This window comes from Genypterus blacodes, unplaced genomic scaffold (genome assembly GCF_046128005.1).
Source record: "Genypterus blacodes isolate CSIRO-AG114 ecotype Tasmania unplaced genomic scaffold, CSIRO-AGI_Gbla_v1 ptg000044l_1, whole genome shotgun sequence".
In the NCBI taxonomy this organism is placed as follows: domain Eukaryota; kingdom Metazoa; phylum Chordata; class Actinopteri; order Ophidiiformes; family Ophidiidae; genus Genypterus; species Genypterus blacodes.
This window is the reverse complement of record NW_027466857.1, coordinates 8,509,945-8,620,000: the sequence shown is the minus strand read 5'-3', so window position 1 is coordinate 8,620,000 and position 110,056 is coordinate 8,509,945. Positions and strand designations below refer to the sequence as shown.

At 44.5% G+C, this 110,056-nt stretch overlaps 7 protein-coding genes, 1 long non-coding RNA gene and 1 other non-coding gene across 12 annotated transcripts; 4 read left to right on the top strand and 5 right to left on the bottom strand.

Moving 5' to 3' along the window:
• Nucleotides 1-32,505: 32,505 nt before the first annotated feature.
• cenpi (centromere protein I) lies at nucleotides 32,506-43,531 on the bottom strand. Its single transcript, XM_076148860.1, has 20 exons — nucleotides 43,292-43,531; nucleotides 42,010-42,147; nucleotides 41,680-41,798; nucleotides 41,128-41,235; nucleotides 40,731-40,779; nucleotides 40,599-40,645; nucleotides 40,250-40,339; nucleotides 40,020-40,151; nucleotides 39,392-39,535; nucleotides 37,802-37,922; nucleotides 37,494-37,588; nucleotides 37,223-37,340; nucleotides 37,052-37,116; nucleotides 36,806-36,915; nucleotides 35,887-36,022; nucleotides 35,672-35,796; nucleotides 35,253-35,301; nucleotides 34,365-34,583; nucleotides 33,994-34,035; nucleotides 32,506-33,538 (listed from the first exon to the last, which is right to left on the bottom strand). Exons 1-20 carry the CDS (start codon nucleotides 43,461-43,463, stop codon nucleotides 33,449-33,451), a joined length of 2,169 nt encoding a protein of 722 aa, XP_076004975.1. The 5' UTR covers nucleotides 43,464-43,531; the 3' UTR covers nucleotides 32,506-33,448.
• A 1,386-nt stretch (nucleotides 43,532-44,917) lies between these two features.
• Nucleotides 44,918-46,630, bottom strand: tmem35 (transmembrane protein 35). Its single transcript, XM_076149071.1, has 2 exons — nucleotides 46,408-46,630; nucleotides 44,918-45,294 (listed from the first exon to the last, which is right to left on the bottom strand). Exons 1-2 carry the CDS (start codon nucleotides 46,525-46,527, stop codon nucleotides 44,929-44,931), a joined length of 486 nt encoding a protein of 161 aa, XP_076005186.1. The 5' UTR covers nucleotides 46,528-46,630; the 3' UTR covers nucleotides 44,918-44,928.
• A 788-nt stretch (nucleotides 46,631-47,418) lies between these two features.
• LOC142999507 (uncharacterized) lies at nucleotides 47,419-49,276 on the top strand. The gene is made up of 3 exons (XR_012963320.1): nucleotides 47,419-47,495; nucleotides 48,329-48,421; nucleotides 49,189-49,276. It is a non-coding gene; the product is annotated as an uncharacterized LOC142999507 (long non-coding RNA).
• arl13a (ADP-ribosylation factor-like 13A) lies at nucleotides 47,473-50,994 on the bottom strand. Its single transcript, XM_076149103.1, has 10 exons — nucleotides 50,905-50,994; nucleotides 49,825-49,941; nucleotides 49,497-49,567; nucleotides 49,148-49,400; nucleotides 48,871-48,976; nucleotides 48,508-48,713; nucleotides 48,320-48,416; nucleotides 47,908-48,202; nucleotides 47,732-47,830; nucleotides 47,473-47,639 (listed from the first exon to the last, which is right to left on the bottom strand). Exons 1-10 carry the CDS (start codon nucleotides 50,922-50,924, stop codon nucleotides 47,584-47,586), a joined length of 1,320 nt encoding a protein of 439 aa, XP_076005218.1. The 5' UTR covers nucleotides 50,925-50,994; the 3' UTR covers nucleotides 47,473-47,583.
• A 2,997-nt stretch (nucleotides 50,995-53,991) lies between these two features.
• Nucleotides 53,992-62,313, top strand: xkrx (XK related X-linked). The gene is made up of 3 exons (XM_076149075.1): nucleotides 53,992-54,916; nucleotides 60,694-60,950; nucleotides 61,064-62,313. Exons 1-3 carry the CDS (start codon nucleotides 54,570-54,572, stop codon nucleotides 61,894-61,896), a joined length of 1,437 nt encoding a protein of 478 aa, XP_076005190.1. The 5' UTR covers nucleotides 53,992-54,569; the 3' UTR covers nucleotides 61,897-62,313.
• A 593-nt stretch (nucleotides 62,314-62,906) lies between these two features.
• On the top strand, nucleotides 62,907-68,758 carry nox1 (NADPH oxidase 1). Its single transcript, XM_076148974.1, has 13 exons — nucleotides 62,907-63,060; nucleotides 63,222-63,317; nucleotides 63,415-63,525; nucleotides 63,662-63,746; nucleotides 64,536-64,681; nucleotides 64,779-64,972; nucleotides 65,060-65,186; nucleotides 65,499-65,591; nucleotides 65,677-65,918; nucleotides 66,467-66,629; nucleotides 67,008-67,154; nucleotides 67,256-67,380; nucleotides 68,242-68,758. The coding sequence occupies exons 1-13, from the start codon at nucleotides 63,016-63,018 to the stop codon at nucleotides 68,366-68,368; spliced, it is 1,701 nt and encodes a 566-aa protein (XP_076005089.1). The 5' UTR covers nucleotides 62,907-63,015; the 3' UTR covers nucleotides 68,369-68,758.
• Nucleotides 68,759-69,001: 243 nt separating this feature from the next.
• cstf2 (cleavage stimulation factor, 3' pre-RNA, subunit 2) lies at nucleotides 69,002-78,059 on the bottom strand. Of its 2 annotated transcripts, XM_076148975.1 has the most exons (14): nucleotides 77,957-78,059; nucleotides 77,665-77,743; nucleotides 77,264-77,433; nucleotides 77,038-77,174; nucleotides 76,094-76,213; nucleotides 75,850-75,969; nucleotides 75,534-75,663; nucleotides 71,839-71,862; nucleotides 71,334-71,433; nucleotides 71,020-71,219; nucleotides 70,333-70,457; nucleotides 69,957-70,031; nucleotides 69,398-69,557; nucleotides 69,002-69,254 (listed from the first exon to the last, which is right to left on the bottom strand). In XM_076148975.1, the coding sequence occupies exons 1-13, from the start codon at nucleotides 78,051-78,053 to the stop codon at nucleotides 69,432-69,434; spliced, it is 1,503 nt and encodes a 500-aa protein (XP_076005090.1). In that variant the 5' UTR covers nucleotides 78,054-78,059; the 3' UTR covers nucleotides 69,002-69,254; nucleotides 69,398-69,431. The 2 variants fall into 2 exon arrangements, with proteins under 2 accessions (XP_076005090.1, XP_076005091.1); XM_076148976.1 differs by lacking the exon at nucleotides 71,839-71,862.
• A 2,166-nt stretch (nucleotides 78,060-80,225) lies between these two features.
• Nucleotides 80,226-80,298, bottom strand: trnav-uac (transfer RNA valine (anticodon UAC)). Its single transcript has one exon. It is a non-coding gene; the product is annotated as a tRNA-Val (tRNA).
• A 3,747-nt stretch (nucleotides 80,299-84,045) lies between these two features.
• On the top strand, nucleotides 84,046-101,638 carry bcorl1 (BCL6 corepressor-like 1). 3 transcript variants are annotated; one of them, XM_076149137.1, is made up of 12 exons: nucleotides 84,046-84,185; nucleotides 90,464-90,548; nucleotides 90,678-93,293; nucleotides 93,829-93,958; nucleotides 94,267-94,731; nucleotides 96,792-96,979; nucleotides 97,234-97,488; nucleotides 97,620-97,786; nucleotides 98,164-98,309; nucleotides 98,425-98,502; nucleotides 98,989-99,160; nucleotides 99,625-101,638. In XM_076149137.1, the coding sequence occupies exons 2-12, from the start codon at nucleotides 90,543-90,545 to the stop codon at nucleotides 100,022-100,024; spliced, it is 4,623 nt and encodes a 1,540-aa protein (XP_076005252.1). In that variant the 5' UTR covers nucleotides 84,046-84,185; nucleotides 90,464-90,542; the 3' UTR covers nucleotides 100,025-101,638. The 3 variants fall into 3 exon arrangements, with proteins under 3 accessions (XP_076005252.1, XP_076005254.1, XP_076005253.1); XM_076149139.1 differs by lacking the exon at nucleotides 84,046-84,185 and adding an exon at nucleotides 87,686-87,737; XM_076149138.1 differs by lacking the exon at nucleotides 84,046-84,185 and adding an exon at nucleotides 87,835-87,951.
• Nucleotides 101,639-110,056: the final 8,418 nt, after the last annotated feature.

Below are 110,056 nucleotides of genomic sequence, written 5' to 3'. Positions count from 1 at the left end.
GCAGCTGGGTTTGGTTTAGAGGGGCGGAACAGTTCTAATAAAATGCAGCGGAGAGGCGGCAAGAAAGGGAAGAATCAACTCAAAACAGGTATAAAAGTTTAATGTCAAGCAGCTGGCAGAGAGGAAATGAGCTGAAGTGTTATCAGAGCCCTAGAATTCACATTACTGTGTAGTTTTAGAGGAGGAATTGGAAGATTTGTCCGTATTTGGCGTCTTTGCCTCTTACAGCCTTTACGGCGTCACTGCAGCCACTGTGTATGTGTGTGTGTTTGTTCATATAAATGACAGAATCTTGCCTGATTTAAACGGATCATTATGCTAAACGCTGGCTCAAGACTGTCAGAATGAGACGTAATGAACGGTTTGATGTGATAGCGACCAGTTTAAGTGACAGAGTGAAGGACAGCTTTCATTTCCACATCAGTCTCCAGCTGAGCAGCGACTCCACATCCTTAAACTCTATAAATTAACCAGGCCTTTGCAGAGAGTTAGTAATGAGATGCAATAATAAGGGTGTATTAATGTGATCAAAGGTTGGCGTAGATATTCATTTAGTTCCACCGGGATGGGAAACCGCGAGGGGAGGAAGAGAGACGATCACATAAGAGGAAGAGGAATAAAGTCGGGCCCGCAGACTGAGGTGTCTCTTGTGAGTTGTTCTGGCCGTGACCTCGGGAATGTTTCGAATCCAAACTTTAAACTGTTAAACACGATTGGAGATTTTTCAAATGTATGAAAGCTGAGGGCAGCGTTGTTTGTGCCCGCGGCTCGGCCTTGAGGAAAAGGGAATTCCTGAAAGAAGCCGAGGACAGGAACGGGAAGGGAAAGGAAGGCAGCGAGGTTAATAAGAACATGGAGGTAATAACTCTGCCCGGTAACGCGGGGAGTACACTCGATGTGTGTGTGGGCCAGAATCAAACCGGCGCCACTGGGATACACAATGGGGCGTGGGTTTGAAGCCGTAACCACCGTTTAACTGCTTATAGGAGGAAATAAGACATCCGACATTGTAAATAACCGCTCAAGTGTATTAAACAATAAAAACCGCAAGGAATCGCTGAGCTCACTGGAGAGAGAACTCCAAAAAACAATAAGACACAACACTAAGCAGGGCCGTTATGTAAGAGCCGAACAAAACCCGCTCAGTGTGTAGTTTGGACTTCACACCTGCTCCTTCTGCCGTCGCCATCGACTTAACTCAAAAAGCGTGCAGTTAAATGAGCAAGACTTTCCAACTACCAGCTTAGAGCACACAACAACATTTGAATACATCTCAATGGCAAACAGGATTTATTGCAGCTGGGTGTTATTGCATCTTAGAGGTGTTTTTGTTTCCATGAGCTCTCGACCCCCCAGTGGCTGCTCTCAGGGTTACAGGCCCACAGGCAGAAAAAAAAGTGCGGAGCCCTACAAACCTTAATATGGAGCTCGAAGGAAGAGATATATTACATTTAGAACAGATATTTTGTTATTATAAGTCTGAAGCAAAACAATCAGTGAAGCCCCGCCAAAATAAAAGCCTCAGAATGAATCATAAATAGAGATTTCTTTGTCAATCCTCAATATCGATTCGGATATTTCAGGACAACTTTCTTATAGACTTGATGTTTGATGTTGATGATGAGACTTTGTAAGGGAGCATAAGCACATACAGTAGGAAACCAAGAACACAACTAGTAAAAGTAGATGATATGGACAACAGAGAAGCAGTTTAAAGGCAGTTTATAGAATATAAAGTTAGTATTTCCCTGTAGTTTCAAATTCCTGTGTAGGTCAAGGTCCTTTATGGTTTAATAGTACGATCAAAATGCTGCTGAAATCCTTCTATCATCCTATGGAATCCATCATTCATACGCTCTGTGAATAATACCTCTCTGTGCCTTTAAGGCCAAATAAATAACCACAAGGGGGCGCACAACCTCGACTGTCAATCCAAGTCAACAATGCATCAGAGGAGGCAGACACTTGACATGATTCCATGATTCCACACACTCCACTAACTCAGACTGCTAGTCAGTAAAATCGTTCCTCCAACTGTTCATTTGTTGCCCACAACAACGGGAACAAAACATCTGGAAATACTACACAGGCTTTTTTCCTCTGGACTGAGCTAATTTCCCTCAGGCAGACGGCGAGCTTATATAACATCACGCCCTCGACAGATGCAGGGACGTACAGACAGGCAGACAGACAGCACGACATTTAGGCCCTGAGTGCAGCTCTGACACCCTTTCACACCGCCGCCGCCACCGCCACCGAACATGATTACTGAATGCCAGAGCTCTCTTTTGTGATTCTTCTCATCCTCCCTGGTGGCCGCCCACTGACCCGTGGCGTTTAGCCGCTTCAAATAACATTTCAAAAAGGGATCCCATCTGTCCGGGGCCTAGTCGCAGAGGACGGAGGGTTGTCAAATGCGTCTCTCGCCTGGCGAGGTGCAGGAGAGGCCACGCCCCCGCACTCGTGCAAAGGAACGTAGGCGCGCGGCTCGCAGAGACAGACGCCGCTTGTCAATTTAAATGGGACGGCTCATCGAAGCGCACCCCGGCCACACCACACAATTCATCAGCCACAGTGTTAACCCTCATGTCCGTTTCATGCCGCCCAGATAATGAAGCATTTTGTCATTGGAAATGGTTGTGCATTCAGTCAGAGAAGTCTCGGTCAGGAATGTTCCAGCAGCATGAAATAGCTTTTGATGGGAGTGGAACGGCGATGTCCAGTTTGATTTAATTGAAACAATCTTGGAACCTGGCTGGAGAAATAAAAAAAACTAAACAAAAAATGTGCTTGTTGCTTGTTGTTTGTTGCAGGAAACGCAGCAGCAAACGTACAGACGAGGAGAGAGGAACGCTGCGGTCAAAGACTGGCAACACACAGAGACATGCGGAGAGTAATTAAGCGGCGTTTACGGCGGTACGCCGGCGGCTGGCAACATTTTCTGACGCCTCGTGCCAGTTTGCAGGTTTTTCCAACAAATACTGGGCCCCACGTGCCAGCGCCTGGTGCCATTATCCACGCATCAGTCTTCTGCTACTGGTGAGTCTCTAACTGCTGAATCCAAAATGCCAAATCCTCCTCTTACAGCACACACACACTCACACACATACACGGAGGGAGAGAGAGAGAGAGACCTTGCTCATGACTCCACAGATATTCTCATCACAGCCTTTTACTCCAAAGCACGTTTTCAGCTTTGCCTCAAATAAGTGAAAATTACTGGAATACAACAAATGTTATTAAAGGTCATGTTGTCCCCGCTTGCTGCTGCATTTCGGGTTCATACGTACAGGGTTTTGGGTCACACACACACACACACAGACGGACACACACACACACACACATTCACCTTAAAAATTCATCAGATCCGTGTGCTTTTCAGCTTTTAGTATTGAATATAATTTATATACTGTACGTTTGTTTTACTACCCTCGTCTTTATCGCTTTCACTTTTCCTAAAGTTCTTTTTATTAATTTAATTTTATGCAGGGGTTTTATACATGCATTCTTGATTTTATTTTAAGGACTTTGGCTTGCTCCGGGTAAGCACCGTAGCATATAAATAAATCTGCCTCGCTTCGCCTTGCCAAGTGTTGCTCTGTTAGCGGTTGGGTTTCGTCTGCGATGTCAAAAAAAGAAGAAGAAGACGGAGAAGAGAGAATGCAGTGTGCGTTCACGTTGATATGTGCACCCGAACGCTGAGAGTGATGTCAATGAAATCCATCCTCCTAAGGTCAAAATGCCGTTTTGCAGTTTGACACAGAATTGTCTTCCCTCCTGAAGACGACAGTGTCTTTGTTTGGCAGCAGATCAGATCAAAGTTGCGAGCAGCTGAGGGGTTGCTTGCCTCTTTTATTTCTTCCCCCCCCTCGGTAAATGTCTTCTTGTGTTTCGCACCGCAGCGTCTGACCTTTAAGCCGGGTTTGTCCTACTTGGGTACCGTCGTCTTTAATCACTTTGGCCTTCTTTGCACTGACGTTTACCCCTTTTCAGGCCTACAAGTCATGTCCACTATCCACTTTTCACTTATGTTTGAAAATGATGCCATGTACAATACTAAATCAGTGATGTGTTTATAAAATAAGTCCTAAACCATTTGTCTATGATGGTTCAAATGCTCGTCCACAACCAAAACGTTGCTGTTGCATCTTTGAGATGGAAAAGACTCACGTGTCTCCAATATTTCTGTTTTGTCTGTCACTTTTCGCAGCTATCTGAGCTATCTGTCTCTCATAGCGAGTGTCTGTCAGTTCTTCTATCCTCAACAAACACACACACACACACACACACACACACAGACACACACAGATGACATGACAGATGGAGGCAGAAGTTCTTGACGCACCACCGGTTTTTGCAACACTTTGGGTTTTGTGAGGAGGTGCTGAGAGTTGAGACAATGTGAGATTGTTTCATGTGTGAATAAATACAGTGTATCTAATATTGGCAAACATAAAGAGGCAGATTTGATCAGCAGCAGAGCAGAATGTTAAAGTTTGTTGGATTGTTGAGAGATGATGGAGGGGAGGAGAGGGAGGAGGCGGAGAAAAGGGATGGAGAAATGTAGAACGGCACAAGGCCTCAGACCAGCAGAGGAACGGATCGATAAGGGGAGGGAGGGGTTAGGGTGTTGGAAGAGGGAGGAAGAAGAGCTGATGATGAGGCCCGGGGCGGAAAAATAAGAGTGGAGAACTTCGGACGGAGAATGGAGAGATAAAGAGAATGGCCGATGAAGGGGATGGACAGCTTGGAGGAGATGAGAGAGGCGGTGGAACACAGAGCTCAGGAACATGCAGCCGGCTTTGGACCAACGTGTCACAGTTAGCACAGGTGTGCGGAATGAGAAGTGAAACGCGGGGAGGAGCCGCTGTCACTCCCGCCCATTTCAAAGGCGTGTCAGCCATCCCACAGAACACAGACTATCACGTGGCCCTGAGAGGTGAAAGTCACACATTACATTACATTACATTACATTACGATCATTTGGCAGACGCTTTTATCCAAAGCGACTTACATTACATTACCACCCTTCGCAGAGGGGGGAGCAATTGAGGGTTCGATGCCTTGCTCAGGGGCACCTTGGCAGGGACTCGAACCGGTGACCCTCCGGTTCCCAAGCGGAAGCTCTACCCACTGAGCCACTGCCTCCCCACGAGACGCAGCTGCAGATCCTCCCAGTGCAACTAGACCAGACGACCAGCAACCAGCAACCAGCAACCTGAGCTTTTAAGGCTATTCTATATTTCTCTATAGATTTATATTATGAAAACATGATATGCAAGTGATTATTTACTGCACCGTTGTCATGGCAACCGTCATCTCATGTGTTTTGAGATGTACGAGAAGTAAGAAGTAAACAGTCTCTCCACGGTGTGTGTTACATGCATTCATGGTAATAAAGTGTTCAAGCGTGATCACATTAGTTTTGTGCCATTTCGGTTCCGTTGAGCAACTTTGTCCCTGTTTATGTATTTGCCTAAGTAACAATAAAACACTTTATGCGTGAGATTAAATATATATACAGTTTATTGTGATGGTGAGATGAAAAACACTAATTTGGGTGCTCAAGAAAGCAATAAAGGCAATAAAGGCAAAATGTAATGCATCATAACGACTGAAATCAAAATCAACCAATGGAGAAATACTGCAGAACACATTCAGATAATTAACGAAGGCGTTCATATAAAAGAACGATGACAGTCTAGCTATAATTGAATAATAAATACAAATGCAGTCGGAGCTAAATTAATATACAGAATTATCTAAGCGATGAAAAGTGTTTTAACTATAATTTTCATTTAAATCAGATACAAAAACAACGTATATGTGAGGTCAGAAGAAGCTGGTAAAGGAGAAAACAAATCAAAGAGCAGAGAGGAGGAGCAGGTGCACCAGGTGCAGATGGGGACTCAGGTGTGAAGGCCGAAGATTTGGGTTTCAGACCGAGAAGGATCGGGAAGATTGAATGGAGTGGAATGGACGCTCATTCTCATTCCACCGCCGAGGTACTAAAAAACAGAAATAAGAGCTGAAGGAGGTGAAGCCGAACTGTTGACTGAAACAAAAACCCACGCTACAGCAGCTTTGATGATTATTGGTAGAAGTTTCAGTAGTATACGCTCAATCCTGAAGGACTGTGGGATACGACCCGGTTCAGCCTGGTTTTAATGCGGCACTGACCGATTCAGAGCGTACCAACTCTCCTCTCAAACCCCCCAGGAGCTCATCTGTTTCCTTCACCTTTCCTGTCAACGGGAGTCAGAGTTCTGGCTACAAGTTGAATAAATAAGCAAGCACCGCGGCGGAACCGCACGGTGCCTCGGCAGACGTGGCGAGGCGCCCGCAGTGACCGTCTCTCGCCGTGCCCTCTGTGTCCTTGCCGCCACCCTGCATCCCATTGCTCCATTATTGGTGCAGCAGAGGTCCTTAGGTAGCCTCCATTCATTCATGGGTGATTAGTTCTTTTTGAAGTGATGTTGTTCACCTCCATTCACTGATTTGTTCCAGCAGATCCTTTATCTGACTCACTCATTCTGCCCTGAGTCACCGTTTGAACCACCGGAGTCTGGCTGTGCATTCAGAAGCAGCCGGCCACGACATGAGTACCCCCTTATCACAAGGCCCCATTGAAAGTTGGAGGTTGTATTCCGACAACTTAAGCAACCTCTTGTTCACTGACCAAAGAAGCAAATCAGGTGAATCTCGTTCATGAAAGAGACTCGAAGAGCGAAGATAGACGGAAGCAGGTCAACGATCAGGAAGCTCTGTAGCCTGCTTCAAGTATCTACAGAGGAAGCTCATGAAGTATGTCAGGAACGTGCCACAACCTTTAACAGCTACACAGGCAACAGGTTAATCAGGCTGAAGCTCACTTTTGGGCAAATAGTCACTGAAATGGATCACAACTGACTCTGAACTGAACTCAAAAGACTCAAATCTCAGAGTGGAATCAGGTTTCCCGGCCGTACCTGGAGCTCCAGAGGAAGAATAATGATGCCTTCAATCCTAAGTCGGATGTTGGGAGTTGGGAGTTCCGACACTGTTAAACGCTTTCTGTGGGCAAAGTTGGAGCCAGGAGATGTTGACCAAGATTTCAACTTAAAAGCCTGAACCGTAGCAGTTTTCCCATGTAGGAGGTGTTTGGCAACTCAAGCGCAGTATAGGAGCACCTATGATGAACGTGCATGGTGAACAGGATTCTGACAGCTCCAAATGCTCACCAGGGTAAAATGCATAAGGAAAAATGCAAAGTTGATTCTAGAAGCGAGCAAGTGATTTATTTTTGTTCATAATCTTCTGAAAGGGCATGAGTACACCTGTGATAGTAATGCCACTGTGCGTCCGCCTATGCATTACAATATTTCACACGTGGCGTTATTGCTTCGGTTTCCTCCCCGGTCCCAGACGCCTGCGGGGCCCGCGGCGTCCGCGATAACACTTTGCCTGAACTTTGAGCGATTCCCGTTCCAAATGGGAGGAGAATTTGTGACTTTGCCCGTTCGTGCAGTCAAACAGGGAGACTTTGCCCGTGTGAGTGGCCGCCGGGGTTCCTCAGAGGGTTTAAGCGGTGCGATTACTTGCAGGCCATCTTCTCTGGTAATGAACTCTGTCTGGACACCGTGATGTAGCAGAGGCCATGGGAAGCTTCCTCCTGCCGACTTCCTCATCTTAAATCGCTTTTTTCCCCCCTCACATGGGAGCCCAAACCACAAAACTTTGAATAATTAGGATATGCAGGTTGTGTTGTGGTGCATGCAGTGTTATTCTGTATTTCACTCTGAGGCCAATAAGAATGACCATTAAATGTGTTTTCAACTGCATCAGATTAACCCCCTGACACGCAGAGCTTGAATAACAATTTAACCGAGCCGATGTATTAAGTTGCCAAGTTTGGCTGCCTGCACCCGGGTGAACTGCACTTGTCACCCCCTTCTATTCTCTCTGAACTCTCACTCGGAGATTTCCCAGGTAAGGAAGGCGCTTTCGTCTGCACAACTCTGAGAACTGGTAGGGTGAGAAACTCTACTTCAATGTACGTCTTTCTCTCTCATTTGAAGCCTCAGGCACTGTTCCAGGATCTGCCCCCCCCCCCCCCCCCCCCCACCTACACACACACACTCACATCCCACCTATACCACTCAGGAATCAAAAGGATAAACTAGCCATCAGTGAGTCCATTCTAAAGGTCATTAACAAGCCACTGTGGTGTTCTGCATACATGAACTCCCTCAACACAGACCTCTATGTTTACAAATGTTTTAAGCTGAGATTTAACAATGCACCTCCCAAGCCTCCACACAGCCAAAGCCCACTCGTCAGCAGAATTTATCCCTATACCCTAAAAAGATATAAGACGTAATTGCATTTTTTTTATGAAGCTCCCATAGAAGGCTGCAGTGTGTAATCAATAGAGAGGCTTTCATTTTTAGGGGAGGTCACCGGTTTTGTAAGAGGTGGTCTTACAATCGTCTTTCAAGGGTCATCCAGGTCTATTACACTGCAGGTCAACACACTTCACTCCCTGATAGTCACACACACAGGAAAGGGGGAGGAATCCATTCTCCAAGAAAGCTATCTGCTCCTATAATCACCCTCCATTGGTGCTATAATGGGGTTTCTGTTGACTCTGGTAGATTATTATCTTGCTGTGGTTGATGGGTTACAACATGCTACACTATCTTGAAGCCATACTGACCCAAGTAGATGGAGTAAGTATCGAATTCCATCCTGCTTCTTTCTCTTATTTATGTGACTTTATTTCATTCTCAGAGAGAGATACACACCAGTCCACATGGATTAGATGCGACTTTGACAACAAATGGGCAAAACCCTTCAATTATTTAAATGCTATCGGATCACGAAGCAGCTGAGAATCATCCACAATGACCTCATCCTCTAGAACAGTAAGATAGAGCACTAATGTCCAAGGGCGTAGGAAGCAGAGGCAACACGAGCTGGCTCGCTGCAGTGCAAAACAGGATTAAGTTGTCGCTTGCAAATACACAAAACATAAGGAAACAGAACATGTAATGCATGAATTAGCTAAGCTGCTGAGATTGGCTATTTACTTTGATATGGCAAAAGTATTGAACAGGTGATAATGGATGGATAATGTTCACCAAAATACAAAAAAAATAGAAAGAAATGTCCAGAAAGAAAACACAAATAGGAGCTGAATCTCCACCCCCAGTTTCCATCTGTAGGTGAAAATGTTCTGGACTTGCGGCTGGAACATTGTCATCATTTTGAAATAACATTTAGAAATGTGCTTTTCGATATTTTACTATTTCAAAACATCGCACATGACCTTCAAATATGGATTTTGGATGATGTGTGCTCGTTCGCTGTAAATCATGATATGAAATGTGTTTGGCCAAATCAAATCAGATCAAATGATGCTCATCTCCAGGACAAAGACCAACAACCTTCCTCACTAAAGTACGAGGTGAGAATGCTCTGAGTGGCTCTTGTTGGTTTCGTTTATTTTGTTATTATTTGAATCAATTGATTTCTTTTTGAAAAACTGTGAAAAAAGAACTCTGGCAGTAGATCGTTTGTATTTTCCTCCCCTCAACTTTCTGTTAGTCCTCTCTCTCTCTACTCGCCCCTGGATGATGACCTCATTCACTGTAAACTACAATGAAAAGAGAAATCTGGTCTTTTGTCTGAGCCTCCCTCGTCTCCGCTGGAGGACATCACCCCGAGGCACCTTCATGGCAGGGGGCAGTCATCTTTATTCTTTATTCTATGACATTCTTGTAGCACATTCAAAACAATCCTCTGAACATGAGCTCTCAGCCTGGAGGGAGGAACTGTATTTCCATAGAAGAGCGGTCAGACATGTGCTTCAAAGCCAAACGCAAAAACATTAACACCCGACATAAGACAAAGTATTACAAATGTTTACTAACTTCACCGTTTCAACACAAACGTTCCAGACCTATGTTACACATGTACACATCATTTAAAGGGGACACTTGCTTATTTCTTATGGGAATGCTATAGAATGCAACCTTTGCCTCAGCTGATAAATCTTCCTGAGACTTTCAGCCCCAAATTCTTTGCACAAGAGCAAAAGGCCCTGCCTGACATGGAAGTGCATGGAAGTTGCTCTCCAACACGCTCTCACAGTGCTGTATGTACCATCATTTGCATAAAGCAGCCTCTTCCTGACCTCTGAACAGTGCTTCTGCCAAGTCTGGAGGCCATTGGAGGAAACAGAAACTTGTAAGAAGGAGTGAGCTTTCATAGACCTTTGCCAACTACAGGGCTAACAGGTTATTGCTCTCTAAATGGAAGAGCGTAACCACACCGAGCATGGGAAAGGAAAGGAGATCGGTCCATGATATTTTCCAATGTGTTAGTATCATGTATGGAACTACAAATTGATCATCATCGCCAATGTGGTTGCATTAAGTAGAATTCCAGCAAGTGCCAAACTTCAGTATCGGCGCTGTGCTTATTACTCCCATTTGCTTTTATCAACAATCTACAGAGGCTAACAGCCGCATCACACACACATGCAAGAGAAATATGTCCAAACCAGTAGTCTCAATGTAAAGACATGCAAAATGCTTGTCCAGATTTTGAGAGTTGGTTTGCCAAGTATCTGTCGCCTTCCGCCTCCACAGCATATCACACACACACAAAAAAACAAGATCTTGAGCATTGGTTTAATGCAGGTCGGTGACAGCCTCCTCCTCCTCCTCCTCACCCACAACACCAGCAGACAACAGCCAGCGAGAGGAAGAGTGGATTCATGACACCACGCAGAGCAGTGTGATCCAAATTACAAAGACTTTTCAAAACAAACTAAGAGAATGATTTGTTATGATATTCCCACAAATCAATTATATTCAATCAGGCGCGGTGGAGACACTGCCGTAACAGAGAGAGAGACAGAGACAGAGAGAGAGAGAGAGAGAGTGAGAGAGAGAGAGAGAGAGAGAGAGATCTACAAATTCAAGTAATCCTTACATCAATCAGCTGCTCATACTGAAAATGTGTCCAAAATTAATGAAAAAAACAAGATGAAGAAAAGAGGAGCAGAGCCACTGTTTAATATTGACACTCAGATGTTTTTGTTTCAGTTTTAGAGCTGACTGATCATTTCCTCCAGACGTCATATCACAGTGACAAAGCAACTTTTTGGGTCGAATTTGGAGAAATGTTCTCCACTCACTCCACAATCCTCAAAACTGCTGCTGAACACGCAGCGTTCCCAAACTGTTATGTAATATGTATATATGTGGTCAAAAATGAATCAAGGCTACATGAATATTCTACTTTTGCCATCTTTCTCATTTCTATTACATGCTGCTTCAATCTTGGATACATTTCTGGCCTGTAATCCAAGTTACCGTTCAACACATTGAAACCGACTCACTTCCTTTTACTCAGCAGCATAACCGTCCTTCACTTGTGTTAACTTTCTGACGTTTAATCCATTCATGGTTGTCAGGTTGAATATGAATTGAGCTGCTGCTTATCAGGGCCACCACCACCACCATCATCACCACCTCCTACCTGAATCTGTCACCAGGAGGAGAACAAACAGGGTGTCAGCTAACCTCGGCCCGGGTTCACCCACAAATCATCGGGTTATCTCCCCCTGCACCCTTTCACGCTTCCCACACCTTCCTCCTTCACACCAACATCCTTGAAATGTCAGAGTTCAGCGGGGGAATCACGGCGGCGGGTTGGCTAACTGTGTCTGAGTAATGCCGACAGAATGGCGTCTTCCTCCGGCTTCCTGCAGCCGCACAACATCCCCCACAAAACAAAGACGCATTCGGTGTGAGCGATGTTAAGGAGGAGGGTGGGGTTTTATTTGGAGCAATGAAATTATCCAAGGTTAAAGACAGAAAAAAGGAATGCAATCGAGGGATTGATTTTTCGAAATAAAAGGCGACTCCGTGATCGATTGGCAGCAATAAAGAAAGACCGTAAATAAGGGAGATTACAGTCGCAATACTATAAAACATGACATCATTACTGTCCTTTCATTTCATTGTTTTGGAGGAATGCAGGGGGGAGAGAGGGACGAATGAGATTTTCAACAGGAAACCGTCTTTATTTTACAGTTTTCACACTTGTGGCGAGGCAGACAGCTCAGCAATTCGCTTGAATGCTTAAGTCATCATTCCCTCTGCAGAAACGGACTAACTGTCACCTGGTAAGAACAAACTCAACCACTGGAAAATAACTACCTGTCCCTGTCAGTCTCTGCATTCTCTCTGCTCTGTCTTTACTGTAATACCAGATGAGAATAGCATCAGGGCCAAAGCAGGAAGTTATGATGGCTGATAGATAAACAGAGTAGCTACTTCTCGGAAGTTGGACTACTTCAAGCATTAACGACGAGCTAATGCTGAATAATAGGAAGGATAAGTTTAATTCAACCATATTAGACAAACAAGCTTTGAGTGGATGTCCTGTCCTCCCCTCCCCAAGTGTTTACTGCAAAATGCCTGACCTTCACCTTCTGTTGCTAAGCGGTGGAAATGTTTTGGAAAGGTTTCTGGATGTAGAAGTATAGAAGAATACTCAGAAGTGGAACACCAGGGATGGATTACGAGGCTTTACGACAACAGAACACTGGAAACAATTCAGTGGCATTACCTCGACTATCACAAGACAGACATGTAAAAGTTATTACTTCAACACATGTGTATCTGCATCTGTTTGTGTACTATATGTGTATCTGTATGTGTATCTGTATGTGTTTGGGTATCTGTATGTGTATCTGTATGTGTTTGTGTATTAGTATGTGTATCTGTATGTGTATCTGTATGTGTTTGGGTATCTGTATGTGTATGTGTATGTGTATCTGTATGTGTTATTGTAGCTGTATGTGTTTGTGTATCTGTATGTGTATGTGTATCTGTATGTGTATCTGTATGTGTTTGGGTATCTGTATGTGTATCTGTATGTGTATCTGTATCTGTATGTGTTTGTGTATGTGCATGTGCATGTGCATGTGTATGTGCATGTGTAAGTGTTTGTGTATCTGTATGTGTTTGTGTATCTGTATGTGTATGTGTAAGTGTTTGTATATGTGTATGTGTATGTGTATCTTGTTCTTTGTAGCAGTTCATCTAAGTGATAATATGTATATATCACATTAAGGAGAGGGAATGCATTAACAGGCTACCTACCACACACAGCCACACACACAGCACCTGCATGTTAACAGTCACACTTCAAAGTCCCCTGGTAGCGGTGCAGAGGTGAAATTAGACATAAAGCGTGAAATAGGCCCCCTGTGATTGAAGAGATGAGATCCAGAGAAATACACTGCTAGTAAATAGTACTGTTGGAATTTCCACGGCCCTGAGCCAGGCATCTCCAGAAGAATAGACTTCCTCCGCTGCCAATTCAGCAAATCCAGCACCAAAGATCTCATCCAACCATTTTGTACGCCGCTGATAAAACACTCTGAAGACCCAAAGTGACAGACAATGTCTTCAGATTGGGGAAAGCCAGGCATTGTCCCCGTCTCCTTTCATCAATGTCCCAAATACAACCCATCCTAACGGCGCAGTAAAACAAAAAGACCCACATCAAACGCCCACACACACACGCGCACACACACACACACTTCAAACAAATCACTTGGCGTGTGGATTAAACGGATACACTAAAAAACTGCTTTTTAAAAACTCAGTGGCTGATTGTGTTTTCCGTCACAAATGATTAAAACATAGCGAGCGTCATTGTTTATAGATGATTATAGATCTGTTAGGAACATGAAGAGGCTCTGGCACAATGGCACTTCAACCAGTCACCTGTTGGCCACTCATCCCCAGCATCGCTCATTTCCGGTCAATGAATGTAGCTCACTTCATTTGCATTTCCCACTCAGGCTATTTATTGATGGACAAAAAGGACATCGCCGGGGAATAAGACCTCGCTTTTATTGCCTTTATTCCGGGGAAAATTAGATGGATTATGAAATCAGAACCCTGCAAATCACCACTGGGCTTCCAATTAATTGGTTTTTGCTGATTCGAGTGCGTAGCTGCCTCGGCCCGTGATTAAGACCTCACATCTGGAGGTTCCTGAAGGCCTCATAATGCGTCCATTGTTGTCCTCTACACCAGTGGAGCACGGAATCAAATCTCCAGGCATCACTGGCCGACCTTTTCGAGGGATCTACTGGAAAAGGTTCCATTAAAAGGCAGTTTAGTGTGAGAAGTCAGAGCCTGACCCCGACTGCTGCTCTGCACACAGCGGCTCATTAACAACCAAGCGGCTCGACGACGCCTGGACTGAAATATGAACGGACTGAACTCCTGGACAGCAGATGGTTTTGTCCATTTTATCGACCGCCCACTGTTTTGCTTATTAAATTCCTTTGCAGTCAGAGCGGATGACACTTTGTGTTGCCAGGGGTTGAAAATGTGGCAGTAAACGGGAGATTTTGAACGGGCGTAGCGCGGACCGATTCTTCCTGTTGCACGCACAGGCAATTTCTGTGGGTGCCTCCTATGCTGAAAGACGGGGAGCGTGCACGCCACCTACCCACCTACTCCACCGACCCCCCCCCCCCAGTCAGCTCCATCCTTCTAAATCCAGTTAACAGCGCTCGCCCACCGCCTTGTCCTCTTTTCACGACTGCACAGCCCTGCTTTGGCCATTACCCCTGGGCAGGAGCTGACATTCTCTGGACCACACTGACATTCAGACGCTATTTAGAGCCATTAGGCCACTAAGGTCAGCACTTCACTTACATTTTCTCAGCTTCAGGCAGCATCGTTTTGTTTTCATCTTCTCTTTTCTCAGCCCCCCCCGTCCCCGTCCCCGTCCCCCGTCCCTCGCTTGTTGGGTTTTTTTCTAGCCGACTGCACATAAGTCTTTGAACTGCTCGTTAGCTGGGACTTATGGTGCCGAAACGTGTGCCGAAAAAGGGAAAGGGTAGGGGCGGGGGAAGAGAGCTGGAACGTTCAAGGCGACATTTTTAGTCGTCGCAGTCAAAGCATCAGACAAATTAGCTGGCACTGTGGGGCCATCGCTGTAAACCCAGAGAGAACATCTTGATTCCTGAGGGAGAAGATGGGATAAAGGCCAAGGATCTGCCACTTTTATCACAAAGAACAATTTGAAGAAGGATGAGACGGTAGCGGACTGAAAGGCTATCTCGCAAGTTTTCCCGAGTTTCCTTTGATAGGCCCGTCAAGGGTCATAAATCCCATCGAGGAGGGAAGGTTGACTTGGTTCAGGAACAAAACAGGGAAAAGATGCAGCTTGTCATTGCCTTAAAAAGCAGCGCCAAAAAACACAATATGACACCCAGAGCTGGGAGCGCGGATCTTCAGACAAATCGACCGGCGTATGAGATCACAGAGAGAGTCATGATCAGACAAGAAAAACATCAGGCAAATAAATCTGATCTCTTCCTCGTTAATTTTAATGTGTTATTGACTCGTCTATCAGAAGAAAAGCACGGAGCAGACGATTTCAGACGACTGACCATCCAGCAACAATCACCATTTATTTACTTTGTTTGCTTTTTCGCTCACAGCAATGTATCCTAACAAGATCCTTCACACTGAGGCCTTATTGTACAAATGTTTGGGCAATTGTGCGATGGATTACAAAGACAAACGTGCCGAAAGTCATTATGAAAACGTACAATTGTTGTGCTCTTTATTTATCTGTTTTTAAATTAGCTTTCCCACACACATTAGAGGACATTTCTCCACATGATTGAGCCGATATTTGCTACATTCCAATTCTCGGAACAGGTTTCTTCCACTCCTATAATAAGGTGATGATGTGTTGTATTTGTCCTGATGAGAATGTATAATGGCGAGCAAACTGAAATGAACTCAGCTGCGGTGCTGATAGCTTCAGCAGGGAACGGAATATTATTATGAGTAATTACATTAAGACGAGGCGAACATTTTATTTGTCGTGTCTCATTTAAGCCCCGCAGCTGCCGCACGTGCCGGCGAGTTGGTTTGGTCCCTTCCCGCCGCGCAGACGCTCATCCATCGAGCGTTTTTTCTCTCGGCGCGGATCCCAGCGCTGCTCCTCGACCGGGCACATAAGCAAGGTGTAAATTAACTTTCATTTCCTTATGACAAATGCAATTCCAGCACAGCAGAGGTATGACATTAATATTTAACGCGCCTCTATAGCTCACATCAGAGGTCTCAATAAAGGCAGCAGGCGAGCTTTTTGTGTGAATGAACAGCACTGCACTGACGACTGCAAATCCCTTATTGCCTGGCAACCCCCCCATAGGTTTGCTCTTTACCTATTCACAGCTCTGTGAGGTGTCAGGCGCGTTTGGCTTTTATGAAAATTGAACTCCAAACTCCTCTTCACCCCGGGCGGAAAAAACGCTGAACAATCCCCCCTGTCACACTCGCACTGTGAAGAGACAAATCTATGAAGTGAGGCTGCCGTCACCCAAACCGGGTGTCACAGTCTGACGTACGGGCTGAGGCAGGAAAAGAGGAGAGGTGTGTGTGCGTGCGTGTGTGTGTGTGTGTGGGGGTGGGGGGGGGGGGGGGGGGGGGGGGGGGGGGTTAGCTGGAGAGTGTTTGTATAACGAAGGGGAAGAGAAATGGATAAAGAGAGAGGGAGGAGGGGGGGTAGGATGTTAAAAAAAAAAACAGTGCATTGTCTCTATTAAATTCCAGCAACATTTATTCCAAACATTAATTTCATTGCGCTATCAGAGCCGTTTCAGGGTTGAGAGATGAAGGAAAACCAGGAACAAATTGCTTTCAAGTTCCGCCGAGCATTCCCCCTGTGGAAGGCACAGGCCGGGGAAAGCGCTGTCTCTAATTAACCCCCCGCCCCGTTGTATTTAAAGCATACGCTGTAATTACAACATTTAGCTTAATTTTGAATAGCGTCCATTTTCTGCCCTCCAACGCGCCAGTCTAATTACTCAGCCCGATTCGTCGCACATCCCGTTGTGCGCTCGCACGCATTGCACGCAGGCGACAACCGCTTTCTGCAAACAAGCCCTACAAACAAGCTGCTTATTCTCTATGATGTTTTGAAGGTTTCGTGCATAAAAAGGCAAAGGAAGCGAAGAGAGAGGGAAAAGAAGAAGCGGCTGCAGTGTTTCACCACAACAAGCGAGCGATACTTCCATCAGCGACAAAGCAGCACATTATTCTCTATCGGGTGGCTGCCACAAGCACAGACACAGGCCACAGGAGAGCACCTTTATCAACGGAAGCAGACACTCTCTCTCTCTCTCTCTCTGGGCTGACCTCGCTCTCCCTTTACCTGCCTCTCTGAGCCTGGAGCTGCGGATGCGACCCTCGGTCCCCTCTCTCTCTCCCCATCTCTCTCTCTCTCTCTCAATTGGGGCCTTGAAGACAGCATGGCAGAAATCAATGCGCTCTCTGGCCGGTGTGACAGTCATTACTGAGGCCTTTCTGATGGAACAATAGGCCGCATTGATGGCCCTCGATACAGATCAATTATCTCCCAACAGCTAAAATAACCATGTCGCTCACAGCCTATCCAACCTGTTCACCCCTCCCCTCTCCTGTCCTGTCACTTAGCACCTCCTGTAGCCCCCCACGTTCAAATCAAGTTTCTTCCAGAGGCAAGTTGTGACACAATCGCCATTCAAAGATACACCAGTCGCACAAACGATTTGTTCTCTGCTTTACAAATCGATTGTTATAAGATGCTGCCATTGGAAGCACAAAGGAGCGTGGTCAGAGATATTACAGAGTCGGTTTGTGACAGGCGCGATACACTCCGGCTGAGCTTAGACATGGCTGCTTACCATTTGGCAAGAGACTAGCTGAGAATGCAGACTCCACCAAGAACATCTTCCATTACAATTCGCAGCATGATACAAGCAAAATAAACCCCTCCAAACACACACACACACACACACACACACACACACACACACACACACACACACACACCAAAGAAAAACTTGGTGCCCATAAGCCCTAACAGAAGCTTTTGAAAAGAACTGAATCCTTAACAGTGTAAGCAAATCAAGTGTGTGAAAAATGACTGCACACTGAAAATCTTCTGACTCAGAGTATCAACCAAAGACCTTGTAACAGTGCAGGAGCCATAAAATCCCAAATATCAACTTTTAGCTGTAAATGCACTGCTTTTAGAGGAAACAATTCAAAGTAAAAGTCACAATAACACACAATTTGTGCATGAAGAGGAAGAGCGATTTGGCTCATTCACCTCACTGACGACAGGGATCCATTAAGAGTCACAATGGTCTGACTCAAGACTCATTATTCTGTAAGTACACACTGTCACTTATCTTCATGCAATACAATCCAGGGCTCATTGTGTCAAGTTTGGAAACGGCTCAAATTAGCTGCTGTGGTCTAACCTGTAATTTAAATGATGAGATGAACATTCCCCTCGTCTGACCTCGGCGTTCTCTTCACCTCGTGTGATCCCTAAAAACAGGGTGCAGGCCACAGAGGGCGATGTCGGGTGACGTTGGGCTCCCTCGTTTTAGACCGTCGCCAAATGGCCTCTTTAAACCGTGCCAGACAGCAGCGTGCAACATTTCACAGGACTCCTTTGCAACACTCCTCCAGACCAGCACATTTTCCTCCTGCTTGCACGGATCATCAGCTAACGCAAGCCTCGTTTTCTCCCTAGGTGGCACAGCGACAGTGAGGGAGGCGTGCGAGCCCCCATCCATCCCATTACTCCCTCCCTCCCTCCCTTCTTCTCTCTCTCCCCATCTCTCTCTCTCCTGTTTGGAAGTTAAGCACTAAGGTAGACATGAGATAAGTATGAGTGGGAGGGTTTGTACACAAGCATAACACTCAGATACAAGAGCAGCTTTCTTTGCAGCTCGGGGCCGGAACAGAAGGTGCGTGTGTCGAAAATTCAAATCCGCATGCTGCTGCTGTACACATACCTGTGTGTGGATACTTTGCGGGCGTGTCTCTGTGCTGGTTTTTTGCACACGCGCCCCCGCGAATATCTGCATGGGTCAGGAAGCGTCCGGAGGAGCCGCGGCGTGCGAGTCGGGGTGTGATGTCATGTTTAATTAGCCAGCCGCTGCCTGAGGCTCATTACTCACAGGCCGCCGGGAAGAGGGAACGACGGAGAGATGAGAGGAGGGAAGGAAAAGGCCACACGGGGATCGCTCGTTGCCATTTGAGTTTCAACTCCTGGGCCGTCCCTCGAGAAATGCGACGCGACTTTGATAAGGGCACACACACACACACACACACATACATACACACTTAGAGGTCTTGTGAAAAAGCAACAAAAAAAAAGGAACAAAGCCAGATTTTTCACCGCAGCTTGTAAAACAGTTGATATAATTTGAGAAATGCTGAGTGTATCAAGCTGCAGTGTCACCTCCTGTTAGGCTGATTGGAGGAAACTTACCCGAGTTAAACATGCGAGTGGAAACAAAGACCCGTACGCTGGCATTTGTGAGATGAAGGTCGAAAGGGAAATGAAACAAACACAATTACGCTCCGCATTCATTTAGCTGCTTCATTCCACAACAATCACGTGCAACGCCTTGATCAGGTTGTTCCTCTCTGAATAAAAGGCCTGATTACTACCAGGTTAAGGACACCATGCTCCCCTCAGAATAGCTGCTTAAACAAACAACTGAAGGAGAAATGGAGTCTACCTCTGCCTGTAACAACACGCAAGAGTCAACAGGTTACAGCTACAATGTGTGTGTTCAGTCCTCTCAGGCTTTCATCGCTCTCACCATTGGTCGTTTTACTTCTGTCTGCACACAAAGGCAGCTCCCCTGGGACCTTTCCTATTTCGTCCATGTCCACACGTTCCTCTTTGCGTCCAACACACGATTCAGGCAACTCCTCACCAGCTACAGTATATAAGCCAGAGACAGAACACCTGCTCTGCACTCTACATGGACTAGTTCAAGTATACAGCAACGTCTCTGTTGAAGATGACCTTTTATAAGACGTGAGGTGGTATTTACACCAGTCCATCACACACACAGGAAAGTACTGCAGTAAGTGTACCTGTGGAGTGTGTTGCATTAAGTCTGCGCACATAATGGTAAGAACTACCCGAGTACACACAGAACGCCAAGATCTGTGCCAGGCTGACAGATTTCTACCTTTGTACAACACACACACAGATGTGGCTCGAGATCATTAGAACCAATCTACGACTAGCAGAGAGGCCCGATGACAACTCGCCGCTGTGGTTCCAATCAGGGCGCTTGTTCTTTCCCAATCACGTAGGTCAACCCAGAAGGCAAACACACACTAACACACACGTTCTACCTCTGCTCAGTCACATCGAGGTAACCTTCCCGACCGCAACACTGAGGAATATGGATGCAAATTGGAATAATTTTGAAATCTTGAAGACATAATCCAAATTTCATTAAAAAAGCATGTGTGTGTGTGTTTGTGTGTGTGTTCAGGGAATTACATTTCACCGTGATTCACACCTTCACCTCCCTTAGCTGTCGTCGTACTAACTGGATGACATCTTGTGTTTTATTCTTCCACCTGGACAGCCCGGGGCTCCATTGTGATGCAGATGAGCTTCCCTGCGCTCGTACTACACTCACGATTACATCTGAATGTAGCCAGACACCATGCTCACAGTCCCACATGCAGAAACCAACACTTGCTCATCTCTCAGACCGCATAATTCAAGATTGTTCTCCTGTCTTTCCGTTCCTTTCATTTCCTCCAATCTCGCCCTCTATCTTCGCATGAATCTCTCTCTCTCTCTCTCTCTTTTCTTTGAATTCCCTCTCAGGACTGCATTAAAGGGATCGAGCGAAACACAAGCCGCGCCAAATCTCTTGTGTTTTGAGTAAGAGCATGAAAGAGCGCGGGGATAAGGAAGTGCCAGTCTGAATTCCGGAGATAAGTCTTGATGTTTCGTCTGCATCGATGGCAGACGCAATCACAGAGGAGTACGCGGCGAATACGAGGCTGGCATCCGGAATAACGGCAGCCATGACAACTTGAGATAAACAGCCAGGATCTATTGAGGTCACCATCTTCCTACCTCAGCGCCTGCTTCGGTCCGTCATCTAATCATCCGTCTATCCCCGGCAACTGCAGCACTCTGCTGATTAAACAGACGTGATTGATCTGCTCAGTTATCTAAACTTCACTTCTTTTATTTGTCAGACTAATTTGCACGCATGCGGAGATCTAAGGACGAACGACTCTTTTGAAGCATCCACTTCGCTCTCCCGACGTGTGGAACATTAGATGTGAGCATGTCGTTAGGAGGCGTAATTAGGCATCGCGGCGGCTCAGTGGTTGGGGACGTCGCGTCACAGCTGGAAGGACGGTGTAGGGGAGCCAGATGACTTGAGTTTGGGATGTTATCTCTATGGTGATGTTTGTATTATCCCACAGGAGGAATAGATAGATTTTGTAACATTACATTCAGTTTATAGTTCTTAGGGAGCACTATTGTGAAAACAGCTGTGTAAAGGCGTTTGCTGAGGAGGGAGTTGTGTAACGTCTCCATTATGTCTGTCTGTAAACGTGGAAAGCTCATTGATCCGTACACACGTTTGGCACATCGGATAAACTCAAAGTCGCACACGAGTCCTTGTTTAACCCCTAAATTGCTTGTAGATACGAGCGTGACTGTGTGTGGAAGATAACACCGGGACAGACTGATGAACCGTCCGGTTTGTTTCTCTGCCTCATACCTAATGGCTGCCAGGAGACAAACAGGAGCGGGTTAGGAACGGAAACGGGTCGGTATGGAAAATGTACCAGCGTCTCTGCTGATGTGCACTACGGCGGTTTTCGAAACTATACCATAATTGCATTTTATTTAGGGTTCTTTTGCTGAATGTCACCATTATATGGGAATTCTAATGAATGCGGAGACAACTCTCAGAGTTAATTGTATCCATTCAGAGACCTTTCCCTCAAGAAACTGCAGCTCCACGGCATTTCTAAAATTGCACTGGAGCCTCGACAGCATTTTTGTGAGAAATCTTTGAAATTCTCATAATCTACCAAATAGGTTCGTCTCTGTGTATTTCATCAACAGTTTAAGGAATCAAGCTATTTTCCCATTATGAGCCTCATTGTTAAAACGAACACATGTGGCCACCGGAGGCCTGCTCAGTCTGCTGGCAGGGTAATTACCATAGAATGAGTTGTGAGCGGTGAGGCGTTTTTACAACTTGCTCCATATAATCAAAATTGGCAGTTGCTAATAAGTAAATCAGATCGGAACGGTGAAAATCTGTTCCTCTGGATGTGATGCACGTATTTTAAAGATATGCCTCAGTTTGTGGCGGGTCTGTCTTTAGTATTAATAATAGCATGTGTCGCAATGTATATAATTGCATCATCTGCGTGTGTGTGTGTGCGTGTGTGTGTGTGTGTGCTGTGGTCAGCCAGCAGCTCGGTTGAAAATATGCCTCAACGAGAGAAATAAGACGGTATCTGCTGATGACCGAGTGGGCGTCTGAAGTGTTAGGCCCCCATCTTGCTCCAGCCCACTAATTTGCGATGCACAGAGCCGAGCCCTGCCAAATCATTCCGTCCTTATGTCGGGTTATACCGCGCTAAAACACATAAATCAAAGCTATATTAGGGGATAAAAAGGATGCATCTTTTGGGAAAAGCATTTGCAGTAGCAGCGAAGCTTGGCAGTTCACATTCATTGGTTTTAACGTGACTCACCACCTCCTCACTAAGACTGGGCACCAACGGGAGTAGTGACTCTAAAAATAAGAACCGGGCTCCATTAGTATTTTCTCACATTCTATACATTTCGCCCCGATACTGACACAGCACTGTGCTGCGAGCGGCGCCGCAAACTCCCTGGACGTGGAAGAGGAAAGGGAGGGCAGCGGACTGACAGGATGATCTCATTAACATGGCAACAGAAGATTTTAGGTGAGGATTTAATTTGTTAAGAGCAGAGGCGTATAGCAACATCTACTGGCATATGGAAAGGTCATCGTGACTGGAGAGAATCTGAAAGGTCAGAGTGAAATAATCGACCATCTGTATCATTGCAGTGTGGTTGGGATTTATTCCACAGCTCTTGGGGGAGACGCCCAAAGTGAAACTGCCGGCGAAGACTCGCTGACTCAGATCACTGACCTATTGCCCTACAGTAAAAAGCAGGATTTAACATGGAGAGGGGAAGCATTTTTACAGAAAAGTCTTCTACGGCCATGTAACATTTCACCGAGTGCTGGATCGCTCTGCATAGCAATAAGTTTGAACTCTTAACATAGCAGTTTCCATAGGAACTAAATACGGCAGTGTTGTGCTCTCAAGGCGGACTGACGAGATGCTTAAAGTGCTGAAGCATCACTATTAATGCTCAAAACAAAGCAATGAGGCACAGAAAGGATAAAGGTGTTAATTATGAGGGATTGAAACACAGCGATGACGTTTTTTTAGCACACAACCTATTTCTACAGTATGAACATTACAGGAATAAACCCTGATCTGAGACAGAGACACACAAATGTAACTGCTGCATCTGTTGTTATATTGACTCTGGGGTAAATAACATTATCAATACAAGTGATGACTCTTTTGTAGCAATGTGAGGATGCTAAGCCCTTCATCTTCCTCCAGCCTGCGGAGCTTAAAACAGCCCCTTACACACAAAGAGCATATTTCGTCGACATAAAGGCGACCCGTTTCTGTGCTTGCGTCTTGAAGACAGCCCATGTAATGAGATATGTCGCTAATGGAGCGAGCGCCATCCTGAGCAGCACCAAATCAAAGCAAACTAAATTAATTGCCACCTGCCTCTGTGACCTTTTTGCGTTTGATGAATCATAAAGCCAGCGATTGCCATTAGCCTCCTGGATGGGGAAATTCCCGGCTTTGAGAAATGATTTCAGATCTCGGAATCTCGAGCCGCATCGACCCAACACACACACACACACACACAGTAAATACACATGCACACACCCACGCATGCAAAATCTGTACTTTTGTGTCCCCTCAGCTCAAAAAGGGACACAGAGGAACCTTAATGGCTGAGGGAAAGTCAAATTTCCTTTTTATCAGTCAGTAAAAAGATGAATTCCCACGGTGCTCAATTAAGCGTCGGCAGGAAGACCAACATGAAATAATGCTCGGGTCCATTTTCAGAGGAGAGCACATTTCAATGTCGCAGCAGGTTTGCAAGTCTGTCATGCTTTATCTGCAGCTTTTGAATGGGGCATCAAAGAGGAAAATTAAAAACTGAAGGAGAGCAAAAGGATCTCCAGCTCATGTGGAGTGTGTGGGCGAGCTGTCTCACCTTTAGTGTTCGGGCTGCCACGCAGAATTAATGAAAACATCAAAAACTTTAGGGGAAAGCAATTAATTTCAAGGTGAATTAAAATACGTGGTGAGAAAATCAAAAGTGGTTTTCAAGTCATTCATGGTAACGAGCACAATTCTTGTGTCCAAAGCGAGGACAGGGTGCAGAGGGGGGACAGGTGGACGTGTGGACAGGTGGACGTGTGGGTATGCGGACAGGTGCCATCAAGGACAAACGGTGGGCCTGGGCAGGTTTGTCTATGAAGATTTCAATGGGAACAAAACACAAAGCCTGAGCGCGGCAAGTGCTAATTACATTTAAATCTGTTATAATTTGAAGTAATGACATCAGACAGTTAAACACACACACACACACACACACACACACACACACACACACACACACAGTCGGAAAGTCCTAGATAATTCCACTGCAGATTCACTTTGATTAAGGAATTAAACACCAAAATCTAAGTATTCCATTCCAACTGCTGAAGGTCCAACACTTCATTATGAGGACGGTTGACATTGGTGTATGTTCAAACCTGAGCACATAGGTTGACAAACTGGAGACAAAGAATGGAAGCAGATGCAGAAAAGAGGGAAACTTGTCCCGTAACAACGTGACCTTCAGGTGAATGATGAGATCTCTGCAGTCACTGTGCATCTGTGCCAACAAAAGGAGCACAGAGCTGAGCTATAAACTCTGAGTCAACAGCTTGACCGGCGCAATGGAGGGCCCATACATAATGGAGAAACATACACAGGGTTAGTTTGTTGTTTAAAAGGCCAGAGGTTCAGAATTGTGTTTCTTGCACCACCGATGGCCTTTAGTGGAATCCCTTTTGTAATTTTCTCAAATCACTTACAGGTATTCACTTTTGGTTTTGAGATGCTGTCAGACTGAGAGGCACTTTGAGGAGGTAATAAAGTCTAATGTGATATATTGGCGCAGCAAAAGCCAAGGTGAACTTTTCTACGAAGGATGTGAAATGTTTCGTGACATCACACGGGCAGGAGAATGAAAATCAAGAGTATGTGTGTATGTATTCCACTCTGCCATGATTCAGTCCTGTAGATGAAGCTCATTTACTCTACACGTTTCATTATTTCTGCTTTACGAATTCTGGCATCATGCACGATCTTGCTGAGAGCCTTTTAGAGAAAGATAGATGTGCCTGAATAGACCTGATAGAGCTGAAAGGCTTGAGGGCGGGAGGTGAGTTGCGAGCCATTTCCAGTGAGTTCGGTATCTCGTTCATGCAAAGGAGGGGTATCAAATCGGTGTAAGCGTCGCATTATGTCTCAATGATGACATGATCTTAAAAGACTAAAGGCAATTATCCAAATCAGCCAATTCCACTCCTGAATCTAAAAATAAAAGAAAATAAGGGTTGCAGAGTGGATGCAACACAATATTTCAAGGGTGTGTGTGTGTGTGTGTGTGTGTGTGTGTGCCTCCTGCATACTATCAGCAGACTTCTCCATGAATATTAAACCCCTAAGACAAGAGCGTACAATTTCTGCAATTAAACAAGCAGAGTAGCCAAACACACCCCAGACAGCAGACCGCACCGAGCGAGACAAACACAACACGTCCACTTTAATTGACGTACGTTAAGCATGAACGGCCGTGAAGATGAAGTGTGACCAGTGGGCGAGCGGACAGCGTATCACCCTAAACAACCCTGACAAGAGAGCGATCTGTTCACTTGCAGACAAAATTGATTGGACACAGCAACAGGATTGAAGTGCTTAACACAGTTTGGAAAACAGGGTGCACTCTGGGATACAAACCCAGCTGCATCCAAAAGACATTTGTTGGACTCAGCGCAGGAGCCATTTCAGTCCAATTAGAGAGGAAGCTGCTGCTGCTGCATGAGCCTGCTGATGTAATGTTATTGACCAGTGTCTCATACACGCTAAAGATGCTTCCTGGATAGCTGCATACAGACCAGGGTCCATTAAGATGGACATGATGGACATGTGGACAATGATCACACATTAATCATTCCCGCCAGCCTTTTGTACGCAGAATGACAGCACCTGTGGAGTATGGAGAATCGAAAATAATGCAAGAAAAATAGCAAAATGTCTACAGGGTGCATGTTAACCATTCATCCATTCTGTGATATGGCTGGGAAAAGTCCAAAGTGGGTCTTATACATCATTCTTTTCAGTATTTGAAGAATATTTTGTTTCTCATGTTGACAAATGCAGACAAAAAGCAAGCAACACAACCAAGAGGCAGCATCAATACGTCTGAGGATGACAGCAGGATTGAGAAATAACAGTTCCGTCATGGCAGACTCGCTCGGGCAAAAGGCACAACCTCTTTCAGGAGTGGGGGGTAGAGTCTTTTCATTTTGCTTTCAAATCAAAAGAAAAATACAAGCCGTCACACCTACGAGCACACGAGCACAGACGCATGAAAACTTGCATCACAATATGCCGACGATTTCATTCTCTTCTGTCTGTTTCCGTGGGTACAAGCCGTGATTTAAGAAACTGGCTCGAGCACTCCCCTCCCCTCCTCCCCCGCTGTCTCGCCACCTGGGGCCATACTCCGAGCTGGCCCCCCGACCAGCTCCAGGAGCAAGGCCCGCAGCGCCTGGGCAGTAAATAACCTATATAAATGTGTCGCCCGGGAGACAACCTGCAGACGCCAACCCATTTAATGTTAATAGGAAAGCATCGGTTACCAGATTCTAAATAATAGCTCGCAGTCACCACGGCCAAGGATAGGTACCGTGGGTGCAGGAATTTATGGAGTTAGCAAATTGCTTCTCTATCCCTATTCTTCCCCCATTTGTCCGTTTTGCCATCTCTCAGCCCAGGGTGCGGATGATGGAGAGGTGCGGTGAGATGATAGGACTGTTGCAGGCCGCTTGACTGAGCGCAGCTGTCTCGTGGCCACAGAGCCTGAGATGATGATGCTCAGAGGTACACGACAACCATCTGTCCATCTGGGTCTCAGAGGGGATGTCCACTTGACAGCAGGGCTGAGGTATTTTTATTTTATTTTATTTTTATTTTAGCTCGCCGGGGGAGTTACGGTTTGTGACGGGTGGTACTTTTGTCGGAGAGGATGACTGTGACGGGACAAAACAGAACAGACTGTGGTGTGGTTAAAAAGAGGTTACATGTAAGGGGCCACTGCACACTCTCACAATCACACCTATAAAAGGAGACAACCACTGAACTGTCAGTTGCCATTTTCTATCATCTGTTCTCAATATCAACATTTCTTGACGTGTTTAATTAAGGACTTCCTGGGCCAAAGAAATCCACTTCTTCTAGCCACAAAAGGTCGCAGCACAAACTTGCTTTGAGCTTGTAGAATATTGTCACAAACACGGCTTTGTCAATCTGGTCAAAACCCCTTTGCCTCTGAATGCACAACAAACATCAAAGTCAAGCAAGATGAAACGACACTACAAGAGGGAACTCTGACAAAACATAATTAAAGCTTCATGTTTACTATGATGGATTGCCAGGCAGTCTTAGATTCATTCTACGTTTCTCTTGAATGTATAAACAGCCTCATCTGAAGGGAGGGGAAAAAGGCCCAGGTGGCTCCAGGTGCGCTGAACGTATGAACATCTAACAGGGAAAGAAAGTTAGAATGGCAACCTCAACAAATGGCTCAAACTCCAACAGGCACAGGGGCAACTTGTGGCAGCCAACCTGTCAACATGGGGACATGTTTGAGGGTTTTCCCCACATGGCGCCATAGGCTGAGCCAGAGGCAGATTAAGGTACAACAAATCAGTGAAGTCTTCATCCGCCACACTCGGGAGAGAGGTGACATCAATAAGGTCGAAGCTGGGGTCAGCCGTAATCAAATCAAAAGGCCGCTTTAACCAGCGAGACTCCCCAAAGTCTCACTGAGGTTACGTCCCGTGAGCTCAGCACTGCTTTAGGCTGCTTAGTATATACGCTCCTGACTTAACTGATTGTTCTTTAAATTACAAGAGCTAACGTACCAGAACCGAGGAAAACACAAACACAGGAGTTTTTTTTTCCTCTTCTCCACAAGGTAATGTCAACATAGCGTATGTTGGCTTACTAATTCTTAATGCTCCAGTAGATTTAGAAGAAGAAGAAGAAGACCCCAGGGAGACTTAAACACAGAATGACATTTTCAGATCGCTCTCCTGAATTAACAAAGCGGGGAAAGAAAAACTGCCAGAGACGATCTTTAACACGTCGCAGTCGTTACATGAGTTCATAAATAATGCAACCTCAAAATACATGTTCAGGATCAGAGGGAAAGAAAACAAACCCATGAAAGAAAGCGTTTACCGCCTCGAAATGCTGCAAATCAACACGAACACACACTAATAAGAGCAAGGGTGACACTGTGCTCTAAAGGATAAAAGAGGAATATTAATGGTGGATGAAGGTGTATGACAGATTCTATACTCTGATCATGCGGTTGAAGCAGTGTTGAAGATGAATAACATTAAGTCATGACCAGAAGGCATCTAGCTGAAGCAAGGAAGCGACAATGGAGCAACCTCGTAATCCTTTTAGCGTCTCTCACAATTATGGCTCCCAGTGTGGAGCCTTTAGAAACAGCCAGCCGCCCCCCCCTCAAACCTGGCAACCAAGAACAAAACACTCAATCCATTATGACGATAACCTACTGTGTTAAACCATGATTAACCTTTCTATCAAAAGCACAATATGCCTGTTACTCAGAAACCCTTTTTTCATTTTTGCATTTTCAGATGTTTTCGCAGTCGTCCTCAAGATCAAAGGATGTGCTATCCTGTCATTACATCAAACTGGATTCCCAAAGATGGCTGGATGTGCTCTCATTAGGGCTTCTGGATTGGAAGAAAATTTTGTTTTCAGCGTGGCTACTGGAAATTACTGTCCGTGCAATTTTCCTCTCACTATGTCAGACTAACACAGGCTGGTAATGGGGGGGGGGGGGGGGGGGGGGAGAGAGAGGAAGAGCTGCTGCATGTGTAGAATGGCAGCATGAATGTCGTTCCAGTGGAATTGCTCATTGAGGGAGGATGTCACCTCATTCACCCACTGGGATGGGAAGATTATTAACTTCTCTTGACTGAGGTAAACCATTTAGAGCCTCTACACACACACACACACACACACACACACACACAATTTCATCCTAGATTGAAGCATGAGCGCCAAGAGATTTAACATCAAAGATGAAAGAATACAGAAAAAAAGAAGAAAAAGAGCCAAATCAGAGACGGAGACAGGAATGCTTTAGATATGCAGTCACTGCTCAGCTGTACCAGGTCCAGCTGGGGGCTTTTTCTGTTTCATTAACCCTTAAACTCACCATAGGAACCAAACAGCATTTACTCAAGACTGAAACGCGTAAGCTGAACAAATGAATGCACGTCTTGTCATCTTTCAAGCATTAAGCACTTGTATGTACACAACATATGAAGAATCCTCAAATGCATGCTTAGTCATTTAAGAAGAATCAATAATCTTGTATCTGATGCAAACGCACGCGCGCACGCCGCGCGCACACACACACACACACACACACACACACACACACACACACACACACACACACTTAAGACTGGAGGCACTTGCTGTCAAATGTCTGGTAATCATCTATTTCAGACAAATAGCAGGTTCCATTACCTGCCACCATACATTTGGATCACGGATTGCCCCTCTTCAAATAAATGGTGTTAAATACAAATCCCCCCCCCCCCCCCCCCCCCTCTCCTTTGAAGCAGACAGGATTAAGTCTCTTCTTGTTAATTTTGTTCCCAAATAATACCGCACAGTGGCGCGTCCTTGTGTCCTCAAACACTTTGAGGCTTATAACGGGACGCAAACCCATGTAATTGTAACCATAATTACTCGAGACAACCTCGAGTTCAAATCCGGCTCAGCGCCTCAATCTGCCGTCACTCCGACCCGAAGGACCTGGATGAGACAGAAAGCTCCTGAATGCGCCTCTCACTCTCTCTCACTTGCGGGGAAACTTGACTTGATCACGCACACGCAAGCACACGCACGCACTTGTCAACCGCTAATTAGTAAACGTGTTTCTTTCCCACTCTGTCAGCAACATACAGAACACTTAAGAGAATCTTTCCACGGTGCACCTGCCAAACCTTTCTATTTACGCACCTTCTGTTCCGACAGCGCCCGGAGCTCACACAGGCTGGTCACCCTAAAGCTGTTAAAGCAAAGCCCATCCATCAAACTGACGTCGTCTGGGGGTCTTAACTGACCAGAGCCATGAGCACAGTATAGCACACAGGCTCCTCTTCAACATGCACAAGAGGACCAGAGCAGAGAATTAGAACGCAGCCGCTCCTCTGTTCCGTCCTGGATGTTAAGGTTACACATTTTCAGCTGAGAACACTTTAAATCAAAATCAGTCTTACCTTTCTCTCTCTCTCCTGAGGTTAGGATCCGGTTCGGGTATCACTGACACAGTTGAGGTGGAATGTTTTCGCAGAGAGGCAGAAATAAGACACTCATGTGGAGGAGAAAGTGAGGAGAGGAGAAGCAGCAGCAGCAGCAGCAGCAGCAGCAGCAGCGGAGGCGGCGGAGGCGCAATGAAGATTTGAATCCGGGGAGCAGCAGCGCTGGACCGGTGTGTCTGTCTGTCTCACTCTCTCTCCCTGTCTGTCTGTACGCGTGACACCGACAGCGGAGGACAGACTGCTGCTTTTTAAGGAGGGATCTGTTCATTCGCGTCAAACCACCGGGGGATTTAAACTCTGCGACACTTTTCTCACAGAGGAGAAGGTCCGTTTGCAGCACCGGGAGTCGGGGGAACTTCCGCGGCTCGAGTGCGCCATGGGAGCGCCGAGAGTCCGTTTGACGATCCTGGAGGAGGAGGAGGAGGAGGAGGAGGGTGGGAGGAAGGGAGGGAGGGGGTCCTAAAGGAGGAGAGGGAGAGATGACATTTGGTTCAATGTTCAAGTGCATATGCGGAAATCTTGTCATTGTCAGCAAATGAGATGGATGGTTGAGAGAAAAACTTACTTAAATCGATGCATCCGATCTGTCCTGGCTGTGGAACAACACGGATACTGTGTGTGTGTGTGTGTGTGTGTGTGTGTGTGTGTGTGTGTGTGTGTGTGTGTGTGTGTGTGTGTGTGTGTGTGTGTTTAAACAAAAGGTGATGCCAATACTTACCTGCTCTTTTCTTTCACAGGTGAAAGGTAACATGGGAAATTAAACTACAGGTCTACATTTTTGGTGGATCAGAACATTGGCTGCACTGCTTTGAGAGACACACACACACACACACACACAAAAGCAAAGGCAAGTTGGCAAATTCAACATGCCACAGACAGAAGAAAGGTTGTGAGGGTGTTTATTTGAGCAGAAGCAGAGGGAGCCAGGGGCCTATATTTCACATCCAGAAGGTTTAGTCAATTTAAGAAAAATATTCTCCAGATGGTAGAAGATTCCGATACTTATCCACATAAAGGATTCGTGTGAAATTGGTGCAGTTTGATCGAGGTAAAACTCACCGATACCAGGAGGGCATAAGTAACTAAACTCATTATCTCTCTGCCCAGAGGGGTGATGTCATGTTCAAACACAAACATGAGGTTTATTGGCTTCCTCTGTAAGTCTTACACTCGTTTATTTTCTAACAATGTGCGAGATTCATGGGAATAACAGATGGCAAGCTGTGCTAAAACAAACAATCAGGCATATACACAGGGCCATAGCCAGGGCTCAGAATGTACCAAGGTGAGTGGGGGTGGGGGGTGGGTTTAAGGTTATTTACTGCATTAACACCTACAAACACAGCTAATTAGCTTTGCTGTCAACAAATGAAAATAACATTTATGTACAGCCCCCATTATATATTAAACACTCCACACTTGCCTTTGTGTGTATGGCATTTCCCTTGGTCTCTCCCTCCGCCTACCACCCAAACACCTCACTTACTATGTCACACACACCCATATTATTTTGATAACAGGTATTCATCATCTGTGGTGGTTTACATCAGGCTGATGTGTGTCAAGAGGGTAAGGTTCAATGTGAGCCAGACACTGGAGCCATGTTGCAATTTTGACTTTAATTTGGGGTGTTGGCACGGGTGGAAGTTCCTCTTATTAATTTAATGAGTATTTCAGTAAAGCTGGTATTTCAATTAAGCTTGTTTGCTCTACGGAGCCGTCAGCTGCTGCGCCAGTTGTGTTTATTTTGCTGTGTCGCTGCTGCTCGTCGTGTGTTCGCTGGGGTTCTCCCAGCTCTGCCATTGAAGTGATGAAGCCGATATTGCAAACTACATGTACACACACACACACACACACACACACACACACACACACACACACACACACACACACACACACACACACACACACACACACACACACACACACACACACACACACACACACACACACACACACACACACACACACACACACACACACACACACACACACACACACACACACACACACACACACACACACACACACACACACACACACACACACACAAAGGAGATGCTTTCAACCATTGGCGATTTATACAGTTATACAACCAATTTTTATTTTTCACTCTGAAATAATTAGCGAGGTCTGGAGCTCAGTGACTTCATCGCTGGCTGCAGGCGGCCATGCATACATAGAAAGCTTCAAATCTTCAGTGTGGTGTCAGGTTCCAGGTTGGTATGTACAAATACAATGTCACTAAATGAAAGGAATAACTTCAGCTAACCATACGGGGAATTGACCTTAATCCTGTGTTGTATTTGATGTTGTGGTTATTTCTCACTGACCTGTCTGCTTGTTACTTTTCCTTTGTCCAGATAAGTTTACACAACAATGAAGTGTTGCTTTATATGCACTTAAAGGATTCAATTACAGGTTTCATTGCTTGTTTTGCCGTAAACATCTTGTCTCTCTCTGGTTACCATGTACTTCCCTAACTGGAACCGACTCCAAACACTGTTTCCGCCAAGCAGCCGCTCGGGCAACGTTGTGTGTGTGTGAAACTACTGAATGGGTAAAACTAATGTAAAATACAAGATAAACAAGGATACACAACTATGTACATTAAAACACACCCAGGTTACTGGGGAAATAGCTTGCCTGAACAAGAGGAAGGAAAATATGTACAAGTCTTTGAGTGATACTCTCCAATGGGGGGTATCACTGGTGTGTCAACAAACCAACGTCTACCGCTGGTTTGTTGACAGGTTTGTTGTCCTCCAAAGTCAAACTTCAGCTGATGTTTGTGTGGAGAAACTGTTTAAGACCATCAAAACCCTGAGCAGACAGGTACTCTAAGTACCAGCCCCGGAGCTTAGGATCCTGAAAACAAAAAGAAACACAGAAACATTAAAGACATCTTAGAATTCTCCAATTAATCTCTCAAAATAACAACTTGTATACTATGTGTTTATTTCCATTAGTTGAGCACTTGGGCACATTAAGCACTTCACCTCTGCACCTTATCAATTGAGCGACATGGGCTGCATTGTATCTAATCATTGTCACTTGTGCATAGTATCGACTCCCTCTGCGCTGTGTTCCAGTATTGTATTATGTGTTCTTTTGTGTTTGCTTTATGAGTCAGCGTGTGGATTTTGTATTTTGGTGTTTCTATTGTGATTTTTATTGTTTTTAATGGGCTCTCGTTGTAAACAGATTTTCCCCGGGGGACAATAAAATGAACAGAACTGAACTCTACAAAAAGAAATACTTATGAAAGCTAGATGGGTGAAGTCTATTAGATATGAGGAAACTAAAAATGAGACTCCTCGTACCTTTATGAAATTGTGGTCCTTGCACTTCATCTCTGGCCAGCACTAGCAAAGAGAAAACACAAACATGTAACGTCAGCCCACCCTGGTGACTCTCAGAAGAACATTGCTGGATGGTTGGAGTTGGATAGAACCAAAAAAAGGCTCCTTATATTATTAAACATGATGAAAGTTCAAGTCTCATACAGCTCCCATTAATAATAAAATGTCCTTCGGTATTAATGGATCTTCTATGAAAGATACATTAATAGCACACGTGTCGCCTTATCTACCAGTAAGTCTATTAAGCGACCTGAACAGAACAGATGAGCAGCATACCGGTACATCAAAAAACCAGTTGATTGCATTAAAAGGTACGACGAAGCACGGCCTACCTGGTGGTGAAAGTCGACAGCGTAGCACATAAAGGCGGGGTGGTGGATGAGGTCGTAGCTGGCCTGGTACTGTGGCACTCGGCTCTTGATAAGCAGCTCCTCTCCCAGCTGTAAAGCCATGCCGGGCTGAAACATTTTGGAGTTCCACAGGCAGTTGACCATGGTGGCCAAATAGTGGTTGAATTCGCGGAACGTCTGTCGGCTGATGTTAAAGGCCTGCTGGAAATTGGAGAGAGGGACTTTCAAAGAACCGCTCTGCATGTCAGAATCTCTTCAGCATTTCCCCTCTAATGCGCTGATTAATTTGCATGTCATTTAGCGAGCCCGTTTTTCTTGACAAGAAGCACCACTGGCTTTTTTCAGTCGAACTTATTGGCTGCTCGACATCTACTTGTTAATTTGTGTCACACAGCTGCTGTTGTATGAAAATGAGCAAGTTTTTTCAAGCCCTCTTTGTGAGAGGGGGGCCCTTGCAGTATATCAGCTGCAGACAGATGATTGTGGATTCCTTAAGGGCAGCACTAGGTGATGCCAACATCTCTGAAAAACCACACGCGCATCAAATCTAACAACGTACAGAACACAAAATAATTCAATTCAATTCTCTAAATAAATCCTTCAAGTGTCAATCAATTTGCAGGAAATGCATTGAAAAATGTATTTTTTTTGGCGTCTATTCATGGAAAACATAACTGCACAGCTCGCCTCTTCGTCATAATATAAGAATGACAACAATTTTCACCCAATTATACTTGTAAGTACTAAAATATGGACTGTATGTACTGACAGGAATGTAAATGTTGTGTCACTATAGCTAAGAATAACAAGCAGACAGCTCAATTCATCTTCCTCACACACGCATAGAGAGAAAAGAATGCTTCTCCTTACCTCCGCTACCTTTTCTTGACTCCTGGCCGATAACAAATTCACCTTATACCTGTTCAAAAAAAATAAAAACAGTGACCTCTGTGACCCTTAATTGTTGGAAAACCTGTTATCAACATCGTCATCATTTGATTCCATTTTTCTCTTGCCGTGGCCATTAGATGCTTAGCTTAGATGAACATTTCCTACTTCTAGCCAGTTATGTGACACTGTATATTTAGTTGCAGCCTGGAAGTACAAATTATGCCTGAAAATAACATTTCAAAAGGATAGGAGAGCTTAAGTGTATTGACACCCATTACCATAACTCAAATGTTCACATTGGACCTAGAGTAAGCCATTTCTGATTCCAGTCCCTTACATATTACATACAGCATGTTTGTCCTGGTGTGTGCCTGAGTCTTAAGATGAAGTGTCCTCACCTGTTCATAATGTGGGCCAGTCTGTCCACACTGACGGGGTCGGTGGCAAACAGGGCTGCGTAAAACACACCAACCGGGGGCATGACCACTAGGGGGAGACCATACTTCAGAAACATGTCACACACCTGCAAGAGAAGAGAAGCGAGCCGCTTACACCTGAAGCGCATCATCGTCATCGTAACCGCTCTGCTAGTAATCGTTGGTGTTGTTGTTACCGTCTCATAGAAGTCCAGGATGAAGCTGAGGAGCAGAGTGCGACAGCCCTCGAGCTGGAGGCCCACAGTGGCCAGGCGACCCACAAAATGTACCAGCTCCATCAGGGAGTCCTTGAACCCAGACAGAGTCATGTTTCTGGGACAGATGACATAGCAGAGAGTCAGATACACGCCCTTAAAAGCACGCCGAGCACTCGCTGGATGAAAACTGAGACACAAGTCGGATAATTTGCATTTGGAGCGTAATCATTCCATCAGTGAGTCGGATCTTTAATACGACAGAGCGTAAATTTCCAAATCAGACTGCAGATCACAGGCACAGACCCATGTTAGGAAAAGTGTTCGCAAACACTCTGCAATCAGTGATTTCTACATTTCACTTGCGAGTCTTCCTCCCACTAAAATACCAGAGGTGAATTTGGAAATGGCAGTGAATAAAAATGGATTTTGCAATGTTTAGGGTCGTTTATTGTGCGATTGCACTTGTTAAAACACAATCATTTGATATGATAGCTGTATTGTGCGTTTACATAAATACAATGATTGATTGCACCATTTGATATGTATTAGTTGTTTTGGAAGCTGGTGAATGATGGCAGCATAATTCAGTACTGCTAACAAAATACAAAATTACGGCTATTATGCAAGTGTGTACACCAGAGTGAAGTGTGGGTGGGTTGAGACAAAGCTAGACGGGAGCGAAAGCGGCAATAGTTTGACATAACTCAATGTAACTGGGACACAAGAGACCATTTTGTTCCAATTCAAACATAACTGAGCATGAGTTCAGGCTGGATATGAATAGTGTACAAGGCTGTCTGGCACCGGGGTGAGTTGAGTGGAAAGACGACAAATCATACAGATCCACAACCTTTATACCTACGTTGAGATTCAGATCTATAAATTGTGTGAGACTCACATAGTGGTGTGGCTGTTGATGCTAATGTCCAAGCCGTCGTCCAGAGCATACACGGAGTGCCAGGTCAGCCACTTCAACAGCATGTTGTTCAGACACTCTATCAAGCCACACTGGAGAGGATGCACACACACACACACACACACACAGGGATTGAGCATAATGAGCACTTGATAACCATTTCTAACTATTCAAACTCAGTAGCTACAGAATCTTGCTCTACATGGTGACTCAGAGAAGAAAGCCTACCTTGAAGAACAACGTGGATGTGAAGAACAACTGCATGAGTGGCTCAAACAGAACTCGCCCAATGTCTGTATGGAGATGGAGACAAGATTCGCGTCGATTTAGCGTCACATTTAACCAACCGGAGCACTTTGCTGGGAGAGCGTGACAGCAGAAAAGGAAAAGAATACTCACAGGAACTGGGGACAACAGGGATGTTGCTCAGGAGGCCCAGGATCTGCGGGCGGTGGAGGGAGCCATCCCAGATATTGAGAAATTTGTAGAGAAAGCCCTCTGAACTTGAAAACCCCTCCTGGGTAAACAAACCAGACAAGTGGAAGAGCCTTCGTGAAATCAATGTGGTTATACTTACTGACAAACAGTGAATGTCAGCAGAGCGTGCGGTTGCAAGATAATAGTGTCACAAAGAGCGGTCGGCGCCAGGGCCTTGAGCGGTGAGGCTGACCTGCAGAAAGTGCTGTGTGGACAGCAGCCGGTCCAGAAACAGCAGAGCCTCCTCGGAATTCTGCGAGCCTCCACCGTCACTGCAGAACAAGAATTCTTCACGAAAACAACACAAAGAAAGATATTAAGTGAGTGAAGAAGTCAAGGGAATGAAATTGAAAAAGCTCACTGTCTCTTGCCCACAGTGAGGTCGCGCCGGTTTCTTTTGAACCTTATTCTGAGAGAATCACTTTGATGTGCTGCCTATGCGACATGTTTGGGTTTATCTCAAGGTCAACGCTTTCCCTGGGATGAATCTTTCCCTCGTACCTTCGTATAGAGCGTGGCCCAGCCAATAGTTGAGGCGCAGGAGGGCCGACTCATCCTGAACACAGTCCAGGTACTGCAGTGCCAAACTGGAGCCCAGCAGAGAGCCCATCTGAGCTGGCAGCTGATATAAGTAAAGAGAAAAACATTTTTTTTTTTTAGAGAAATGTATTACAAAATCATAGTGGAGAGGACAATACCATCGGATATTCACAAAGCAGAGAAGTAAAGAGAAGCAATCTACTGCCCACTCACAAAGGCTTACATTGATTCCATTACTTACACACACACACGCACGCACACGCACGCACGCACGCACGCACGCACGCACGCACACGCAAAGCTGGATTGTGCGACAGTTTTAAAATGGGAGATTAGTTCACCTGCTGAAGAAGAAGAATCCCCTGATATTTATGTCCTTGTTTTCATTGAGTGGGCAATTAATCCACCACTAGCTTATTCTTCACAATCCAATAATCGCCATAATGCCAGCTCTGGGACTTTGCTTCCATCACACAACACAAGACTGTCTGGTACTTTACAGTCAGTGTGTATGTAACATCTGCCTCCTCGTATGTGGACTTAATCAAGTATATTAAATTAATGAGAAAGAGGTGAAGACGGATTGTGAGCAGACAAAGCTCGGTCCTCCATTAATCAGGGACCAACTGTTTCATTCATCTGAGATAAAAAGCCCTCTGCTTTTGACAACAGGGAGTGCAGCCGAGGACAGAGATAATCAATGTTGTGTCAATGCCGGGTACTGATTAGCTGTCTGTCTGACTGACTGGAGTCATCCGTCTGTCCTGGGACACAGTAAAGTACAGCTTCTTGGCTATAAAGCAGCTGATGGTATTGCCATCCGTATGCCTTGCTGCTTTTGTTGGCTTTGTGGGCAGTGAAAGAGGAAAATTTATGTAGCATGAAGCATAAAAGCCCATAAGCCTTTTAACATGATTTATGTTCATTTATCAGGTCAATGGATCTGCAGGGCAAATACACATTTATGGGGAGGTCTTCTTATATCACTATTTGTTTTGTAACTTTTTCCATTACTCAGATACGTCTCATCTCTGTGCGCTGGCTAATAATTCATTACTCGTAAGATGAAACAAAACAATCATGAAATCTTTAAAAGATGCAATAGTCTGTTTAAAAAAAACAAATGATAAGGACGGTTCTCGTGCTGCTGGTTTATGTTTAATTCTGATAAACAAATTTCAGCCCTTAGGCAACATCAGCCGGGGTTTCTGTAAGGCAAAATTGTCAGCAGCCTGGTACAAAACACAGGCCAGACTGTAACAGTGATAGAGCGCCACCCTGTGGTGAAGAGGAGATAGCAACCTTTAAATGAGACCTATTCTGATAACACATAGAAGCTGATCATCATATTTGTTTATTTAAATGCTCATATTCCATCCCCTCCCAATCCAGGTGTCTTGGAGCTAACAGCTGTCCCATAGCTCCGGAGCGGGAAGTAGCGAAAGAGCAAATAATGGATAGCACAGATGAAAAGGGACGTGGTTGCCTTCAAGAGTGAAATAGTAGTCGCATGATGGTCAACATACACAGATTCATCATAGAAGAGATTACCTCTATACGATGGATGTTTTCCAGCAGCTGAGCTGCCGAGTGGAGCTGCACCAGGGGGACCATCTTTCTGCTGGTGGATGTCTCAGTCTGAGCCTGTGTCTGAAGAGCAGGATTCAATTGTGGCAGTACCAGATGGTAATGCTTCTAAGAAAGCACAATAAAACAGGAAAGTGAGCATATGGGCGATTTCCCGGAATCAATAAAGGGCCAACATTTAGCACAAACACAGCACTGAGAGCAACAGTCACAGTCTTTCTCCCTGAGAAAACTTAACTCTTGTCTGAAACTAGTCTACAGCTGAATACTTGAGTGACAGAGGATAGATGGAATGCCGGGAAGAAGACAAGCAGCAATTGTTACATAAATGGTTACAAAAAACTGTGCAGTAAAGAAGCAGCTTGAGCAGCTCAGGAGAGTTTGCAGTGACTGTGACAGCGTAAATAGACCTCCTTATTACACAGGGATATTACAGTGGATCTGTATTACAGTATGCCCTTAGTGTCACAAGTGATCACAGCAGTGCAACTTCAGCCTGCCTGAACCGGCTATCTAGGCTGTGGGGGAAAAACATTCAAATCTATCTCAAATGAATCAGATTAAATTGCAAAAACAGAAGCGCTTTGCATACCCTCTTCCTGGTGCCGGCCTTATCTTTCATCAGGGAGGTCACGCTACTGCTGGAGGCAACCTGGGAGCCGTTCCTCTTCAGGACCGCAATCAACGCTGATTTCCAGGGGGAATTGTGGTTCCTAAATGCGGTCTGTATGACAAGAAAATACATAAATGTACTTGCTCTGGAAATGATGGTCGTAAGGTATAACAGCAGAATGACATTGACCTAACAGAACGTTTACAAACCCTCATTCTGGACGGAATGGAGAGTGTCACCAATTCAGGGCAAAACACTTTGTACAGTGACAGCAGGTGCAGGAGGAATGGCTGCCTTCCCTGAGGAGAGAATATCAATGTATTGAATAATACATCTGGGCAAAAACAACCTGGCTTTTTGCTATATACCACTACTTATTTGGACAATCTAAAGTAAACCAGGATAGACAGTTTATGGGAAAACAGCTGCAGAAAACATTAACAATTCTTCAATTTATCAATAAATAGATTGATTTTATTGATCCCATGAGAGAAACTGTCGGAATAGATTTCCATACGGACAATTTCAAAATCGCATTAGAAAAACCAAGCCGTTTACCAGTTTAGACTGTAGATCCAGAAGCTTCCGGACTCTGAAGACTCGCACTGCAATCAGGCAAAAAATAAATGAGGCAATCATTTGGAAAGGTCGATAAACATGTGTGCCATATTTCAGGCGTGATTGACTTACCACTTTCCTTTCTTGTCAAGAGGTACAGCAGATGGCAGATGAAGGGACACTGAAAAAAAGAAAAAATGCAGCAAGATCAGTTTCATTTGCATCTTTAGGGTTAATGGAGTGATTTCATATCATGGTGCTGCAGTGAAGTCATGTCACTGTGTCAGTAAACAACCAATAAGACTTGTGAATATATAACAAGTTTACTGTATATTAAGTCAGTCTGGATTCAGGAATTAAATCATTACTGACACCGTACAAGAAAGGGCAATTTTAATTCAATTGTGATTAAAATCTGGTATTTAAATGAGCAAAAAAACAACAAACCTTAAATGTGTCAATCAAAAAAGAGCTAGAAATGGGATTAAAGGGCTTATTAACAATGATGGCTTGTCACAACAGCACATACCAGATTTTCATCCGTCACAAAGCTGAAGATGAAGCCGTAAACAGCTCGGAGTTGGTCCTTTGTGTCAATCATGTCAAACATGGTCAGCACCCACTTTATGAAAAGAATCTGAAAAATAGGTGTGCGTTAATTATTGTTACAAGCTGAACTCAGAGTCAGACAAATCAACACTCACTCATCTCAACACTGTTATAGCCGTTACTATTTTGCTATTTGAATAATTACATTTGTGAAAAGAAAGCATTTGACATAAGATAATTACTTAATAACCTAGGTCAACTTCAAATGTTTTCAATTTATTAAAAAGAAAGATAATGAGCAGTTAAATACTGATTGTGTTTCAGTGAAAATCTAGATCATTTGCATAAACGAGTCGCTGGCCTCTTCTGGTCACTGAGCCGTCACCAGAGTCTTCCTCCTAATAATTAGCGGTCTGCTACTCTCAACCCTGGAGCGTTCACACTTTGTTATTTCGGTTGATCATTTAAAAATTCCATTGAAATGAAACACTAAAACTAGCAGTTCGGCCACAATCAGTGATTTTGTCCTTACTTGTGTGGTGATGGGGATTTTTCCTACACCCAGCCAAATTATTGCTCGAACAACAGCTTCTTGTGGCACCACAGAGGCAGGGATCAAACACTTCAGCACACGAGCACAGGGACTGGTACCTACACAAGGAGAGCCAAGCAAACTATAAATTACTTATTACAAGCAAACAATTGAGATTGCAAAAAGAATCTCAAACAATGGTTACTTGACATACAGCATGTTCCAAACACATGGTCAGACAATGCCTGTCCCTGTGTTAGAAATAGTCTGACCTGTGCCCCATGAGACAAAATGAATTATAAATCAAGCACTGCTACCAGACTATCTTACCCATACGGAGGCTCATGGCAAACTCCAACATAACAGAGATGGCCTCAGGAGGCAGTCCTCTGCTGTAGGCAACTTTCTCCACCTGTACCAGGTTCCCCTCCAACTCATCGTTTCCCATCACAGGAGTGCCTGCATCGACTAGAGGAGAAAGATACGATATCACATCACGGTGTGTGTGTGTGTGTGTGTGTGTGTGTGTGTGTGTGTGTGTGTGTGTGTGTGTGTATGTGTGTGTGCAAGAAAAGTTTCCTTAAAATGGACAGCGATAATCATGCATATAACATTAATTAAAAAAAACAATTACTTACTTAAAAAAAACAATTACTTTAAAAAAACAATTACTTACTAACAATTACTAAACCAAATATAACCAGAATCTCTCGAAACTAAACTAAAATCGTATCTTATCATACTATTATGTAATGATGTTGTTATGTAGAGACAGTACCGGGGGCAGCAGTATGTAGACAGTGAGTATGACATAGTATAAAGTCATAGCCTATGTGTCCTCTAAAAACTATGGGTTGTTTTGTTGAAAGGTCAAATATTTCCGAGATACCGTCATGTAGTGAGACTACATGCAAGACACGTTTCATCTGCACATTCCATATGTAGCAGTTTTTAGTAAGGACGACAACATACCTTTTATGTAGGAAACAAAAGATCTTATTCAAATCTGGACTCAAAACATACAGTTTGCTCTGTTGGGTACTTCGTTGGGGCTTAACACGCCCCCCATAGAGTGGGAAAATAGTAGTCGATTTTAGGTTTTACTTAGATTTAGATTAGTTTAGTTGGGAGCTGTTTTCCAGTTAGTTTAATGATGAGGTCACAGTCCTCTTACTACTGATCATTCTTTACATTAATAACAGAGACAAATACGGACCTTTCCCTGTTACATGTATGTCTCGGGGTTACTGTGTGGTCAGATACACGTTCAAATAAAAATGCCACATTAAAAAAAACTCCCCGGGACAACTGAACCAGAACAACATAAAAGTGTCCGCTGATTTAATCACAAATTGTCTGTTTAGATGTTGTGCTTTCTGCAGTGATGAGCGATTGTAGCTACTGACGCGATGCTATATCAACGGAGAGGCACAATTGTGTTGGGGCTCTATTTAAAAAACATTGCTAAAGAAAGAGCGGACAACTCAGTAACTTTATAGTAACACTGGGAACATTCAATTTAACTAAATGCTCCCTGGCCATGTTGCTGTTAGTGAAAATACTGGAGCAGTTGCTAATGTTAGTTAGCTCATTAGCTACGGTTACTTCGTACCTTCTGAGAAGTACTTCAACGCCGAAACCAACGGGTCCTCCGCCTCATTCTTCCTCCTTTCTCTCTCCGCAAGTCTCAAACTTCTGTTGACGCTACGATTGGAAACAGATTGGTCGCTTGAATGCGACGAATCCGAATCCGGTGGTCCCGACAAGTCCAAATTCGCTGCCATTACTACATTGCTACTTCCCAATAAAGAATCTGTTGTCCTCCATCTTCCGTCATTCAAACCAAACTCAAATCTTCCGCGCGACCGTTTGAACCGCGCGTGCGCAGTGTGACCCACCTCGCCCCGTGGGTTTCTGGGAGTTTCCCGTCTAACTGTCTGTCGCAAAACGTCGTCGCCGCTTTGTTTTTGTTTCGTCATTCATTAATTTAAATCGAATAAAATATCAACATACACAAATAAAAAGTTCTACTCGAAGATTTGCTTCATGAAATTAAGTGAAAACTCTCAGTGCAGTACTTAAAATAGTGTTACTAAAACTCGCTATTCTGTTAGTTCTCGCCTAGTATCACAACGTTGTACCGTTTAAGTTGTATTATTTAATGAAATAAAATGACAAACAGTATTCAGTCAGTCCCGCCTCCAGTTCTTTATTAGTTGTATATCGTTAATTTGTACAGAAATACTGTGAATCTTAAAAGTAACCAACAATGAGTAACAACTCATTTCATCCCCAAAGCAAAATAGAAACAGAAATACTTTTTCAATCTTCAATGAGAAATACAGTCAAACAGAAAACCAAAGATTTAAAAAGACTAACACATTTGAGACTTTAACCGTGTATTACAAGAGGAAACTAAATTTAACAGGCATAAATTATCATTTCATTTGTCATTTCGTTGCTCTGGAAACACATGATCAGCAGAAACGATTTCAGTATGATGCAACTAAAGGGACAAAGGGGATATTTAACTTATTTTTTTAGAACAAGGATTTCATGCACAGTTCTTGGAAATTTACTGAGCTGGAAATATGAACTAGACTTAAAATGTTTCCTTTCTAAAATAGGTTCTCTGTGAACGCTGCACCAAAAATCACATGTAATGTAGATGTTGAATAAATACTAGTTTTACTATATTTAATACAAAAATCTGCCAACACTGTTTCTTTTGGTTTCTGAACTATACTTTTTGCCAATAACAAAACATGCTTGAGCTAATGTAATAATGGAATACATGAAGTATCAGCCTCCTTTTGCCCTAATATAAAAAGAAACCAGAAAAACAAGTTACAAAGATTTGATTATGAAGAACGTTGCTCACAAATCAACATGTAACTTCTTTAAAATTCATATTTGCGTAGGAACAAAAAACACATTTAACTCTCTGTAGGAATGAAATGAACAGGGACAAGGAAGGACGACTGATTGATGACGTGTGTTACAGTGAGCCAATATTAAGACTTTTGACAAGTATGATTGTCCACAGTTATGTATCGGATCATGTATGGAACAGGTTTCTCAGTTTCACAATTACAGTGCAGAGGAGAAGGTGAGAGTAACCAGTAAACAGTCAGGATGTGCATTCTTATTGAGAGTGACCGTTTCCTTCAAACTTGTATTAACCACAGTCCAAACAGGCGCACAGGGTTCTCTTTAGTGTAGTTTTGACCGAAATGGAAAAAAAGGACTTTAAGACTGCTTGACCTTGTTCTTTTCCTGATCATTAATGTGCTGTTCTTCCCTGCTGTCCTCCCTCTCTGGCCGGTCATCACCTTGGCGGGCGATGAGTAGTCGACAGGTGAGAAGAATCCCAAAGACTAAAGCGTGGGCGTATCGTTTCAGGGGGTCTCCTACAAGTTGGTGGAAGAAGAGCACGGCCAGCATGACCAACAGCAGCAAGAAGTTGGCCACGTCCTTTGGTCTGCCCGGTACCAGCGTGAGAACGACACCGCAGCCAACCTCCAGAGAGCCGATGATCTTACGGAGCAGAACCGAGCTGATGCCAATCTTCTTCAGGCCTGGCAGTGCCTTTGCATAGGTCTTGTAAGCTCTTTTCTGAAAAGGAAAAATAAATATTTGATACTTCCTTAACACATACATCTCAGGTTATGAGTGCATTAGAGACAGATACACCTTTCACACTGTGGACACTTTTTCTCGCCACAGACACAACTAACTATGGCTGTAATTATAATTTGGGAAATGTATAAAGTTTAATGCAATTTTGTAATTTCAATTCAAATTACGGTGAAATTTTGTGTTGTGATCACCCTGTAGAAACTGTATTTACCCTATGACATCATCCACATCGTTTTTTATTAAACATTTACCAGAGTTGTAACTGTAATTCTAACGTGTCTATTAAAGTGACACAATTAAACTGAAGACTTTAAGCTAAACATTTGGGAACTTTAATTAATTAATTAATAATACAATATACTCTAACATGTAACAGACCACACGGAACAAACTCCACAGAAACAAACATTTATTTTTTTAAAACAGCCCTAAATGTATTAAACAGGAATAGTACGTGTACGGCGGCCGACATGTTCCAAACAGAGCAAATCGCCACAGGGACCAGCAGGTGCGTCTGACAGAGAATGCTCGAATGTGCCGCCATTGCTCTTAAATGGCACATATATACCATACTACAATAAAAAATATATATAAATATCAATCTATACTGACATCATTACTGTCGGATCAGTTTGTTTACAGCGTGGTTTCGCGTACGGTGTACAGTAACATATGTTAGGGTGAGAGGGGGACGATTCATCCATTCACTCGCTCCTATTCTGAGTGTTTAATGGGTTTTGATTGTGGACATTTCATGAATACGTGCTTTGGGTGATGTAATGAACGCGGCAGGGTTTTATGATGTAATAATATATCCAGACAAGCATCGGTGCTAACTGTGTTCTTAGAGGCAATGCAGCAGATCTTCGATAAAAGGATTCACTGACGGGGGATGAATGGAGGCTTCTCACATTAAAGAAGGCAGGCAGAGAAGATAAAACCATGTTGGATGAACAAATAAGTGCAGGATCAGTTAATTTCCACGTATTTTGCTATCGAGGTCTGCATCTTAGCACACGATCCGAGTCGTCGCCTCAGAACAATGGCCCGTCTTTCATCCCAGGCACTTCATGACAAACACTGACTTACCATTTCGCTATATGCGTCTTTGCTTAGTCTCGGTGTGAGCTTGATGGTCCCCATGAACACGAAAAACAAGCCCAGGGCGAAAGACAGAGCTACAATGGTTATTGTCCTTGGTGAGGCCATCTTCTCCTCCGTGCACGCACAGTCTCTCCCCACTGAGCCGAACGGAACTCTGACGGTTTCCCTGTGAAGATGATGCACCGGGAGAGGAGGAGGAGGAGGAGAGGGGGGGAGGCGTCACACTGGTGTTAGAAATGGCGTGTCAGTTCCCTGGATCCAGGGGCGGAGCTAAGGACTCCCCCCTGAACCCCCTCCTCCTACCTACGCTTGCCTCCCATCCCACCCACATAAACCATCTTCATCCCCACAACTCAAACTCATCTCGACATCTCTCTCTCCCTGTCTCTCCCTAACCCCCACCCCCTTTGCTTGTTCGCTGTTTTCCCTCGTACAACCAACACAGATTGCTACTCTGCTCTGGTATCAGACTTTGTTTACCAGTTTGTTTATCAGTAAGGTCAACATCATACATACTACATGGCTACTGACCTTTACTGACCTTTGTCCATACTGCCCTATATATAGAGTAAGTGTGTGTGTGTGTGTGTGTGTGTGGGGGGGGGGGCAATATCTGCTTCCTCAATCTAGCAGAAATGCCACATAACTGTCATGGTTGCCTTGGTTACAGCTAAATGAGTGATAGGGACGCCTAGGAACCTCAAAAGCTTATACAAATAACAAATAGACAGATAGATGTTGCTGTAACAAAAACACAGAGAACATTAAGTCAGTTAAATAACAAAAAATATTTATTGTAAAATTATATAGATGTTATTTACTTCAACAATGTCTTCTACTTTACTAAGCACAAACAATAATAAAAAATGTATACAGTTTAAAAAGTTACCTTTCAGTCAAAATGCATATATTATACAACATACAAACAAACATTCAAAATTTGGCCAAGTTCACTGCTTTCATACTAATTTTCTCATCATTTCTTTGTATATCTAAAGGTGAATATTCCGAGCCGGCCTTCATCACACGCTGGAGTTAATCCTCCTCATGTTCAGGGATCAGCTCCGGATGAGGTAACGGTGCTCATGCATGTGTCTGTGTGTGTGTGTGTTTGTGTGTTCCTCTCAGGTCACAGGACACAAACTAGGATTCTGGCTTCTTTCACTGTCCCCGATTCTGCCGGTCCTTCAGAGCCAGAATGGCCTTTCGGTAAAGATCTGTAATAGGAGACACGGTTAAGCTTTTTAAAATAAAAAACAAGCGACCTCATCATCAGTCTGAGGCGCTGCTGTGAGTGGATGAGGCTCACCGAGGGTCTCAGAGAGGTCCACAGGTCCGTGCGTCTCCTCCGTGTTGATCTTGTTTTTCCTTTTCACTTTCACAATCTTCTTCTTTTTCTTTTTCCCACCTTTTAACCACACATAAAAACCAACGTTAAACCCAAAATACATAAAATAAAGATGGGGCCATCTCACTAAATCTTACCTTTGGGTGTATTTTCTTCGTGGTTTGGCGATTGTGGCACATCCAGAGTCTCTTCCTTCACCTTGGTCTTGCGTTTTGGTTTGCCTTGTTTCGGGCTGATCAGAGCACTGTCAGCTTTCTCTTTCTGTCCAGAATGTTCCTGATCCACTTCATTACTCTCCTGCTCCTCCAACTCTTCTTCCTCCTGCTGCTGCTGCTCCTGTTGACGTTCCCGTTCTTGATGTTCTCCTTTTTCAGTAATCTTAACCTGCTTCTTCTTCTTCTTTCTCTTCAGCTTCTTTTTCAGATTGGTCTCCTGTAAACAACACGAGCGGCATTATTTACGGCAGCCATCACACAGCAGTAATGTAAATGTAATCTGGTACATGAGCCTTGTGTAATGTTGTAATATAATACATAAAACCATCTCAACCTTTGGCAGCATGTTTCGAATCGGATGACATTTCCCTTCAGTCTTTGACGTTTCCTCCTCGTCTTTTGGTCGAAGGTCAGACTTGCTGGATCGCATTCTAGGGTAAGAAAATACATATTAAAATAAGTCACGTTATATGTACATTTCTCTCGATCTGTTCGACTGAAAGACAGCTATGAACTTCTGACCGTTCCCCCTTGGCTTTCCTTCGTCCTTTCTCTGCTTTCCCTGGATTCTTCCTCTCCTCTGGTGCCAGAGGCCTGTTTGTGTCCCGGGCTACACGGGCACACAGCTCTGGGTAATCCATATTAACAGCCTGCAGCAGCCAGCGAAGGCCCCGTAGAGTCTTCCTGTCTGACCAACGTCGCAGGTCCATCGAGGCTGAACAAGGCTCCTGAGAGAGGGAGAGGGAGGGAGAGCGAGAAAGAGGGAGAGAGGGAGGGAAACCTGAAGCTCTGTGAATGCCTGCGTGTTTGTATGCTTTGCACGCTGTCTGAACATCTACATTCATCTGTTCACTTTGCAGCAGCAGATGCCAGAACAGCACTTACAATATGGCACAGAGAGCGGCTCTGGTTGACCAGCTTCTCCAGAGAGAGAATCTCAATCAGTTCACTTCCCAGCAGAGCGTTCATTTTGTCCTGTTTATTGGCCAAGCTGAAGTCAAAGAAGAGGAAGAAGAAGAAGAAGAAAGGAAAAGCACAACCCTGTGTTAATCCCCTTCCACACCAACTGTTACCCAGCTGATTATTTAGTTCTGTATTTGTTCTTAACGGCCACAAGAGGGCACTGTTTACAATGCAGATACTGTATGATGGTTGTAATTACACCAGTATGGGTTTTCCTGCCACTCTTGGTTGTTTCAACAGGTCTGCCAGAACCTCCTTGACCTCCTTCAACCTCTGCCTGTCACTGGAGTCCAACACAAAGATGATGCCATGGGCTCCTCCACACAGCTCCCTCCACGCTCCCCGCGACTCCGCTGATCCTCCCACATCCAGCAGGGTGACCAGGTTGTTCTCCACCCTCAGCTCGTTTCGGATGCAGCCGTGGGTGGGTCCTGCTTCCATGCCGTGGGGCACTGGCACAGACAAACTGGTTATTTGTTTGTGTTTCTCCTGTTATAAGCACCTTTTAAAGGCGCAGTGAGCCAGTTTGACTGTCACTGTTGAGTTACCTCGTAACATCCCCCTGATGGAGGATGTTTTTCCCGCTTTGTCAAGACCAACCACTAGAATAGACACTTTCCTGTGGAGAGGTATTTGTATTAGCATTTGACTTAACTTAAACACTATTTGGCTTTGTTTACTTACAGTTGTACATTATAACAATGGCCTCATATTACGTCAGGCATCAATGAACTGCACATGGCACATTAACTAAGACAGTATTCCCCCACATCAGGGTCTTATTACATTGAAATATGTGTTACAGTTATTTTGTTTATCTTATTTTAAAATGTTATCTGTTATTCTGTCAGTCTTCAGTCATTTAGTTATGCGAACCTGAATGGTTCCTGTATCCTGGAGACCCAGGTGCAGCAGTTGCTGATGAGGTTGAACATGTTTACTTGAGGTGAGCAAGGTGAGCACAGCGGCCACCATTTTCTCTGGAGCCGGTACCTGAAAATAGGTGGTAAATCTTGGCATGACAACGAACCTTAGTATCACACACACACACACACACACACACACACACACACACACACACACACAAAATGAACACCAGTCTGTTCAATCATGGCCAGGTCCAACACAATGATGCTGTGTGTCAATCTCCTTAATCTCCTGTATTGACTTCTACAGATGGTCACTCCAGATAATGCGCTGACTGCCATGTTTATACTCAAACTAAAAATAAGAACCATGGCAGTATGTCGACCACATCACTCCATTAAAAAAAGGCCTTCCTATTTTTGAGACAACCAATATCCAGCCTTGATATCGCAGGGTTAATGTTACATGAGTACAATACAATTCCCCTTCCTTGCCCGAGGAAATATCAGTATCAGTATCCAAACAGACCTTGTTTTGCATGTACGATATGTGACAGTATGACAGATAGGTCAATGCGCTAAAACAACAGCAGACAATCCTTTCAGTTCTTTGTCTGCTGCATCTGTTCAGGATCTGTAAACTGCTAAAGCCCTGGCTGATGCAGTTAAGAATGATAACAAGCTGACCCATATTTTTGCCTGGAGATGACGGCGAAGACAAAGTGGCCATGAGTATGACGGATTCCCCTGGCAGAGGAGTGCTTTGCTCAGGTGTCTGAAATTCCGCATTTTGTATTGTGCGCACCTGCACGATAAGGCAGGGTAGTAAAATAGCTTTGTCGTCAGCATTAAAGACAACAAGGTAAATATAGAGAGTAAACAGAGTGTGCGAGGGAGAGAGAGAGAGAGAGAGAGAGAGCAAATTGAAATTTGAAGAAAGGGAAGTTTGTGTTGATCACCAATGTATATATTTTTTATCAATATTCCCTTTATAAGAATCTAAACAAATGAAAATGCAACTGATTTGCTGATATAAATCAAACAAAAACATGACATTCACATTGACAAAATAAAGCAAAACATTACTTACAGAAGTAATTCTAGGTCCATGCATTTGTTTGTGTGCAAGCCTCTGCTAACATCTTGTACCAAGCGACTACAAATCTAATCAGGCTCACGCTAAGCCTGTGGTCACCCCATGTGGGAGGTGCAATCTGGGAAATTTGGTATTAACATGTCCGACCAATCCCGGAGCTCTCTCAGGTAACAGCTAACTCAACTGGAAGGCACAGCTCCTCTGGTACTAGAACAGCTCAAAGTGTGTAAATAGGCCCACAGGATCTAAATGTGTCACATGGTGTGATCTGTGAACGTTGTGACCCGCAGAGCCTGTGCCAGTGTGTGGATGGATTTAGTCATTACAGCCTCGGTCAGTTAGGGAGATAATGACACAATCACTATTTTGATGACCATGTGGCGTCACAGCACATACCTCCGCCAAGGCCCAACAATCCTCTCATCATCTGTCTCTCAATAATGCAATCATTTACAGCAAAATGTAATAATATAACCTACCTGGGGGGGAAATAGTTGATATTGTCCATTTTGTCCAATTGATAGACTCATATTTTACATTATTCTGGATACTTAGATTAGTGTCAACTGGTAATAGGGAATTATATCTGGTCTATGGTGTAAAGATCAATCACACATCAGGTACATTAATCCTACTAACAAACAAATGAAAACATACCCCTCCTTGGCAGAGGTAATAAGAACCCTGGTTTGCTTTAAAACTAAATTTTATTGAGATTGCTTGATTTGATTGATTGATTAAGATGTGAGTTATACTTTGAGGGAAAACTGAATTGGTATTACATGTGTTAACAGAAGAGTGATAGAGTTTGTGGTCAGACCTAAGCCACTAGGTGGCCTCATATTCAAAGGCACTGTGTCAGAGCACCATGCAAGAGGAATAACAATGGCAGATGTTCTGGTCTTTTCCATGTTTATGATTTATACTGCAGCAAAAGTCTTCAAATCTTCATCGTTTAACATATTCAGTAGTACTTTAATAGCCACCAATGCACATAACAGATCACTAAGTACCTTACAGTTTAAGATGGAAGATCCAGAGGAAAAGAGAACTACAGGGTGGAGCTTCTGCGGCTAGATTACAGACATTGTGTAGTAGGTAAACAAGTGTAAAGCACCAGCATTCAGGGACCTGGTGCCATGTTTGTCTGCAGGTTTTATCTCATTAAGTCTTTAAACCAATGTCCAATCAGGCATGGTCAGCCTCTGCTGAGTGGACTCATCCCAGACTGACCACAGGCCCACGTCAGCTAACAGTGACACAAGCAGACACAAACATTTACGCACAGACACAGGCAATCACTCCCCCTCTCTCTCTCTCTTGCCCTTTCTCAAGTGCACATAGAGCAGTAACAGAAGCAGCTGAGTATTAGAACCGCGCCCCAATCTGCTCATGTTCCCCACATTCCAACGTTTTGATGATTTCATGTAATTCATTTCTTTTTGCATGTCAGATTGTCTTCACACTGTACACAGCCTCTGCAGTCTCAAGTCATTGACTCACACCACTGCCTCACTAAACACATGCATTAGTAATAACGAGCTTTGGTAGGTTGTGTCGACCCCCTTTACAGAGCAGAGCTCATGTCACAGGCTTACGTAAGATCCTATTTGACATGGAGAGGATATGTGTTTGGGCTCAGTGTGTTGAAACTGGACCACAACTGCCTGTCTGTATTATGTTATTACAGTGTTACTGAATTGTGAAAGACAGGAAATTAAACCCAGCTTTGCAAATATTTGGAATTGTAAATAGTGGAACTTAAAGCTTGTTCATGAGAGGAGGAGTTATTTTAAAACGACATTTACACTGAAATCAAACAATGTAAGAAATAGTTTCAACTGGAAATATGTCTCATGTCACGCCAGATTGAGCTCTTCCCATGCGCTTTGCTAATCTATTATCATTGTTTGCATTTGCAGTTGAGCAAACATTAAACTGGTTTGGTGTGACTGGATCACGGAAGCGGTATTAACGTTTTCTAATAAGACTATCTGTAGTTTGCAAGCATGAAATGAGAAAATTGGGAAAAGTTAAGGAGCTGATTTGTGTGTGCAGCAGTGGTTTATGTGTCTATTTTACTCTCCGGCCTCTGGGTCAACACAACAAGAGTCTGCCCGGGTAGTGGAACCTAAAAATGGAAACACTGTAACTGACCTCTCTATGCCTGACCTAAATTTAGAGAGGAAAATATACAGTATGAGAACGATACTGTATATTTTCTCAGTGCATATTCTAAAAGCCAGCCTTTTTTACATGTAACATTACAATGAACAGGTTCATTTCCCTCAGAAGCTTTACAGAGTTTCATTTTCAGAGTTGAAATGAGGTTCTGTGCTTGTTTTATTGTTCTTTATGTGACTGTAAAATGTCACAAGCCTACGATTTCTTTAAACTGGATGACCATCAAACACTTCGTTGTGCTTTATTGAATCTTATAGTATCAAAGGTTAAAGTCTGGAGGAGGTGACCGATCACAATGTTTATGATGTAGAGTTTGTGCAGAGACATGTTTGATTCATTCAATACACATTAGCAGCAACTTTTAGTTTGAGAGGTGTAACGATTGATTTGGTATCTTATAATAAGATCCTGAGGTCTGGGCATTCACATAAAAATCAAAATCAATCAATTCATTCATTGACTTTTTGCCTCTTATAATCTATAGATACATGTAGTAGTGTGTGTTGTTGGGGGTTTTTCTCACCGAGTTTGCTATGCAATTAGAAAACAAAATTAAAATCTCAAACACGTGCCTTGCTTCAGAGTCTGACTCCCGAGCTGGTTTCAATATGTCCATTGTTCACGTTACGTGAGGAATGCTTGACGTTAGTAGTAGTAGCCAGTTGGCACGTTGTGTTTGGGGTAACGACGTAACTACAGTGACATCATCAAAACAAATAAAAGTTAGGACATCGACGTCACAACTATAAATAGCTGAATTGTGCATTTTATTTTTTATTTTTTTTATTTTTTTTATTTTACACCAATATAAAACTCTTTCGCTTTACGCGCACCTTTACATTGAAAATACCAACCCACGCTTCCGGTTTGACCGTGTCTGATTGTGCCTGACTCGACACAGCTGTTAAGATTGACGCTTGGTTGAACAGCCGAGCACACGACTCCGCACCGACAGCCGCATTTGAACGAAGAATCGGGGACACACCTTCTGTCCACACCCTGCCGTGGGACCGTTTCGCGTTTCAACATCTGCGTGTCCTGTCCAAATCGGGACAGCGTGGATCTCTCGAGTTTGGACCATCCCCGACCCGGCTAGTGTTGTAGGCGGACTGAGTGACATCACCAAACTGTAGGCTGCTGGTGAAACCGTCTAAGATCGGAGCGTGAGGCAGGTTTCCTGTGGAATCAACGCGCCACACGGGGTGCCATCGCCACGTAAAGAAGACATATCAGACAATAACATCTTTCGGGGGTTGCTTGGTTCCCGGTACCGGAGCGGCGAGCACTGCAACCCGGGGAACTCCAATACAATGTGAAACCAGCAACGATCAACTTGGTGGAAAGTTGAAGAAGATGGTTTGCAGAGATAAACAAACCATATTTTCCCGAAAAGTAATAATATGCGATCACGCGACGGCGATAAGATCTGACGTCCTTTGTTGAAGCGTCGCCACGAATCTCGATTGACTTTGGTCATGGAAGAGCAGGAGAGGGAGATCTTGGACATGGACCCGCCGGAGGGTGTCACCTCTCTGACGGAGAACGGAGGAGTCATGCTGGTGGTGAATCCGAGCCGAGTCCGGGCTCCGCTCAGCGTGGTTCTGGCCACGGTGCTGTACTGCGCAGAGTTCGTCGCGGCCGCGGTGCTGAGCCATGTGTACAACAAACACGAGGACCGGATCTGGTTGGGCTTCACCATCACCTTCATGCTGGTGCCGGCTGTGCTCATTCAGATGACCCTAACGTTCATACACAGAGACTTGGGTCGAGACCGGCCTCTGGTCCTCTTCCTGCACCTGCTGCTCCTCGGTCCTGTCATTAGGTAGGCGACCCAAAGCCTGGGCTGGATTACAGTTTAACGTATTTCATTAGAAAATACATGTAAATATACTTTACACGAGTGTTTGGGTGATTGATGGATGCATAAATAGGCTGTTGCACCTATTTTGGAAACACTAAGGTCAAGATGAGTCCGACTCCCCCCTCAGTGCAGCCTCAGCAGCGGGAGAAATCTTTGACGAACCTCTAAAAGAATCAGTAAAATCGTTTTATAAACAATAATCTAACAGTAATCTAAAGCATTTTCTAGGATTGTCTCTATTTATCTTCCAACCCCACTCAGTTGATGTGGGGTCATATGGGGTTAGCGCCCAGCATTTGCTGCATGATGCAGCTCAGACACGCTGCCACTATCCACTGTGCCAGGACAGATATTGGTTCTAAAATGTTGCAGTCTGGTTTTAAAGACACGTCTTATTAAACATGTATTAATAATAGATAGTTGTTATTGTCTGAAATGAAATGCAGTACAAATTAAAACAGACTATAATATACTGGAAGATCCAAATCATCAAAAAGCTAAATGTCAATCTGTGCCCTGAATCAGTGAATATAGAACCGAAAGTAGTCTAGTAATAATGGTGAATTGCCTGTGTCAGCAATTAGAGAAACAGCCTTGAGAAACCTGTTCCTGTCATTTACATTCATGCCTCATGCTTCACTCCATTGCTGACAGAAAGTTGGGCTGCTGGACACAAGGCCTCTGTAGAAAACATTTTCCCACTGTGACCTCATGTAACTTCCTGAGGAAAAAAGCAACTGCACCTTTCTTTTAACAAGGCAGGGACTCTGCGTGCTTATTTCAGGTACAAATGAAAGAGTTACGGCCTGTTTGTATTTACTTTTAAGGCCGGTGACAAACTCTCAGCCTCATCTCTGTGAAAATGCTTGATGCTGATGTGTTTTCTGTACTTAAATGTGCTTTTCTTGCCATCTAGCCAGCAGCTGGTATGCTTGATTTGTAGTAAATGGCCTAAATATGTAAAAACATAAGATCTTCACCTCCCATTTTGAAGTCTATCCTAAACATTTGTCCCTTTTTATGATATAGATTATTTATTCTGTAATGCAGTGTCGACTTTCCATCCACTGATAAATACAGATAATGGAGTTATCAATAGAAAAGCTTTATTCAGTGCAGAAATGTAATATTTCTGCATCTATCTGTTGAAATTCCTCACATGCTCATGTTACAGATCCTTATCCCAATCAAAGCAAATGTCCACCTACATTTGCAATGATAGTCCGGTGGACTGGAACAGAGTTCAGCCTGAAGCAAAGGATTAGATGTCAAATAGCCTTCAAATATTCCGAGCTACATATCGGCATCGTCTCATTCTAATTTGGAGGCAGAGAAGTCTCCCGTGTTGTCAGTTTGTTGATGTGGGTCATGTGTTACTCCATACACTTAATGCCAGTCTGTCAGATGACTGTGCAAATATGGCTTCTTGCAATACACATCTTCAGTTTGTGTGACTTCATCTGAGGATAATGGCACTTAAAGGCCTCTGTGGTGCAGGTCGGACAGATGGCTCATCAGACGTACAGCTTTTAGGTCAGATGCTGCATTCTGGCGGTATGGGAACTGTGGAAATAAGATTTTACAATTCGGAAACTGCTGTGTAATGGCTGTCAAAGTCCTGTTTGCAAGTTGTAAACTTTTTAACTTGAGTAAATGGCGTCCACACCAGTAAATGGCAAATAAACCTGAACAAACCAACCCGGTGCATTTTCTGTTCTTGTTATTGCATTTGGTATATACCACCCTCCAATGAGCACTCAAACGCAGCATTGGTCTTGAGTTCAGAGGTCTAAAGGAGCTGTGTATGTTGCTGAAATGGCTCCCAGGGCTGTTACACCTGCACCTGCGGCACTTTGGTGGGTTGCCAGATTGCACGTCAACAAGCAGAAAAAGAAGTTTTGGACTAAACCTCCCTCATTTTTAAAGAAGTTTGACAGCTTTAAAGTCAGTAATGTTTTCACTTATCCTAAACGGTCCAACGCTATGTTTAAGTACTGTCAGCCGCGTTGCTCAGGCAGTCAGTTGAGGATCGCAGCAGCAAGACCTGTTTGGCTAACCGTGACTCATGTCAGGATTAGCAGGGAGCTGTAGGCGGAGACCTTGAATCTTTTGAAACTCAAATCCCCTGTTCATACTCTCTCTCTGAACTTTGATTTGTCAACAAAAAGCCCTTGGGTGCTGCACAGACTTTTCTGTCCTCTAAATGTTGGTTGAGGGGTGTGGTTATTTACTGGGCCAGACATTCTATATGGTTTTCATTCCGGTACAGGTTTCTTGCATGGAAAGAACGGCTTGTTATCGAAACCATTTCCAGGAATTTGCATTGCTTTTTTTCAGCTTCAAATGATATTTTCAAAGCTGAGTTGACTTGGATGAGTTTGTAAACAGTCGGTGATTAGTTACCTGGTCTATTCAGTATTCCAGGGGTCACATGATTCCTGGCTTTGTCATCCGTGGCTGTTGCTAAATGCAGCGTTGACCGATAATGCTTGATGATAACTCAAACGAGATTCTACCAGCTGTGACTCCCAATATAACTGGAACAGGGTCACTGTTTCAGGGTTCTGCTTCACTCACACGTCTAAAATAAACACGGCGGGGAGGAAGTTGCACGTGTCATCATACAGCAACAGATCAGCAGCCTGCAGTCAAAGCAAATAGGAATGTATTTGAGAGTGACAAACCCCCCCTCACCTTCTGATCTCTCACTTCTCACTTCTCGCTCCTGAGCTGTGGTGTCAAACGAACTGGTAGAGGAACACAACAGGGGTGTGTTCTTGGTACCTTGATGTTTTGGCCTGACCCCGCTTTTGTCTGCAAATGGAAGCACTTGTTGGTGTCGTCATTGTAACACTTCTCTGTAAACTCAAGACGGGAGACGCTCACCGGCTACGCCCAGCTTCATTCTTTCAATTCCATTCCTAAGAGAATAACAAACTGTCATAGCAACATTTACAACAGAGGTAATCTCAAATTCAGAGGTTGTTACGCAATCGCCCATCTCTTATTGCACAACTGCTTATTACTTATATTCATAGTACTGGTAGGGGGAGTAACTTTTCAAAGAATATCCATCAATCCTTAGAATGCTTCAAATACTTTGTAGCTTCCTGTTGCTTTGCTGGAGGAACTGAGAGGAACGGTGACCTTGTGGTTTCAGCTATCTGTGTATATTCCCTCCATCATGCCGGCTGATTGAATTAAGCTTTCTAAATCAGGTTCTGACATGCTGTTGAAGAACCAAAACATCCTGCTGGGTGTTGGCACGATTAGCAAAGCCAGTATAACGTCCCTCCATCTGTTATGTCTATGAGAATACACCCTCGGACACGGCAAATAAAGCAACAGAATCAGTTCATTTATTGTTATTCCCACTGAGAGAGTAAAGGGCCTAAAGCGATAGCAGGAATACTCCGACACTGACTCATGCCCCCTCCAACCGGGAATGCTTTACGCTCGGGTCAGCAGTTTAAAGCAGATCATCACAATGAGGCCCAGCACTTACACTCCTGCACTATTTGTGTATATACTGGTGTGCGTGCGTGTGCGTGTGTGTGTGAATGCTTTTGTCGTCAACAGTCGCGAACACTAGCTGTGTGCTCCAATGGGATTCAGATCTCAGGCACCTGTGCTTCACCACACTCTGCTATTCAATGCTGGACTGTTGTAATCAAATCACCCCTGCCCTGCTCACATGGGTGGTTTCCTGTGTGGCTCAGGGATGACGTAATGCTCTGAATGTGCAATGTTGTTTGCTATCAGCGCAGCATTGAGTTGTTTTGCAAAATCTGCCTGAAAACAATAAGGAGTTTGCAGGGGGGACATGTCAGAACTCGTCTCCTTGAACATACCATCCTACCACCGCTAACCCCCACAATTACCTTGTCAGCCAGCCTGGCCTGGTCTCAGCATGCCGAGCACCGGTGTTTAGACTGTCTGTGTGTGTGTCTTTGTGCCTGCCAAACATGTTTCAAAGTGGCCATGCTTGGGCGCCTCGCAAGTGTGCCTGATGAGGTCAAATCAGGCGGCCACATTGCTGAACAGGACGGTCTTGCTAAGGAGCCGTTTCCTCTATATCCCTCTCCTCTGCTCTTTGACGAGAGGATTGCAGTACTTCCTCGGTCAGGTTGACACACGAGGCTCTTGCCAGGATTTGAAACATACTTCTTCATGTGAGTTTCTCGTGTTAAGGCCGCGGTTACACAGCAACAGTCTGCGTGACTTCTAATAAATCCACGAGATCCTGCTAAAGGAAGTCAGCGCATTGATCTGGTGGCTAATGCATTCATCAGTCATGCTGCTTTTCTTTTTTTCCCCTTAGTCACTTACAGAATCCTAAGTGCAGGCTGGCTGGAGTACACTACCCTCATTCTGCATTCTCAGCCATTATCCTGCCAACTTTCCGGGGCAAGGATGTCGGTAAATCCTGCTCCTGTGCCTCCTCTCTTAGCTACTGTGGACCTTGTGCACAAAACATCAATGAACCGTATCTGCCTGTGGCTATCAGGCTGCTTACACATACTGTACGTGTGTGTGTGTGTGTGTGTTTTGCACATGTATGGGCAAATATAAGGGGAAAAAAGGTTGTTTTGGGTCAAACACAGTTGAGGGATCAGAGGCACAGTTTACCACCGTCTTTTGTGTGGTGTCGCTCTACATAAAGTGTATAGCAGCTCTCCGGCCAAGTAGCAGCTGAAACAACAGTGTCTGAAAATGGCCGACTGCTGAGATTGCAGTTCAGGGTTTAAGCAGAGTCCGAGAGCTCCGCGTCAAAACCACAGAGAAATGAATCCATGTGAGCTTCTCAGGTCCAAAGATGGAGCCGTTGGTATTTTTTGAAGCAAAACATGACATTCCAGCGCCGTGATGTGAGATTTACTGCCAAAGTGAGAAGAATCCTCACAGGGCAGGGGTGTGTCTCCATCACAGCTGTGCAGCATGTTTGAGTTTTTAGTGATTCTACAGTTGCTGGCAGGTGAAAACCTTGCCATTCCAGTTTGAGCAATTCCCTGGTTTCAGCATCAACACGTGATCCTTAAATGGTTAAATTAGTTGTTTTTCAAACCAGTCGGACACATCAACCACCCTAAACATGCCAAAACAAAGAAGTATTCCTCAAATCACACTCTTTTTGACATTTTAAACCCTTGCAGCTCAGAGCCCCGCCGTTCGGAAGTGCAGCTTTAGACTCCCTGGCCGTCTTGCTGGAAAGACTTGACGTACACACACATGTAACCAAACACTGAGTGCATTTACCTTGCAAACACGACGCCGACCACACCCTGAGTTTTTCAAACCGATCCTTTCAGGCCTCAGGAGGCTCAGGCCGGTGTCTTTCCTCTGACTGCCCTCTGCTGGAGCTGCATGGACGTGCTTGTGTTTGTTGAGCTGAGATTTCTCACAGGAGAAATGTTTACAGGCCTGTTTATGAGAGTTTCTGGGTTTGTAATCAACCGAGGGTCTGGGGGAAAGCATAAATATCTTTGAGTTCCTGGGATGAAACTTTAAATCAGTAAAACCTGATCAATTGCTGTTAAATAGTTAAATTCTATCTATTTTTACTTGTGAGGCACAGCTCCTGTTTTTTCTGTACAGTATCACAGTAATGTAGGTCACAGGTAATGTGAATATGAATAAAACATAATGTCTGGCTGTGGTGTCATTTAAATGCAACACTACACTGCCCTCTGTTGGTGTGTAAACATTCCTGCGCCCTGCACCTTCTCTGCCTCGCTCAGGTGTGTGGAGGCGCTCGTGGTCTATTTCAAGGCGGGCAAAACGGAGGAGCCGTACGTCACCATCTCCAGGAAGATCAGCCTGCAGAAGGGCCAGACGATGCCCATGGAGTGGGAGATCAGCCACTCGGAGCGAAAACTGGCCATGCACAGGAACGCCTTCAAGCGCACCGCCGTCATCCAGGCGTTCCTGGGATCGGCCCCTCAGCTAACACTCCAGCTGTATGCGACAATCCAGGAGAAATCCATGTTCCACAGAGGTAAGCATGTGTGTACAAATATGACGTTTACAGCTGTCTTTAAAAGAAGGAATGTACCAAAAGATTAAGCATCACTTTCCACTGTGCTCTGACTAATCTCTCTCTGTTTGCAGTACCTCTGATGAGCATCACCCTGATCTCCATCGTATACGGAGCTCTCGTGTGCAACGTTCTCGCCATTCAGATCAGATACGACGATTACAAGATACGGCTGCGCCCGACGGCCTACCTCTGCATGATCGTGTGGAGAGGATTGGAGATTGCCACCCGGATCGCCGCCCTGGTGCTCTTCAGCACGGCTCTCACACACTGGGTCATCCTTGTCGGCATGGCGAACCTACTGTTCTTTTTCTTCCTCCCCTGGACTGAGTTCTGGGCCGGTAAAGGCTCGCTGCCTAAAGATGTAGAGAAAAACTTTTCCAAGCTGGGCACTTCAGTGGTGCTGTCCATGTTCACCTTCCTGTACGCCTGCATCAACGTGTTCTGCTGGTCGGCGGTGCAGCTGGACTTGGCTCACCGAGAGCTCATCGAGAGGAGGCAGCACTGGGGCCGCCTGGCCGCTTACTACTGTGGACGCTTTTGTGAAAACTTCTTCCTCATCACGCTCTGGTACTTCTTCAAATCTGACTTCTACGAGTACGTGTGTGCGCCCCTGCTGGTGGTCCAGCTGCTGGTCTGCTACAGCCTGTCCATACTCTTCATGCTTCTCTTTTACCAGTTCTGCCACCCGTGCAAACGCCTCTTCAGGTACAACGTCCACGACTGCCTGCACTGTGTCTGCTGCTGCCGCAGGTGTAGCACGAGTACGCAGGAGAAGGGTCTCTCCTACTCGACCGCTGCCACCATGGAGCCGCTGGACCCTCAAAATCCACAACCGCCCGACATCGCCATAGAGCTGGGCGAGCGCGAGACCGCCATCGTCGACGACATCATGGACGCGGCCTGAGAGGGGCTTCGTGGCGAACGAGTCGTTTATGTAACCGCCTTTACGAACTCAAACGTGTTTTAGTGTTTTTTTTACTGGTGTAGAAATGCATAGCGGGGGCACAAGGACATAATGGTACCCTGAACCTGCAGAGTTTTGTATTGATAGCCTTTACTTGAGAAGGCGGGGACATATTGCACACACACACTTTGGGAACAACGAGGCCCTGGTCTCCCAAAGAATGTAGCAGGTTGAACTATGCAGTGCTGCACAAAGGCGGCCTTGAGGGAGCAGCAGCGGGTCAGGTAGACCAAGCCAGGTGTGCGGAAGAACGTGCCAAGCCTCTCTGACCCAAAAGACTTGTTTACTTCACGGCTATGAATTCCCTGTGCACTTCTTCTTCTGCCAATGTTGCATCTACACTGTATACACACAACCCATAGCAGGAGGAGGGCAGGGAAAGGTCAGAAGAAGAATTGACCTTTCATTTACGACATAAACCTGCTGTGATTATAAATGCCTCGTGTTCACTGTCTGGTCGCCTTTATACCTGTTGTGTCTTTATGTCAACACATGAAAAAAGGTCAAATGTGAGCGGAAAGACAACAAAATAAAGTTGGCAGAAAAGACTTCAAAGCCTTAATTCAGGCAGATTACAGATGTAATTCAGAAGTGGATATTAGTTAACAAAACTGACACTGAATGCGCTTGTGAATCGCTAAAACAGTTTGCTTATTATTGTTTACCTTGTTTTGTTCGCTCAGTGCCTTGGCTATACTTACTTGAACCTTAAATAAAATGTCGTCACTCTCCTCGCCTTTATTTTCTTAAATTAGTAACTTCACTCGGTCTTTATTGCCAATAAACGCACCTACATACAAGATATAAGAGGTTTGGACTTTCCTGGTTGGTGTAAGAGTCATTTCCTCGTTCCGTCAGCCTTTATTTCCACAAAGTTGGAATGTTGATATTCAACTTTATGACGTTTCCACGCCATGAAAGCAGTGTGCGTAGGTGTCCGTGTCGAGGGTTACAGGTACACCTGGGGTGGGCGGAGTCAGGTGAGCGTATAAAGCTGCAGGTTGCGGTTGAAAATGCGGGGAAGCTGTTACTCGCTCTATTCACACCAACATCATCACAATGAGCAACCGGATCATCAACCATGGATTTACATCCTTTATCTTGGTAAGATCCTCATTCATAGTTACATTGGGGCAACGCTGTCTAAGAAATAAAGCGCTTCTTAACGTTTTCAGAGAAGAAATGTCATTAAAGATGAGCAATCTTTCCACAGCGTGATGTAAAAAGCTTTACTGATTGAACTCTGACACTAACTGTGTTCGCAGGTGGTCTGGATGGGAATCAACATCTTTCTATTCGTCTGGTTCTACTTTTTCTATGACTTGGGGGAGCAGTTTTACTACACACGCCATCTTCTGGGGGTAAGCTTTAACGACATGATTATCAGTTGTAATAGGAGTGTATAACAGGGAGGTCGATTGTGATGAAATGAACTTATTAAATGTGTTTGTATTGCAGTCTGCTTTGGCTTGGGCCCGAGCTCCTGCAGCAGTCCTCAACTTCAACTGCCTGCTGATCCTCCTGCCAGTGTGCAGGAACCTGCTGTCTCTGATCCGAGGCTCCTTCATGGTAAGATGCTGTGGCAGGTGTAAACAATACACACAATACACACCTTTATGTTGTTCAGTTTAGGTAGATTTCGTTTGAAGTCATTGGACAGGTTGATCGTTCGCTTGTTTTGAATTTTACACTTTGGTTCTTTCAGTGTTGTGGTCGAACGGTGAGGAAACAACTGGACAAGAATATAAGTTTCCACAAGTTGGTGGCCTACATGATCGGACTGATGACAGGTTAGTTTGTGTGTGTGTGTGTGTGTGTGTGTGTGTGTGTGTGAACTAATTTGAACATTAAGAGTCTGCCAACTAGTACTAACTAGTAATGTTGACTTGCATGTTTAAACCCAGGCAGACACATATGAGTCATGTGTCACACCCTAACAAATGAAACAAAGTTATCAGCATAGTTTGCACATACGGCACACACAGGTGTCTCCACGCTACACAGAAGCACTTTAATTAACTGAAGTGGGTGGGAACACACCTGTCGGTATAAAGCTATTAAAAACTGAAAGAGCCATTGTGCAATTTGTAATAACATGTTCCAGTACTTTGTTTATCACAGATTGTTCTTTTAAACAATAGGTAACCTTGTCTGGCCTAATTGCAGTTGCGGTTATGGTGAGACTGATAAATGACAAAAATCTGAAAAATGTTGACCAAAATCAAAGCCCTCCATACCAGACAACAAACACACACACACACACACGCACGCACACACGCGCGCGTCAAACTAAAAGGTCATGGTTAGGTTTTGGTGAGGGGTGACAGAGGCCAAAAGATCCCAAACTCAATATTGACCCAGGGTGTGTTCCGTCCCTGCAAGAGCAGTGAGAGCAAACACTTTAAATCCAGCAGATGTTTTCTACAAAGGGAGAGTTTTTGTTTTCCTAACGGGGCTACAAGCTGACAATGTGTTCCTCAACTCTGAGTCAAACAGGGGCCAAGAGAAATGTGTTGAAGTCCAACTCAAAGTGTGTGCATCGATTTACTTGTCTCGTCTTCTGTCTGTGTGTTTTGCAGCCGTTCACATGATTGCTCATTTGCTCAACGTGGAGTGGTACAACAACAGCAGACGGGGAAATTATGATGGACTCAGCACAGCACTGTCCAACCTGGCCGACACAACCAACACCACCTACCTGAACCCAATACGCACCTTAGCCATCGTAAGGCATCAACTTGTTTCTAGACTCTTTCATGTCATGTCTTCCTTTTTGGTGATTGAGCTATCATGCTTCCACTCTCTTTGTTGTCTTGATGCAGAGCGCACAGCAGACGCCGACCTACTTTGTCTTCACCACCATCGCTGGTCTCACCGGCATCATCATCACGCTGGCCCTCATTATCATCATCACCTCCTCCATGGAAGTGATCCGCCGCAGCTACTTTGAGGTCTTCTGGTACACGCATCATCTCTTCATCATCTTCTACGCCGGTCTGGTTTTCCACGGAGCTGGGTAATTAAAAAAAAATAAAGGAGCAAGACTCAGGCCTCATTTTGTTGCAGATGGAGTATTGGTCCTCATTTCTTCTTCTTGTCTCAGGCGCATCGTGCGGAGTCAACAGACAACAGTTCCGCCCCACAACACTACCTTGTGTAAAGACCGATTTGAAGAGTGGGGCCGGATTCCTGAGTGTCCCATCCCTCAGTTTGCAGGAGGGTTTCCACAGGTTTGTCTTTTCAAATGGAAAAACTAGAAAATCCAGTGGTCTGTTGTGGCCTCTTAACTGATCTCAGAGTGAAGACAGGAATGCAAAGCACATGTTCTAAACCCACAACATGACATACTTGTTACTGTACTTGTTGTTGTAACTGTACTTTCACCCTGCAGTGGTTTCAGTGGTTCACGCTTTGTTTTTTATCTAATGTCTTTTCAATATAAAAGCACTTAAAAGTACTACTGTGTATCAAATTTGCTACATAAATAAAATTCCTCTCCTCTATAAAAGCCACAAAACTGTATCTTCCACCTCCCTTTTCAGACATGGATGTGGGTGATTGGTCCAATGATTCTGTACATTTGTGAACGTCTGCTTCGTTTCATTCGTTACACACAAACTGTCACATACAGAAAGGTAAGTCTGCATAAGGATTTTCCAGATTGGTCAGATTCAGGTGTGGCTGCAATGACAGGTCCCAATGTTCACGCTTCCCTTTCAGATCGTGATTCGGCCATCCAAGGTGCTGGAGCTGCAGTTGGTAAAGGATGGTTTCAAAATGGACGTGGGCCAGTACGTCTTCCTCAACTGCCCGGCCATTTCCCAGCTGGAGTGGCACCCGTTCACCATGACTTCCGCCCCCGAAGAGGACTTCTTCAGCATCCACATCCGCTCAGCCGGGGACTGGACAGATAAACTCATCGGCATGTTGGAGCATCTACCAGAGGGGGCGCAGGGACCCAAGTGAGTGCTTCTTCCACTGCCATCCGATCCATGTTTCACAAGCCCACATGATGCTGTGACATCGTTTCTTCTCTTAATAGCTTTGCTTTCTATATTCACCAATAAGAACTCTCCCATCGCTGTCATCTTCCATCAGTCTTTGCACAAAAGGATGATACATATTTACAACAGCTCGTATTGCTTTTAAATTGGCAGTGTCATTCACAATCATTGCAGTGGTTTTGATCTGACATATGCTGGTTTGCGTGATGCCAATTCTTACTACTGTTTCAGGGTTTTGACATCCTTGTTTCCTTGTCAAAGGGCTAAGCCAAGTTTCTGTTGCATTACAAAAGGCCCCCACAAATCAATTACAATGGCTTCTGAGTCACACACATAAACAATACGGGAAGTCAGACCTATTTCCGCTGCATCATTTCATTTAAATTTCATGGGATTTCTTCATCTTCAACTTTTTGTCACTCCACTTTCAGGCTATATTTGAACTCCAGCTGGAGAATGTCAGCGTCCTGCCTCAATAACAGTGATTGTGGACTCTTTTCTTCTAGGATGGGTGTGGACGGCCCCTTTGGCACAGCCAGCGAGGACGTATTTGATTATGAGGTCGCCATGCTGGTTGGCGCTGGCATCGGTGTCACCCCCTTCGCCTCCATCCTCAAGTCCATCTGGTACAAATTCAAAGACTCCGACCCAAAACTGCACACCAGAAAGGTAACAACTGAAAGCTGTTAGGTTCTGATTCAGGAAATAAGATTTAAGGAATTATCTGGCCAACTTTCCTGAGAAAAATCTAATCATCCATTCAATCTGGAAGATGGGCCAGCATGCAAAACATCAGCACCCATCTAAACGATTGTGTAAACCAGCTTTGTGCAAGCGGCCCTGACTGACTCACCTTGCTCCTTTTGTCATTTATCTACATACCCGTGTCACTTGTGGTGACTGGAATTGCTGCACTGATTGTTGCGAAATGGAGTCTGTCATTATTTTAAAAAACTGAAAGGCCGCAGTGTATTATCACAGCCAGCATGGAATGTCGTTATGCAAGGACTATTGTTTGAAATGCCTTTCTCTTCTTCCTGGTTCCAGATCTATTTCTACTGGTTGTGCCGAGAAACACACGCCTTCGAATGGTTTGCTGACCTCCTGCAGGTGCTTGAGAAAGAGATGGAGGAGAGAGGCATGGGGAACTTTCTCACTTACAAACTCTATCTGACCGGCTGGGATCAGAGCCATGTGTGTAAACCCGTCTATAGTCTATCTTCATCTCATTTAAATTTAAATCCCAAGTGTACTTTCAGAGTCAGTAATGTGTGTGTTTTTTTGTGTCTTTCCAGGCTACTCATGCCATGGTTCATTTTGATAAGGAAACAGATGTGGTTACTGGTCTCAAACAGAAAACTCAGTATGGCAGGCCCAACTGGGACAAGGAGTTTGAAGAAGTCCGCAAGGAGAACCCGACGTAAGTTTAAGACCTGCAGACGTGGCTGAAAGCATTTAGCCTTTACAATATAAACAAAACAAACACTATTTTCTCTCAAATAAGTTGGAACTGATGAGCGTAATTGGCATCCACTATTTCTTATTCCATATTCAATAGAAATCCCACTTTGCTTTTGACTTTCAATGCATCATATTATCTTCAATAATAAAACGGATAAATATGACATGGACAAAATTATTGATACCTCTAAGTGTGATTAATCATTGGATTGTGGTGATATTTCAAGCAGACAGCAATCTCTCATTAGCTTCAAACGTGTCTTCTATCTTAAAATCAGTAATTTAGCCTATTTAAAAGGGTGACACGATCTTCCTGTGCTGTTCAGTGTGATTGAGGAAGAAATAATTGTCAATCATGTTCAAGTTAAGAGCCAAACTGTTCCTGTAAGCACCGTTGCTTATATTATCAGGAGAGTTTAGGTTTTATTTAAATAGGCTGAATGTCTGATAACATTGAAGACACTCGTGATACTACTGAAAGAAAGTCTGCATGAAATATCATAATTGAAATACTTGTCACATCTAAGGGGTATCAATAATTTTGGCCAATTCATTTGATACCCTCACTTGATTGAAGATACAAACATCCAATGCAAAGTCTCACTTCTATTAAATATAGAGACAAGAATGGTGGAGACATGGGAAATTGCTTAACCAATCTTAAGCTCATTTCAGAGAAGTGTGTGTTGTTTTGTTTGTATTTCAAAAGGTACCTTGTATGTTTGTTCCTCCATGTTGCCTCTCAATTAACCACTGCAGATTGAATAAAATAATTTCTCGCAGAAAACATCTTAAAATATTTGTTTCCAAAACCCCTTAGGTCTGTGGTGGGGACGTTCCTGTGCGGCCCACAAGTCTTAGCAAAGGTCTTGGAGAAGAAATGTGCTAAATACTCGGATGTGGATCCTCGGAAGACCAAGTTTTACTTCAACAAGGAGAACTTCTGAGCATGTGCAAGAAAATGAGTTCCACATTGTGTTTTTAAAAGACATTAATTGGTTGGAGACAAACCTGTCATCGTGGATGAGTAGAGGACAGTTGATGCTGTTTAGATGGGTGTCATCAATTCCTGACACACTGCAGACCTACACTGCCTCACTCAATTAACAGCTACAAGTTTCCTCTTTCTGACTTTTACAGTTTTAATATTCCATATAAACCTATGTATGCTTTATGACAAACGAAGAGAGAATTATACAAAGACTGAAGGTTTTGAAGGTTACTGAAACATCCATGGGTTTACTCTCCATTTTGTAAATAGTTTGACATACGTGTGTATACAGATGTGAATGAAAATAATTGTTACACAAATATAAAAATAAATGTATATTTGCCAATGGGTGTGAACTCATTTATTGCGTTTACAGTAAGGATGTTAAGGAAATTAGTTTCTTGTAAATCAGCGAGCAATCAAATTTCCTGTTTCCTTATACACAAGACAAGGAAATCAGAATAAAGGATGTGAAGGCTTGGATGTAATGTGATACTCGTTAGTTTATGAGTCATGACAGCAAAGGTCATTTCACCTGCTTGACTGGTGAACAACTTCAGGTTCAATTTGAATGAAAGAAATTAAGTGTCAGGAAGTCAGTCTGATTTTTATTTTATTGACAAAACATTCCAGAGACTTTGCAGAGCCATAACATGAAAACAAGACATAGGATGGAAGCTGGTCTTTATGTGTTAAGCACTCAAGACAACATTTGAATGGAGATTTCAATTACAAGCTTCACCTCATCCATACAGAAAACAAGACAATAACAAAAACACTATAAAAACCAATGAGACATCTTCAGCCTGAGGGTGTTTGGGCTGTGGGTGGAGTCGTCAACGCTGAAATCAAAATGTGAAAGAACAAGGAATGTGTCAGCGCCACAGTATTCATTAGCTCAGTGATGGTGGAAACATTCTTTGATTAGCAAAAGGTTTCCCTGTAGCGACATTCTTGGACAGAAAGAGTGTTGACCTCTGCCTACCTGAAACCTTTGGGGGATTTTGGTCTGTGAGATCTCATGGTGCCCCCCCTGCCGTCTTCTGAATCTGCTCTTTGAGGATGAGGATGCTCTGCCGCTGCTCCGGGGGCAGCATAGCGATCTGTTCTGGGGTGAGCTGCAGGACTTGCATGATCAGGGCAGCCTGCGGAAGACAAAGGGTGTTCAACAGGCGAAGCGCTATCACGAGGTGTGCCTTCTAGATGTTGCAAGGATCAATAGCAGTAGCTTCTTTCAAAGCTTTTGTTCTGTTCAACAGGTTTCGCTTGAGCCAAACAATGGCTGTTGGGGTGACACAAGTCTTTCACTCCCCAGAGCTTTCTCAGAATGACCTTGCTACATTCCCTTTGTTCTAGAGGGCTACTGTGGTGGATCATATCAGATTGTAGAGCTGCACATAGAAACTGTTGAGCAATCCTGAATCTATTCTTAGTTGAGGTGCAACAATTAACTCAAGTGTTCACATTCATCAAGTACCCAACTCTGAATCTCTACAGATGAACCTGCAGACCTATCAGTTCAGGAGTGATAAAGTGACACCCACCTTCTCCTGGTCCTGTGTGGAAACCTGACTCTGCCCTGGACTGAAGCCCCCTCCCGATGGAGGAACACCAGGACCCTGAAAGACAAACACACGGTTAAGACTTCCTTGTTTGGTATGGAAGTACCGATTGCACAATAGGAACAGAGAGCACAGATTCTTCCCGATTGTGTTTTTTTTTTTTTGCATCTTTATCCTGGAAGTCAGTGACAAAGAGAATTCAAAGTAAACAAGTACTGAATCACTATTTGTGTGTGTAGTACTCTTGTTTAGATTAACATATTAATAAAATAAATGGAAATGATGAGAGCCAGAGTCAGGGAGACGACACGTAGAGGTACTGGGGTAGAAAAAAAGCCACGTCGGGCGCAGCAGTTACCGGTCTTGCAGCTGGAGGAACGTTAGGCCCCATGTTGTGAGGTACTGGGCCCTGCATCCCTCCTGCCATGGGCACCCTCTGGCCTGAAACAGGTCCACGAGCATCCATCGCCCTTGGGTCTCGGCCTGCAGACACAAACCAAAACAGGACTGAATGCTTGTACCTTGGTGAACATGAGGAGGATTGTGTCCTGTGTATCTAGTAACGTGTACACAATGTACAAGAAGCTGAAAGTGACATGAACGTTTCATTCTTACACATTGCAACATAAAACTTCTCGAGTCTTGTTGTGTCATGGCTGACGGGGGGGAAAAGTTATGGCGAATCGATACAAGGAAACAGACGTGTTCCCATCCAGTGAGAACAGTAACAGAGCTTCAGGTGTGATGTGTTGTAATGGCACATTCATCTGTGCTCCTTTTCTCACATATCCTTCCCACACAGAGAGAGGACAATAGACTATTGTATGGTCTACTGGCATTTGTCCCGTGAGTCAGCAGGCGTTGACACAACCTCCAACATTTACCTGTACAAGCGTAACAACTTATAAATAACTAATCAAAGGTCAACGGTAATCGAGCAATCTTCTATCACATAACATCAGAAAAACTAAGTGAATTGGTGTTATTGTTGACTACAAATATCCAGAAATGAACTTCATATTCACATTCTGAAGAGTCTTGGTACCTCTGCTTTCCATTGGGGGTCCCCGTGGCTCCATCATTGGAGGCCCTCTGGGGTCACCGATCATGTTTCGTGGTTCACCCATGGGTGGCCCTCTCATGTCGTGAGGAGGCACTCTCATATCAGGCGGAGGTCCACTTCCCATCTGACCCATGTGTACAGGTGGGCCCTGGTGGGGTGGCGGCGCCCCCATGTAGCCACGACTAGATGGAGAAAGACGGGGACAGATTTACACTCGCAGCAAGTCATCGGTCTGAATCAACTATTGTACAAACTCTTGTGTTGTTAAGGCTTTGTACTATAGGTGAGCTACCCACTTGGGATCGATGACCTCTCCTGTGACAGACAGCAGCGTTCCTCCTCTGGGATCATTGGGGCCGTCTCCCAGGAGTCCTCTGTGGGGGATCCCGCCCGGCCCTGAGGGGAGTCCATCAGGTATTTTTACCACAAATACACATCGGGTTTCCCCATGCCAGCTAATCTATTACCCACAAACGGTTAAGTTTGGATGAGAATTTCCAGGTAAGAACAGGAGAGCATGATGGCCAAAACCACAAACAACTTAAAAAAAAAAAGGGGGAAGAGATCTCAGAAAAGCCAGAGTTCAGGGAGATAAAAGCACACAACCAAATGTAGAGCGACCACAGCAAAGTACCACAGCCCAGTGGCAGCACCCAGGGAGAGAGAGGCAAAGTGATGCAAAGACCTCAGTACTGCACACATCCAGAATGTGCTCAAGTACACATAAACTGGTCTGGACACAGAAATGGACCCAAACTTAAAATTTTCTAAATGCCTCAAAAGCTGCAAATATGTGCCTACTTGTGTCCTGCATCTCTGGAACATCTAAATGAGAGACGTGCAGGGGGAAGAGATCAAAAACAAGAGGGTGGGTCAGTGTTAGCTCGCCAGTTCAATCAAGTGCATCTAAATATAAATTAAATACAGACAGAAAGAACTTAATCTGGAAAACAATCAGGGAAAAGAAAAGCAGAAACCCTGGGCGAGATCAGTCAGACACGGCCGGGTGTGCAGTAAAATGCCCTCGTCTGTCTCTGCATGACTGACACACATTCCTCTCCTCTAACCTCCCATTATGCATCTGATGATGAAACTCTGAGCCAAAATCCTTGATAAAGGAAGAGCAACAAGCTGAACATCACTCACTCCACTCTTCTGTGTGCGTGTTGTGAATTGGTGAATATGAAAACACACAAACTCCTCTTTCAATTGTACCAAAGCCGAATGCAAAATGGTTCTCTTGTTCCCAGTGTGTGTAGCATGTAATACCTGTGTATCTGGCTTGGCAGGGCGTCTTTGTTTTGGCCTGTTCTTTGGCATGTTGCATGGTAGTGTACCAAATGCCGCTATGGCAACGTGTATCTGTATTTTAGTTTAGTACAAACCCATGTCTAAATGTTACTCCCTGTCTAGTCACTGGTCCTGAGGTAGATCAGAACAGGAGTATGCTTTAACTCATGTAAATGTATTAAATTCACAGATGCAACCTCACTTATGCCTTTATCTTCTCTTTATCTTTATTTCTCCAACTTTTCACTCCGCATGACATAAACATCAGATTACAAACTACACAATAGCCCTGTGTTACATCTCAAAGTACGCCGTCCCAATCTGTGAGCCCCTATCTGGAAATCCAACTCAAAACCTTCTATACCTCCTACATGACCGTTACTGTCTGACTCCTCCAGTTTCAGGGCCCTATTTGTTCAATAAGACCTATAAATAGACTCCTTTCCCTTTGCCGTCAACGAGAACGACAGCTGTCAACACAAGTCTGACATGAGCTGCTCTGTAGCGGCTCTAATGGGCTGGCATTACCTCTGACAACTCACAGACAATGGTGTACTTCAGGATCCTCGTACAACGTTACCGTCCCCGCTACGTGTGCAGACGACACGGTTATAATTGGGTCGGAGGTTCAGGTAAACATGCCAGGAGACCCCTCAATGTTAAATCTGCACAATTGCCATTATTTTGCTTCTCTCCCCTGTGGTTTCCATTTTGAGAAATGCCAGACCATCAAAATCTGCCGGTCTTTGTTTCTTTGTCGGGCTTCTTGGGTTGGAACGGAGTGTCATCATGTGAATGTGACACGTGTGTTACATACATGAAGGCTTAGGTGAAGGTGTGAATATTCATACTTACAACTTTGTGACATCAAAACTATTGCAATGCCACTAAATAATAAGATACAGACTAAACAAGGTGGGATTTGGCTGTCTGCTAGTCGGTGGCTTGAATTTGCCTTAAAGCCTATAGACTAGAGCCACAAACGTCAGAAGAAAACCTTAAGACAGGAAATGCAAATAAGGCTTAGAGAAACAAAGAAATAAGGTTTTTAAATGTCCCATTTCACTAAGTAACTAATGGAGTACACAACAGACAGGGAAGTTCTGACAAAAGGACTGAGGGAAGGAATGAAACTTAAAAACACTCCAAAGTACAATGGTAGTGTGAGGAAAAATTAACTCAAACAGGTATACACCTATTAATTGCAGAAATGCGACATGCTCCCACGTGCCACGGCGGGGTTTACATGCCGGCTGTGTCGTCACGTGTTGACAGTAGCTGCGTTGATCACAGTGGCAACAGCAGAAAGGGTTGGCGGGAGATAACGTTTAAGATGTGTGTAGCTAATCTTACACAAACACAACTTTTATACACTGACACAAACACCTGAGTCTGTAGCACACCCAGTGATGCGTTCACAGACCCTGATGAATGTCTGCACTCCTTACTACTGTGTATCTCTATTTCCTCTGATGACACGTGTGTTGCTTTCCTAAAGAAATAAGTCTTTCTTTTTGTGTTATTAGTGTTGCACAGCAATGTCCCTGGGGCTGAATAAGGTTTTATATCTTGTCTTATTAAAACCGCAGGTTGAATTAATTTAAAAACCCAACTTGTATCACATCAGCTATAAAAACTGAATGCAAAAAACGGGCGTCACACTTGAGCCACACACACCAGTGCTCAGCGTCTGGCACCGTGCCCGGCCCTGTATCTGTTCACAGGGTTATCTCAATCCTCCCACCCTCATGACACAGCATGTCCTGCTGCACTTCTGTTTGTTTTCATAATGATGAACTTAAGATCTGAATGTGTAACGGCAAAACGGTTATTTGATTACGGCAGACACGGTGTTCAGCACGTTCTAAAAGCGCTGTGGCTAAAATCCCACAAGTGTGGAGTGAGGACAGCGACCTATGAGTGCTATGACCCCGGGTGGAGAACTGAGGGAGTACTTTGATACCTTGGGGCCGCTCGATAGCGGCCTGGCCAGACGATCCTGTGGGAGAATGCTGAAGATTTCCTGAGCCAGCATTAAAGTGAGAAGAACAGGAGACACACGACTCAGAGAGCAAAGCAGCAGCATTCTGAAACGTGCTCGGCAGATCTTAACTCATGCACACACAAAACCTTCAATCAAACCTAAGTAAATGTGCCTTAATGTCACGTGTGAAAAGGTTGATATGAACATCACCTGTGTATTACTGAACACACACACACACACACACACACACACACACACACACACACACACACACACACACTAACAGTCACAAGGCAGTGCACTAACTACATGGCTATGTGGTGACACCTAGTGATCTCAGTAAGCTACGACACATGCGGGCGTTCAGAAACGTGCATCGAATGAAGTGGAGGCCATGACAAAAACAAAACGCTTGTAAAGAAATGGTTTCCGAAAAACAAATACCACAAAATGCACATCTTGTTTCCCCAAATCGAGGCTCATTGATCAGATTAGAACCTGTTCCTTACACTATTTAACTGGGAAGTCATAAACAGCAGCAAATCTCCTGCTGACCACCGTTGTTGCCAGGTGTCTCAATTAAAGACTAAGTATCTTAATGTAATATTCAAAGATATAGAGAATAATTCCAATGTAAGGGAACAGAGCTGGATGTTTACTAATCAACTCAATGTAAGATGGTGTAACATCTAACAAATGTGCTTGTTTTTAAAGGCCATTCCAAAGCTTGTGTGTAGGTAAAATTAACACTTTCTGTTATAATACCTCTACGTGATGCATTTAATGACGAATCGGCTATAATTACAGTGAAATGAGCAAATATGCACTATTAAGATCTGATTGTATAACAGCTTGGCTGATGATGGCCATAGTTTTAAAAAAGGACTTTGAGCAGGAGATTTTGTTTAAATCCACAAAAAATGTCAATGGGCTCAATGGGCGTCCGTGTGTGTTTTGACAAATCTGACGGAAAATAGTGAAGACTGGGTGAACGGTGCTGATGAAGGCGAGCTCATACGTAAGTCAATCGCACATTTACAGTAAATGCACAGAAAACACAATGTACATGAGGGTGAGGAACTGATGCAATGAAAGGGTTAAATCTCGCATATAAACTTTCAGCGACCTAAATAATAAATGTGTGGAATGTTGCAACGATGCCATCGAAGCTATTCGTGGTCGGTGATGCAAGTGTAAGTATAGAGCGTTGCTCCGTCGTTACCTGGGGGCCCGGCTGGTCCAGGTCCAGGTCCCGGTCCAGGTCCCGGTCCCGGTCCGGGCATGGGTCCGGGGACAACGCCCATGTTAGGCGGCTGCATCATTTGAGGGGCTCCGTTGACATGCATTCCTGGCTGATTACACACCAAAACAAACACAAACTTAATATCTACGGTTACTTGAGTAGAGGCAAGCACACGTTTGAGTGTTTTTGTTGGTAAAATACAACTTAAAACCTTTGATTCCTTTGTATGCCAAGTATGCCTTATATACTGTACAGTCTACAAGTTTGAGAGAGGCAAAGACTGTATTCCGCTTACCACAGGCTGCGGCTGAGCGACTGGCATGCTGGGCTGTGCAGCAGGTGGATTGACGGGCGGCGCGCCACCTTGCCCGCCTGGAATCAGAGGCTGGGCTGCAGCCTGCCGGTGGAGCATTTTCTGTGTAAACGATAAAGATGAGGCACAAAAAGATCAACGTCAAAGTACTTGTAACTGGCGGCGCCAACCCGTATGGGCGCACCGGGCGAAGCGCAAGCTTGAGTGCCGTCCCGGCTCCTCTCACCAAAGCTATCTCGGGGTCGACAATCCGCATGACCACTTGGGCCTGCAGCAGAGCGTAGGCCAGCTGGGGGTTCTGCAGCAGCATGTTCCTGGCCTCCTGCGGACTGTTCTGCACACACAGCTGAGGACAGAAATCACATCAGATCTCGTTAACCTGTACGCACACAATACAACATTGTGAACTCGTTCTTCATACGCTGAAGCTCTTTATGAGATACGATATGAGAAAAGATGAGCAAATCCAAAACAGCGGCCGTGTGTGAGTTGATGCGAGGCTGGTGATGGCAGGTTTCTGCTGACACCGTGTAAGAGAGGTGTTGATTGCCACTCTATGCCAATCTGTGAGGCTGTAGTTGTTTGTAGTGCTATGTATAGACAAAAAGAGATCTACACATTACAAAGAGATGTTTCAGGTTTGGGGCATTTCATTTCTGACAGTAACCTTACTTTCCTCTGCATACTCATGATTCAAACTTCAAATTCAGATGTCAGGAGTCTCACTGCGATGAACTGTTCAGCATGTGGAGCTTTTACTGGCTCTGACTGGCTTTGACATAATAAAATATTACCCTGTCAGGAATCTGTCTGCGGTGTGGTCAGTGCTATTTTGAGTAATGAAGCAGACAACGAGCTGTGCAAAGACAATTTTTTTCTGGCAAAGCTGAGATGACAGATAGAGCCAGTGTAGCCCTGACTTTGTTATTGAGGGATGAAGAGCACCTTTAGGATGGATGTGAGCCATTGTGATCATTAACCAGATTTTGGCTTTGCAAAGTTTGAGAGAAAGTGCAAATAATAAATCTTCTTGTCTTAAGAGTGGTAGAAGATGCCAGGCTATTGTTTTGTTTTGGATGAAGTTTGTTATACAAAGGCCTGTACTACAAACAAAAACTTAGTCCCACTAGCAACAGGGACCAAAACATCTTCAAAACAGATGATACATACCTTCATCTGTTTCATAAGTTCAAACATCTGCTCTGGTGGCAGGCTGGCCACCGCTCTGCTGATGGACTCTGGAGCCTCCTCTGGCATGACGTTATCTCCATAGGGGGACTCAATAATGGGAGCTCCTGTTCCCAAGCCTGTGTCACACAAAGATAACATGCAGCTACAGTTTTTCCTGATGGCACTTAATCCAATGCAACAGCTTAGCGAGTTGACAGATGCTTACTTTTGAGCTCTTCCTTGTTCTTCTCGCTGGCAGCATTGTCAACACGGAGAGCCCGACCACTGAACTCTCTCCCATTCAAGTTCCGCATGGCACTGAGAGCTGTCTCCTGATCTTGATATTCACAAAAGCCATATCCCTTTGGCTTTCCTGTTTCTCTGTCATACACTAACCTGCAAACCAAAACACAAAAATGAGCCATGTCTCAAGTCTTTTTCAAAGAGTTTTGAATTGTGTTCGTTATTTACTTGGAGCAAGTGTTCAAGCCATAAAATCAGTTAAAAGCACATTGTACTATCACATATCATTTGATATTTACCATCTTTTTAACTTTATTCATATATTCTCATAAAGCTATAAGTGAAACATTCCCGGTCTTTCCTTCATAACCCTCGTTTACTCACCTGAAGCTCACAACGAGTCCAACTTCTGAGAAGATGTCTTTCAGCTGCTCTTCGGTGGCTTCGTATGGAATGTTGCCCACTACAAACAGCAGATACAAGCAACACAACAGAGAAACACACAGAGACAAACACTTATCAGCTCTTTTCGTCAGGTTGCCTCGTTGCCAAGCTAATAACAACACTAGCGGGCTACGTGTTAGCGACACTTCGCAACTGTTTATTTGTCGACTAACCACCACCGAAAGAATAATTTCCCCTCTATTAACCGAGTTATTAATGTCAGCCAACTCACCAAAAACGGAGCGTAAAGAACGGTCCACTGCTGGGTCTCTGCTGGCAGCGGCGGCAGCAGCCGCGGCAGCAACTGCAGCAGCGGTAACATTCGCCATTTTGGGGACAGAAATGAAGGTGACACACGGAAATAAGAACCAAACAATATCCGCTTCCAGAAAATGATTACTCAAACAAGAACAGCGCCACCGCAGGTAAGCTTTTTACAACATACGACACCGATAGGATTTTTTTTCGATTAAATCAAAACAAAAGTGTGCAATTTTGTTTTGCTGGAAGATCAAAAGTCACACTAAATACACTTTAACTAAAGCTATAAATTTGCTTAAACTCCTGAGATTACCCTTTGTACCTACAACAAAGCATTGGGGACGTTATTCAATGATGAATAACAGCCTTTAGAAATCTGTTTTTAAATCAATGTTCACTCAAAATGTTGCCGTTGGAAACCTTCTGCCACCTCCTGTTGATAAAAGCTGACGTACAGACATCAAACACATTAAGTTGGTGAAACAGGAGCAGTACATTCATGAAAAGGACTTGATTTTAGTGTTAGTTAGAAATGAGATGAGAGAAGATACACCTTTATTAGTCACAGATCGGGACATTTCCAGGGTTACAGCAGCAGGAAGAAATAGGCATCAGTAGAAATTAAATAATAACTGCAATATAAACATGGTCCTACATGATAATGATGCCATAAAACCAACAATGTTGTCATTCAATAAACAAAGTTACATCAGTGATGCCATCCAAACTAACCCAAACTTACAGTGGCATCATCTAAACTAATGATTTAAAACAATTCTGTTACATTACAAAGAAGAATTGATAATATTGGCGCCACAGTGTTAAAGATGTTTTTCTTTAACTTAAAGCCGTGTAGGCCAATGTGCCACAGTGAATAATAATCAAGGTCCATCCCCACAAAAACGTAACAGGAGCTCCTAGCTGACAGGAGAGACTTTTCTCTCTTACACACACATCTCCTAAATTTATGACTGGCCACTGAGAGCTCCTATTACTTCTCTCTGGGTTGGACTCTGACTTGATGAATGTTTAGTGTGAAACATTGGCTGCATGTCTTTAAATCAAAAATAGATTTATCCTTAAATTAAAGTGCTGACGACTTAGAAGCTGTGACCATAATGACTTGTGAGATAGGATATGACAGGGGGACAGACTGTGCAATACAATACATTGAGTAAAGGCATTTTAATAGTCTATTTTAAATGTACAATTGCATATTGTACATTTAAACAATTGTATGCTTTTTACCAGTTGGTTATTGAATTTCATCACCATTTCACTCACTTTGATACTGTGATAAAACAAATTTAACAACTGGACATTGTGTTTTCAATGCATAGATTACTTGTCTTATACCGATTTGTAAGGGACACATTAGCAAATTATTGTTATGAGTTGATACCTGCTTCCAAAAGCCTGTACATGTGTATCTCTCTTTTTTTCCAGATGTGAGATTAGAATCTTGGCATAGCTATCGGCGGTATCAAACATTCCAGGAGTTACTGTATGTTTGGTGAGTTGGAGTTTTGTCACGACCTGCAGATCTGTTATTGATGTTGTATGAAGGTTGGTGGGCAGATAGACCTTGGGACAACAGATAAGATTGGCAGATACAAACACAAAAGACCATTGAAATCTTTTTTTCTGAATTCGAAAGAAGAATCAGTATGTTAATATTTAAGTTATGTAGCTAAATGGCTTGGCATTTCTTTGATTCATTAGTACTTTGTGAACGAATGCTAATCTTCTGTAGAATCATTAGTCCTAACTATTTCGAAGTGAAATGTGTAACGAAACAGTAGCATTTGCCAGATTTCCCTGTATTGTATTGTAATGGGAACACAATCCCTATGTATGTAAACAATGAAATAATGTGAAATATGTGACAATATTGAAAGAAAATAACAGTATTTAATGCTAGAGAAGACGGGTCATATTGGTGATGTATCATAGGAACAAATTCAAAATATATTGCAACATGCCAAGAAATAAACAAACTGAATTCCGACACTATTCGAACATAACATAAATGTTTGTGCATGTTGTCCTCATATAATAAATACATTATGAACAACGTTATATATACCGCACCATGCCATTAGAAATATGCTTATGTGTTTGGTTCCTGATTACGTTTGATTGGTGTTGCTAACGGACCAAAATATAAAATAACGTATCGTGTTAAAATCCAGTGGAAGTTGTAATATTCACAACTTCCGCTAAAAGTTAGAAAAAAGCTATGGTTCCACTGGGGCTCGAACCCAGGACCTTCTGCGTGTAAAGCAGACGTGATAACCGCTACACTATGGAACCAGCTGGCGACGTAGGACGCCTGCACGCTATGTAAAGAGTATATCATAACTATTTCTGTGTACCATAATGATTACTGAATGCAGCCGCTGTAAACTTCTTGTTATGTTTTAACATTAACGCTACCCGCTTCACTCTAGCCGTAGCGGACGAGCTCCAGTTTGTCATATGCGAGCTTCGTCTGTTCATGTTTTGAGAAATTGGCTTCGTTTTAGCTCGTGTGTTTTTAGTTGGTTTGGGTTATTTTGACTATGTCCGGTCACCTTCCTTAGGTACGCAATGAACGGCCGCTTTTGGCTGTTCTTACCTATACCCGCATCGACTTGCATAACTTCGCTCTGCTTTGGCGACCTCATCTGTTCATGATTCCCAGCCTCATGTTTAGGACTGAATCATTACACAGATTAGGCTTACACTTCATTTAGATTGTGTATGAATTAAAAGGGAAAATATTTCATCCTCCTGGCCAATTTCGAGTGCACTTTATTACAATTAATGACGTGGACTGTGGTAGACTGCTAACCAACAAACCTCATAGGCTGAGATTTGCACATCATTTGTTCTTCCTATAAACAGTACATGCATGCTCATAAAGTGTGTCATGTCTAGGGTTGAACAATCTCTCATGCCAACAGGATGTCTCTCAGGGCACAGCGCAGAGTCTATAGTTAGAGTATGTCTGAATATGTTCTCCCACCATCAAGGGACCGGAACCACTTTCATAGTCACAAGTCAACTGTTAATTTATGCCGTGAGATTCATATTATACGCCACTGTTTGAAAAAAGGTGAAAGGTGAGTGAGTTTGTCGCTGCATTAGAAGGCGTAGTGAGCCCCAGGCTCTCTCCAGTGTCTCTCCAAATGTGCATGTAATGTAGGGAAGCAATAGCCGGACATGAATGTGGTCACAAATGTCTTTTACTGGGGTTATGTTTCAAACAAAATCACAAAGCACCTGGTCAGAAGTAAAACTAAACTCTGTCATTGATGGCTATGGGGTTAGAATGACACTTTATGATCAATATATGTGTAGACACTATAATATGTCTTAAAATGTTATTATCACTGTAGCCAAGATTATAAAGAAATAGTCAATTTATTTAATTGAATGACAAACTGACATAGAGTACATGCATCTTTGTCCAACAACAGCAACTTGAGTGATGCTAATAGCCATCTTACTGGACATAAACCCTATATGTTTTAGGCTTACTTTCTTTCAAACACCTTTCATTTCAGGCTAAAATCTAAAATGATTTTAACAACTTACTTTTGGAGAGTGCAGCTGTGGACAAGCACACAATATGTTGAGATTTCTGTGGTTAACCAACCGAAATTACAGGATCACATTCACATTTGTCTAAATTACAGTCATAAAAGTTAAACACGCTGGATTTGATTGAAACCGGTCTGAATTGTATGAGGTGAAGACACTAGGTGAGAGATGTGAATCCTAACCTCCTGCACACTACAAGATAATGTGTGCCAGCTGTCAGTGGTAGCCTACACTTGGTGCTTATTTTGTCAAAGCAATGCAGACCAACCACAATCTTGAAAAGGAGACATCAAGGTGAAATGGGGGCCATGTTTAGCTTTTCAGTAGTTCTGCGTGCACCAGGCTCACCACTACATGCCTTTTATTGTTACCCACCTGTGTCCTCCTCTGGCCCCACAGCACTTTTTTGGCACACTGATATTGCAAAGCAAAAAAGCCAGCCTGCAGAGCCTCTGCAGCTCCCACCAGCTGGCAGAGAGGATTCATGCGTCCCCATCATCTATCTCTTCTTATAGGCACCTTCAATCTCATCTTCGAAGGAAACAGCTCAGCCGTGATCTCCTGCCCTTATATTTCTCATAACATTTGATCCAAATGTAGTAACTGTAATACTGTCTGGATAATGAGCAGAATCTCTAGGTCAACCCTCAGCCTGGAAGAGTTCTAAGCAGGCTTTAGCACCTCTTTAATGTAGGGGTCATTCTTTGCACATACAGTACATATGTCCATATGACATATGCACCGTGTGTGCTAATCATGTATTGCTGGCCTCTGCAGAGACCTTCAGCACATTGCCACTGACAGTGTTGTTTTTTCATAACCTTTCAGGGACATCTGAGGAAATGCTGTATTGTTCCTCTCTTGAGACACAAAGAGCATGACTCAAGCTTAAGGGTCAGTTCCATCACTCTATTTTCATTGCACACAGGCATCCAGTCATCCATAGTGAACTGATTACCTAAGAGAATCCACATATGCAGCTATCTAGATTTTCTTTTGCGTGCAAGTGATGGCACCATACAGAGAACTAAAGTAAACTTTGAGAGTTTGATAGTGTTTTGATCCTCCTCCTTACATAACAGTACAGAAGTAATTCAACAAATCATCTGAGCTCGATCTAAATTTAACACATCCCGCATGCCATGGGGTCTGACGGATTGACATCACAGAATAATTGTCTCTTCAACACCACTTTAATGGAAGTGTTGATCTTCGAAGATAAGATTCAGCATCAGACAGCTGCTAATAAAGCCAAAGCTACCCAAATTGCTAGATGAGACATGATGCAAAGCCTACTGGAGCCAACACCCTAGAAAATCCTCACAGCTCTCCACTGGTAACCTTTATCTTAACCACGTTCTTGCTACATCCCCACCACACTATTGCTTAAATTCAGTCCTAAGTGTGTTTTCCATCAATCTGCGCTCGAAACATGTTTGCATAAGACCTGATTTATCAATTGCAACTAGCCACAAGTTTCTAATAATTGCTGCCAAAACAACAGGTATCACGTAATCACTTCGAGAAGTACAAATCAAACCAGCTCTCTCTTCATCACCAGGAAGCTGTTTTAGTCTACTTGAAGCGTGTGTATTTCAAGCATGTAATTAACTTGTTTGTCCTCCAGTGTTGTAACTTCTGAATATCTACTTCAGAATTTGATCACCTAGTGCAGTTGCCATGTTGCCAAGAGAACACGGAATACCTGTTTTGGTTTTTGTGCACTCACCACAAACATCTTTATAATCTTTGATTGAATCACAATCCATATTTCCACTTCCCTGGCATTTATGCAGCTAGGGTTTGACCCATTAGAGGAACTCCCTCTTGGTCACAATATCTATGCTGAGCAGTATATGGCAGGGAAGCTATTTTAATTAGAAGGATAGCTGTGTCAGGGGGGTTATGAGATATGAATGATCAAACGCAACCCAAGTCTGTATTGTATTTTATTGAAGGGTGACCACAGTGGTAATCAAATTCCAGCCCCTGTATTGTTAGTGCCATGAGCTGCAGGGTTGCATACAAGGATATATGTCAACCTAATGTCTTTTAAAGTGGTGCATGTGTGCATCTGATCAATGTATGTAAACTGTGGCTTTTACAGGGAGTGCAATGAATTATTTGTAATGTTGAAGCTGTCAAAAACAGGTTGTTAGAGTGATATGTGTTCATTGTAATGAGACTTGAAACATCCCCATATATTCTCTATTAGTCTACCGTTTACTTCACAGGGGTTCATCAGGGAAAAAGATCAAACATTCGTAAAAAGTCTGCGCAGAGTTTCAGGCGTTTATAACTTGGAAGGAAATCCCGTGCAATTAACGACTTGAAGCCCACTGATCTCCCCCCACCCCGACGTGTTTGTTATTCACCTGTAGGGCTTCAATCCGGCGCTAGGACCCAGGGTGCGCGATTTTCATCTCCAGCTGCTGCAGACCGAAAACTGGCAATAAGGGAAGATCGCGAGGACAAGCCAAAAAAAATTGCATACTGTATTCATCCCCACTCACAAAAATCACATCCCGGGCCCCGCACGGAAGCCTCCCGCCGGACAACAATAGCTTGTTGCGCTGTGTGCAGGCTCGGTGGCTGTACACAGCTCGGAGCGCAAGGTAAGACGGTGCAATACCATGCGATTACTAATAACAAAGGCGTTACGGACGAGCAGGGGGCATTAAAGGGGGCATTGCACAACGCTGTTTGAGGGCAAGCAAAACTCTGCAAAACTTTGACCTGGATATCTGCTTTTTCTAGTTTGCTGCTATCTTGCGGGAACCACGGTAGTTGTGTGTGTGTATGTGTATGTGTGTGATGTCTTTGTGGATCTCACGGCGTTGTGTGGAATGGTGTCACATGTACGGTGTGGAGCCAACTTGTTTATCGAGGTGACATACGTGAATTGGCTGTCCACTCGTGTTGACCGTGCGGGTGGACGGCAACTGTATGAAGTGATGCATTTCGTAACCACTCAGGGTCATTTAACAATCGGCTCCGCGGCGCATCGGGCCATCTATTAACCCGGCAAAAAAAGGGGAACATCACCCGTGACTGTTCCACTGATCAACTGCTTCCCCCGGCTGCAGACTAAATTCATCACTGAGCCCGCGTTCGAAACGAATAAGCGCTCATTTTTTTTACACTCCGCGTTCTCCTCCGCCGTCTCCCCCCAACCTCGACATTCAGCGTTGACCAGGTGAACCACGAACTTAGACGGGACATCCTCGTCGCCGTAAACCATGGCGGCCTAAAAACAGGGTCGATCATCTCCGCTGTGACTCAGACAGATGACCATGTATGCCACATTCTTTCAACACACACACACACACACACACACACACACACACACACACACACACACACACACACACACACACACACACACAAAATCAGGCCTGCGGAATAAACATGTTCCTTCATCGCAGTTGTCACGGCGGTACACGCGTGAGGACGCCCGTGTCCGCCGAGCTCGCTTGCTGGGAGTAATTGTGTATTAAAACAAGTTTTCGAGCCCCAACAGCTTCATACATCCGCCGTGGAGCCCGTGAAGCACAAACTCGTCTGTAATTGGTGAAGCCCCGAGCAGCCGGCCACTACCGGGATAGCTCCCTGCGCGGTCGTTGAGGTCTCCGGGTTACCCCCCACCCCCGCCGCCCCAGCTCCGACACAATGCGATGTGTCAGCTGCCGACTTTGTGGCTCCCCTGTTCTACGCTGCTACGCTTCTCTATGGCGATTTCCCTTTTCCTGATCGGCGTTTCGGTTTCCCCAATTTCACAGTTGGCCATCTGTCAACGATTTGCCTGCCTGCACGCAGCCATTACTGAGCGAATGGCGAAGGGCATGTTACAGCTCTCTCTCACACTCACACACACACACACACACACACACACACACACACACACACACACACCGATCCACTCAGCGATAGGAGAGCAGCGAAGTAGTTTCTGCTCCGATCCGCCGCGGATGGACAGGATCGTTGTCGTGCACCGCCTTAGTGGCGAGGAAAGAAACTGATCGTGGACCCTAATAAATAAACTATCTGGCTCGCACGGTAACGTCACGCTCGCTGTACGTGCACGGTTATTTCCCCTCCATCGCTAGTGTTGAAAAAGTAGGAAATGTGTTGTCTCTAAAAGAGTGGATACCCCTGTAAGCTACAGCAGGCCCGCTGCTGTGGAGAGCCAGGTAAGACAAGTGGCCTAATTACAGCAATGTAACTTGTACTGGAGAACTCCTGTGCCAAAATGTGATTATGGCATAAGAAAGCACAACGTATTGTGAATGCTTAGAATCATACACATCACCGTGCTTGGTAAGGATTTGACATTGGAGGATATCTGACAGGATATGTACATCCAAACTTTTGTGAGATATTTGTTTGCCTGCAAAAGTGCATAACTTAAGTGCATCTGTGTGAAAACAGCAAATATGAGTTTGTCTGTAACTCCAGCACAGTTACACTCCTTTGTTTTCGTCCCTTTTTCAGCACTTTTCTTGGAATGAAACTTCAAACTATGAAAAGACAACATGAAGGTTCAATGTGTATTCAGTGATGGTGGAGATATGGAAAGAGTGGGAAGCAAAAGTAGTTGAACTTTGATCCCCAATGAAGTAAAGATATATCATATGGACTTAATCTCTGTTAGTGTTGGTGTTTTGTATTCATAGAGCCACTTGCATAAAGCCCTGTTTATGGCAGTCAGTGTTTAATTCAGCCTCAACTTAACTGCAGAGGCCGTTGGCATCATTAATTTGTCTTTTATTGTCCAGGGCTTCTCTTCATTTTGTGCAAAACCATTCAGTAGAGAGCAGAAGGCTGAAATGAAAGTCTAGAAAGTCCAGTCCTTATCCAAACAGTAGTTTTGCACTGGACTAAGCTTATACCCACATCTCAGGGCACATTCATGAGCATGGACTCTGCTAAAAACCCAATCTGACCTTGTAATGAGAACTAAAGTGGTTTCATTCACTGAACTGTGCCATGTCATTTACTTGAGAAAACTCTTGAGTGAATTGCTTTGTCTTTGTTCATATCTCCATAATCAGTCTTTATCTGCAGGCGTGCTGACAAGTAAAGTCTTCACAGTCAGATCCTTGGCCTGGGCAGCCCACAGGGATTGTCAAAAAACGAGGCATTGTTAAATCCTACTCAGGCTCTGAAACCACAATTGTGAGGTGTAGCGAATGGAGAAAAAGTGTATATGTGGGGGTGAACCATAGTAGTGCACGAGTTGTTGTAATAATTGTAGATTAAATTTCACTTTGTGCATTTCCAGGGAAGGGCAGCGAGCATCTGAGGCCGTAAACAGATTGATACGACTAATACTGCATTTACAGATCCCACATATCAGCTGTGTGTGGAAATGGAAAGGGTAGAGGTTATTCCACCTTAACTGGATTCATAAGGAAAAATACACATTTGGGATTTTGTACTAAACAAAAGTCCCAGCCACCTGGTAAACAAATTTCTTTCTGGCCTTTTATACAACAAAATATTTGGAGGTCAGTGTTGGGAGGTGCTGCGTTTGAAGATGACCTCAGTAGGCATTGTTAAAGTTTGATCCATGGCATCAGCAGAGATGACTGTAACCCCCCTTACAGGCATCATGGTGTCAGGTTGATAAGCTATATGAAAAGCTACAGAAAGACGTTAATGTTCCCCTCATCTTCTCATTTAAAGCATGTATGTGCAGTGCCTCATACACACTGAATCTTGCTTCCTCGTGTTAATTCCGCTGCAACGGACCCAAACCTCTCCCACTCTTTTTTTTTGGCAGTTCCGTTTAGCAACCATCACACTGTCCTCTGCCTCTGCTAATTGACTTCATTGTCACCGAAACGCTGGCTTCTACTCGACGCGTATTTCGGTTTTAAAAAACAAACACAGTTTATCACTTCGTTGCCCCCCCCCGATAAGCCTTTTCAGTCCAGCGCACCGTTACACTCTTTGGTCGCGATCCCCCCCTTTCCCCTTGAGCGGCTGGAGCGCGCGTTGCATGCCGGTACCTGTAGTCCTTACCCCTCCCAGGCTCTCCAGCGTCCAATCCTGGGCGTGGATAGCCGAGCACTACATATCCCATGGTGTTGCCGTGCACCCTTCTGCCCCCCTCTCTCTCTCTCTCGCACTCGCTCTCTCCCACCAGACTACAGGCTGGAGATACGGTACGGACTGTCTTGACGACCCCCCCTCCCTCCATACACACACACACACCACACCACACACACACAACCCCTCCTCCCTCCCGCCCCCCCGGACTTTTAGAACCGAAAAACCGTCGAGATTAGTGACCAGCCACGGACGGTAGACGGAAAGGCTGGATACAGCGCTATGCGAGCCGTGCCTGTAACGACGTTCACATGCCATCTGGACGAGCGGGTTCGTAACTGTTTGTGTCATTACAGACATCTTTTATCTCCCCCCGCTGATTAGCTTTGGAATTATTCAATATTTGTGAGAGTCTGGAGCGGGTAGGAGGGGGGGAAAGACGGGAGAGACGGGAGGCTTTAGGGGTCGCGGGGCTTCGGCGAATGCCTTCCCCGACGCCGAAGTGGTCCGCGCGAGGGGGCCGACACGGGAGAAGACGGGAGGGGGGGACTTCACGTTAGGTCGGCCGGGGATAGAGAACAGTAGCCTGCCTCACAACATGGAGCGAGCCGCGGGAGTAATGCGGGGGCTCCGCGGTGGCTCCGCTGCGCAGGGAGCTCGGCGTTTATCCGCGCCCGTAGCTGGTCAGTGGTGGACTTAATTTTTTTTGTTTGCCCCATTTTCCGTGACAGTGGCTACCATTCCACTAACACAGGGCTCCGGGATAAGTTTTGTCACCCACCCCTCTGTTAGTTGTCCAGCTGGCTACTTTTTCCCCCTGCAACTCAATGCGGCCAGTTTGTGGAACGTTGCTGGGGGGAGGTCGGGGGGGAGGTTGTTCTTCATCACAGAGACACGATGCGGACTAACTTGGTGTTGGATGTTGATCGTGTGGAGTTTAGTTGGGCTCCCCCCTTGCTCTGTTGTGCTCTCGGTGGATGTTGACTACCGTATCGTCGGAGATGTGGACACATTGTGTTCGCTCGCATGCAGCTCTTCAATGGGGAAGTCTCCTGTCACTGCCTCCCCCCCCCAAACATCTGTATCCGTCGCCGAAACATTTCGCTGATTCCTGATTCATTTGTGATAACAATATGTATGTGAACGTACATGACGGTATCCCGGTTGATCAGTCCGTGCTTGTGTGTGTGTTTCTGTGTGTGTGTCCGTGGATGGACCGATCACCTGAGAAGCCAGTTCCCATTCTCATCATGGTGACTGCTCGCCATCTCCACCGACGGAGCCACACGGAGTTCTCCCCCCCCCCCCCGTGGTCGTACCGATTAAACGGATTGTTTGTGTTTGAGTGTGTGTGTGGCTGTGGTCATAATGCTTTACTTTATAAAGCCTCTGAGTTACGACGCCGGGGCATGGCGCTTTTGTGCCGCGGGGCTGTGAACAGCGAAGTGACCGAGTGAGGAAGTCCGAGGAACACAATCGTTCGGTCTCTTTTGGAAGATGGTGATGGCACGCTTTGACTTTGTTTGGCCGGACTGGTGTTACCCGCGCACGGCGTGTGTGTGTGTGCGTGTGTGTTGTCTTTGACTGTTCGCCGGGGCGGATTGATTTAAAAAATGTTGAAACGGAGCAGACCGCGTATCCGCAGCACAAAGGCAAACTAGCTGTAAGCAACATGATGTTATACGGTAATGAATGCAGCCGAGCCCCCCCCCCCCCTCTTCCTCCTCCTCCTCCTCCTCCTCTCCTGCACGGAGCGATATCTGCAATCGCCGTATCCCTTTCAGTCCGTATTCATAGATTCCAGCGGAGATTGTGTGTCCTGCTGTCAGTCATGATGCGCATCACATTCGTTGTGTTCCGGTGACTCGACCGAAACGCTGTCCGCTCCTCTCAAGCTTTAACATGGATTATTTTTTGGGGGGGGGGTCCAAGTCCCCTTTGTAGTTGTGTCTCGTTTAGTTGAATATGCGAACCGTCCGCGCTCACCTCGCATGTACCCGCACAACAGGAGCTGTGCTGGCGTGTGTCTGTGTCTGTGTGTGTGTGTGTATGGGGCTTGTGTCTGAGAGTATTGCCAATGTTTCATTTTCAAGGTGGATTGACATTTTCTTGATCATGATTGCCAATTTAGTGCAGGGTTAGGGTTGTTTTGAGAAGCAACGTGTTCATTTTTCTACAGGGGAGTTGAGTGTGAGATGTGAGATAAGCCTGATGAGGTCTTACTCTCCATGACCCTCACATAATGATGGTGCTAATAATTGTGATAGTCTGCTGTATTTAAATCACACACTGTCTGGTGCTGGTTAAACCTTAACCATATGAGCCAATAACAAAACTTCTGCTTACTTGCCACAGTCCACTTTGCAATACTGACTGTGGTTTGTTCAGCAGCACGACACATAAAGGGAAATACCTGAGCAGCAACAGTTGATGGCCCTTAATGAGAGCCGTCTCATTTCAGACGTATGACCCTCCGTTCAGTTAACAAAGTTCACACTCTGGATTGATTGATTGATCGATCAAAAGGACCACATTGTAAACGTTCCCTGCTCGTGATCAAAATCCACAGCAGAACCAGTCTGTTCCTCTGTTTACTGCCCTTAATCATGCTCCTGTACTAAGGACATCGTAACATTTTAAGGCTCTAATCCCATCGCAAATGATTAGGAAGTTTTCAATGGCTCAATGGTTCACTCACAATCAATGACTTTAGCACAGAATGGGGTCTGTTGCTTGATGAAGGACAATATCCTTCATCAAGCCGTTTTTGTATTTTCAAACTAAAACAACACTATCAGTGATGACATTAAGTTCTTTTCCCCTCCCCTTGTGTATTTTGCAGCATATCTCTGTATCTCAAAGACAAACTCACCTGACTGACTCTGCTACCCCTTGAGGCATGTTGTGTTAAAGAAACACCTATGCAGGTATTGTTTTTTCTAATCTATTAATATTATTATTACTGGTAGACTACTAGATTAGATCGAGCATCATTTTCTCTCATCTAATTTCTCTTGTAATTAACATTGGCCTCATGAACTTCTCTTATTACTCAGGTGGATCCTACGCTAATGAATGTCGGGGATGGAGGCACGGTGAGCAGAGAGATCAGTGCTCCAAATAAAGCGTCTTCTAGTATGGTGGGAAATCCCCCCCAGACGCTACCCCCTGAGTTTAGAGGAGATGTTACTCTCAGTCAGCAGAATAAGAACACACCGACTACAGACAGTAAGACAGCGAAAACCTGCCTGGACAATAGCAGTTACAACCACACGCCGGAGTTTTCCTCACCGCCACAGCTCAACAATGCGCCAATGTCAGGCTCTACACTCACCAGCGCAGACAAGAGAGCAGACAAATGGGCAGAGGTCTCTAAACACAAGGCTGACGGCGCCGGGGTGTTCCCCACTCCTCAGTGGTCGAGCGGCATAAAGGCCGGCAGAGAGGACTCGCTCAACCCCTGTCACAGCAATGTGACGTGCAGTAAGAAGTCACACATGCAAACACAATCGGTGCAAAGCGTCGCCGCTGGGTTCCAGTGCTCCACCATGTTTAAACCAGCCCAGCCTGTTGCCTTCCTTCCATCCTCTAACTTTTCGCCTCCACTATGTAAAATCACTCTTCCACCAGCATTGGGTCAAATCGCCGCATTAAGAGAAGCCACAGCCAGTCAGTTCCATAAAGAGATTCAGCCTCAAAGTTCAGGCGCCGGAGGGACTCCTCACATGCGGACGTACTCCTATCCTTTCTCGGTGGGCCGGACTCCCGTTCCAGAGAAAAAAGGCACATCGGCATCTAAACTTAAACCTAACATGTCATTGAGTAAGAGCACCAAATCTGTAGCTGAACATAAATCCTTAGCTTCTGTGGTAGCTTCGCCAGCTATTGCGCTTCCATTACAGCACCCATCAATAAGTTCTGCCACCCCCACGCGCTTCACTTTGTCTCCCACCGCTGCCATCTGCTGTGGCCCTGCGCTGGCCAGTATCACTACTCAGGGCAGACTGCTGAACCATGTGGAGAAAGGCAACAGCATAGAAAATGCAACCATGGGCTGTCTAAAAATGACACCCTCTTCTGCTTCAGAGGACCACACAGTAGCATGCGCGATTGAACCTAGGGACGTGCCTCTGGATTTGTCTGCGAAGTCAAAGCGCCCAAAATGCATAAATGACCCTCCAGTCACCACGGCGGAGCCTCACCATAACGAGACAAAACAGAGAGATTTTATGAACTCTAAGAGGACTCATACTGCCACTTATAGTTCGGCAGTGCAATACCCTACTTTACCCAGCACCCACAGAAACGGATCTCATCAAAAGCAATTAAACAGGCCTCCAAATCACCAGGTCCCAGAGCCCAAGTCATCCTGGAGCAAGGGACCTTCACAAGACTCCATTAAAAACATACCCGGAACTTACGTTGGAGTCGCCAGCCCCATACTGGCGTCGACGCTTCAGGGGAAAGATGGAAAAGTGACTTTTGCGGATGAATTTCAGAGTTTTGCTAAACAGGAATTTATATCTATAATTGACCAAGGAGAACATCTGGCCTCAGGTGGAAAGAAGCCATCGTATTTGATGAAGGCCAACCAGCATGCTCCAAGTGTCAAGCACACTAAAAACACCAGTGCAGCCATAACTAAGAACTGTACCTCTAAAGGAGCCCTAACTTCTGCTCTGTCGAGCTCTGCTAACGCTCACATTCATCAGAAATCTGGAACTGGCAAAACAGCAGCGCCATACGCCGCCACTGTTGTCAGTCCAGCTTGGCAACCGTCGTCTCTTCTGCCACACCAAGCCTCTTCAGCTCAGAGGAAAATCACACAAGGATCCCCAAAGACCAAGGGCACCGCGCCTGCAGAGGGTTCTAAGTTTCAGAACGCCCACCACAGCCTTTCCAAAGCCGAGGACGATAAGTGGGAGAGAATGAAGTCGCCCCTGTCGAACCTCGCGTCCATTGTGAAGCAGAAAGCTCTTGAAACAACCTCATTGTCCGGTGAGGGGAACGTTCAAGTTTCACCCGTCGCATCTAGGAAAGCCGACGTTCTGAATTCACTCGTAGGGGGTCAAGAAACTCAGTCCAAACTTTCGTCTTTTGAATACCCGTCATTCAGGTCTGTGGAAAAATGGTCCGCACTGCTGTCTCAAGGGGATTCAGCCCAAAGCATGAGCAGACTGGAGAAGACGAGTACCACTGAGTGCACGGAGAATAATACTGAGAGCCACCCGGGTCAGGGAGAACACATGGGGCTGAAAGAGAAGCAGGGCTCCTCAAAGCTCGCTGCCCACTCTCATAGCTTTGGAGGCAATGCATCAACAAATGGGAACAGGATGGAAAGCAAACTGGCCCAGGTGTTAGAGGGGGAGATATCGAAGACGGAAAGTGGGGCAACAGACAGTCCTCCCAGTGAAAAATTGGAGGGCATAGTCGCATCTATCCTTACGGGCCAGTGTGCCAGCGGAGGTGACAAGATTGAGAAGAAAACAAATGGAACCAAAGAAGAGTCGCCAACCAAAGCAAAATCCGCCGCCGTCAAACAAAAGAAAGCAACTCCCAAGAAGCCGGTGAAGGACAAGTCCCACGCCGACACATCAAAGAAAGCTGCCGGAGCCGCGAAGAAGAAGCGAGACAAGGAGAGCCCTCCAATCAAAGTGTCTCGCCCCAAGAAGGTAAATCATCTGCATATTAACTCCATACAACACCTCAAATTTTAGACTTTGAACAACTAATGAAACGATTGATGTGATTTCCGATTTTTAATGAATGAGACGTATACCCAATGGCCAATTTATTAGACCAACCAATACAATCTAATGCAGCGTGACAGCCCTGCAATAAATTGTATCTTTATTAATATTGCGTTTGTAATATTCAGGGACTGACTATAATGCCGACTCATATAACACCACCACAAACATACAGGCGGTGGAATTACCATAGAGTGTCATTAACGCCTCTCACACTGCCAACCGTATATACGCTTCACAAGGACGGGAATTAATTGCACAGCGTTGGACTGTACAGGTGTAGCTAATAAAGTAGCAACTGACGGTGCATCTTTTTAATAATACTATTCCGTGACTGATGATTTTACTTCCAAGGCCGCATTGCGAGACCATTTCCCGCCCTCCATCATAGTGAGAGCTTTGTCGTCAGGAGCGTCCAATACAGCGCGTTCACTCAGTCCCCTGTGTGTCTCAACAGAAGGTTCTGTCTGCACCTGTGCAAGAGCCGAGTCCGTCGGCGGGAAAACTCCCCCCGCCGAGCAAAGAGCAGATTCTAAGGGACAAGACGAGTTCCAATAAGGCCGAGAAGTCAACGCCCAACAAACCAGGTATAGTCTTTGTGTTCTTATAAACCAGTGACATTTACCGGCCCTAGAACTTCTCGCATTGCTCATAAATTTCTGATATCCATCTCAGATTGAGTGTGTTTTACTGCGAACGATAGATTACTGTTGACATCATGATCCTTTAGTGCTGGAGATGCAGTAAATTCTCTGTAATTGCTCCACCATAGTATGCTGGCTTGTGTTCACCTTGAAGTGGGCAGGAAACATTGCACATATTTCCTGCATGTGTTTGATCGAATCCTTCCAAGCGTTGAAGCTGGTGTGTTAACGGTGGGACATGTTTGAACCAGGTACAGATCGAGGCAGCGGTGTCCCCCGAGCGGAGGCTCTGGTGTCTCTCGGCGGCTCCGACATATCCAGCAAGGAGCCCGAAGCTACGGAGAGCTCCTTCCCGAGACTGAGGAGGGGACGGCGGCGAGCTGACGAGGCGCGACTAGACCTCTGGGGCTTCGCGACACCTTCTCCGCCACCGCCGCCGACGCCCCCTCCCCCGCCCTCGCCCCCGTCGCCCACCATACAACCCGCCCGCCGCCCGAGGGGGAGGCCTCGCTCCAACCCCTTGCCGCAGCGAGCGCTTCAAGGCAAGGCCAAGGCCGCCGGCGCGGACAGCGACGGCCCCGCTCGCAAGAAACGCCGACGCTGCCGCAGCAGGAAGTATCAGACCGGGGAATACATCACAGAGAAAGACAAGACGGAAGACGGAGAGCACGTGGAGGAGTCTGACTCCCAGAGACGGGACAATGAAATTGCTGCAGGTATTCAGTTTTTCTCCAGGGATCAGTCAAGTTTCAGTTTAACCCTTTCCAGCCTGTTCTTAATCAAACGTGCAGCTGGTAGTTACAGATGTGGTGGAGCAAATGAAACAGGAGAGGAGCCAGTCCTCTTTTTTGATATTGACAGAATCCAGGGCGGGAACAATAAGTTGCTAAATTGATACTTGATCAACAGAAAATGATTTGATTACAATTTTGACCAATATCAAGACTCAAGTTATTATTCAGTCTATATAGTGACAATAGTTGCAGTCTTTTGGGACAAATATGTAACAACTGCAAAAGAATTTAATCAGTCAGTCGGCTAAAACACTAATTTAGAGAGGTTTGATCCGGTTTACACATTTTTACTCCTCTTATAGAATTGTAGGCAGTTCATGATGTATTGTGAACTCACTCAGACATGTACTTTGGGAGATCCTGACAAATCCCTTTACTTTCTTTTTTTACAAAGTTTCTCCTTATCTGTCCTTAAACGCGTTCCCATCAATTCATAATTAATAATTATTATCTGAATCAGGTCACTTTTGTTTCAGTGAAGAGAAATCTGGATTCTTTATTTGAACTGACAATAGCAGTGAGGTGGTGTGAAGGGGAAATCTTACTCACTTATAATGCATGTAAGATAAATCAACTGCCAATGAATGAAGGAGAATTTCTTACAAACTAAGACGGCTACAGACAGGAATATATGAAGATCGTCTACAGGGAGAGCAGGCAGGAGATATTAGAGAGTCGTCATTAGCGGAATAAAGAGGGCAATTTTGAAGACTATCTTCCTTACTGAACATTTTTAAGGGTTTGTAACGAAAATGGCTCCGCATCAGTGGAACATCTGATTTCCCTTAATTGCTATTTTCTCTCACGAATGGCTGAATATCAGTGAAGATGTAGGAATAAATAGTAGATTTTGATGGTTTTACCTAGAAAAAGTAGATGATTTGCTCCAACACTTAGTGCCTGATGTTGATGATTGAACATAGCTGCTTGGGCGATTATACTTTTGTGAGGGCCAACTGTCCGTCAATCGATCCGTGCCAAATGTCCCACTGCTTTTCTGGGTCCGGCTCTTTCTGTCCAGTTCCCCAGCCACGCCCGTTCCACTCTTCCTTCACATGTTTTGCCTGAGCTCCTTCCAGATGTCAGCTCATCCTGAGGGTGAGCCCAGATGCCCTTCATAAAAAAAAACCTCATTAAAGCCACTTAGCAGTCTCATTCTTTCGGCCATCACCTGGAGCTTATAATCTAACATTCGTGCTGGATCATAGATCAACTGGTAAACCAAGAACATCGCCTTTAGACTCTCTGTTCATCATCACAGTTTAGCAGGTCGATCTCATTCTCCCTCCTACCCTCAATCATCAACAAGTCAAACCTCAGAAAGCCTTTATTCTGGGGCTGTACCTGAACATGGCACTCCCCTTTTACCCCGCTTCCCAGTGTGTACTGGAGGAGACATCCTGGTGACTGAGGACTCGCGTCATCAGCACAAAGTCAGGTGGTTGTACCAGCTTTGCGGCAGTGGGAACCAGACAGAATTGCCTTGCCTGGATTACACTGACTAGGAGGCTTTTTCTGGAGGCAGGCCTGCCACCAAGCACTCGGTGGCCTGGCTTACACCCATGAGACCTGGTTTTTCTTAGTCCCAAAAACAACTTGAGCTATCCACCTGCATAGAGTAGCGGTGGCGTGCATTGCCAGTTAGGCAGCAGGGAAAGGCAGGGGAGCTTGGCCGACTGAACCGACCTGGCTACGGAAATCAGTGATGCTGATGCACAGTGTGCCAGTAAGACTCAGTGATCGACATTATTGACAGAGAATTGACCACAATATGGTTTACATGGTGGTTCAATGAAATAAAAGGTAGAATATGCTGTAGATACACATGCAGTATATGTCTATGGTGAGGCCTTTGGTGCAGGAAGAACCATAATGTCTGATTCTGCTGATATGAGCTGCATTTCCAGAGTATGATTGGTCAATTTTGTTCGTCTGTTTGGTTCCCATGCAGAACGACCGCTGAAACAATTTTGTCATTCCAGATTCGCAGACAAATCCGCGTACGAGTCCCAGTCCCTCGAGTCCAGAACCTGTTCTGCGAAGACCCTCCTTCACTCGCTCCGGGTCCGTCCGATACCAGGAAAATGAGGCGTCTCCAGAGAGCAACGACAAGCCTGCAGGGAAGAGAAAGTTCAAAAGCAAGCACTTATGTGACGGCGATGAACAAAAGGTAAAATAATACCTGTTTGTCTGACAGTTTAATTGAAATAATAAAGGGTTGATGGTGATAAGATACAATGCCCCTTAGATAGATTATCTTACAGTGCCCTCTTGTGGCTGTAAGGATAAACTTTCTATCCAAACTAAGTCATTGTTTATGATGGCAGCTACAGTGATCACAGTACATATTCATGATGGGTTGCAAAACATGAGCGCTGCATTTTGTTTCATTGTTTCTAATAAAAAAATGAATCTGCTTCTCAGGTGAAGCCCAAACGCAAGCGCGGTGCCTCGTTTGCCCAGGACGATGAAGGCGCTGATGGAAAGAAAGCAGAGAGCCTTCCTGCCACTCCAAAAGACTCTGTGTCACCTCCATCCAGTAAGAAGGGCTCATCAGGAAAGGCTGGCGCCACAGAGTCTCCACCCAAGAAGCCGGTTCCTCCTGAGGTCCGTCGGCTGATTGTCAATAAGAATGCAGGGGAGACGTTGCTGCAGCGCGCTGCCCGCCTGGGCTACCAGGTAAAATCACTTCTGCTTTAAGTGTAGAAATGAGAATCGGCGGTGAAAAATGTTTTGATTTTGACTCCTAATATGCCGTTTACCAGTTTGAGACGTGATGTGACACAGCCTGTCTCCTCTCTGTTCTCCAGGATGTAGTGCAGTACTGTCTGGAAAAGGACGTCCGGGAGGTTAACCGGCGTGATAATGCCGGTTACACGGCTCTGCACGAGGCGTCCTCCCGTGGCTGGACTCAGATTGTACAGATGCTGCTGAAGTACGGGGCTGATGTCAACTGCAGTGCCCAGGATGGAACACGGTGAGGCTGCACGATGATTTCAAGCTGGGGTTCTTCAATTCTGATTCCTAAACTGTTGTGATACGTTTCTTTCAATTAAGTAATGCATATTTTATTACCTCTCATTTAGCTTTCAGTCAAAATAGCTTGGAACTCTCTGAGAGGTTGTTAAGTTTAGGATTATGTTTGGCGACTTGTTGGAGTGTTCTTTCTTATCAGTGCTCCCCATTACCTGAGCCTAAACATGTGGCTTAGTTGAATTGGTGTAACTACTACTACATTTCCTGCAGTTAACCCCACAATATAGTGCTCATATATGTTAAACAGACACGTATCCGTGTGTGGTCTGAGGTTATAAGACATTTAAAGGTCATTGTGTTTCTTTGCTCTTTCCTCAGGCCTCTTCACGATGCAGTGGCGAGCGATAACCTGCCAATAGTTTGGCTCCTGCTCAATCATGGGGCAGATCCCACTCTGGCCACCTACTCTGGACACACACCAGTCAAACTGGCACATAGCCCAAACATGAAGACCTTCCTCACAGGTAACGTGACCTAAACATTCACATTAAACTCAGTGTCCATCAGTGGATCCAGTCATGTAAGACTTTTAACGAGTTTAAGTGTTAAGTGTTGTCAACTGAATTCTCTCTTTCACAGAATACTTCACAGATCTGGAAGGACGCACTGAGCAGGACCCCAGTGTACCTTGGGATTTCTACAGTAGCTCTCTGTTTGGTAAGAACCCTGGTCCCGGCTTCTGTCGGTATGTCTGGCTCACTAACTCGTCAGCTCTGTCGGGTTTGAACTCGGGACAATATTTAGGGAGCAATTCTGCGGGCAGGAGGGAGGGAGATGAGTCACGTTAGAGCGCCGACTAGACTGCTGAGCGGAGCACAGGCACAGGCTGGCTCACAGGCTGGACTAGAGGCTTGGCTGCTGAGAGGATATTAGCTTTGAATACCAGCTTCAGTGTTTTGTTATAGACGGCCACAGACTTAAAGCAGGTCCAAATTACTGCAGTTAATGCGTCAGGAGAAGGACGTGGCCTTAATTTGGTTTCTGAACTGATGCCTTCTCTTTTGTGGTTGTTATGAAGACATTGCCCACTAGAGGGCGCGCTAACCCTAAGATGTGTTCCGAAGCAACTCATTTGCAGTTCTGCTACACAGCCGCTATTCTTCTGTATGGTCAACACACACCTGACTGAACCTCTCTTCACAGAGACTGACCAGGAGCCTTGCTGGGACTTCTTGCTGTCTGAGCAGAATCAGGATGAGGAGGAGAAGGAAACGGCGAAGGCTGAGCCAGACTCGGACAAAGACTGCCTCGTGTTCGAGTTCTCCTCCGAGCCGCTCTTACCCTGCTACCACGTTCAGGTGTCGTTAACACAGGGGTGAGTTGGCACAGAAATGAAGCTCACACACCACACGCAGGACAGAGGATAATGTGGTTGTAGGTGACTGTGACCATGATCCACACCAGCCGTGACTCATTCAAGCAAGAACTAATGTATAGGCAACTGTCTGAGGAGATTGTGAAGGAGAGTGACCAGTGAAGAGAGAAAGCACAGGATGTTGAGTAATGTTCGTTTATACTAAGACATCATGAACATAAGGACAAGCTTGATAACAGATTCTTCACTGGGTTTTCCTGTCAGAGGGCTGAAGCATAATGTTCAGAGTGTTTTCATTCTTGGATCACAGTCTTTCACCTCTTTAGTTGGCAGGTTGAGCTGAACTGCACGCCGAGACAAGCCCACAAAAACAATAGCATAGAGGAGGAGTGTGTTGACAGTTACTTTTTTCTATAGAATTCTTCACAAAGGGCTTATCTCACACGTTCGTTCCTCTCTTGCAGGTTTTGCAACTGGTTCCTCCTGTCAGACGTCCTCAAGCGGCTGAAGATGTCGGGGCGGATATTCCGCGTGCGCTACACACACCTGGAGGTGGTGAGCTTGTCACGTGCCGAGCTGTGGCGGCAAGTATCCATCAGCCAAGTGAGCTCGGCTTTGGCCACGCCCCGCAGAGGGAAGAAGAAGGATGGGGAGGAGGAGGAGGAAGAGGGGGAGGGGGTGGACGAGGACGACGACAACAACAAGGAGGATGAAGAGGAGGGACTGGTGGATCTGGTGCGCTGTGTACCAGAGCTCCAGAGACTACTTGGCTCCTCCATTCACATCCTACAAGAGGAGGAGGTGGAGGAGGTGGAGGCGGAGGAAGAAACATTGACAAACACAGGGAAGGCACGTAGCCGATAGCCTCTCTTTTACTCCAGTCCTTCACATGCAGACATTTTTCATTTTTTACGTTGCAAGTGTGTCAACCGTAACCCTCCCTGCAAGCAGCAGCTCAAAGGAAACTCCGTCCATTGTAATAAGGATCAAGGGTTTTAGAGTCTTAATTCCAGCCATGGCACTGATTTGACCCTCCACCTATGACCTTTGACCTCAGCAACAAGGTGATTAAGTGTTCCCACCTCAAGGACCGGCACACGGGAGTGGTCAGTGCTGGAAAGCAGCTTTCAGGTTCCTATCTGTAGGTATATTTGATTACCTGAGAACTATCGAGCAAACCTTTTGTAATGATTCTGTATGTACATGGTAGTGTATATGTATATCTTGCCATCAGGGTTAACACATTTGGTTATATAAATGTATTCTTGTGGCAAGGGATGGATTGATCAGGAGTTTCTTTTTTTGTTGATTTTTGTTCCTGAGGGAAAGAGATATTTTTTCGATGGGAGCTAATCCAAGACTTTTATCTTGGTGAACTCTTGCGTAAAGCTGAAACGCTTAAGGACGGCTAAAGGAGCAGGGGGCCCCCGGGCGGATTCCCCCCCTCCACCCCCGTCAAGCCCGGGGAACCCTGAAGACCTGCGGACAAGATCCAGATCACGGCACATAAACATTCACCTGCTTACACCCGACTCGACTCGCACTCCTGATTTCCATTCTCTCCTTTTGTTTTTATGTTTTTGTATCATCACATTGCAAGAGATCGTTACCGGATGGACATGAAAGCCAATCGTGTTCCGTTTTTGTTTCTGTGCACATTTCACAAGCCCGGGGTAGCATGTAGCTGTCCTTTTGTTCTTTGAATTCATGTGTTTGGACCTTTAAAAAAATGAGACGTTGTTTACAGATGTGGACAGACTGCGGTGATTCTCTGTAGCCCAGGTTTATACTCCTCACGAACTGATGCAGAATCCTGTGGATCTCTCTAAAGAGGAAAAAACGTAGTAACATCTCTGGAGTCCAGAGCGAGACGCCCTCCACCGCAGCCACCACTGTCCCTACATCCTTAATACTGTACCTTTTGTCCCCCACATCCCAGAGTGTTTTGTGTTGCAGTGTGTTAGTTGCACTGTTTGTTGTGCTTAATTTAATAGTCATTAATATATTTGACCTCTTGTGTATCGGACAAAACTATCTATGAAATTTGCTTTGTATGGTTGGTGCTTCATTTTGAAATGTACTTATTAGGATCCATATATTCAGAGATTTTCCTCCCTCTAAACAGTATTTCAAAAAAGCAAAAGTACAGTTTTATTGTACTGGTGCTAAGATAGATTTTGTGTTGACAATCAATGAAGTTTTGGTTTGCAGTCACAAGCTAATAGAAGATATTTAAGATGAAGAGACTTAAAGGTGTAAAAGTATAGTTGAGTTAAAGAAAATGGGACACAGCGAGACTAAAACACAAGAGCAAGTCTGTGAAAATCTTGGAAGAGCCTTTTATTTGATTCTTTTATAAGAAATCAAGAATAAAGCATGATGGTGAATCATTGTTTAAGCTCCTTGTTTTGTCATCATTAGATTAACATGATGTCACTGAACTTAATGTTCAAGGTAAAATGAACCCTGCAGGCATTTCCACACATTCTCCCTTTGGCCTTGATTTTAAAGGACACAGTCAGATTATTGTTGTTGCTATGGCTAAATGTGACCCACGTTAGACACCCAGGAGACTTGGAGCAACATTATCAACCCACTGGAGTGATATGACGTGTGATGATGAGTCACTTACTGGATTTGCGTTCGGATCTGTGGAAAGGAATCTAAACTCAAATCACTGTAGATCGTCAGCGGGTTTGTCAATACAACAACAAACCCTTTCAGAGCCATATAATACAATCTCAAAATAAAAGATTCAGGGTTGGTTCATCTAATAGCGATAGCAACACAAATCTTAAAATATGTAGCAAAAATAGAGTTTGTAAATCCATAATATGACTTCACTGAATATCCACTAGGGGGAACCAATGACAGTAAATTCTTAACTGCCTGCTTCTCTTCTCACGATGTCTGTGATGATGATCTAAATAAGCAACATTTTGGAAAGTCAGTGTCAAAGAAACATTTTGTTCTCTCCCCCAACAAATCACATATATAATTCAAATTCATATTTTGGTGATTTTAAAGCATTCCCTCCACACATGTAAAAATAGAACGCAATTATTTTGACACCAGATTTTATGTTTTGTTGATGGAGACATTACGGAGTCTCACACAGTGTAATTAAGGCAAAATGTGCAGCACTGTACCGGGAGGGGTAATGTGAGAAATATTAGACATCTGCTTGGTGTGTAAGGCAGCTGGTCGTGTTGAGCTACTCTGCCCTCAGTGAGCGCACACACAAAATTATATCCACATCTATATTGCTAATGTCAGTAAATTAACATATGTCTATTATAATGATAATATCAATTGTATACTTGAACGTGGCAGCGCAATTGCTTAAAAATCCACACAAGTGCCATTAGATCACATTTATTGATGCACTTTGTACTTGCCTCATTACCTTTGTGTTCATTGTCTATTTTAGAGCTGTGGAAACATCACTTCTCCTAAAGCTGCCTGTTGTATACTCCATCTAAATCTCTGGATACAATTAAAGAATTAAAAAATCAAGGATCAGCTGAGCAGAACCATGTGTCTCCCAGTGATACTTGAGTTATTAACGTATTAGATCTGCAGTAATAGAATGTAATTCCGTTTCCCAGAGAACGTGTGGGCCTCAGTTTGAATGTTAAACTCTGCATTGTACTGAGACATGACATGCCAGCGTCTCCCCTCTCGTGGGGCCTCATGGTACAGGCGGTTCCTATCCTCACTGTAACCTACGCCGTCCCTGACGAGGTTACTGGAGTTCAATGCCTCCGGTCTGGGTTTATCCGCTGGTGGCAGCATGTGGCTGCTTCCAGATCGCGCCCTGTTTCGCTGAGATAAACAACCGTTTCAAGTTTATTCATAACCTGCTCAGATGTTTACATGATGAATGGTTTATAAAGTCATCTGAAATTGCTGAAGTTAGGAGTTTAGGTGTTGTTTTGAAGATTTGAAAGGTCAATGTTGTTTTCCCATCAGATAGTGTCTATTCATAGAGAGTATCACCAGGAGGTTCCGGGAAATGTAAGTGAATTATATTTCTAAGGGTTTTGTACGTCTTGGGAAATGTGTCTGTCCTGTAAATGAAGCCTTATTACATCATACATAGAATGCAGCTGTCAGGTCCGCCCCCTCCACCGAGCCCCTGCTATGTCTGGGTGCTCATTGGTTTCATGTTGTGGGCCAATGGATTCTGATTGGTTTAAAACGAGGGCAAGTCTGTACAGGACCTACTGACATGGAAAGAGGAAGGGAGGCGCGCCTGTTGGGTTTGAGCTGTGGTTGTCCCCCCCTTAACATGTCCAAACATCTATCTGAACACCCTGTACATGCAAATACAGTATGGCATGTACTGAACACCCAACCTTCTTTGTGTGTGTGTATGTGTTGTCTGTTACCAGGTGGCCTTAGGATTTCATTTCATTTCAACTATAATATGAAAAATTAAGAACTGCCCTAAGTTCCTTTTCAGTATAAACTCAACCAAACTAAACTTTCAACTTTCTGATGAGTATTTCAGTGTTACTCTGTGCTTTTGTGTGATTCTACTATGAAACATTCTCAGGCCCTCGAGTGGACTTCCTTACGTAACAGTCAGTTCCCCATAAAAAAAAGAGGGACAAAAAAGGAAGTGCTTGCATCAGAGGCTCAGCCTAGATACTTCCTTTGTCTCGCTTCCAAGTGAAAACAGCCCAGTCAAATGCTCTGTCAAGAGTTGGGCAGAATTTTAAACGTGCTGGACAAACTGTCCAATCTGTCTGATTTGTCCGTTGGACTTAAAAAACACAAAACGGAGCACAGAGACCTTTTGTTATGATAAGTAGGATTTAGATTGATATGCTTGCGCTGTATCCACAGCAACAGAAGGGGGAAATAAAGATACTCCAGACAAGTTGTCAGTCCGTTAAAGGGTTAACACAAACAAACTCACTCACACCTATGGGCAAATTAGTTTCCAACTCTAGACCTGGAGAAACTCACTTGAGTGTTAACCACTAAGCCACTGTGCTGCCATTCTTCCTCTTCCCCTTTTTCTTAGTAGTAGCAATGTTCAACAGTTAATTTTGTCTAATCCAAAATTTTGAATTTGTATTTGAGGGAATTCTCTTAACTGATGCAAGATGTAGCTTTCTTCCTTTTCCTCACCTTCCTCCTCATATTGTTTCTGCCCTTGTGTTTGTTTTCCTTAAACAGATCTAAATCCACTTAAATGGAGATGGGAGACTTGTGAGTGTTTAATGTCTGTGACGATTGATTTGGGTGCACATTAATATCCATGTTTGTTCTGTTGCTAAGTTTGACTCCATGCTTTCACCTCTGCAATTCTAAATATAACGCAGGGGCAAATAACACAGTCATGCAGGGTTCCTCCCTCTGAAATGGGCCGACCTTGCCCAGAGATCTGAGTTTGCACACACGTGTCTAACAGAGCAGTACCACCCTGACTCATGAACTCATGAACCTTTGAGAAACTTTGGACTTTTTCTGTGTAACTAAATGAAGGCTGAGCAAATTCACCAAATATTTCCCAGAGGTCTAAAATAAAACAGGGTAGGTAGGGTTGTTTGTTCATGTTTTGTTACCGGGTAAAACGATAGCAGAAGTCCCTGATAACTGTATGAGTCCAGTCAAAAGATAAACATTGTGTATATGAAGCAAATCAGCATGGGAATGTGATCAGTGTGTTTTCTGATGATTATTCCCAAATGCTCCTCTCAATACTGGCCTTGACATACACAAACAGAGGCTTGTCATTGTTTTGCTCTCATTTTACAGATTAGATTAAAAGTAATCAACCAGCCGGGACAGACACAAGCACTGAGCTGGGGAGAAATCTTTTCTTTATCGGTGTGTGTGTCTCTGAGAACAGACTGTATTTGCATCAAGCAGTGACCCTGATTCTTATCCTACCCAGATACCCGACAATTAGAGTAAACTGATTCACTGAGCACCACAGAGGCGCTGCTGTTAAGGTAACACAAGGAACAACAGCGAGAGAGAAACATCCACTTCCAAAGCGCCGTGGAAGACGTAGCAAACACTACCGTGATGTAAAATGTCCTGCATCAAAACTTTTGTAGATGTGTAAGTGTTTAAAATGACACAGGTTTCACACAAAGATTCATGATGTTCAGGTCATTTACATGTGAACGAGATATTTATTGTTCACTGACGAGGTGTGTAGGCCTTTGCCTTGACCCCTATCAAACCCTGTCCTATTATTAGGTTCAGGGATTCATAGGGGTCCATTCTAGAGCATGCTGACCAGGTTAGCAGAGAAATAAAGCTGACAGACAAATGGTATGAAATATGGCAGGAATTAATGAAGAAACAAAAAGAAATTAAAGAAAAGATGAAAAATTCTATTGCCAAGAGCGAGTGTGAGCAGCACATCAGGCCGGCACATCAGGCCGGCTGGAGGCGACGGTGCGTGTCAGGCTCTGAGCAGCTCCAGCTGGACCCCACGCCCACTCGCCTCTTACATAACCTCATCCATTCTCCACCGCTGTATGTTCTGCACGGAGCAGACATACTGATGTGTGCTGGTACTTTGTTTTCAGCAGCGATGGTAGAATGGATTTCTACAGTGATGTGACCGGACTTCTCCCTGTCCTCCCTGTGAATTTGACAGACTCTCACCCATACAAGATGACGAAACACTGAGGCATTTCCAAAATAGCAAACCGAGTGATCCCTCTCCCAAAACACATCACTCACATAAATATTATTTCAAAAGGTCCAGTCCCGTCCAGTCTGGATCTTATCAGAAATAGAGGCAAAACACGGAGGTGGGAGTGGGCTTGTGTGTGGAGGGGTGGGGGTCTGTATTGTAGGAGCTCAGTGGGAAAGCATATGCCTAAAAGGGAACACGGTGTTCCCGGCTCCACAGCTGCCACTATGAGCTGCCAAGGCAACAGTTAAAAAGCTGAACGCAGACCGAACGAGGGAGAAGCTACATTGACAACAGAGATGCCTGCTATCAATCATTATTATCATTTTATGAGATATGCAGATTGAGCAAGAGTTTGTAGCATCATCCAGCATCCATACAGACAGCTGATTTACATGCAAAAGCAATAATGTAGGGAACAACAATGCAAACGGTAGAGAACTTCAGCTGTAGATCTGCAGGACAATCAGATCCACATGAACTTTTCAAATCTAAATCTGCTGAATCTGCTAATTACTGCTACAACAACTAGTTAAATTTGGTTTTGAAATGTTGAAATGTTTTCTTTAAATTACATTCTGCTGCTCTCGACAGCATTTAAACCCTGTATTTCATTTGATTACATCATTAAAATAAAAATAAACAATGTGCCTAAGACCCTTTCATGACCCACTAGGTCTTTTTTTAAACCCACAAACCAATGCCAAATTATTTATAGTATATAAAATAAGCCGCCACATAGTATATTGCTGAGCGACCCAGAATTACCTCAGTGTACAGCTACAATGTCACATCCATTGTGTGCACATCCCTCCAACTATCTATTGATTTAAAGCAAACATTATGTAACAGATTAATGGATGAGAGTACAAAGCTCACACAGTGTAGAACAAAAATAAGACTTTTACGACCAGTGTTGGTAAATAGAGTCTAGGGTTTAACGTGCAGCATAGACCAGTCAATGCACTATTCTGTATGACTTAAGCTAATCATTTGTGAAAACATGTGAGTAGATTAACTGACAATGCAGCTACGAGCAGTACAAATGTCATCCCATAGCTGCAGGGGGAAGAAAAACCTCTGTAAATACTTCATGAACAACAGTTTGTTCTTCACTGTTAACTGACTGTCTACTCGGCAGTTTGCTGCTTCACTTGTTGAAGTTGCAGAATGCTAACGACATGATTGAGCGTGCTGGTTCTCATTAGATCTGTAGCACAAGGCAGCATATTGTAAGCCAGCGACGTGGGCTGCACAGGCCCCGACATGAGATGATTGTACGTCAGTGCAGCCTAGCAACACTAACTCCATACATGCAGGCACTCACCTTGCGTTACATAACACTTGTTTAATTGCTTGCACAAGCCATAGTTATCTGTTTCCATTTTTCTGTGTGAGCAAACATCCTCACAATCAGAAAGCTTCTTCAACCTGATAACCTGATTCACATACAGACTCCAGCTGTGACAATCAGCAACCATCTTGTTTCTTGTGTGTGTCAGCATTCAGAGGAAAATATCAGGGAAATGATTCACATGTTTACTTTGCTAACTGTTGCCATAGAAATGTCACGACAAGAGCAAAAGTAGATGGTTACAAGGGAGAGGAAGGTTATTTACTGCATTTCTATCTGATTTAAAGAGAAGAAGATTAGGATTATAACACAAAAGTACAAATAAAACTGTAAAGTACTAACAATAAACACCACAACCCACTAAGTAAACACTACACATACACACATTATGCCTTTCCCTTCATTTCTCCACTTTGCAGTTCACTGAAATAACATAAAAGAAGACAGATACAGACACATATAAGTTAGGATCACCAGTTTGTGCAGTAGCAACAGGGAAATATTGGTTAACTAAATTTCAAAACATGCATGACCTTTCCATGGAGGGTTAACTGGATCCTCCTGTGGTCAGACGCATCCCACTGCAAGAGAACTCCCTCCCTGTCCAGTTTGATTTTCCAGTGAACATGCATTAGCCCCAGTTTTAGGTTTGCTTTTGACATGCTGATTGTTCAGTGACATGCCAGGTTAGCCAGACACTCGAGTTGCAATTCTTACTTTATTACGGGGAATCAAAACAGGGGCCATTTCTACTACTATTTTAATATAACTGATATTTTAATGAACCTTCTTTGCGCTACAGAGCTTCGGGGTGTTCCCTGGGGTTCACCCATTGGTTCAGATGGTGAAGGCCATATTGTATGGACTACGTGCCGCAAGCTCACCAATCAATCATCACTCTCTCACACGCACACACACAGCTGCTGATTTTTATTCTTCACCTTTGTGACCTCATAGTTGGCTGCAGCCCTGGGTGCGGCAAGCAAGGGTATCAAACTGTTAAGAGTCACATGTATCAACCCTAACTACTTCAGCATAAATCCAGCTCGATCCGACCTCATAAAGCAATAATCTCTATCCTGCATGCACGTCTACTCTGCCTGACTCAGGTAGGACTTTTACCCGCAGCTCTGCAGACAAGAGCGGCTGAGGTGAAGAAGGACAAACCACTGTGCATAGACCTTCTGGCCTCTGAGACCTTTGATAGGACCTTTAACACCAAACGTCTCCTCTGTCCCAAACTTTCAGCTCATAATCTCCTTTTTCACATCACACAAAGGCCTGATTTTTATGACCTAATCTGTAATATACAACCTGACATATACAACACATACTGTTAGTGCTGGTTTGAGATGTTTTGGACTTTGATGCAGCACACCCATACTTCGCTAAACTACTGCTGAGCGTGTTGAAATACAGCGTGATACAAATCTGGAACTGTCTCAAATCTGCAATGTACTGGTCGATTGCAGCAATTTGCTCTCGGGTTTCCCAAAACATTAATGTGACTTTGGTGTCTCATGCACGTCCAGTATCCGTGTTGCAGAATATCTGTGTCATGGCTCAAGCCTGTAGAGGTTAAGAGGTTTGGTTAGCTGGTGTTTGCAGTGTAAACTCCTTTGCAGTGTGATTCCCATGCAAAATCTAAGCATTTTAAGCAGAGTGTATTTATTGTAACCTACAATAAAAGCTGTACACAACATATTACCATATTGGATTATACTGTAAATGATTATGGTGGTGACTTTGGTGGCTTTCACACTGATTAATCTACAGTACAGGAAGACAAAACATAATTTCTATTCAGACACTGGGTCTGGCCAGCTGTCACCAGTCGGGTTGACCCAGTTTACTTGAGTGGGTTGAGGGGACTGACCAAGACAGCCATTTTGATTTGCAACCTTTTGTATGGTTGCATTGTTTGTGACAACAGAGAGCGACTGCAGCCTTGCACCACTAGGTTCATCAGGTTCTTGGCCCTTCTATGCAAACCCCCCTCCCCCATCCCCCCCTATCTCCTATCTCCCCCCACCACCACCAAAACACACTCAGTGCTGGTCAACGGGAGCAACCGCGTCTGCCCTCTATTGACTACCCGGATGCCCTTCATCACGCCATAGCCTCTTCATCATTGCTGTTGCCTTTGAGAGAAAAGACGGGGAAAAAAATCTTTGCGATGGGATTGGCTGATGATGGTGGCACTGTTGCTAAGGGGAGGGTCTCACACAGTGCTGGATGGATGTGGCGTCTGGTGGGGGGCAAAACATTTATGAATGATATCTGTCATATTATCACAGATATGCTGACGTTGATTTACAGATACAAAAACATTTGATGTCTCACAGAACTTCCTCACGTGTTGTAGTTTGTTTACTCCAACAACCAGGAATCCATTTATTTGTTTTGTCTTATCTTTGTCTGATGGTTCACTGCACTTTTGTATAGCCTTTATTTGGAATGATTGACCATTTCAATGTCAACAAAGTGAATAACCACTGTAAATGCTGTTACCTGAAACATTTGTGCCACCATTTCAATACAGTATGCGGCATGTAATGGCTTATTTAATCATTTCTGCTGATCCAGTGAAGCTTTATGGTCTTGCTGAGAACAGACAAGATTTGCTGTTGACAGCTCAACATGACAGTCTTTAGAGGGCAATTCTCATCAGATATGATTAGTAGCGTCACATTATTATGCAAAGACTTAGAAAGAAACTGGTTGTCATGCAGGAAAGATGAGCCATCTTCTGCAGTTAAATATTTAACTTAACTGTTATCACTATGCAGAACTAGATCTGCTGCAGGGTTTGTTTAACTGTAATAAGGAAGAAGCTTCCAAGTTTCTTGCCTGTCAGTATGTACCATTTTCCTAAATG

What these genes read in the sequence shown, in the direction of transcription:
- cenpi (XM_076148860.1), bottom strand. Translation starts at nt 43,463, where the DNA reads ATGGCAGCGAATTTGGACTTGTCGGGACCACCGGATTCGGATTCGTCG. An exon ending in CTTGACAAGAAAGGAAAGTG is followed by an intron (nt 40,646 to 40,730) that starts GTAAGTCAATCA and finishes GCCTGATTGCAG; the next exon opens with TGCGAGTCTTCAGAGTCCGG. An exon ending in ATCAACAGCCACACCACTAT is followed by an intron (nt 36,023 to 36,805) that starts GTGAGTCTCACA and finishes CATCTGTCCCAG; the next exon opens with AAACATGACTCTGTCTGGGT.
- tmem35 (XM_076149071.1), bottom strand. Translation starts at nt 46,527, where the DNA reads ATGGCCTCACCAAGGACAATAACCATTGTAGCTCTGTCTTTCGCCCTG. An exon ending in AAGACGCATATAGCGAAATG is followed by an intron (nt 45,295 to 46,407) that starts GTAAGTCAGTGT and finishes TTTCCTTTTCAG; the next exon opens with AAAAGAGCTTACAAGACCTA.
- arl13a (XM_076149103.1), bottom strand. Translation starts at nt 50,924, where the DNA reads ATGGACCTAGAATTACTTCT. An exon ending in CATCAGGGGGATGTTACGAG is followed by an intron (nt 49,401 to 49,496) that starts GTAACTCAACAG and finishes TGTCTGTGCCAG; the next exon opens with TGCCCCACGGCATGGAAGCA. An exon ending in AGGAAAGCCAAGGGGGAACG is followed by an intron (nt 48,417 to 48,507) that starts GTCAGAAGTTCA and finishes TTCTTACCCTAG; the next exon opens with AATGCGATCCAGCAAGTCTG.
- xkrx (XM_076149075.1), top strand. Translation starts at nt 54,570, where the DNA reads ATGGAAGAGCAGGAGAGGGAGATCTTGGACATGGACCCGCCGGAGGGT. An exon ending in CTCCTCGGTCCTGTCATTAG is followed by an intron (nt 54,917 to 60,693) that starts GTAGGCGACCCA and finishes TGCCTCGCTCAG; the next exon opens with GTGTGTGGAGGCGCTCGTGG. An exon ending in GAAATCCATGTTCCACAGAG is followed by an intron (nt 60,951 to 61,063) that starts GTAAGCATGTGT and finishes CTCTGTTTGCAG; the next exon opens with TACCTCTGATGAGCATCACC.
- nox1 (XM_076148974.1), top strand. Translation starts at nt 63,016, where the DNA reads ATGAGCAACCGGATCATCAACCATGGATTTACATCCTTTATCTTG. An exon ending in GATTTACATCCTTTATCTTG is followed by an intron (nt 63,061 to 63,221) that starts GTAAGATCCTCA and finishes CTGTGTTCGCAG; the next exon opens with GTGGTCTGGATGGGAATCAA. An exon ending in CCGGCTGGGATCAGAGCCAT is followed by an intron (nt 67,155 to 67,255) that starts GTGTGTAAACCC and finishes GTGTCTTTCCAG; the next exon opens with GCTACTCATGCCATGGTTCA.
- cstf2 (XM_076148975.1), bottom strand. Translation starts at nt 78,053, where the DNA reads ATGGCGAATGTTACCGCTGCTGCAGTTGCTGCCGCGGCTGCTGCCGCC. An exon ending in GGAGAGGTCATCGATCCCAA is followed by an intron (nt 71,220 to 71,333) that starts GTGGGTAGCTCA and finishes TTCTCCATCTAG; the next exon opens with TCGTGGCTACATGGGGGCGC. An exon ending in TTCCTCCAGCTGCAAGACCG is followed by an intron (nt 70,032 to 70,332) that starts GTAACTGCTGCG and finishes TTTGTCTTTCAG; the next exon opens with GGTCCTGGTGTTCCTCCATC.
- bcorl1 (XM_076149137.1), top strand. An exon ending in AAGTGTCTCGCCCCAAGAAG is followed by an intron (nt 93,294 to 93,828) that starts GTAAATCATCTG and finishes GTGTCTCAACAG; the next exon opens with AAGGTTCTGTCTGCACCTGT. An exon ending in GTGACGGCGATGAACAAAAG is followed by an intron (nt 96,980 to 97,233) that starts GTAAAATAATAC and finishes TCTGCTTCTCAG; the next exon opens with GTGAAGCCCAAACGCAAGCG.